General features: G+C 39.4%; 1 non-coding gene across 1 annotated transcript; it reads left to right on the forward strand.

Moving 5' to 3' along the window:
* The first annotated feature begins 35085 nt into the window (after positions 1-35085).
* Positions 35086-35192, forward strand: LOC127117019 (small nucleolar RNA R71). Its single transcript, XR_007801781.1, has one exon. It is a non-coding gene; the product is annotated as a small nucleolar RNA R71 (small nucleolar RNA).
* The last annotated feature ends 108987 nt before the right edge of the window (positions 35193-144179 follow it).

The raw sequence follows: 144179 nt of genomic DNA on the forward strand, positions 1-144179 counted from the left end.
AAGAGATTTGCTATGAAGGTGACATCCATAGAAGAGTCTCAAGACATCTCCAATATGAGAGTTGATGAGCTAATTGGTTCCCTCCAAACATTTGAGATGGGAATGTGTGATGGATCTGAAAAGAAAACCAAAAGCATAGCCTTCATATCAAACACAGAGGAGGAAAATGGTCAGGATGATGATGAAAATCTTGCAAATGATGTAGCACTGTTGGGAAGACAGTTCAACAGATTGTTGAAAAAGATGGATGTAAGATCTAAGGCTAATGTCAAGAACATCTCATCTGACATTAGTAAATCTAACAATGTTGGAAGAAGAACAAGGTCAGATGATAAGCCCAAAGAAGGAAAAGGAGTACAGTGCCATGAATGTGATGGGTATGGGCACAATAGAACTGAATGTGGAACCTACCCCAAGAAACAGAAGATGAGTCTTGCTGTCACTTGGTCTGATGAGAGTGAAACAGAAGAGTCTGCAAATCTCGTGACTGCCTTGATTGGAAGATGGGGCTCTGATGAAGACTCAAGTGATGATGAAGTAACCTTTGAAGAGTTGGCCACTACCTACAGAAAGCTGTGTCACAAAAGTGCTGAGGTGTGTAAACAAGTTGAAAGCCAGAAGAAGGTAATAACTCAACTTGAAATTGAAAAGGTAGAACATTTAGAAACCATCTCCAAATTAAAAACAGAAGCATTGGTTCTGAATGCCAAGCTAGATGAAAGTCAACAAGTTAAAATCCAGAAGAAAGTGATAGTACAGCTAGAGAATGAGAAGGCAGAACATGTGGGAACCATCTCCAAGTTAAAAACTGAAGCTATCTTCTTGAATTCTAAACTAGAAGAGATGACCAAGTATGTAAGAATGTTAAACAATGGATCTGATTCCTTAGACAAGATTCTCCAAACTAGTCAAATAACAAGAGACAAATCTGGCATTGGGTATAATGAATCTAAGCCTGAGTGCAGTTACACTAGTGGCAAACCTAAATCCAAACCTAAGTGCAGTCGTATTAAAAGCAAACATGAGATGTCACAACATCAGAAGGGGAAACACCAAAGATGGAGATGCCATTACTGTGGAAAATTTGGCCACCTGAAGCTCTTCTGCTATAAGTTGTATGGTTATCCTAGCTTTGTTCATCATCAGACTCACTATCAACCAAGACCCAAACATCACAGGCCTGTCAATAAGAAGCAATGGGTTCCTAAGACTAATGTTACAAGTCTAATAGCTCACACTTCCTTCAGAGTTTCAGCCAAAGAATATTGGTATTTTGACAGTGGGTGCTCCAGACACATGACTGGAAACAAAGACCTACTAACTGGCCTTCATCCTCATACCATGAGTTATGTAACCTTTGGTGATGGAGCAAAAGGTGAAATCAAGGGGATTGGTAAGCTTGATTGCCTTGGAATTCCTGACCTTGACAATGCCCTACTTGTTAAGGGCTTGACTGCAAATCTAATAAGCATCAGTCAACTATGTGACCAAGGTCTAAATGTTAACTTCACTAAAACTGAATGTCTGATTACTAACAAAGAAAGTGAAGTGATCATGAAAGGAATCAGGACCAAAGACAACTGTTACATATGGAGTTCTCAAATTGGTTATTCCTCAAAGTGTACCTTAGTCAAAAAAGAATAAGTAAAGGCATGGCATAAATGTTTGAGCCATCTGCATCTTAAAGAGATGATTATATCTGCTAGAAGAACTCCCAAATTGAAGATTGATGAAAGAAAAGTCTATGGGAAATGTCATACAAGGATGTCGCACTAGAAAATCAGACATGACATCACTTCCAAAGGTTTGAAACTCCTTCATATGGATAATATTGGGTTTGGTAGGAGGTTAGATCAGATGGTAGAACATGTTGCTAGTCAAATGCAGTCTGAAGTTGGAAAGAGCTTTGTTGGACTTGAGCTACAAGTCAAGCAGATAGAAGGGTCTATGTGTCTATCTCAAAGCAAATGTGCCAAGAACAATGTTAAGAAGATTGGGATGGAGAGTGAAAGGACACCTGCTCCTACACATTTGAAATATGAAAATGGTGTTTGTGCTATATATCAAGCTGAATATATAGCAACTGGAAGTAGCTGTTCTCAACAGGGTTGGTTGAAACTAATGTTGACTAAATACAATGTCACACACGATGTCATGACATTGTACAATGACAACCTGAATGCTACAACAATGTCCAGAAATCCTAATCAGCACAGCCGGACAAAGCACATTGATTTTTATCATCACTTCATTAGAGAATTTGTGGAAGACAAAATCATAGCACTAAAGCATGAGATGCAATTAGATGAAAAATTTGCAAGGGTTTTGGATGCTAATCAGTTTGAATGTTTAAGATAGAAATTGGGGATTTGTATTCATGAGAAGTTATAGCAATTAAAGTGGAGTGGAAAAGGTAACAAAAATATTGTCTGCCCACTTAAAAGAAAGTGCCATATTTATGATAAATCATTACCTAGTATTGGAACTAGTATCTATGCCATTTCCACACGCTACCTCAACACAACCATTTCCATCTTCATCCAACTTCTCAGACAACCTCTGCTAGGGCAAAAAGATTTTTCTCAAAAGTTCAACAAAATGTCTCAACATCCCTCATCCTGAGGATCAAAACCCACTCACAAAGCAAGGACTCCCTCCATGGAGTTTCTGGACGAAGATATTCTAGAGGTTATTCCCCTCTCTGTTATTCCAGGCAACGTCCCTGGCCCTTCTTCTACGGCTGAAAGTAATCAAGGTAACATTCCTGATAAATCTCCTCAAAAGGATGACATGCACTTCATAGATCGTGCCATTAGGAACTTGGTAACTAGGATTCTAAATGAAGGGCATGTAGTCAAGGGTGTTTCTACCCCTCTATCTAGAAGGGACCCCTCACCTAAGGTGGAACCCCAAACTGAGAAAGATGATGATTCATCCAGATCAGAGAAAGAAGTGGCTGCTGAGGGATTATGCTCTCTAGGTAAAACCTTGCCTAGTAAGAAACTTGTAGATGTTTCTCATGAGACTACTGAGAATGTTATTAATCTGGAGGAAGAGAGTTCAGAAGAAGAAGATGACACATTGGTTCATCATGTAAAACCAAGTGTTGTTAGGAAATTGAAGACCAGAAAAGGGAAGACTGTGGCTGAAATGATGACAGCAAGAAAAGGTAAAAAGGTTGCTGGTGTAGGACCCTCCAAATCATGGAGTAAAGTAGAGGTTATGAAGAGGAAGGTCAGAGAGAGTTCTGACTCTGAAGATGATGTTGAAGACGATGTCCCTGACATCTCTCCTACTAAAAGGCAGATTGTTAAAAAGTCTCCAGCTAAGGTTGCAGCTGTGCACTTAGACAATATCTCTTTCCATCTGGAAGATGGTGCTGCCAAGTGGAAGTTTGTCATTCAAAGGAAGGTTGTTGTTGAAAGAGAGCTAGGAAAGGAGGCTGTAGAAGTGAAGGAAGTGATGGAATTGATCAAGAATGCTGGTCTGGTGAAAACTGTTGTTGCTTTGCCCCAATGTTTTGAAGGGTTAGTGAAAGAGTTTGTTGTGAATATCCCAGAGGATATTTCTGAAAAGAGTAGCAAGGAATTCTGCAAGGTCTTTGTGAGAGGTAGATGTGTAAGGTTCTCCCCAACCATAATCAATAAGTTCCTTGGGAGAGGAACTGAAGGAGGTGTGGAGTTAGAAGCTACAGACAATGAAGTCTGTAGGACTATTCCTGCTGGCCAAGTCAAGGAATAGCCTAGTAAGAAGCATCTATCAACTGGCAAGTTAACTGTTAAGTATGCCATCTTGCACAAGATTGGTTCAGCCAACTGGGTGCCTACTAACCATATCTCAACCATCTATAATGGTCTTGGAAGAATCATCTATGCTATTGGAACCAGGCTAAACTTTGATTTTGGATAGTTTATGTTTGAACAGATTGTTAGACATGCCTCCACTAATGCAGTAAAGCTGCCTATTGCCTTTCCATCTATTATCTGTGGAATTATTTTGAGCTAGCAACCAAGCATTCTCAACACAAGTGATATTCCCAGTAGAAGGAAGCCTCCACTGTCCATTCACTACAAGTTGTTTGAAGGAAGCCATGTCAATGATGTTGTCATGACATCTGCAAGGAAGGAGTCTGCCTCTCAAGGTGGCTTGATTGATCAATTGAAGGAAACTTGTAAGGAGCTGGATACTAGTATTAGGGTTTCCAAGGCAAGAAAAGAGGCTTTAGAGGTTCTTATTAGTAGGTTAGAGAAGGAAGAGATGGATAAGGTTGGTGAAACCAAGGAGTCAGATGCCAATACCTCAAGTGAGAGGTCCAATTCTCAATCTAGTGGCAATTCTGATTCTGAAGGTGAAAACAAGCTACTTCCTCAGATTGAGCTGTGAAGCTCCCCCTGTTATGAAGATTGTGTTTGCGGTGTGCTGTTATGAAGACTGTGTGTTGTTATGAAGATTGGTCCCCTTGTTGGTTTAGCTGTTCTGGATGCTGTTATGGATGTTATGGATGCTGGATTATGTGTTGTTTTTGTTTGTAATTTGTGGCAGTCCTTACTGATGCCTTGATGTAATATTTGGGCTCTTTATGAGTTCCATGGACTTCTAATTATCTCAGCTATTACAGCTGTGTATAATTATGGTTTGTATCTCCTAACATTTATGTTTTAACATTTTATATGTTATAACATCTGTTGTGACATTCTCTGCCAGGCTAATTGACATTTATTTTGTCTAATTGGTCACCTTTGGTCTATTTTGACTAATAAGGGGGAGAAAGTATTTTGTGGAGAGCTGCAGTTAAATACGTGGAGCTGGGTGGAGATGTATGTATATGTTGGTGTAGCTGAACAGATGAACAACTAATGTTGAAGGAGATGTGTTTGATGTAAGACAGAATGTTGTTTTGTTTACAGATGTTGGAGGAGATGTTGATGTGATGCACAGGTGATGTTGAAGAAGATATCAGAGGGTGACTATGATTGTTACAGGTGTTGTTATTACAGATGCTGTTAAAGGAGATGTTTGTGTTGTACAGACTTAGGGGGAGAATAAGTACCCATGTGCATTTGTGTGTTTTACTAGTTGCTATTATAGCTAGTAATTATATTTGTTTGCTTCTGTTGCCGCTTAACCTTCTGTTATGTTGTTTAACTGCTGATGTGTCTTTCTTGTGAACAAAATGGAAAGATATATGTTTTAGCCAAAATTAGACAAAGGGGGAGTATGTTAGTTCTAAGTGTTGGCAGCAATTTTGGTAAAACAAAGAATGTTCACAAGATGTTGCATGTGATGTCTTAACATAAGATATCTTGTACCTGCTGGAGTTTAAAAATATAATTATGCAGAATTGTTTCAGGATGTCATACACGATGTCATGACATCTGATATAATGTACCTGCTGGATATTTAAAATGAAATTATGCAGGATTGTTCCAGGATGTCAGACCTGATGTCATGACATCTATACACAGAACATTTAGGGTGAATGTTATGTGTTATGTGATTGCGCTTTTAATGGCAATCTATGTATGATTGAAGATCTGATTTACAAACGCATTCAATCATTAATTACAACCAGATTTACTTATTTTCCAAAGAGATCTAACCAGCTGTCATGAGAAGATTTAATTGGAAAATAGTTTTAGGGTTTTTGAGATGTCCAAGCCCAGCTGAAAGCTTCTATAAAAAGGACATGGAAAACCTGATTTGATACATAACTAATACAATGCGAAATATTGAGAGAGAATAAGGGTTTGTGTCTTGTGTGGTCGTGTGACTTATAAGCCATTCAATTCATCCATAGATGATTGAATTGGTATGATTTGTGAGTTGTAATTTGTCACTCAAAGCTTTTAAGCATGAGTGTGTGTCTACTTGATTGAAGCTGTTAAGTAAGATCAAGTGTGTGTCTACTTGATTGAAGCTGCTAAGTAAGATCAAGTGTGTGTCTTTGAAGAGTGTCTTCTTTTCATAAGTAATTGTTGTTTAAAACCACTAGTGTGATTGAGGGGGAGTGAGTGGGTTCTCATATCTAAGAGTTCTTAGGTAGAAATCACACAGGTAGAGATTAGGTGAAAAAGAGTGTAACTTGTGAAGTGAATTGAGAGTCTTTGAACTGATTATATTTAGTGGATTTCCTTCCTGGATTGGTAGCCCCTATGCGTAGGTGAGTTGCACCGAACTGGGTTAACAATTGCTTGTGTCTCTTGCATTACTATTCTTTATCTTTATCCTGTTTTGGTTTACTCAGATATTAGTGTCGTGACATTACCTTCGACATCTCATATCTGATACCAGAATTTCACCTGTCGTGGCTATATATAAAATATAGTCTATCGGGTACTTGACTGCAAGTGCACAGTCCAGTCGCTTTAGTTTTAAAAGATATCGATCCCACAGAGACCTATGGTCAAACTAGTGTTACTAACGTCACTATGTTTAGCTAAGGGAATGATTTATAGAAGTTCGGGTGCAGAATATTAAATCTAAGAGAAATTTAGTTTTAAGAAAGAATTGATGAAAGGAATCAGTATGCAACGCATTAATTGTCAGGGATTCGATAAGTCACCGTTGAATAGTTTGAAATGCCAAATATCTCTCAGTAGAAAATATTTATTTAAAAAGCTTTATCTCACACTCTTGTGATTGTTGATTCGGCCTATAGCTTTAAGTCAGAATGTACGCTCTCGCTGTCCCATTTGAAGTTAAAATTATTTTTTGAAAATAAATAAGTTCTAATTGTTTTTAAAGTCATCTCACTGTTTTTAAACTCAATGCCTAATTTTTACTATCCAGCTAGAGCCTCACGCTCTCGCGATTGTTGGTCTCACCTTAGTTAATTTCCCACTCTCGTGGCAAAATCGTATTAAATAGCTTCTCACGCTTTTGTGATAAAGTTAATTAAATTTAAATTTAAAACTTCAGCCTAAAAGATTGTTTGAGAAAAAGAGTTTTCACCGATTATTATTAAATCCCATCTAATTAAATTGCTACATACCGATATCGGTAATTTAGCCGGACATGTTAAATAGAGCAAGCATATAGCATAAACAGATCAACATTGCGGCAAACATAATTATAATAATAACTGGGCATAATAATAATTTAATATAAACCTGGAAATAGAAGTAAAAGAGTATGGCGAATCTTGGAGTACTTGAGTAGTCCTCCACAAGTCGGTAGGATTTTGCTTCTTCAATACAAATTGCTTACAAAATTAAATAAAGTGTATTAGTTCCCCAGTGTAGGAAACCACTACTATGGCTAACTGGAAACGGAAAGGAAAGGAGAAAAGGAAATTCTAATAAAATAATGGTAAAATGAATTAAGGCAATGGAAACAAAGTTGCTGAAAAGAAAATAACTAAAAAGCTAGAATGCTATAAAAAAATCAATTGCAGAGCGTAAGTGTAGATCTCCCAATTTTTCCAACTTTGGTCCTTTATATATTGCCTTGGTAGGTCTTGGCGGTTGAGAAATTTAAGGAAGAATGGTTGAATGAGGAATCCACGGGGGAGTCGTGCTGTTGGAGAGAATTTAGGCACGTTTAGGTGCCTCTGATTGACTGTTTCAAAGCGTAAAATCTGGCCGTGTGACGCTCGTCATGGCCTGTGACGGTCGTCACAGGCTGGGTCATGACGATTGTCATGAAGCTTGTGACGGTCGTCACATCAACAATTTCTGCATTCTGGTTTTCTGCTTTTTCCTATGCTTTCTCATCTGTTTCTTCTTCTTTTTCTTCCTTTTCTACATTTTGCTCATTAATGCTTGGAGATTTAAATACCTGCAAAAACAGCTTGAATACTTGTGGAATAATCGGAATATTGATTAAAGTGGTATGATCTTTGAGTGTAAATCAAGGCAAATATCTGATGTATTTTCGCGTTATCAAACTCACCTAAACTTGAATCTTTGCTTGTCCTAGAGCAAAGACAATTAAAAACAAAGTTAAACGCGAATACATTACTCATTCATACGTGGTTGTCAGTGAAGGAGAATGGCGATCCAAAACGCAGCGGAATTTAAAATTTCTCCTTTAATGATCCTTACGAATGGGCATGATCAGTGTTAAAATTGTTACCTCTTGTGGCGATCACGAACGTTGAATGATGACAATGCCTCTACTCAGTCCATACGAACGGATTCCTTCAATCTCAGTGCTAGCTGCTACGAATGAAGGCTTTGAGTGAGACAGAGAGAGAAACAAAATTGCAAGTGTGACAATGCTTCTACACAAGGGTTCTATTTATAGAACCACTTGCGTGGGCTACAAGCTAAAAAGCCCACTCAAGTGTATATGGCCCATATCATATAATATGCCAAAATCACTTAAGTACGCTACCATATTTCGTATTCTACTTAAGTATGTCGTACCTTACGATGTTCTATAATTCACTTAAGGGCACCGTACATTACAGTATTCCTTAATTACTCTATCTCTCATCAATCCGTCCTTTGTGTGTGACCCTATAGGTTTTCACGACATTGACAATTATATTAAATCATGTATTTAACATAATAAACAGTGAGCGGTATCTAGCAACACATCACTGCTACCCAAGACACGAAAATGTCATGTGATCTGACAAATCCTTCTGTGATAATAATTATGTGTATAATTACCCTTTTGCCCTTATGTCTATATTGAACACAAGGCATAGACCGTGACATCCTTGTCCAGTTCAATATTGGGCCCATAGACATTTATCCTGTTACGCAGGATGGGCAAATTCCATTTAGGTCACTCATGTCCCTTAGCATGCTTCGTGGAGTACCCATCAACTGTCTTTATGGTCATCCAATTACGGACAATGTTTGATCAGCAATAAGGCACTCGACTCTACATCTAGGGTCCATAGTGGTTTCAGGTCGAAGGGTGGTATACACCATTATCACCATGAGAATAACTTATGACACTTTGCATAACATTCTATATAGTATTCTCATAGCGAGTCAATCCAGTATAAATATTACTCTTAATATTCATACCTATGTTTAAGACTTGATAACTCTTTATCCATGATCCATGAGATGTGATCATCAGTCTATAAGCATAATAGTCTTCATGCTTTAATGTTATCCCACTTCACAATAAAGCTTGACTACGGATACTTTAAGAATAGTGTCCTTATGTTTAATGTGATTTCATGATTAAGTCATACTTGATACATTAAACGGACTAGCTATTCTAGGGACTTTATTAAACAAACATAATAAAGAAAAATCCTTTTATTATTAATAAATAATTCGATACAAGTACCAAAAGTATTGGCCTCTAGAACTTACACCAACAGTCAGGTGGATTGTTAAGATGACCGATATTCAAGTAAAACACTAAAGATACAATGACGACACAAGCATTAAGCATTAGCGTAGATCTCTCCTTTGCACAAGCCAGTTCCAATCATGCTATTATAGCTCAACCTAGTGTCTCTGTTCCTATTTCACCCGGTTTCATTCTAGCGCCATCATATTAAGCCCTTTGCCTCCGCACGCACTTAGTGAAGTAGCCGGTTAGTGACTTTGATCCTTTTCTTAGCACGGGGGTCTGGTACACTAGTGCGGTACCCCTTTATATATCCCCTTTTTTAAGGTTGTGGGGGATCGGGCCGTAGTTCACCCTACCGAGTCCAGTACCAGGTACCTCTGGACCAACCAACTGGGGTTTCTATTCCTTCTTTTTGTGTATCTTTGCAACCTTTTGTATGGTTCGTTTATCAATTTCTTGATATCAACAGTATGAAGTAATTTCTTAATTTGTAGGCATCAAACACTTATATTCATCGGCTCTCCACGTGGTTTGCGCTTGAGACGGTGTGTCGCAACGCGAAAAACAACCGGCGGGAAAAGACACAGAGCCGCCACCGTGCGTTATTTATCCCAAAGGAGGGAAAGGAAACGCTCGAAGTAAACCTGGAAAATGGAAAGGAATGGTCTTACGACCAGAGATTGCTAGGTACGGGAGTCGGTTACGCAAGGGGAAGGTATTAGCACCCCTCACGTCCGTCGTACTCGACGGGATCCATGCTAAAAAAGAATAGAATAAGGTTGCTAGTAGACTGCTCAAAAACTGCATACACTGGAATAAAACACAGGATGAAAGAAGACGGAGAAAGCAGACTCGGCAGGATGTCGCATCCTGGGCCTACGTAGTTTGTTAGAAACAAACATCAGAGTCGACGTAGTTCGGGGAAACGGGGAAACATGCTCGCTAGGATATCGCATCCTATGCATACGTATCTTCTTTAACCAGAGAAAGAATCAGAGCACTCGTAGCTCGGCTATCGCACGCCGAAACAAGACACTGACAAGAGACGCTGAGACGTCAACAGAAACACACAACAGGAAATGGAATGCCAATCAATGGACTTACATCCAACTCCTAACAATGAAACGCAAACAGGAAACAGAATGCCAATAAATGGACTTATGTCCGACTCCAAACACGCAAACAAGGAAACAGAATGCCAATAAATGGACTTACATCCAACTCCTAACAAACACACACGAAAAGAAGAAGGGTCTCGATCGCAACGAGGGCGAGAGGAAAGGAAGGTCTCGATCGCAACGAGGGCGAGAGAAAAGAAAGGTCTCGATCGCAACGAGGGAGAGAGAAAAGAATCGCAACGAGGGCGAAAACCAGCAAGGATCAAATGTTAGTTGTCAGTCAAACTCAGCAAGACATCACGTCTCGTGCCTACGTATCTCATCTGAACATGAGAATCAGAGTTGCCGTAGTTCGGCTGTCTGCTTAACCATTTCTGTTTGTTTTGTGTTTTTTAAGTGAACAACGTTACTACGCAATCTACCGGATGCTCGACCTTTGGAGACTTACTCACCTATAGTAGAAGGAGTCAACGTGTCTTTAAGAGAAGATAAAGTTTGTTTGTTTTTTAGGAATGCTCACGCAAGAAAGGAAGTCCTAGACGAAGGAACCGTGCTACCTTAATTGACATGCAGACGAGAGACTATACGAAGTCTAGCAATCCTATGGGGATACAATCACACCAGACAAAAACATATAACATGAAGTAAACACACCAATCAAGGGGGCTCAAACATCCAAGGGTGAGGCTTTAGTCAAGAGGGGTCATATCAACCTCGACAAACAAGCCAAAACTGTAGGGGTGTACTGAAGCTCTTAACCACTAACATTGAAATTTAGGGTGAAGCTGATGAAAGGTGATGAGGATTGGACCTCATTCTCTTAACCCTGGCCTGGGTGAGCTTGAATCAAAGAAAGTGTGGGGATCCAAAATGAGGGACCCTACTCCACTTGACTGACTCTATACAAAGATCTTGGGTTAGGTTCAAGAGCATCAGCATGTAGTGCGAGCATAATGAACGACTCAACGAATAACAGGGGATTGATTGCAAATCCCTTCTATCTGTCAATTACCTCTTCACTTAGGAGGACTTAACAAGTATCCATGCCTCGACAAGGAGGTCTTTAGCATAAAAGTAAACAATCACAATCATTGCCTCTTAAGGAGGACTTCAGCCAAATGCCTGCCAAAAAGGCGACAGGACTTCCAGACTACATGGAGTGAGAGAGTGGTTACCTAAGTGGTAAACCAACCACAAACCAAAGAAAAGATCAAGAAAGAGCTAAAAGCGACTAATGTACCTGTACAAAAGCCAAACAGTCAATATCATATTCAGAAAACCAAACAGACAATCAACAGTGGTGCTTATTCATCATCTACACAAGGCAAGACAAAGGTGCAATTCAAGTGATTCCATCACACTCAATGACCTACAATACCACAAAGGTTAGTGGACAAAGTAATTGGCATCTCAAGTAGTGAGATTACATCAACAATTAGAGCTAGATGCTTGAACCTGAAATACAAAGCTCAAAAGGTGAGTACAAACCACTAGTACCAAGACTAGGGTCAAAGGTAAAGCAAATAGTCAAAACAGAAGTTGACATTCCACATGAAGCACATTTACTCAAATAAGAACATGTCCTAGAGAGGATCAAAGCCAAATCATTAAGGCAAAGCCATCAGTTAATCAAGATAAGGCAAAGGTAAACAATGTGATCACAATTGGACATCAAGAATAGAAAATCCACATTAAAACAGAAATGAATCTAATGATCATGAAAATTTTTATGTGCACTTAACATGTTATGAAAAAGCATCATCCCAAAAATTAAGTCCAGAAGAGCTAATATGACATGTAAATGAAAATGCACAAAAGCAACATCCAATATGTGACACAAATTGTCACACCATATGTCCATGTGTCCAAAACAGTGAGATTAAATGGTAAAAATGCCAAACAAAATCCAAAAGATCATGTTACATGTTATAAATGAGCATGTTAAATTTCAAGGCAATTGGACAAACAATGAGCATTTTACAAAGCAATTAGCACAACATGTCACATTTGCACCATGTTCAATCAAGCAATCTCAATTAAAAATCCAGAAGTGAAAAAATCAGGAAATTAATATCAAAAAATAAAAGACATCACAACAAGAATGTGGAAAAAAGTTTGGACCAAATTGGATTTATTTGCTATTTGTTATGATTTTTGCAAGTTGAAGAACAAAAATGAAATAATGATGGAAAATATGTAGAAAATAAAATGAGAATCGAAAATGGAATTGTGCATCAAGCAAGGATTGAACTCAGGTTTATGAGGTACAAGGCGCTCCAATTGAAAAAAAACAATTGAATCAGAAGAAATGCCAGTGCTGGATTCGAACTGAGGCTCCTAAGGTAAATGCAAGCGCTCAATTAATCAACTGGAAAATCAGAAAACACCTTCGCCAGGATTCGAACTTGCACGCTTAAGGTTCCAAATGTTGCTTGAAAAAATAAATCACAAAATAACCAAGCCAGGAATCGAACAGAGGTTGCTATGGTAACAAGCGCTTCAATAAATAAATTCCAAAACGCCTCAGGATGGATTCGAACACAGGTGATGACGGTTGCAGGCGCCTATTAAACAAAACGCACCATTTTGAAGCTAACCCTAGCGCCATGTTGCAGACGGCGGAGGAAGGCTTTTTCAGCCTTCTTCTCCGGTGAAGCCACAGCGGCGATTGCAAGAAAATTCCCAGAATTTGGCATACGATACATGGATGGAAAGATCTCTTAACGAGGAATGCGAATATCATGTCCAAATCATCTAAAGCTTCGTGAATTTTATGGATCGAACGAAAACATTATGAACATTCAAACTTTAAACCTTCATATCTCACTCAATTTCTAACCAAAATCAATAATATTCATATCAGAATCATCAGTGAGACGAGATCTATCTAATCATGGCAATGAATTGGAGAAACGTGAGATTCGAATTTTCACCAACCTGTTATGCAGTGTGATGAAACAGTGGATTCAAGGCCTCAAATGATCCAGATCTCCTCTATCAACCTTGTGGTGAAGCTTTATGCACGAAATATCAGCTGAAAAGGCTTGGATGTTACTAAATTCCAGAACACCATCTTCATCTTCAAGCTTTGTGTATGCACGTTTCTTGTCCAATTTCTTCAATCCAATGCTTGATTCCTACTAAATGAGGCTCAATGAACACGAATATGCAAGAAAATTGATGTGTTATGTATAGAAATTTGAAGTTTGAATTGAGAGAAAATTTGGAGGGAATCTTGATTTTGAGATCTAGAATGTGTTAAACTCAGCAAAACAGTTAGGATTATCTATTTATATCACATGTTAATTACCATGTTAATCCAAATTAAGCTTGGCTAATGGAAACTTAATGAAATATGAGGTGTATGACCAATTTGGCAAGTGTGTGGTGCATGGAGATTTCACACGTGAGCAGTGCATATGCATGGTTCAAAGTCACTTAAAATCATCCAAAGATCACAATGTCATTGGTATTTTTCATGTATGATCAATAGAATTTGAATTCTCCATTTTCCCTCCAAAATATACATGCATGGACAATTGATCCTGTGAGTTAATTTCATGCAATGCGATGTTTGATTTGGAAAATATTGGTAACAAGAAGCAATTTTCAAAAAGAGTGACTCAATTTGGAGTTTTGGATCAAAAGTTATGGCACTTTGAAGTTCCAAGCATACTTTGCAATCATTGGACCATAACTTCTTAACCATTCATCAGATGATCATGATCTTAGACTTTTTAAAAAGAGGAGAGAAATATCTTCAACTTTAATGTTCATCAAAAATTCATTTGAATCTTCTTTGATGTTGGAAAGTCAAGTTGAATGTGGTCCAAAAACTTGCCATTTTTGGAAACTTGAAATGACAGGTCACTTTCCATTTTTGGAAACTTTTGATTTGACTTCAAAATCTTCAAGATAGATGTTTGACATGATGAATAAGCCTATTTTGGACATGAATGAAGTGTCTCAAACCATTTCTCCACCTCACAACCCTCAGTTGACTGCATAGTTGACTGGTATGGTCCTTAGATGACCTGAAAATGTACTGATGAATTTGGGAACTTTGCCACTTGGTAAAGTTGCTTCAAAATGAACCTTGGCTCATATAAGCTCTCTAGAATAATCATGTGGCCTTCATCTCGAGGAAAAACTTGCTCTTTTGCACAAAGGATCCTCTTGATGCCAATGCTGACTGCCAAGATGCAATGCAATATGGAATGATATATGACCTAAAAAAATGAAATGAATACATGAATGTGGGGTGCAAATTTGAGGTGCTACACGGTGCTGACTGCTAGTATAAACTACTAGGGGTTAATCGAGAATGGAGACTTAGGTGTCGGTATAATGGTTATTCAAACTGATCTCGTAGAAGTGAGGGATCTAGGGTGTCGGGACAGTATCAATCTTGTTAGATCTTTCTCAGTTTTCCTAACAAAACCTCTGCAAGACAACCTACATATTCGTAGGGTATGCATTTAATCTTAAGGATTTTTTTTTCTTATGCCCAAATATGTATAAATGATTAATAAGGACAAACAAAAAAATTTGTATGGGCTGAAAATACTAACAATAGAAACAAGTAGAGGAGTGATAAGGATTTCCTCCCACATTTAATCAATGCATTGTCCTCAATGCGATAGTATACAGAATAAAAAGAAAGAAAGAAATGTCACTACTCGTCGTTACGCTGTTGGCTTCTACGTGCTCTAGCTCTTGCTCTTGCGCGCTCACCTCTTCCTCGCTGGGTAGGATCCAACCCTACATGCCGAGTATACTCCTGGATGGCATCTACGCGATATGTGAGGGCACTCATCTGGTCTGAAAGCTCTGTCATCCCCTGATCATGCCAGTTTGCATAATCGTGCTGATCTCGCTGTATTTGCTGGATCGCTTGCATCATTTCCGCCTGGCACTCTTCCATTCTTTGGTTGTGTCGCAGCATCTCGGCGTAGATGTTTTCCATGGTGGCGGGTCTTCGCTCGCTTCTTCGCTGTCCTCGAGAAGATGTCTCTGCAGCGTACTCCTGAGGTGGTTGAGGCATGCCTCGGTCAAGCTCCTCCTCGACTTCATCTACTCCATTACTAGGATTTCCTTCATTTGCCTCGGTGGCATCCAGATCAAAAATCCAATTCGCCATATCTTTCAAATCTGTGCGGTTCCTGTGTGGCATGATGATGCTTCGAACTACCTTGTTTCTAACAACAGGATAGTACTTCCCGTCGTCTCTTGCTTTGATCAGATGTGAAGCATGGTAATAGTCGATGTCGAGGAATTCGGCTGGCAAAGCTGGCAAGTTGGCGAGCCTATCTCCCAGATTCAAGCCTAGTGCTATGGAGGTGATGATCCCCCCAAAACAAAACGTCTGGCTGCCTCTCATGCACGCAGCCTGGATGTTGGCTAGTAGGAAGGGAGTGACATTGAATGCAATTGGGGTAAACACACAGTGAAGAAGGAAAAGTTCCTTGGAGTTTACCTTATTATTGCTGACTCTTCCAAAAACTGTGTGCCCCAGGACTCCGTGGAAGTATCTAATGGTTGGGTTGTGAATATATGTTGCGTTAAGCGTATCCCAGCTCGTGGCGTTCATGTTGGTGAGGCCATGCCATGCTTGAAATGCTACCTCTGACCATCCGTTAGGGATACAACAGTGAATTCCTTCTCCATGTCGGAAACCAAGCATTCTCGCTATCTGAGTTTGGTTTAGGGAATACTCGGTGCCGAACATTCTAACCATGGCGACTCCGGTGAGAAACTGAGTTGCGCCAAGGGGTGTGATATAGGAGTAGGAGCTCAGAAATTCCAGGGTCAGTGCTTCGTAGGTTGGTTGTGGTGTGGTACACAGTTGCGTCAGGATGGAGTTTGTTAGCATCCACTCCACGCCCTCCAAAATTCCTAGCTCTGTCAGGCATTCAATATCAACATATCTTGTAGCTTGAACTGAGCATTGGTAGAACTTGAGGTAGTTGTCTCTTTGGCGTTCTCCGGCTTCTCCATTTCTGAATACGACGGTTGAGAGGTCGGTAGTAGCTCTTTCTTGACAGGCCATTGATAAGGTTTATGAAACTTTTGGTGTTGGTGGGTGAGATGGAATATTGTGAGTTACACGCTTGAAAAAAGGTAAAGAATTGAATAATGGAGAGAAGAGTGGTATGAGTATGGTGATTGATGAGGAAGAAGAGAGGAAGAGCGCCTGCATTTGTAGGCGAGCTCTCTGGGTTTTGTGACGGTCGTCACAGGGGTGTGACGGTCGTCACGCACAAAGGGTGCGTAAGGGTCGTCTGCAATGGTCAGATGCTCGTAACGGTCATTTGCGTGCCGTGTGACGATCGTGGTAGATCCGTGACGGTCGTCACGTCTGTGAGATGGGCGTCACATTATATGTGACAGTCGTCACACGCTGATTTGCAATTTTTTTAAATTTTTCCAATAAATGTTGCAGTTAATACAGTATAATATGATAACAGAGCAATTGAATTTTTAAAAGCATAAATAAATAAATAAAGAAAGAAACATAAATAAAGAAAGAAAGAAAGAAATATAAATAAATGAATAGCAATGTTATTAAATTAATAGATTAAATGTAATATAATAACGATAAAAGAGTAATAAACAAAAGCAATAAAATAAATGTGCTCCCTCCCCACACAAAACAAAGCAGTGTCCTCATTGCTTAGTGCGAGTAGGAGAAATCAGTGGTCAGTAGTATTAGCCACGGTTTTGTCCCAATGCAGCTACAGCCATGTTCAGGTGATGAAACTGCTCGATGGCTATATCCATCAGGCCTAAGACATCAAAGCGTATGATCTTTATCTCGTCTTTCACGATTGTGATGTCAGCTTGGAAATCATTCAGACGGGTAAGAAGCATGGCAAGATTATCAGCATATGATGGAGGAACCGGTTCATCAATGTTATAGTAGTTGGGAGGTGTTTCAGGGTCAGATTCTTCAACAAGGATAGGGTCATTGATATACTCATATTTAGGCGGTGTCTCAGGAGGTGAAGGTGGATCAATAGGGTGTTCATCTAAGTCATAAATCCAGTTATTGCGGTTGTGAACACTCGTTCTCTCATGGTTAGGCAAGGTAAATAGTCGGACCACTTCATTATTGATTAAATAATCAAAAGTTTCCGGCCCAAGGTTTCCTATGATTCTACAGTTAAAGAAAAATTCGATATCCATGGGTCGGATGTTTCCAAATGGTACATGCTCGTAAATGGGCGTCTAAGTCCGATAGCGTCTGCTATCATTGTTACTAGGCCACCTATTATTATTGGGGTACGATTGTTCTTAGCAAGGTGAGGAAATCTCTCCATCATGAATGTCACGACATTGACATGTCGACCTTGATCCACACATAGCAAGATGAAAAGTTCATCATGAGACACTATGGTGTTGTTCTCTTCCTTACCAACCAGGGTGTGGGCCAGTATTTTATGGAAGTAGAGGATAGCAGGGTTATGGATCATTTGCGAGTGCATCTCATTCGGGTTAGGGTTTGATTCTCCAGTTAAACTACCCCAAAAGTGATCTAGGTCGATGTCATCGATTAGTTCCTCCTGGCGGGTAGTAAAAACGAAAGGGCCACTAGGAAACCCTAGGAGGTCAGCAAGGTCGCGACGGCTATAGGTGAAGTCCATGCTAAACAACCTAAAGGATATCATCCCTTTGTTAAGTCTGTATCCATGCTCGGGGTTGTAAACCAGGGAGCTAAGGAATTCTAAGGTTAGTTCACGGTAAGTGACAAACTGTCTTTTAATAGCTGCATTCTCCCACCCTAGCTGGTTAAACATAAATAGGATGTTATCTCGGATACCTAACTTATCCATGGTAGGTCCATCATAATAAATGGTCAATGCCATATCCTTCCGAGCTAGATAATCATATCGCCTTCTCTGAACTCTGCCTCTGAAAACTGTATCTACTTGTTGCATGATGAAAGTAAGTAACTAACTAGTTAGTAATTTTCCTGTTTATCAGTATCCAATATGTCTAAGTTAGTAACTAGAAGCAACAAGAATGACTGCAAAGAATCAAGAAGAGGGGAGCAAAAAAATAAAGAAGAAAGTCAAAGAAGGAAAATAGTTTGTAACAAAGATAACAAAAAGAGGTGGGTTGTCTCCCACTAAGCACTTTGTTTAATGTCGTAAGTTCGACAGTAGCGTCGCGGTGTACTAGGTTTGGGGTTGAGCGGGCAGCTCTATGAGTCTGAGACTATTCGAATAGTCTCTATTTTCAATATTATGATAATGCTTTAAACGCTGCCCGTTTACTATAAAAGGTTCACTATTCCTACCTTTTATATCTATCGCACCGCTTTTGAGGACTTTGGTGATCTCGAAAGGGCCGGACCACCTAGATTTAAGTTTTCCTGGAAAAAGTTTAAGTCTTGAATTGAATAGTAGCACTATGTCGCCGACATTAAAATCCTTCCTAGAAATGCATTTGTCATGCCATCTTTTGGTTTGCTCTTTGTATATCCTAGCATTCTCATAGGCGTCCAGCCTCAACTCTTCCAATTCGTGAATGTCCAGAATTCATTTCTTGCCTGTGGAAGTATAGTTTATATTTAGGGTCTTAATTGCCCAATATGCCTTATGTTCTAATTCCACAAGGAGATGACATGATTTACCATAGACTAGTTTAAAAGGTGTGGTTCCTATTGGGGTTTTGTAAGCCGTCATATAGGGCCATAGAGTTTCATTTAGTTTAGATGACTAGTCTTTTCTGGATATTCCTACAGTCTTTTCTAGAATTTGTTTGATTTCTCGATTCGAGACTTCGACTTGCCCACTAGTTTGTGGGTGATAAGGTGTTGCTACACGGTGTCAGACTCCATACTTCAGAAGAAGTTTTCCAAAGATATTCTATATGAAGTGGGAGCCACCGTCACTAACTACTAGTTTTGGCACACCGAATCTAGGAAAGATGATGTTCTTGAATAACTTAATCACTACTCGTGTGTTATTTGTCGGAGAAGCTACAGCCTCGATTTATTTTGAAACATAGTCGACCGCAACGAGTATGTACTTATTACCAAAAGAAGCTGGGAATGGTCCCATGAAGTCAATCCCCCATACATCGAAGACTTCTACTTCTTAGATTCCTGTTTGTGGCATTTCATCGCGTCTTGAGATGTTGCCAGTGCGTTGGCACCGGTCGCATTTTATAACCGCGTTATGGACATCTTTCCATAGAGTGGGACAAAAAAAGCCTGATTGCAGGATCTTAGTACAGGTCTTTGAGGTACTTGCATGCCCTCCATAGGGAGCGGAATGGCAGTGAGAAATTATATCATCTATTTCATCCTCAGGAACACATCGACGGAAAATACCGTCGGTACCTCTTTTAAAAAGCAAAGGTTCATCCCAGTAGTATTGTTTTAGGTCATGGAAGAATTTCTTCTTTTGTTGGTAAGATAGGTCCGGTGGAAGCACTCCAACAGCTAGGTAGTTGACAAAATCAGCATACCATGGCAGAGCTGCATTCGCATGTACTTCTTCCATGGATTCTTCTATTTCTATATCGTTTATTGTTAATTCAGACATATCACTTTCCATTTGGGCTATGAGTCATTCGTAAGGGAAATCATCATTAATTGGGATCTGTTCAGGTTTATTCCCTTCGATTCGTGATAAGTGTTTTGCTACTACGTTTTCAGTACCTTTCTTATCTTTTATCTCTAAGTCAAATTCTTGTAAGAGCAAGATCCATCTTAAAAGTCTTGGTTTGACATCCTTCTTACTTAACAGATATCTAATAGTGTTGTGGTCGGTATAGATGATAATTTTCGCCCCTACCAGGTAGGAACGGAACTTGTCCAAAGCGAACACGACAGCTAGAAGTTCTTTTTCAGTGGTGGCGTAGTTCATTTGGGATGGATCTAGTGTTCTACTTGCGTAGTAGATTGCATGAAGCTTCTTATCCTTTCTTTGTCCTAGTACTGCTCCTACTGCGTAATCACTCGCATCACACATGATTTCGAAAGGTAATCTCCAGTCAGGTGGTTGCATTATGAGTGCGGTGATTAAAGATGTTTTCAAATGGTTGAACGCTGTTAAACATTTTTCATCAAATATAAAATCAGCGTCTTTCATTAATAAACCCGTAAGTGGCTTGGTAATTTTCAAGAAATCTTTAATGAAACGTCGGTAGAAACCGGCGTGTCCTAAAAAGCTTCGTATTTCTCGTACGGTTTTAGGAGGTTGAAGGTTCTCTATGATTTCGATCTTAGCTTTGTCTACTTCAATTCCTCTATCAGATACCACGTGACCTAACACGATTCCTTGTTGAACCATGAAATGGCATTTCTCCCAATTTAAAACGAGGTTTACCTTTACACATCTTTCGAGTACCATTTTAAGGTTTGATAGACATCCTTCAAAACTTTGTCCACAAACAGAAAAGTCGTCCATAAAGACTTCCATGATGTCGTCTATAAAATCAGTGAATATTGCCATCATGCATCTTTGAAATGTTGCGGGAGTGTTGCATAATCCAAATGGCATTCGTCGGTAAGCGAATGTACCATAAGGGCATGTGAAGGTAGTCTTTTCTTGGTCGTCAGGATGGATTGGGATTTGAAAGAATCCTGAATAACCGTCTAGATAGCAGAAGTGAGAATGCTTAGCCAATCGTTCAAACATTTGGTCAATGAAGGGTAGAGGGAAATGATCTTTCCGAGTGGCTTTGTTTAGTTTTCTATAGTCGATGCACATTCTACTTCCGCTCACAACTCTTTGTGCTATGCATTCGGCCTTCTCGTTCTTAACAACTGTACCACCCCCTTTTTTGGGTACTACATGAACGGGGCTAACCCATTGACTATCGGAGATCGGGTTTATGATTCCAGCATCTAGTAGCTTCTTTACTTCATCCTTGACTACCGTACTTAGGATTGGGTTGATCCTTCTCTGGTGTTCTCTAGAGGTTTTACAATCTTCCTCCAGCATAATGCGATGCATACAAATAGAAGGACTTATTCCTTTTAGATCGACGATGTTATATCCTAACGCAATTGGATATTTTCTTAGGACATCTAGTAACTTTTCAGTTTCCATTTGTCCCAAGTCAGCGTTGACTATTACTGGTCTTTTCAGTTCAGTGTCTAGGAATTCGTATCTTAGGTTCTTTGGTAGTGCTTTTAATTCCAAGTCAGATTTCTTTAGGATGGCATGTGGTTGGGTGTAAGGGCTAAGCATTCGCTTAGACTTTCATTTTGGTATGGTTCATGCCAATTATCCTCTTCAAAGATTGGAGGGATTTGGATTTTCATTATATCGGAGTATGTGGTTTCTTGCATCTCCATCTCTCTTATGCACTCGTCTATGACATCAAGTAGATAACAGGTGTCGTCTATAGCTGGCGCTTGTAAGAATTGGGTCAAGATGAATTCAACATTTTCCTCTCCAACTTCGAATGTCAGCTTACCTCTTTTTATGTCAGCTTACCTTTTCCTCTCCAACTTCGAATGGCATCTTCTTTGATGTCCATGATTATGAAGTCTGTAGGAATGTAAAATTTTCCTACACGCACGGGGACATTCTCTAGTATACCGACAGGATATTTGATTGAGCGGTCAGCTAATTGAACAGACATCTTGGTTGGTCTTAATTCTCCCATACTAACCTTTTACAGATGGTTAAGGGCATTACACTAATGTTGGCTCCTAGATCATATAGAGCTTTGTCTATGACGAATTTTCCAATGACACAGTGTATGGAAAAACTACCTGGGTCTTTTAGTTTGGGAGGCATGTTATTTTGGATTATTGCGCTACATTCGGCAGTAAGTGTAACTGTTTCGTTATCCTCAATCTTTTTCTTATTTGATAGGATTTCCTTAAGAAATTTAGAATAGGAGGGCATTTGTGTGATGGCTTCTGTAAAGGGTATTGTAATGTTTAGTTGCTTCAGAAGTTCAACAAATTTCCTAAATTGACTCGCAGTTTTAGAACTTGTGAGTGTTTGAGGATATGGATGTTGGTGTAAGCCCTAGAGGCCAATACTTTTGGTACTTGTATCGAATTATTTAAGGCTTTTTCTTTATTATGTTTGATTAATAAAGTCCCTAGAATAACTAGTTCGTTTAATGTATCAAGTATGACTTAATCATGAGATCACATTAGACATAAGGACACTATTCTTAAAGTATCCGTAGTCGAGCTTTATTGTGAAGTGGGATAACATTAAAGCATTAAGACTATTATGTTTGTAGACTGATGATCACATCTCATGGATCATGGATAAAGAGTTATCAAGTCTTAAACATAGGTATGAATATTAAGAGTAATATTTATACCGGATTGACCCGCTATGAGAATACTATATAGAAAGTTATGCAAAGTGTCATAAGTTATTCTCATGGTGATAATGGTGTATACCACTCTTCGACCTGAAACCACTATGGATCCTAGATGTAGAGTCGAGTGCTTTATTGCTGATCCAACGTTGTCCGTAACTGGATAACCATACAGACAGTTGATGGATACTCCACGAAGCATGTTGAGGGACATGAGTGACCTAGATGGAATTTGCCCATCCTGCGTAACAGGATAAATGTCTATGGGCCCAATATTGAACTGGATAAGGATGACACGGTCTATACCTTGTGTTCAATATAGACATAAGGGCAAAGGGGTAATTATACACATAATTATTATCATAGGAGGTTTTGTCAGATCATATGACATTTTCGTGTCTTGGGTAGCAGTGATGTGTTGCTAGATACCGCTCACTACTTATTATGTTAAATGCGTGATTTAATATAATTGCCAACGTCGCGAAAACCTACAGGGTCACACACAAAGGACGGATTGATGAGAGATAGAGTAACTAAGGAACACCATAACGTATGGTTCACTTAAGTGGAATACGAAATATGGTAAGGTACCAAATACTTAAGTGATTTTGGCATATTATAAGATATGGGCCAAAATACACTTAAGTGGGCCTTTTAGCTTGAAGCCCACACATGTGGTTCTATAAATAGAACCCTTGGGTAGAAGCATTGTCACTCAGACTAAAACTCAAGTGAAGACTGGGAATTTCGTTTCCCTCTCTCTCACTCAAAGCCTTCATTCGTACCAACTAGCACTGAGATTGAAGGAACTCGTTCGTGTGAACTGAGTAGAGACGTTGTCATCGTTCAACGTTCGTGATCGCTCCGTGAATTTGTATCCAAAGTTTTTGATCGTTACAAGAGATCTGCACCAAAGGTCTGAATCGCCACAAGAGGTAACGATTCTATCACTGATCATGCCCATTCGTAAGGATCACTAAATGGAGAAATTTTTAAATTTCGCTGCGCCTTAGATGGCAATTCTCCTTCAATGGAATGGGTGGTTTGTAAGGAGGTGGAGGCACATAAGGTTTTTCTTTCTCTTCGGCCTCTCGGGTATTATCTTTTATTTCCTTTGGTTCATTCACCTGCTCAGTTGAGGTTTTGTCTGGTTTTTGGTACATGGAAGGGTTTTGGAGTCTTGGATCCACGGGTCCGTCTATTTATTTTCCACTCCTTAGTATAACGACATTTGCATGTCCTTTTGGATTAGGTTGCGGCTGTCCAGGAAATGTTCCAGCTGGAGCGGCTGTAGATGCTTGATGTTGAGCCACTTGTGAAATTTGTGTTTCGAGCATTTTATTGTGGGTGGCTAAGGCGTCTACTTTGCTCGCTAGTTGTTTGAGTTGCTCGCTAGTATGTATGTTTTGGTTCAAGAAGTCTTTGTTTGTTTAAGCTTGGGTAGCTATGAAGCTTTCCATCATTAATTCGAGATTTGACTTCCTAGGCATGTTAGGAGCATTATTAGCTGGCTTTTGATATCCAGGCGGAACAGCTTGTGCTTGGCCAGGTGCATACAGGGCGTTGTTATTTTTATACAAGAAATTAGGATGGTTTGTCCAACCTGGGTTGTATGTATTCTAATAGGGATTTCCTTGTGCGTAGTTCACTTGATCGGTTGGGGCTCCTGCTAATATTTGACATTCTTGTGCAGTGTGTCCAGGGTTTCCACATAACTCATAGTTTGGAGTTACAGCAGCCACTGTGGTTGCAGGTGGTATGGTCAAGTTGTCTAATTTTTGAACAAGGGCATCTACCTTGGCATGAACATGGTCAAGGCTACTGATTTGGTACATTCCACCCTTTGTTTGGGACTTTTCCATTGGAGTTCTTTCACCTCCCCATTGGTAATGGTTTTTGGCCATGTTTTCAATTGTTGATAGGCTTTGTTGTATGGCTTGTCCATAAGTGCACCGCCCGCGGCAGCGTCTACTGTCAGTCTTGTGTTATACAAAAGTGTAAGAACAAAATTGTTCTACAACAGATTCCTTGATTTTGATGATAACAAAGGATGAAACCAAAAATGGCACCCTAACGAAAAGTTTCTAAGTGTGCAGGGTTCTAAAGAAAGAAGTAATAAATCTGATGATGTCATCAGATGCACAACAAGATCAGATACAAATTCTCTAGTATCAGAAGCATCTGAAGTGGAATCTCGTTCAAGAAAGTCTGACTCTGGACAAAACTGCAAAGTATCAGAAGCATCTGAACATGAAGTAAAGTCTAGAAGCTCTGATTCTGGAGAAACGTTATCAGCGCCATCTGAACTCTCAAGAGATCAACATCAGAAGCAAAATTCCAAGATTCTCCAGAAACACAAATACTCTGATTATGGATTTGCTAATCATGAAGAAGTAACGTTCAAGTCAAGTAAAGATTTTCAAATAGATTTCCTAAACAGAGAAAGAGACGTTAATCTCCACTTCCAAGAGAAAAGATACTACTTGTGGTAAGTAGTCACTTCAAAGATAAAAAGTTAAACTGCAGAAGCTATTTAAGTGATGGAGTAAACTCAGTTTAATATCCACCAGATTCAACCACTACTTCAACTCATATATAAATAGAGCTGCAATCAACATTCAGTGACAAGAAGAAATCAACTAGCCAAAACTATACTGAATTATTTCACGCTCAAGAAAATCATCTTTGCTCTCAAAGAATTTCACTAAGCTTTTGCTTATTAAGTGAAAAATCTGTTCTTAAGTTTGTAATACTTGCTTTCTTAGAAGCACTCCAGATTACATATCTTGTATCTTTTATTTGTTTGATTTCCTCAAGTGACTATGTGTAGTCTGTAGACTTGAGAAGACTAAGAGATTTTCTTCTCTCTTAGGTGTTGTTTGTAATCTTTCAAGATTAGTGGATTAAGTCCTTGTTGAAGGCGAAATCACCTTGGCCGGGTGGACTGGAGTAGCTTTGTGTTATAAGCGAACCAGTATAAAATCATTGTGTGATTTTCTTTTTGGAAAAGCGCTTATTTTTCAAACAATTCAAACCCCCCCCTTTCTTGTTTTTCTCACCTTCAATTGGTATCAGAGCTCCGGCTCTGTTATTGATTTTCAAATCAAACACTTAACCGTGTAGAGAGATCCAGTGCGAGAAAAACAAATGGCTCACTCAAATGAAAGAGATTCTTACAATGCTAAACCTCCTGTTTTTGATGGAGAAAAGTTTGATTACTGGAAGGACAGAATCGAAAGTTTCTTTCTGGGTTATGATGCTGACCTCTGGGACATTGTCACAGATGGATACAAACCTCCAGTCTTAAATGGAGCTGAAGTTCCCAGAAGCAAAATGTCAGAAGATCAGAAACGTGTTTTCAAAAATCACCACAAGGCCAGAACAATACTTCTAAATGCTATATCATACAATGAATATGAAAAGATCACCAACAGAGAGACTGCCAAAGATATACTTGACTCTCTGAAGATGACCCATGAAGGAAATTCCCAAGTCAAGGAGACGAAGGCTCTGGCGCTGATCCAGAAATATGAAGCCTTCAAGATGGAAGATGACGAAGCTATAGAAGCTATGTTTTCCAGATTCCAAACTCTTATTGCAGGTCTTAAAGTGCTAGACAAAGGATACACGACTGCAGATCATGTTAAGAAGATTGTCAGAAGTCTGCCAAAGAAATGGAGACCAATGGTTACTGCTCTGAAGTTATCAAAGGATCTGAACAATATCAGCCTTGAAGAACTTGTTAGTTCTCTCAGAAGCCATGAGATAGAACTAGAGGAGGATGAGCCTCAGAAAAAGAACAAGTCAGTGGCGCTGAAGTCCAGACCTGAAAGACGGAAGTCAGACAGAACCAAAGCCCTTCAAGCAGAAACTGCAGACACTGATGACTCTGAACCTGAAGACTCTGATGATGAAGAAGAACTGTCCCTACTAACCAGAAGAGTTAAGCAACTCTGGAAAAAGAGGAACAACAACAACTTCAGAAGATCAAGACCCAGAGGGGATCGATCAGAGTCAACTTCAAAAGGTAAATCTAACAAAGATATTACCTGTTTTGAATGTAAAGAAACAGGTCATTACAGAAATGAATGCCCCAAGCTGAAGAAAGATAACTCTAAGAGAGAAAGCTTCAAGAAAAATACCTTCAGAACAAAGAAGGGATTAATGGCCACCTAGGACGATAGTGAATCCGAATCATCAGAATCTGACTCTGATGAACAGACCAACGTAGCTCTTATGGCTACCACATCCAGCAGCTCAGATGAAGAATCTGAAGAGGTATTTTCTGAACTTTCTAGATCTGACTTAGAATCATGTTTATCAGAAACTCTTACCTCTCTTCAGAAATTAAAACAAAAAGTTAAAGACATTAAAGGCCTTCTTAAAGCAAAATCTGAAGTATGTAGTAGACTTGAGATAACAATTCTAGCACGAGATGATACTATCAGATCTCTAACAATAGAAAGAGATGGAGCTAAAACAAAAAGCTTAGAATTAGAAGAAACGTTGTCTCAAGCACCACAAACTTCAAATGAAATTATTTATAAATATGAAGAAGCCTTTCAACAATTTCTGAAGAATGGGATAGATAGGAGTATTATGGCATCCATGATTTATGGAGTAAGTCAGAATAATAAAAGGGGAATTGGGTATGATTCTGAGGAAAATAAAACCTCTACCAGTAACCAGCTTAAATCTCCGTTTTCATATCATTACACACACACACAAGAACAAAAATTTAAGAATGCTAGAAGACCCAAAGTTATAAGAAACTCTGGGAAGACTAATCTAAAAGGACCCAAGAGATTCTGGGTACCGAAAGATAAGATTATCTATGTTGCAGATATCCTATGCAGCAAAGTTCAGACACCAGTCATGGTACCTGGACTCTGGATGCTCGCGACATATGACGGGAAGAAAGTCTATGTTCCAAAGCTTGGAACTTAAAGACGCTGGATTTGTAGGCTTCGGAGGAGATCAGAAAGGAAGGATCAGAGGCTCCGGAACTATTGGTAATGGTACTCTTCCCTCTATATCTGGTGTTCTTTATGTAGAAGGATTAATGCATAACTTGTTATCCATAAGTCAATTAAGTGATAACGGTTATGATGTAATCTTTAATCAAAAAACATGTAAAGCCATTAATCAGAACGATGGCTCTGTCCTTTTCACAGGCAAGAGGAAAAACAACATTTATAAAATAAATCTTTCTGATTTAAAAGATCAAAATGTTAAATGTTTAATGTCAGTTCACGAAGAGCAATGGGTATGGCATAGACGCTTAGGCCACATTAGCATGAGAAAACTTTCTCAGCTAACTAAACTTGAGTTAGTCAGAGGCTTACCTAAACTGAAGTTTTCTTCAGATGCTCTGTGTGAAGCTTGTCAGAAAGGAAAGTTTTCAAAAACATCTTTTAAAAAGAAAAATGTTGTTTCTACCTCTAAGCCTCTGGAGCTTCTTCACATTGACTTATTTGGCCCTGTGAAAACAGCATCAGTCAATGGAAAGAAGTATGGACTAGTAATCGTTGATGATTACAGCCGCTGGACATGGGTAAAATTCCTAAAGCACAAGAGTGAGTCTCACTCTGTATTCACCAGTTTCTGTTCTAAAGTGCAAAAAGAATTTGACTCCAAAATTGTTAGAGTCAGAAGTGATCATGGTGGAGAATTTGAAAACAAAGATTTTGAAGAATTATTTGATTCTAATGGAATATCCCATGATTTCTCCTGCCCTAGAACTCCACAACAAAATGGAGTTGTAGAGAGGAAGAATAGGACACTCCAAGAGATGGCCAGAACCATGATCAATGAAACCAATGTAGCAAAGCACTTTTGGGCAGAAGCTGTAAATACAGCGTGTTATATTCAGAATAGAATCTCTATAAGACCTATTCTAGAAAAGACTCCCTATGAACTGTGTAAGGGAAGAAAACCCAACATCTCATATTTTCATCCTTTTGGATGCATTTGCTTTATATTAAATACTAAAGAACATCTGAACAAGTTTGATTCCAAAGCACAGAAAGGTATTATGTTAGGATACTCAGAACGCTCTAAAGGCTACAGAGTATACAACACAGAAACCAAAATTGTGGAGGAATCAATTCATGTTAGATTTGATGATAAGCTTGACCCTGAAAAGTCAAAGCTAGTTGAAAAGTTTGCAGATTTAGAGATCACTCTGGTAGAATCTGAGAAAACTCCAGAAGCAACCGTCACTCCAGACTCTGAAGAAATTAAATCTCCAGAAATTCCAAGGAAAGTTAAAAGTCGTATTAACGTATCTGAAGATTTGATTTTGGGAAACAAAGATGAACCTGTTAGAACCAGATCTACCTTCAGAACTTCTGAAGATATTCCTCTGGGACTATTGTCTCTGATTGAGCCTACGTCCTGTGATGAAGCTCTTCAAGATAACGATTGGGTGGCAGCTATGCAAGAAGAGTTAGATCAATTCTCCAAGAATGATGTCTGGGATCTCGTTCCTAAACCCAGAGGCACTCATGTCATTGGAACCAGATGGGTTTTCAGAAACAAACTGAACGAGAAAGGAGAAGTTGTCAGAAACAAAGCACGACTGGTAGCTCAAGGTTATAGTCAACAAGAAGGTATTGATTATAATGAAACCTTTGCTCCAGTCGCGAGGTTAGAATCTATTCGTCTTCTTGTATCTTTTGCTATTAATCATTCTATCAAATTATACCAAATGGATGTCAAGAGTGCATTTCTTAATGGTTATATTTCAGAAGAAGTGTATGTCAATCAACCTCCAGGCTTTGAAAACTCAAATTTTCCAGAACATGTCTTTAAACTTAAGAAATCCTTATATGGACTTAAACAAGCTCCCAGAGCTTGGTATGAACGCTTAAGCAATTTTCTTCTGGAACAAAATTTTATCAGAGGGAAAGTTGATTCTACACTCTTCTGTAAAAACCTTAATAATGATCTCATGATATGCCAAATTTATGTTGATGATATTATTTTTGGTTCTGCTAATATCTCTGTTTGCCAAGAATTTTCTAAGTTAATGCAGGCAGAATTTGAAATGAGTCTAATGCAAGAACTAAAGTTCTTTCTGGGAATTCAAATCAATCAAACTCCAGAAGTCACGTACATTCATCAAAGCAAGTACATTAAAGATGTTCTGAAGAAGTTTGACATGACTGAATGCAACTCTGCAAAAACTCCTATGCACCCAACTTGCATTCTGGAAAAGGAAGAGGTAAGCAACAAGGTTTGTCAGAAGCTCTATCGAGGTATGATAGGCTCTCTTCTCTATCTGACTGCTACTCGTCCTGATATTCTCTTTAGCGTATGTCTCTGTGCCAGATTCCAATCAGATCCTAGAGAATCTCATTTAACAGCTGTTAAGAGAATTCTTAAGTATCTGAAAGGAACTCCTAACCTGGGCCTGATGTATGAGAAAACATCAGAGTATAGGCTTTCTGGTTATTGTGATGCAGATTATGCAGGAGATAGAATAGAACGAAAAAGCACTTCTGGAAATTGCCAGCTTCTGGGAAACAATCTAATCTCCTGGGCTAGCAAAAGACAGTCAACAATTGCTCTATCAACTGCAGAAGCAGAATATATCTCAGCATCACTGTGCACAACTCAGATGCTCTGGATGAAGCATCAGCTAGAAGATCTTCAGATATTTGAGAGTAACATTCCTATCTTTTGTGATAATACTGCTGCTATTTGTTTAAGTAAGAATCCTATTCTACATTCCAGAGCCAAACACATAGAAATAAAACATCATTTTATCAGAGACTATGTTCAGAAAGGAATAGTAACATTAAAGTTCATTGATACAGAACATCAATGGGCAGATATCTTTACTAAGCCTCTAGCTGAAGATAGATTTCTTTTTATATTAGAAAATCTGAACATTAAAAATTGCCCTGAGTAATTTGGCTCTGAACATGTAAAATGAGACTCTGATAAAAACAAATACACTTCTGCCTCTGACTCTGATACTTCTACAAGTTAAGAAGATATCTGAGTTAGAAATCTTCAGAAACCAATCCTTTGGTATTCCTGAAGATCAGATACATCAACACGTGGAGCATTAAACGTCTAACCCTAGAACTTCTAGACAGCTGTCAATAGAAATCAAAGGTCAGAACGTTTGAAATCTCCTAGAGCAGTGTGCGTACTGTTGGGATTAGACATTCATTTATTAGCTGTAATCATTTTTCCCCCCAAGCGTGCTTTTTGAGTGTTGTGTCTAACGCTGGAATGTGTGTCGTTTTGCATGTGTTTTACTTAAAGTATATAAACACTTTCTCTCACATTTCACACTTATCACTCTCACTCACTCTAAAACCCTAAACCCTCTCTCAAAGCATTCTCTGCAAGTTCTTCAATCTTCATCTTTTTCTTCTTCATGGATGCTCAACAACAAGAAGTTTTTAACTTCTCTCAACAGATGGAATCCAGTTCTAATCCCCAAACCTCAAACACTCAAACTCCTACTGTTACCGGCGTCACCATAACCCCTGTTTATCAAGAACCCCACATTCTTGACCGAGAACGCCACATAAACCTTTCAACTCCCTTTGAAGGTTTGGATGTTTTGTGTGAATCTTTGGTTGATTTTGATAACCTAAAAAGAAATGGCGTTGATCTAACTGGAGAACTACGTCAACAAGGATGGGAAACCTACTTCAACAGGCTTTATGGTCCAATCTACCCTCTTCTGGTCAAGGAGTTCTGGAGACATGCTGATGCAGATGACCAATTCATTGTCTCATTTGTTCTGGGAGTAAAAATCGTTATCACTGAAGCATCAATTGCCTCCTTGCTGAACATGGAGACAACAGGAGGAAAAAGGATTTACAACATTCCTCCTAGGTCAAAACGCATCACTGAAGTTATCAACCCAACAATATTCAAACCAAATGTTGAAGGAAACCCCTCTAAGAACAAAGAGCTACACCAGAACCTCCGAGTGTGGCTAAAAATCATTCTGGGTACTATTCACCATCGCCCAGCCTCCAACTCCTCTGATTACATAAATGCTGATCAGAAATGCATTTTATACTGTATTCAGAAGGGTATCCAGATCAACCTCCCTGTTCTCCTCTTCAGATATCTGAGGGATTCTGTCAAAGAAACCAGAAACAATATGAAGCCAAGGTCTTACATCCCTCTGGGAAGGTTGCTTTCTGATGTCTTCATTGAGCATGGTTTGGTTGACCAACTGGAGAAGGCGAAGCTGATGAATGATCTGGCTATAGAAACTGGGAAGCCTTTAAATGCCAGAAACCTCAAAAGCATGGGAATCATCAAAGAGATTAGAGTCAAGCCCACTCTGGATACATCCTGGGAGTCTCTAAAAGATCAGAGGAAGATGCCTCATGGTCTTGCCAGGTTCTTCAAGAATGAACCCAAGAGTGCCATTGCTATCTACCTTCAGGATCGTCTGGATGAGGGTGTTGATATTTCTGATTTCAGTCTCGACGACTGTCTGGATTCAGTAGAAGATCTAGTCAGATACAAGAGAGGTGTCTCTGAGAAACAGATAGCTGCTGAGGCAAGGAAAGCAAAGAAGGCCAGACTTGAAGGAGCTTCTGGAAGCGGATCTTCAGCTCCTCTGCAAATCTCAACTGGTAAGTCTGTTCCTCCTGTTACTTCTGTACCTATGATGGCTTCTTCTCATCCTCTCACAACACTTCCCCTATATACTACCTCTGAAATCCCACCCTCAATCACCAGAACCTCCCAACCTACACCAGTTCTAAACATAGCTAGAACTTTCATTCCTCCCTCTATACCTGCACAAACTCACCTAAGCACTTCTTCTTCTTCTTCATCCTCTGAACCTGAATCACCTCCTCATGTTTCCCTCTCTTCTGACCCTGATTTTTCTGATCCTGAATCCCCAACCATAGCCACTCTCTATGCCAACAGATTTGCCTCTCAACAACAAACTTTAACACAATCTGAAGTAACCTCACCCCTCCAAACTTCACTTCCTCCACAACAAACAACAACTCTACCCTCTGAAATTCAACCATCTGATCCTTACACCTCTAATATCACCCCACCAATTATTCCCGCTGTACCTGGACCAGACTCTGACCCATTAGACCTAAATCCTCTTTATGCTTCATCCCCCAGTCTTCAACCAGAAGCAGATTCTGAACTTCAACCAGAAGCAGAATCTGAACCTCAAACTCTAAATCTTAGCCCTCCAAACTCTCCACCTCATTCACCTGAACCTGAACCTGAACTTACCATACCTACCCTTGAGGAAGCCATCAGGCAGGTAGCAGAAGCTTCAATCCAGAAGATCAAGTCTCTGGCTAACAACTCTGAAGTCAGTGATGATCCTAAATCTGTTAGGACACACTGGAACAGAGTCATTAGTTGGATGACCTCTGAGTCTTATAGGCTGAAGAGTGTCTCTGAACAAGTCAGAAATGGCTACATCAGAGATGATGAGGAAAGACTCCAGGAGAGATTAGCCAGAGAAGCTGAAGCCAGAAGGCTAGAAGAGGAGAGGTTGGCTAAGGAAGCTGAAGAAGAAGCAAAAAGACTAGAGGAAGAAAGACTGGCAAAAGAAGCAGAAATCCTAAGACAACAAGAAGCTGAAGCTAAGGCTCTGGCAGATGCAGAAGCTCAAGCTGCTGCAGAAGCTGAAGCCCAGCAGGCTCTGACTCAGGGGGAGTCTTCAACTGCTGTTCCCATGATCCTTCAGACTCTGAAGGACCTTAAGGAAGATCAGAACATCCTCCGAGACAGAATGGACAAGCAAGATACGGTCAATGAGAATATCCAGAAGATGCTTGCCATGATCTTGCAGAAATTGCCTCAGAACCCTTAGGCACTTAGGCTTTTATGTTTTGCTTGCCTTCTTGTTTTTGCTTTCTTGTTTTGCTGACTCTGATGTCTGTGTTCTCTTGTTTTTCGTTTCTGCTATATTTTAATACAATGTTTTGTTTTTTTCTCTTCAATTATTTATTTTCTATGTCTTTTTGATTCTGACAAAAAGGGGGAGAAATCATTAAATAGCTCTGATGAAAATTGTCTAAAAACCTTAAGCACTCTGCAACAATTGTAGAAATAGCTCTGATAAAAATAACTCTGGTTAAATAGCTCTAACATTAAAATTAAGAAATTGCAGAAAGTTTTCAGAAATCTCATTACTTGGAAAGCTCTGGTAAGAACTTCTGAACTCCCTAGCACTAACTCAGGGGGAGCTTTTGTCTATCTGATCTTATTTTATTCATGTTTCATCTGCTATTTTAAGTTGTTTTGTCATCATCAAAAAGGGGGAGATTGTAAGAACAAAATTGTTCTACAACAGATTCCTTGATTTTGATGATAACAAAGGATGAAACCAAAAATGGCACCCTAACGAAAAGTTTCTAAGTGTGCAGGGTTCTAAAGAAAGAAGTAATAAATCTGATGATGTCATCAGATGCACAACAAGATCAGATACAAATTCTCTAGTATCAGAAGCATCTGAAGTGGAATCTCGTTCAAGAAAGTCTGACTCTGGACAAAACTGCAAAGTATCAGAAGCATCTGAACATGAAGTAAAGTCTAGAAGCTCTGATTCTGGAGAAACGTTATCAGCGCCATCTGAACTCTCAAGAGATCAACATCAGAAGCAAAATTCCAAGATTCTCCAGAAACACAAATACTCTGATTATGGATTTGCTAATCATGAAGAAGTAACGTTCAAGTCAAGTAAAGATTTTCAAATAGATTTCCTAAACAGAGAAAGAGACGTTAATCTCCACTTCCAAGAGAAAAGATACTACTTGTGGTAAGTAGTCACTTCAAAGATAAAAAGTTAAACTGCAGAAGCTATTTAAGTGATGGAGTAAACTCAGTTTAATATCCACCAGATTCAACCACTACTTCAACTCATATATAAATAGAGCTGCAATCAACATTCAGTGACAAGAAGAAATCAACTAGCCAAAACTATACTGAATTATTTCACGCTCAAGAAAATCATCTTTGCTCTCAAAGAATTTCACTAAGCTTTTGCTTATTAAGTGAAAAATCTGTTCTTAAGTTTGTAATACTTGCTTTCTTAGAAGCACTCTAGATTACATATCTTGTATCTTTTATTTGTTTGATTTCCTCAAGTGACTCTGTGTAGTCTGTAGACTTGAGAAGACTAAGAGATTTTCTTCTCTCTTAGGTGTTGTTTGTAATCTTTCAAGATTAGTGGATTAAGTCCTTGTTGAAGGCGAAATCACCTTGGCCGGGTGGACTGGAGTAGCTTTGTGTTATAAGCGAACTAGTATAAAATCATTGTGTGATTTTCTTTTTGGAAAAGCGCTTATTTTTCAAACAATTCAAACCCCCCCCCCCTTTCTTGTTTTTCTCACCTTCAAAAAGCCCATTGTAAAATGTGTGAATGATAACCCAGTCTTCGAGGCCGTGATGTGGACGTATCCTCATCATGTCCTTGTATCTCTCCCATGCTTCGTAGAGAGATTCTACATCTTTTTGTCAAAATCCGTTGATTTGAGCTTTCAGCATAGCAGTTTTGCTCGGCGGAAAATATCGGGATAAGAAAACATTCTTCAGTTCTTCCCATGTTGTAACTGAGTTGGAGGGCAAGGATTGCAACCAAGCCCAAGCTTTCTCTCTTAGTGAGAAAGGAAAAAGGTGCAGTCTTTTCGCATCTTGAGATACACAATTCGCCTTTACATTATCTGCGTACTGCACAAACTTGGTCAGGTGTTCATTAGGGTCATCCGTAGGATTTCCAGCAAATTGATGTTGTTGGACGGCTGATAATAGTGAGGGTTTCAGCTCGAAATCGTTTTGATTGATAGCGGGGGCAGCAATGCTGTTATGAGGTTCTTGTTGGGACGGGGTAGCGTAGAATTTAAGAGGACGATTTTGTGGTCCTTCTTCAGCCATGGTTGGTTTTTCTTTCGGTTTAGTAGGAGAGAAGATATCGGGAATATCATACTTTTGTTGACATTCGTGTATTCGACGTCTTACGTATAAGAAACGCTCTAATTTTGGGATTGGTGGTGCTAAGTTATCGCCTTGTGAGCGATTACTTGGCATACAATCGGGGAAATAAGGGAAAGAAGATTAGTTTTTATTTTTACCTTAGTCTATACCTTGCAACGAAAGAATCGCACTATTCGACTAAAACAGGTCCCCGGCAACGACGCCAAAAACTTGATGCTTATCGTGGCTATATATAAAATATAGTTTATCGAGTACTTGACTGCAAGTGCACAGTCCAATCGCTTTAGTTTTAAAAGATATCGATCCCACAGGGACCTATGGTCAAACTAGTGTTATTAACATCACTATGTTTAGCTAAGGGAATGATTTATAGAAGTTCGGGTGCAGAATATTAAATCTAAGAGAAATTTAGTTTTAAGAAAGAATTGATGAAAGGAATCAGTATGCAACACATTAATTTTTCAGGGATTCGATATGTCACGAGTGAATAGTTTAAATGCCAAATATCTCTCAGTAAAAAATATTTATTTAAAAAGCTTTATCTCACACTCTCGTGAATGTTGATTCAGCCTATAGCTTTAAGTCAGAATGTACGCTCTCGCTGTCCCATTTGAAGTTAAAATTACTTTTTGAAAATAAATAAGTTTTAATTGTTTTTAAAGTGCTCTCGCTGTTTTTAAACTCAATGCCTAATTTTTACTATCCATCTCGAGCCTCACGCTCTCGCGATTGTTGGTTCTCACCTTAGTTAATTTCCCACTCTCGTGGCAAAATCGTATTAAGTAGCTTCTCACGCTTTTGTGATAAAGTTAATTAAATTTTAATTAAAAACTTCAGCATAAAAGATTGTTTGAGAAAAAGAGTTTTCACCGATTATTATTAAATCCCATCTAATTAAATTGCTACATACCGATATCAGTAATTTAGCCGGACATGTTAAATAGAGTAAACACAGAGCATAAACAGATCAACATTGCGGCAAACATAATTATAATAATAACTGGGTAATAATAATAATAATTTAATAAAAACCTGGCAATTGAAGTAACAGAGTATGACGAACCTTGGAGTACTTGAGCAGTCCTCCACAAGTCGGTAGGATTTTGCTTCTTCAATACAAATTGCTTACAAAATTAAATAAAGTGTAGTAGTTCCCATTGTAGGAAATCACTACTATGGCTAATTGGAAACGGAAAGGAAAGGAGAAAAGGAAATTATAAAAAAAGAATGGTAAAATGAATTAAGGCAACGGAAACAAAGTTGCTGAAAAGAAAATAACAAAAAAGCTAGAATGCTGTAAAAAAATCAATTGCAGAGCGTACCTGTAGATCTCCCAATTTTTCCAACTTTGGTCCTTTATATATTGCCTTGGTATGTCTTGGCGGTTGAGAAACTTAAGGAAGACTGATTGAATGAGGAATCCACGGGGGAGTCATGTTGTTGGAGAGAATTTAGGCACGTTTGGGTGCCTCTGATTGACTGTTTCAAAGCGTAAAATCTGGCCGTGTGACGCTCGTCGTGGGCCTGTGACGGTCGTCACAGGCTGGGTCGTGACGGTCGTCATGAAGCTTGTGAAAGTCGTCACATCAACAATTTATGCATTCTGGTTTTCTGCTTTTCCTGTGCTTTCTCATCTATTTCTTCTTCTTTTTCTTCCTTTTCTACATTTTGCTCATTAATGCTTAGAGATTTAAATACCTGAAAAAACAACTCGAATACTTGCGGAATAATCGGAATATTGATTAAAGTGGTATGATCTTTGAGTGTAAGTCAAGGCAAATATCTGATGTATTTTCGCGTTATCAGAAGCAACCTCAACCTATGATCAAATTAAATCAAGGTAAGTTCTTTCATTCATGATTTTATGCATATATGAGACTATGTGAGTATCCTCAATCATTCATCCATCAAGATTTGAAGTTTGGCTTTGAGAAGTTGACCAGTCAAGTCATCTGACTAAACTGAGGATCACTGAGACACAACTTTTGATGTGTTTGATAAATGAAGATGACCCCAAGAGAAAACATGTTCTTAAGAACCATATGAACATCTTTCATGTTCATCAAATATCTACTTGAAACTTGGAAGGTCATCATTAATTTCAAAACATTATAGGTCATTTTGACTAAAACCCTAATTTTGAGGTGAGACAAATTACATTGGAAAGCTTAAGATGTATGCTTCAAATGTTAGTTTGGACAAAATTTCATAATCCTAAAATAAACACATGTGATAATACAAAACATTATAGGTCAATTTGGACCAAAACCATTGAATTTGAAAAATGTCCAACTTCAAGTGCCCATAACTTTCTCATTAAAAGTCCAAATGATGCAAACTTTAAGTCTAAATTGATCAACTTGAAAAGATCTAGAACGTTTATGTTGTAGTTTTTTCCATTTGAAGCTTTAATAATTAAAACATAAGGGCTTGAAGTTGATCACTTTTGGTAAAAAAATTCAAAGGAAACCTAGACATGTTTTGTACCGCAAACTTCAAAGTCAGTTTTCATAAATCTCCAAACTCCAAATGGATTTTTTCCCAACATAGCTTTTGTTCCTTATGTCAAGAGCTTTCCAACTATTACTCACATGACCATGTTTGGATTTTCCATGTGGGACTTTCGAAGGGCTTAATGTTTATGATCAATTATCCAATTCACTTTATAACTTGATGTGCAAGCAAATACCAGGCCTTGTGCACGTCCAATTCACTCCAAAATGATCTCAGCATTAAATTTCGTCCAATTTTGGGCCTCACATGCGCCTGTACAGGCCCATGCATGGAGGATCCAAAATTCATGCACACGAGCATTACACCTCCTTGCAACAAGCTCAGCTATAAATACATGTGCTTGCTCATTCAAAATTCGAACCTCAAGGTGATCTGAAACTCTGCTGAATTGGAATCCCAACCTCACTCAAAGGAATTTCAGTTTTTATTTCTCAATTTCAAGCTTGAATTTTAACATCCTTAGTTGATTTTCAAGTCTTAATTCCTTAGCCTTGCATCATCATCACATCTCCAGATCAAATTGGGATCAAAAGCTTGAAGAGATCGTGTTGTTCAAAGCTGCATTTCAGAGGTATATCACTCAACTGTTTTGATCTAGATCTTGCTATACAATGTGAATTGCTTGAGTTTAAACTGTTTTCTAAAGTCCTCGAGCAAGAGGCAGGCCAGTGGTGGTCTTAATTTCATGAATTATGCCATTTCAGTTTGTACGCCTTGATTTTCAAGCTCAAATTTATCATTAAATAGAATCTTTGAGGAAGATCCAAGGTTACAGGGGTGATGTACATCACCCCAGCTTCATTTTGATACCTGGCTTGTTTATTTTGGTTAAGTTTCAAATACCTGCGCGTGGTGGCCGGAAACTGTTAGTTGGCCGGAGAAGATGGTGGTTTCCACCACCATCCCCACGTGGATGCTTCATGTCCCTCAGATCTGGCTCAAATGTTATAATCGTGGCCATTGATTGATTTGACTTATTTTAATTCATCATGTTGCACGCTTGACCAAGGACCATGGTGTATCCGCGCCTCTGAGCCTTTGGATATGGGCCACGTCATTTAATGAACTCATCCAAGCGCCCTGGTTTTTTGATATTTTCTTATTTCAGTTTTAATTTCTTTTATTTCCTTTTATTTTCAAAAATTCATAACTATTTTATTTGAAGTCACAAAAATATGAGAGCAATGGCAAAAAAAATCTTGAAAAATCTAGTTTCACATTTTGACTTTTAATTATTTTTGTGACTTCATTTAATATTTTTTGTGAATTATTTGGTTTTTAGTAGTTTTTAATTCATTTTAAATACTTTTTGATATCTGAAAAAGCCAAAAATATTTTCTTAACACACATGGATCATGATAAGTCAATGAAAAATAGTCTCATCAATTTCTTAATTGATTTGAGATTTATTTGAGATTTTAATTCATTTGTGTTATTTTTCATTGTTTTTAATTGATTTAAAATAGTTTCTGATTTCAAAAATTATTGGAAAATTTTGTCAAACCTTGTTTGACCATGTTAAACCTATGAGAATTTAATTGGACTTGTTTAAGTTGATTTGAATTGAATTTGAGGTTTGACCATATTTTGTCCATTTTAATTTTGCATTTATTTTAATTCCAAAAATACCAACAATAAAAAAATATGTTTGACTTGTTGACCTCTAATCTTGATTTCTCTTCTGTTTAACATTGGTTGATGATGATTTGATTCACTTTTGACCAATTGCATTTGACTTTTGAGTTCTCCTTTTATTCATTTCATCTTCATCTCACTTCTTTTTATTTTGGCCAATGAGTTAATGTCTTATGGTTGGTCTTGACATATGAGAGGTTTAACCTTCTTTGATTTAAATCAAACTCAACTTGATCCATGATCAAGTGAGTTGCTTTGTGTCCAAGATAGGTTACTTCTTGGTCAAGCAAAAAAACCTAAAGTCCATACAAGGCCTTTCTTCTTTTCTTTTGGCATGGAAAGTTGTAGGAGCTTGGCTTACTAGTCATGATCTCTAACTTGTGTTTATTCTCCTGTAGTTTTATTGACCGGCCTCAGATAGGTGTGACTACTACATTAGTCCACTTACGATTGCTTAACATAGCGTTAAATTGTCTTATGACACACTAACATAACCACTAACTACTAACTTTAATTGAGCATTTAATTTCTTGCAGTTTACTTTAATGCAATTTACTTTATTGCTCATTTATTCATATTGCTTTTTCCTTTGCTCACTTGAGCACATACTTTATGTGTATGCCATTTTCCTTTTGCTCATTTGAGCATATTATTGTGTATAAATATATTGTTGTCTTGTGTTGGTTTTGTCTTTGTTTGTGTGAAACCAATGGAAAAAGGAGAAAGGACTTAGAATTAGGACCTCACCTATGCTTAAAGGAGTTCAAGAGCAACTAGGCCTCATGCCTTTAGAATGCTAAACTTGTTGAAGAGCAACTAGGCATCATGCCTTTAGAATGCTAAATCTTAAAGTTGACTTCAAAGGACCTCCTAATTTAAACTCATTCTTTGTCCATTCCTCTTATTGTGTTGTGAACTTTTTGATGTTTGTTCTTGTGTGATAGGGATTCAATCTTGAGATAGTAAGAAAGACCATTGTCGTGAGTAGCCAAGTTAAGAGAGACACGCCAAATGGAGATCCTAGGAGCTTGAATCTAAAATTGTGTGATTGCTTGTTGTTTGCTAAGTCCAAAGGAAAGGAGCATCTTGAATCATCTCTATGATTTCAAGAAAAGGAACTCCAAGGGTTTTATCTCTTCTCTTATCTTTGCATGTTTAGGACTAGCCCTTCTCTTCTTCTCTCCACTCTAACCCAAGCCAAACTCATTTATGTGCAAACTTTGACTTTGTTTCAAACTAGAAACATAGGCCTTATGCCTTTGACTTTTCAAAATCTTTTCATTAATACTCATTGTGAATAAACATTAATTCAACTTCGACCTCATTTTGTAAATACACTTAACTTGTAAATACAACTCACTTCAAGTGATTTTTGTGGTTCCAATGGCCACCTTTGTCAAAACCTTTTTTCATAAACATTAGCCATAGGTTTGAGTTGTCATAGTGGTTGATGTAAACCTCACCTTATCCTTAGTGATTGGACTATAAGTCTTCCATACTTATTATAGGGTTAACCCATCACTAGTATGTTGAAGCTCTCCTCACATGGTGGATTGTTGGTCTAGGTTGAGTTTTTTCCCTTTGATAACAAAAGATCTTAAGGCTTTTGATCAAATCAATTCACCAATCTTTGAGATTTTTACCCCGAACTACGAGGTTTTGATCCTACCTTTGTTATGGTACGTAGGCAATGGGTTCATCCATTCAAACAAAATTGTAAATATAATATTCTCTTCTCATCCCCCCAGTCTTTTGCACATATTTTCACAAATACCAACCTACAATATACATTTGCAAAAAGAGGTTCCCTTAGAGTACTAAGGATGTTTTGGGTGCTTAAAACCTTCCCATCTCATAATCAACCCCCTTACCTAGATCTCTGACATTTTTATTAGTTTTTTATTTGATAAAACTTCTTACTTGGCTTTTGTTCGCTTTTTAGCCTTTCCTTTGGACAAATAAAAGTGCGGTGGTGACTCGAATTGTATGTTTACTTTTGGTTTAGTCAATAAACCATAAGGTAACGAATACCCCGCTACACATATCATATGGTTGGAAACGCACGCTCCACATGTTTTCAAGTTAATGTGTGTACACACATGGTAATCAGAAGCAAAACATGAGATTAAAATAATTCAAATAGATAAGATGGCCTAGATTGATCCAACGCACCATCGGAGCCCTAACTCCTGTCATCTTCTCCGGCGAGGACCACCGGACTGGTCCAACTCAAACCTCATGAAAAATGAAAAGTGAGTACACTAATTTGAAGGAAAAATGCTCAGGAGCACGAATCTGGCCTCAACTTTGTCCAATTCCAAGTATATAAAAAGATACAAGGATTTGAATTTTGAGGATCATGAACTGAGTTTCTTCAATTTGACCTCAAAGCAACTCAATCTTCTTGCCTACATTGATAGGACTTCAGACAACCAAAAATCAACAAAGAATAGTAAATAATTGAGGGAGAATCGTAGAGATGAAAATTCTGAAAAATCACCTTCAATGGAGCTTCAGATTGGCACGATCTTGCTTTCAATTATGCTTGGCCTTGCTTCAGATGCTTGATGGAAGTGAAATGGATCAAAGAAAGGGATGGACTCTTGGAGTTTCAATCTCAAAATAGATGGAGAAGTGAAACTCGATTTTCAAAGAAAATCCTCAAGTTTATCCTTCAATGGTGAGGGTTTATGGTTACAGGTTCAAAGCTTGGGCATGAGGTCCTTAATTCTGAGCAATGAGAGTTTTATTTATAGTCCATGATATTGATTTTTGCACACTTCCAATTTTGGAAAAATTTGAAATTCTCCTTTGTATGGTTGCATGGGCATGCACTAGGCCCATGAGATGATGTATTCTGATCCATAATTGAATGTACACCATGTTGAAATCATGTTAGAAGTCCATGCAAATGTGTATGAAAAATGGAAGTTGAAATTATCCAAATGGTCCTTTAACTTACACCCATGCTCAAGTCCCTCATACTTTGTCCAAATGAGATGATTTTGGACTTTTTAGAAATGTGAGATCAAGGGGAACAAATTTCATTTTGAACAGTTTTTCATTTGAGTCTTGGATCATGATGAATTTTAAGTTTGAAGTTTGGGAAATCAAACATATTTGAAAATTTTCTAAGTCCCAAGTCAAATGTTCATTTCTTCCACCTTGAATAACTTTTTCTATGGACTTCAAATGAGAAACGTTTCTTCATCAAAGTTGTAGCACTTTCAAAGCTAGTCAATTTTGTCACAAATTTGACCTCATTTGGATTTGGCATGAAGGAGTTATGCATTTTAGAAGTTAAAGAAAATCACCTGTTCAATGGTATTGGCGCAAAATGACCTATAATGTTTCCTCTTGGCATATGCATTTGCAAGTTGAATTTGAACTTACTACAAACATCAAAGTTAAAGTAGACATCTTGAATTTGATCATTTAATTTGAATGACCTTCATATCATGAAAATTGAGCAAGTTATGGTCTTGGAAAGTTGACCTCCAAACTAGGGTTCAGACAAAATGACCTATAATCTTTCACCATAAAATGGCCTTCAATTGTTGAATAAACTTGTTGAAGAAGTCACACAAGATACCTAGATGAATTAATGTTTCCAAGACAAACAAACTCCAAACTCTTGATGATTTCTTAATCCAAATAACATGTGAAGATCATGGGGATCCATATAAGATGCTAAGAGCCAACGTAAACTAATTCATGATTGTGCTCCTTGAATTAAGGGTGTCAAACCCTAGATATGAGCTTGATAGAGCATAGGTGAGCATACACACTACCTACAAAAGCAACAAACTATACATTTGTAAGACCCCAATTTTGACCCTAAGATCCATCATGCTATTCTCATCATATGCATTAGCATTGGGATCACAACTTGTCATCCTCCTTACCCTTCATTCATTGGGTTTGCATTGAGAGAGATCACTAAGCATATTTGATTATATCATACTTTGTTTTTATTTATTTACTAACCAAAATACCAAAAATATGTCATTGTATGGTGTAACTCTTTTGTAGGTAGTGCACATGCTCACCTTTGATCTATCAAGCTCATATCTAGGGTTTAAGACCCTCATTGCAAGGAGATCAATCAAGAATTAGTTTATTATGGCTATAAGTATCATATATGTATCCCCATGATCTTCACATGTTATTTTGATCAAGAAATCCTCAAGAGTTTGGAGTTGGTTTGCCTTGGAAACCCTAATTCATCTAGGTATCTTATGTAACTTCTTCAACAAGTTTCTTCACCAATTGATCAAATATTTCAAAGGATACTTCACATTTAATCATATTATGCATATATAATCCTTCTTGAGTCCCAAAAGTTAATATAATAGCATGTTAGCAAGTTGGTTCATGGTGGTTGACCACAGGAAGTCAACTGATCAAAACTGGGGTTCTCTAGACCCCATCTCCTTCAATTTTTGTCATATGAAAATGATTCCAAGAGCAACGTTACTCTAAATGACATTCCAAACAACTTCCATGTTAAAGTCTAGATCTAGTTTTACTTGGAAAGTCGTTTTCTATGGTGAAAGATTATAAGTCATTTTGTCTAAACCCTAATTTGGAGGTCAACTTCCCAAGACCATAACTTGCTCAATTATTATGAGATGAACATTCCTATGTTAAAGGACTTGGCCAATGCCAACTTTTGTGAAACCAAGTGATTGCAATTCGAAACTTCATTTGATACATCTTTGAAGATCCCTTTGAGTTCATCTGCAACATGATCATTGTGAAGCTGTTATTTTGAACATGTGACTTGTGGAATTCATTTGTTACATGGGCTATCTTGAGGAAGATAATGGAATGACTAAGCTTGGATGTGGTTGTCTTTATTAGATGCCTTTCTCTTCAAAGATAATATAATTATGCATTTGTGTGTTGCTTGATTCTAAATGTCCAAGGGAATTTGGGTTTCTATTGACATTCTTGTCTATTGGATTGCTACCCATTGGTCAGATCTTTTCAACCCTTAACTTTTAATTTTGTGCATAGGATTAGTCTCTTCATCTTATCCCCATTTCTTAAATTTCAAAATCTCTCCCTCCCTTTAAAATCTTCTTTGATTGAACTTGTTTTGTTTTAAACTTTGACCACTTTGCAAAAAGATAGAAACTTTGGCCTTATGCCATTGCATTTTCAAACTTCTTTTCTCAATCAAATTTGTAAATAAACTTAACTATACTTGACTTAAACTTTCAAAAGCCAAAAAGAACTAACTCATCTAAACCATTTTAGGCCTTTGTGCCTTTCAAACATAAATTTTGTTTAAAGCAATGCATCCACTGTGAAATTTGTATCGCGAACTACGAGGTTTTGATCCCTCATTTTTATGTTGGTACGTAGGCACAAGTCCGAAGGTCTTGTCAAACACAAAAATATAATTAATGAATTATTTTCTCATCCCCCCATTTTATTTGTTTATAAACATCCATTTGTACAAAAATATATATATGCACACAAAAAAGGGCTCCCTAGGAGTACCTAGGACACTTTGGGTGCTAACACCTTCCCTCTATGTAACCAACCCCCTTACTTGTAATCTCTGACATTTTATTAATTTTGATTTGAAAACTTCTTACTTTCGGGTTTTTTTCGTACTTTTCCCTTTTCCCTTGGAAATAATAAAAGCGTGGCGGCGACTCTGGTTTTATTGATGTCTATCTTGTCCATAGCTTATTGATCATGAATTTACCGCTACACATGCAAATCATATCAATTCCCTACATGGAGAAGGGCCATGGAGAGGAAATGACATTTAAAAGTGTAGGAGAAACATGAATCTTATATGCATATATTTGACACTTGTGACATTTCTTCACAAACTTGCAACAATCAGATTCCATTATCAGCCAATAGTAACCTGCTCTCAACATCTTCTTCGCCATAGCATGTCCATTGGAGTGAGTACCAAAGGAACCGTCATGGACTTCAGTCATCAACAAGTCTGCTTCATGTCTATCCATGCATCTGAGCAAAACCATATCGAAATTTCTCTTATAAAACACATCACCACTTAGGTAGAAGTTACCATCTAATCTTGTCAAAGTCTTCTTATCTTTAAAATATGCCCCTGACGGGTAAATATGACTTTGGAGGGAACATTTGATGTCATAATACCATGGCTTTTCATCTTTGACTTCTTCAACAGCAAACACATGAGTTGGCCTATCAAGACACATCACGGTCAAATTAGGAACTTCATTCCAAATTTTCACGACAATCATTGAAGCTAATGTTCCAAGAGGATTGCCATCCAATTTTTATCTCGAGGGATATGATGAAACTCAACCTTTGTAAATAAAGTTGATATATTCCTTGCATAATCTCTATACGGTATCAAACCGGGTTGATTCGTCTCCCATTCACTTTGATATGATTCACAACCAAAGTTGAATCTCCATAGATGTCAAGATATTTGATTTTGAGATCAATGGCTTCTTCAAGTCCCATAATGCAAGCTTCATACTCAACCACATTGTTAGTACATTTGAAGGTCAATCTAGTTGTAAACGGAAAATGAGTGCCTTGAGGAGTAATAATAACTTCCCCAATGCCATTACCATACGAATTAACAACTTCAACAAATACCATGCCCCAAAGGGGACCAGGTTCTATCCCTTCTTCAAGAAATGGTTCATCACAATCTTTCATCTTTAAGTACAAAATATCTTCGTCAGGAAAATCATATTGCACTGACTAATAATGTTTAATGGGTTGGTGAGCTAAATGGTCAGCCATGACACTACCTTTAAATTCTTTTTGAGATCGGTATTCAATATCATACTCAGATAATAACATCTTCCAACGGGAAATCCTCCCAGTTAAAGCAGGCTTCTCAAAAATGTACTTGATTGGATCCATTTTAGATATCAACCAAGTAGTATGATTCAACATATATTGGCGCAGACGCTTAGCAGCCCAAGCGAATATGCAACATGTCTTCTCAACCACAGAATACTGAGTCTCACAATCGGTGAACTTCTTAATAAGGTAGTAAATTGCATATTCTTTCTTCCCGGATTCATCTTGCTGACCAAGAACATAGCTCATGCTTTCTTCGAGCACACTCACATACATGATCAAAGGCCTTCTTTCAGAAGGCGGAGACAAAATCAGAGGCTCAAGCAGATACTCTTTGATATTGTCAAAAACTTTCTGGCAATCTTCAATCCAATCACAATACTGATCTTTCCGAAGAAGCTTGAATATAGACACATATGTGGCAGTCATATGCGATATAAATCTTGAGATATAATTCAAGCGGTCGAGAAAACCTATGACTTGTTTCTCAGTTTTGCGCGCAGACATCTCTTGTATTGCTTTAACCTTGGCAGGATCAACCTTAATACCCTTCTCACTGATAATAAAGCCCATCAACTTACCAGAGCAAACACCAAAAGTACACTTATTGGGATTCAAGCAGAGTTTATACTTCCCCAAATGTTGCAATAACTTCAACAAATGCTTAACATGTTCTTCTTTATCACTTGATTTGGCAATCATATCATCAACATAAACTTTGATCTCCTTATGCATCATATCATGGAAAAGAGTGGTCATAGCTGTTTGGTACGTTGCACCAGAATTCTGTAAATCGAATGGCATCACTCTGTAGCCGAATGTTCCCCAAGGCATAATGAATATGCTCTTCTCCATATCTTCAGGTGCCATCTTGATTTGATTATACCCAGATAATTCATCCATAAACGAAAACACTTTGAATTTAGTTGTATTATCTACCAACATATCAATGTGTGGTAGAGGAAAATCATCTTTCAGACTAGCTTTATTTAAATCTCTATAATCAACACACATGTGGACTTTTCCATCCTTCTTAAGAACAGGCACAATATTGGCCACCCACGGAGGTAATAAGAAAACCAACATCAATCATCTTTTGCACTTCCTCTTTAATTTTTACTTCCATATCAGGATGAGTTCTTTTTCAACTTCTGCTTAACCGGCGAGCATTCTGGCTTCAAAGGAAATCTATGCTCCACAATCTTAGAATCTAAACCAAGCGTGTCTTGATAGGGCCAGGCAAACACATTAGAATACTCACGAAGAAGATCAATCAACCCCTTCTTAACCCCTGGACATGATTGAGACCCAATCTTGACTGCCTTCACATCATCATCAGAACCCAAGTTGACTAATTCGATTTGTTCTTCAAACGACTGAATGGCTTTTTCCTTGTGCTCAAGAAAACGGGATAATTCATCAGATACTTCTTCATCATAATTCTCTTCCCCGTCTTCAAACACAGGGAAATCAAAGTTTGGAGAGGGAGTAAGATCATTACATTCAATGGATTTGAGAACCAACATGCATAATAGTTTGATATTTTGATTTTAGAGAAGTGGAGTGCAAACCAATATTATACAGATGGAAAGATTATTATTTATTTATGTTTTTTGTGATTACCATTTTTAGAAAAGCAAAAAGTAAATATAAACATCATAGATGTGGATGATTAAAATTGTATTTTATTAATGATAATAAGAAAATGCCGAATAATGCTACACTTCTCCCTAAGGCATAGGAGAAGGATTTTTTATTAAAATAATAAAAACAAATTACTTATAACGGTGCATAACAATAATGTAGCAGTAAATTCATGACCATCAAGCTATGGATAAAATTGATGTCAATAAAACTAGAGTCGCCACTGCGCTTTTATTGTTTCCAAAGGAAAAGGGCAAAAGTACGAACAAACCTCAAAGATAAGAAGTTTTCAAATCAAAACTAATAAAATGTCAGAGATTACAGGTAAGGGGGTTAGTTACACAGAGGGAAGATGTTAGCACACAAAGTGTCATAGGTACTCCTAGAGAGCCCTTTTTTGTGTGCAAGCGATTTGGTATAAATGATGTTTGATAAAACATAGAGTGAGGGGATGAGGAAAGAATTCATTGATTATATTTTTTTTGTTTGACAAGACCTTCGGTCTTATGCTTACGTACCAACATAAAACTGAGGGATCAAAACATTGTAGTTCGTGGTAAAAATTTCAAAGAAGTTGGTGGATTCATTTTAACAAAAGTTTAACAAAAAGGCACAAAAGGACAAAGTTTTGAATGAGGTTGATAGTTCTTTTTGTCTTTTTGAAATTAAAGTCAATATGGTTAAATTCATTTACAAATTTGTTTAAGAAAATAATTTAAAATTCATTGGCATGGGGCAAAAGTTTCTAATCATTAAAACATGTCTAAGTTGAAATTACAAGCAAAAACTGTTTTTAAAAAGAGGGAGAGATTTGGAAACTTAAGAAGTGGGAGGAGATGAAGGGACTATCCTAGACAAAAATTAAAAGTTGAGAGTCGAAAAGATCTGACCAATGGGATGCAATCCAACAGACAAGAATGTCAAATAGAAACCCATTTTCCTTTGGACTTTAACAGGTAACAAGCATAAGAAATATCCAAGAAATTATATGAATGCCATGGCATCAAATAAAGATAGCCAAAATATCCAAGCAAGCATTCCAATAGCTAGAAATCTTCAATGTCTTCCAATGCATCAGATGAAATATTCTTTGATCAACTAAGAACAAACATCAGACATCAACAATAATAACAATATAACAAGTTAGCACAAATTCAAAGTGACAGATGACTCAAAGTCCATTAGGGCTCTGCATCAGATGAAGGCATAATCAAGGATAGCTCAGTCTCAAATAGTGGCATTGGCCAAGTCCTTTAGCATAGGGAAAGTTGCCTAATTCTAAGTCAAAAAGTTCAGATCAAGTCCAATAGTGCACGAGCATATTTTTTAGGGTTTTTATTGTTATTAGGTGTTTTAAGGTCCTAAGACCACAAGCAAAAACAAAAAAAGAAAACAATATATACAACCATAAGATATGGATCAAGTGAGCAAAGTGAAAAGAACTGAAACATAAACAAGTTACATGAAATGTAAATGACAGATGAATAATAAATGAACTAAAATTTAAATTGCATTTAGTAAATGACTTGAAAGTAAAGCAATGTTAATTAAGAAGTTAGTCAATGATTAGTCAAATGTTAATGATGAGTTTTAATTGTTAAGTCATTCTTTGGAGAACACTCAACCATTCATTCACAAGTATGAATCCTTGAACCAAGATATCATTCATGAGAAGGGCTCCAACTTGGGTTGTTCAACAAGTATGTCACTAACTCTCATGAAAGGAAAAATGGTTAAGTCTTCACACAATGCCATGTAGAATGGAAGACTTACAATCTCACTTACTAGAGTGTCATGCCTTCTTGATCAAATTTAGCTCTATATTAAGCAATCGTAATCGGACTTATGTAGAAGTCAGAACTATCTAAGGAATGGCAATAAGAATATAGGTGTTAATGCATGTTAGAGATTTGGTACAAAGAATCAAACTTCTAAAACATACCACACACTAAAAGAAATGGGGGAATGACCTATATCAATCTGGCTCGTGTTTATTCATCTGACACAAGGTCATTGATGAATCAACCAGTATTAGACATGAAGAGATTCCATTGGTCAAAGATGGATTAGGGAAGAATAAGGATGAAGATGAAGAGGGGAGGGGAAATAGAAACCCAAATTGATCACAGGAGGAATTTCATCGGATCAATACCGTCCATTCATTTTGGGAGATGAAATGTACATTTCATCAATCCCCTAAATCCAATAGTATTGGTAAAACAAAAGTCAAATCAAACACGATCAAAGCCAAACATAACAAGACCATAAAAATGGATCAACTTAATTTCAAGCATTTATTCATCTAAAAATCAATTTAAAAATGAATTAAAATGCATTTTAATTTGAGCAAAACCATAAATCCCTTCAAAACACAAAATAAATGCCCTAGGGATTTATCTTAGGTCAAACAAGGTCAAAGGACCTTAGACAAAAAGTTTCATGAATTTTGAAAAGTCAGAAGTATTTTTAAATAATTAAAAATAAGTCCAAAAACATTTAATTCATGAAAAATATCAAAATTAATCCAAAAAATAATTTTAATTCAAAATATGGAAGAATAAAGTATTTAAAGATTTTTGGTGAAATTCCCATATTTTTTGAATTAAAAATAAAATTTCTTTGAATTAAACATAATAAAGGGATTAAATAGAAAATCAGAAATAAAATAGAAATTCAAAAAAATGAGGGCTATCAGATCTCCCTCATTAATTGGGGTGGCAAATCTGATGGCCAAGCACGCACGTTCCATGGTGAATTGCAGTCAATGCATGGCACAAGTGGTAATCAGAAAGGAAGGTTGAGACTAAAACGTGGACATGAGATCAAAGGATTAGAACCTTGCAAACACATCACTGTAGCCCTAGCTCCAGTTGTCTTCTCTGGTGGACCTCACCGGACTGGTCCATCATCAACCACCACTAAAATAAAAAGTGACTACACTACTTTAAAGAAAAAATAGTCAACAACTCGAATTTGGCCTCAATTTCTTCCAATTCCAAGTATATTGAAAGATACGTGGATTTGAAATTTGAGGAGCACGATCTGAGTTGCTTTGATTTGGCCTTAAAGCAACTCAATCTTATTGCCTACATTTGTAGGTCTTCAGACAACCAACAATCAATCAAAATAGTTGTGAAATGAGGGAGAATCGAAGAAGAGAAGTTTGAGAAAATTCACCTTCGGGTAGCTTCAATTGAGCTTGATCTTTATTTGAATCCACTTGGTTCTTCCTCCTCTTGCTTGTAGTGACCAATTGAGATGAAAAAGCAATGAATCCTTGGAGTTTGAATCTTAAAACCGAAGGTGAAGTTCAAACTCGATTTCAAAGAAACCTTCAAGGAATTCTATGAAGTAAGGTTTAGAAATGATTTGACAAGGCATGGGCAATTTGAGTGTGAAGTTCTGAAGAAATTCACTTCTATTTATAAGCTCATGAATTGATTTCCACACCTTTCCAAAAATTTGTCAAAAATAGAAACCTTGGTGTCATGGTTGTAAGGGCGTGTACAAGGCCCATTGAATGATGCCAAAAGGTCTAACATTGTGTGTAAATCAACCTAAAATGATATCATGTGATCATGCATTATGGAAATGGAAATTGAACATTGATCTTACCAAATGAAGCCTTATAAAGAACCCATGTCCAAGTCCTTCAATTCTTGCCAAAATGAAGTGATCTAGGATGTTTTGGAAAGGTAACACCAACGGGAAAACCTTTGATGTTGAACAATTTTCCATTTGAATCTTGGATCATGATGAATTTTGAGGTGGAATTTTAGAAATCAAACATAATTGAAAATTTTCAAAGTCCCAAGTCAAATGACCACTTCTTCCACCTTGAATGACTTTTGCTATGAGCTTCAAATGGAAATGGTTTCTTCACCAAAGTTGTATCTCTTTCAATACATTTCAATTTTTCACAAATTTGACCTCATTTGGATTTGGATTGAGGGAGTTATGCATTTTAGAAGTTGAGGAAAAATGCTTGTTCAATGGTAATGGCCCAAAATGACCTATAATGTTTCCTCTTGGCACATGCCTTTGCAAGTTGAATTTGACATTACTCAAAGAAGAAAAGTTAGATAGGACATCTTTATATTGATCATGAACCTTAGATGGCCTTCATTTAATAAACATTGAGCAAGTTATGGTCCTTGGAAGTTGACCTCCTAACTAGGGCACAGACAAAATGACTGATAATCATTCACCATAAAAAATGACTTTCCAAGAATAACTAGATCTTGATGACAACATGAAAGTTATTTAGAATGGCATAAGGAGTAACGTTTCTCTTGTAATCATTTTTCATATGACAAAAATTGTAGGAGATATGGTCTAGGGAACCCTAGTTTTGATCAGTTGACTTTCCCTGATCAACTTCTTTGAACAACTTGAAAACTTAAAGTTACTTTGATCTTTGGGGCTCATGGAGGATCATATGTGCATAATATGATGTATAATGAATTATACCTTGATATCTTTGATCAATTGATGAAGAAACTTGCTGAGGAAGTCACACAAGATACCTAGATAAATTAGGGCTTCCAAGGAAAACAAGTTCCAAATTCTTGATGAATTTTTGATCAAATTGGAAAATTAAGAACATGGGGAACCATATATGATACTATAAAAAATGTGAATAATTTCCTTGATTGATATCTTTCATTGAGGGTCTCAAACCCTAGATATGAGCTTCGTGGGGGCACAGATGGACACACACACATCTACAAAAGAAATAAAGACATACATAGACGTATGATTGGTATTTTGGTTAGTGAGCAAATGAAAGCAAAGTATGATACATTCTGTAGCGGGGTATTCGTTACCATTAGAGATATTGACTAAATCCAAGGTAAATCATACAAGTCGAGTCGCCACCGCACTTCTATTTATCCAAAGGAATGGTTAGAAAGCGAACAAAAACCTAAAAGTTTTATCAAAAACTAGTAAAAGAGAGTCAGAGATCTGGGTAAGGGGGTTGGTTATGCAATGGGAAGGTGTTAGGCACCCAAAACATCCTAAGTACTCCTAGGGAGCCCTTTTCACATTTTGTTTTAAGGTTGTTGTTTTTGTGAAAAAATTTGTTTGTGCAAACATGATTGAAGAGATGAGGAGAGAATATACAAGTTTATTTACATTTGTGTTTGAATGGATAAACCCATTGCATACGTACCATCCTAAAAAGGTAGGATCAAAACCTCGTAGTTCGGGGTAAAAATCTCAAAATGAATTGGTGAATTGATTGATCCAAAAGCCTTAAGGTCTTTTGTTATCCAAGGGAGAAAACTCAACCTAAAACCACAAATCCACCATGTGAGGATAGCTTCAACATGCTAGTGAGGGGTTAACCCTATAATAAGCATGGAAGACTCATTGTCCATCACTAAGGATATAGGTGAGTATTACATCTACCACAAGGATAACTCAAACCTAATAGCTAAAGGTTATGAAAAAGTTTTGATTAAGAGAGTGGCCATTGAAACCACAAAAGACATTTGAATGGGTTATATTTACCAATGAAGAGTATGTACAAAATATGGTCAAAGTTGACTTAGAGATTCAATTCAAAATGAGTATTAAGAAAAGAGAGTTTGAAAATCAAAAGCATAAGGCTTAGGTTTCTAATGTTGAAAACAAGTATTAAATGTTTGCACAAAAGCTTTGGCTTGGGTTAGAGTGGAGAGAAGAAGAAGAAAGACTAAAGTCCTAATCAATGCAAAAGGTGAGGGATAAGAAACAAAACCACAAAAATGAGTTCCTCTCTTGAGATCATATGGATGATCCAAGTAGCTCCCATCCTTTGGAATAAGCAATCACATAAGCATAAACTCAGGCAATCAACAATCAAATGAACTCTTGGAAGGTTCCTCAATGTCTTGAATCTCTCTCTCTTAGGAGCTCATGGTAATGGTTCCTCAATTTGGCTCAAGTGGAAATCCCTAGCACAAAGAAACACACACATCAAAAGGTTCTATTAACAATCAAAGAATGGACAAGAGGAGGTTTAGAATAGGGTCATTTCAATGTTCATCTTCAAGCTTTAAGCATTCTAAAGGCATGAGGCCTAGTTGCTCTTTGACATTTTAAGCACTCTAAAGGCATGAGGCCTAGTTGTTCTTCAAACTCCATTAGCTTGGGTAAAGTCCTAAGATCTAAGTCCATTTTGTCCAATTCTTTGCATTTGGTTCACAACAAACAAACAAACACAAGCACCAAAAGATATATTCACAATTATGTGCTCAAGTGAGCAAAAGGCAAATAGCATTAACATAAACATGTGCTCAAGTGAGCAAAAGAAAAAGCAAATGGATAATATGTACAAAAATAATAAATTGCATAAAAGTAAAGTGCAAAAAGTAAATGTTAATGGTTAATGATTAATGTTAGTAGTTAGTGTGCCATAAGGCAAATTTAGCGCTATGTTAAGCAATCGTAATTGGACTTATGTAGAAGTCAAAACTATCTGAGGACGGTCAACAATAATGTAGGCAACAACACAAGTTAGAAGTCTTGATTAGTGAACCAAGTTCCAACAACTTGCCATGCCAAAAAGAAGAATAGAATTGATCTTGTATTGGTTTAAGTCTTTTGCATGATTTAGGAAACAACATATCCTTAATGCAAAGCCATTCACTTGATCAATTGATCAAGATGAATTAGATTTGAATCAAGGAAGATTAAATCTCCATAATCAATGCTAACTTATCAACCTTTAACTCATTGATCAAAAAGAAAGAAGAAGAAGAAGGAGATGAATAATGGATAATGGAAAAGGAAAGAATAAAGTGCATAAGGTGAAATAAAATGTACCAATCCATGTGTATTGACCAAATGACATTGAGAGTCAAAGTCAAACAATGAGAAATCAGAAATAAGATGAAGATTGGAGGTCAAATAATAATCAAAATATTTTTGGCATTTTTAATATTAAAATAAACTTGAATTAAAATAATAAAGGAAGGCCAAACTTCAAAATCACTTCAAATCAACCTTGAAAGGTCCAAGTGATTTATCCCAAGTTCAACAAGGTCAAACAAAGTTTGACAAAAAATTTCAGCATTTTTAAAAGTCAAAAACTATTTTTAATCAATTAAAAATGAATAAAAATAACCTAATTAAACTAAAATCTCAAATAAATCTCAAATCAATTAAAAAATTGATGAGAATATTTTTCATAGATCCATCATCATTCAAATAGATTAGGAAAATATTTTTGTATTTTTTGAATAACAAAAACTATTTAAAATGAATTAAAAATAACCAGAAAAGAGAAAATTCACAAAAAATATCAAATGACAAAATAAAAAAAAATCAAAATCAAAATTAGAAACTAGAAATTATTTGGAGAAGAATGCAATTGGTGCCATATTTTTTGGATAAAAAATGAAGAAGATATGAATTTTTGAAAATAATGGAAATAAAAGAAATTAAATCAGAAAATAGAAAAATCAAAAAAACAAGGAGCGTCTGATCAAGCCTCATTAATTGACGTGGCTGATCAAACGCTCCAGAAGCGCGCGCTCATGGTAGGCTAAAGTCAGCAGCGAAACACATGGCATTATTAAAAGTCATAAGATCCAAAGGCTGAGATACAAACTGCAGATGCCATCACACGGTCCACAATCCATCTGGTAAAGGGACGGTGGCCAGAGCCACCGTCTTCTCCGGTGAGCATGGTGTTCATACTGAACTTCATGGATTTCAACAATTGAGCACTCAAAACAATTGCCTCTATGAAGAGGACTTCAGCCAACACAATATCCAAGCAAATAGGTCAAGAAATAGTGACTTTCGAAGAAAAAACTAGTTGGAGAGAACCTTTGAATTGTGGTGATTTAAGCTTGCTTCCTTGCTTCCTTTGGCCAAACAGAAGTACAATGGACTATAGGATGAAGGTCTAGGAACTTTAGATCTAGAAATTCAACCAGATTTAGTTGAATTTCAGATCTGAAAAATTTGAATGAAAAATAAAATAGTTCCTTTGGTGAGAGGTTCGGTTTTCAGTTCAGCAGCATTTCAGGCTGATTCATGGATGAAAATTGAATGGAATGATGCCTCTATTTATAGCCAAGCATGGTGCAAGCAATGAGAAAACCGTGTGTGCATGGCAGGTGGATACTCTTTGCATGGGCTTGCATGGTCACTCAAAAGGCCCAAATTCAATGCCAAATGCAATCTGCAGTATAATTGAGCTGAAATGGACGTGTAATTGGCAATGCATAGGCTTGTGTAATGAGTTTCAACATGTTATGCACAATTATGCCTAAAACTTCTCCTCTTCGAAAATGCCATTTGCCAAATCCAAACATGAGCATGTGAGTAATGGTTGGAAAGGTCTTGATGTAAGGAACAAATGTTATGTTGGGAAAAAATCCATTTGAAGTGTGGAAATTAGTGAATTTTGAGTTTAAAGTGCAAGGTGCAAAACATGCAAAGGTGAGGTTTCCAAATTTGGCCAATGTTCAAGCCCCTCTGATTTGATGATGCAAGCCTCAAATGAAAAAACCTCCAACCTCAAAGTTGTATATCTTTTCAAGACAATCCAAATGGACTTAAATTTTGCATCATTTGGATTTTTGATGAAAGAGTTATGGGCACTTAAAGTTGGACTTTTTTGCCTTTCAATGGATTTGGTCCAAAGTGACCTATAATGTTTTGCATTATCACATGTATTTCCTTTGAGATTTTGAAATTTTGTTCAACATAAAATTTGAAGTAGACATCTTAAGATTTCCAATTCATTTGATCCCACCTCAAAATCATAAAAAATGAATGAGTTATGTTCTTGGGAAGTTAACCCAAAATTAGGGTTTCAATCAAAATGACCTATAATGTATTGGAATGGGAGATGACCTTCCAAGCTTCAAATAAATTTTTGATGAACATGAACGTTGTTCATATTGTCCTTAAGAACATTTTTTCTTTTGGGATCATCTCCATTTGACCAACACATAAAACGTTAGGTCTCAGTACATTTCAAAATAGTCAGATGAATTGACTGATCAACTTCTCAAGTCCATGACTCATATATTGATGAATTGATGATTTAGGAAACTCAAATAAGTTCAAATACGCATGAAATGATGAGTTAAAGAACTTACCTTGATTGTATTTGATCATGGATGATCTGATGAACTAGGGTTTCCTTGGGGAACAAACCCCAAACTCTTTGACTTGCTTTGATCAAAATGATGAATTGAGATGCTAGGGAGGCATATCTGATGGATGAGAGCTTTGGGAACCATTTCCATGTTTGCTATCATCTTCACTTGGCCATATTTCTGCACAAAGGATCTCCTTGAAGCTCTTCACTTTGTGATTGCTCAAGCTACAAACAAGAAATGTTAGTGACATATTTTTGTGCTTTTGGTTAGTAAACAAAATAAGAAAAGCAATAATATACAATTCAAGCATGCTTGGTGATCTCAAACCACTCACAAGAAGTCCCACCCAAAGGTAAAGGGAGCCAAGATGCTCATGATCCTTGAGGCAATGCAAATGCAATGTTATGATGCCATGAGGGATCTTAGGGACAAAATTGGGGTCTTACACAACCAAATGTGCTTGGTGATCTCTCCTAACACAAGCCCAATGAATGAAGGGTGAGGAGGATGCCAAGGTGTGATCCCAAAGCCAATGCAAATGATGAGATAGCATGAGGGATCTTAGGGTCAAAATTGGGGTATTACAGCTGCCCCTATTTAAGTACATTCTAGTTGAGGATGTGAAGGTTAAAATCTTCGTATCAACTCAGCATAACGGACTTAAATAACAACATCTAAAAACAAATTTTCATCCCTAAGAGACCTCATGATGCATATGACATGAATACAAAAATAATCTTTATGGGGAATATGTTGCCACAAAGGAAAAGAATCCAGAGAGACCAAAAGGAAAACTCACTGGGGAGACAGAGACTCTAGGGATAAAATTTATCCGTAGGTCAGGTTACGACTTGAAAACTACTAGAGACACGAGGGGTTTTCCATGAAAATAAATCAATAGGAAATACTCGGTTAAGGAGAAAGGAAAGCCGTATGTATTGGGATAACACAAATACAACAAGAAGCACCTGTTAGGGAAATGCGTAAAACAACGCAAAGTTGAAATACTCGAACGCAAAAGGGGACTAGCGACTTCACTGGGGAAATACACACTCAAACTCAATTGGGGAAGAAAAACTTCAACACGGGAGTAAAAGAGATGTATTATCTACTGTCGGTTACTGGGTAAGAAGATTAATACACTCAGACAGAGGGACATCCGTTACCGGTTAGGGTAAACATATCAAGGATGACTCACTGAGGAAAATGAGGCATATTCATTATAAGTTACTGGGTAAGAATGACCTACTGGGGGAAAAGATATCAAGTAGGATTTACAAATGCCTGGTACTGGCCAGAAGACCGAATAGAGAGTATCTGTCACTGGTCAAAGTGAACATATCAAGGATAAACTCAAAGGAAGAATATACGTCACTAGTTAAAGTGAACATATCAAGGATAAACAGACGGGAAAATAGGGTTTACAACTATCTGTGGGGATAGAAATTCAAACAAAGAGAAAATCCGTCACTGGTTAAAGTGAACATATCGAGGATAAACTCAGAGGGGAGAATGAGATTTATACCTACCATTTACTGGGCAGAATACTGCAAATAGGAATTACAACTACTGGTTACTAGGTAGAACACTAAAGAAAGTGACAATCCATCGCCGGTTAAAGTGAACATATCTAGGATGAACTCTTCTGGGGAAAATAAGAATTACAACTATCTTTTTACTGGGTAGAATACCAAACAGGAAGAATATCCGTCACCGGTCAAGATGAACATATCAAGGATAGACTTGCTGGAGAAACGAAAATGAATTCGCGGGAGAAAATCAAAGAAGTAAATTACCTTTTACCGGGTACCGGGTAAATTAACATAGGTAAAGTACTAAACATCAAGAATAATGTTACTAGTTACTAGGTAATAAATTCTTGGGGACCAAAAGATCTATCTAGGTAAGAACTAAAAAGAAATGGTCAAACAAGACTCAACCCAATGAGGATATAACTCAAGGGGAGTGGCTCCATCCAGATAATGAACTGGGGAGGAAACTGAAATAATAACCATCCACGAGGAAATAACTTAATGGGAAAGGAGAAAAGATAAACTTTTTCTGCTTAAGTGGTTGACACTCTATAATTAAAGGAGGACAGACACATCAAATTTGCATGGGGAGATAACGTTACCAAGGTAGGGGATCAAAATAAAAATCAAATATGATAAAATGTACCATGAGATATCGGATGATGTGTTTTATGCATGCATATACATGAGTATGTGTATGATCATGCTGACAAACGAGCATAAATAATACAAATAAAAAGCTCTGGTTCATCATATCTAGACGTTCGGCTAATCTCAACAAGGTGGAGCACCAACTGGAGAACCTGCTACGAATGAAAATAAATCACTGAGGATATAAATCCTCATTGCAAGATGAATCCAACTTTGGTTAGGGAAGGACATGGAGAATCATGCACCCAAACCAAAATTATGTGGGTAAAGAAGGACCTGTTGAGGATCCTAACAAGCTAATGTTGCAGGGAGTTTTAAGTCACCACCATATCAAATGGGGGGACAGCCTTGCAGGGAAGGCCACCAATACTGCTCAGATCCAAGCACTGATGGGGAAAGAGCTCTTATCAAAAGATGGAAGTTCAATGAGGTCTCAAGTCACAACCAAGAGATAAAACTCTGAGTGAGGAGATCTAGATGCTCTATTGGGGATTCCATCAATAAACACCTCTGTGGAGCTTTGTTGGGAATACAATTATCTTCCTGGGCAAATCAAAAATCACAAAAACATTTTCAATAATCATCAGATTCTTCTTGGAGATTGAGAAATAAACCAATTCCAAGGTACCACAATATCTACCAGATCTGCAGACTCACGCAGGGGAGAAATTGTCACGGCTATGCAATACAAATAAATGTTTCCAAATAAACCAGGGTTCATTCATCAAGTCACAAATTCGGAAATGTAGGGAGAAGAACATCTTAGTTGGGGAAAGATGAATCGTAAAGGGAATAAATCATCAGCTCAGTTGGGGAAGAAGCATTGCCCATGAATGCTACTAGGGATGATAAATTACTCAGGGAGAAACTTATCAACGATGTTGGGAATGAATGATGAACTGTTGGGAAGGATAAAGTCACCAAATTCTCGGGGAATACCAACAAATGCTTCACACATCAAGACTTACCGTCCTTGAAATTGTTGTTGACATTCCTTTTTGAAATTGATTGCTTTTAAAATAAATGCTTTATTATTTTAAGAAAAATGATTATTCATTTATTTATTTATTTCAAAACTATCATCATAAAAATTCAACTTTAAAACATAAACAAATAAGAATAAAAATAATTGGATAAAAGCTCAACTTTATTTAATTGAATGGTAGTCCGCAAAGGCGGGACTCCATGGTTATTTACAAAGTTTGAAAATGGTAATTTACATGGAAAATGGCTACATTGATTACAATTATCACTACTCTCCCTACCAACTTCGATATTGTAAGACCCCAATTTTGACCCTAAGATCCCCCATGCTATCTCATCATTTGCATTGGCTTTGGAATCACACCTTGGCATCCTCCTTACCACTCATTCATTGGGTTTACATTAGGAGAGATCACCAAGCACATTTGATTGTATCATACTTCATTTTCCTTTGTTTACTAACCAAAATACCAAAAATATGTCTAGGTAGAGCTTTATTTCTTTTGTAGGTAGTATGTGAATCCACCAATGCCTCGTCAAGCTCACAATTAGGATTTGAGACCCTCAGTGCAAGGAGATCAATCAAGCTATGGTTCAGAATGGTTATAGACATCAAATATCATTCCCCATGTTCTTCATTTATCATTTGGATCAAGAAATCATCAAGAGTTTGAAGCTTGTTTTCCTTGGAAACCCTAATTCATCTGGGTATCTTGTGTGACTTCCTCAGCAAGTTTCTTCAACAATTGGTCCAATATAAAAACGGTATGCTTCATCATACATCATACTATGCATTATGATCCTCCATGAGTCCCAAATATCAAAATAACTTCAAGTTCGCAAGTTGGTTCAAAGAGGTTGACCAGAGAAAGTCAACTGGTAAAAACTGGGGTTCCCTAGACCATATCTCCTACAATGTTTGTCATATGAAAATTATTCCAAGATAAAAATTACTCCTTATGATATCCCAAACAACTTTAATGTTGACATCAAGATCTATTTTTTCTTTGAAAGTCATTTTTTATGGTGAAAGATTATAGGTCATTTTGTATGTGCCCTAGTTAGGAGATCAACTTCCAAGGACCATAAGTTGCTCAATTTTTATGCGATGAAGGCCGTCCAAGGTTCATGATCAATTTAAGGATGTACTGTACAACTTTGATTCTTTGACTAATGTCAAATTCAACTTGAAAGGGAATTTTCCAAGAGGAAACATTATAGGTCATTTTGGGCCATTACCATTGAACAAGCAATTTTCATCAACTTCTAAAATGCATAACTCCTTCAAGCCAAATACAAATGAGGTCTTATTTATGACAAAATTAAAGAGAGTTTAAATATATACAACTTTTGTGAAGAAACCATTTCCATTTGGAGCTCATAGAAAAAGTTATTCAAGGTGGAAGAAGTGGTCATTTGACTTGGGACTTAGAAAATTTTCAATTATGTTTGATTTCTCAAACTTACACCTTAAAATTCATCATGATCCAAGCTTCAAATGGAAAAGTGTTCAACATAAAAGTTGTTCCCCTTGATGTCACCTTCCAAAAAGTCCAATATCACTTCATTTGGACAATATTTGAGGGACTTGGGCATGGTTCCTTTCAAAGGTTTGTTTTGGAAATTTTTGAATTCAAGTGATCATTTCTCTTTGCATGCTTCCATGTGATGACCTCAGTATTCATTGTGCACGAATTGAAATTGGATTTCATTGTTGATTAGGCCTAATTCATTTCCCATGCATCCATGCACCATAGTTTCTAATTTTGGCAAAATTTCAAAGGGTGCAAAATTGAATCCCATTGCCTATATAAACAAGTGCATTGCCTCAAGATCAACACAGACACATTGCCCAAGCCTTCCCAAGAGATCCCATAACCCTACACCATAAAATACCTTGAGGATTTCTTTGAAATCGAGTTTGAATTTCACCTTATGTTTTGAGATTCAAACTCCAAGGATTCATTTCCTTTTTCATCCTAATTGGTCACTGCAAGCAAGAGGAGGAAGAACCAAGTGAATTCATATCAAGATCAAGCCAATTTGAAGCTACCCGAAGGTAATTTTTCTCAAACTTCCCTTCTTCGATTCTCCCTCATTTCTCAACTATTTTGCTTGATTATTGTTTGTCTTAAGTCCTACCAATGTAGGTAACAAGATTAAGTTGCTTTGAGGTTAAATCGAAGCAACTCAGTTCATGATCCTCAAAATTAAAATCCATGTATCTTTCAATATAGTTGGAATTGTAAGAAATTGAGGCCAGATTCGAGCTCCTGAGCATTTTTCCTTTAAAATGATGTCCTTATTTTTATTTGGTGATGGTTTATGATTGACCAGTCTGGTGAGATCCACCAGAGAAGATGATCGAAGCTAGGGCTTCGGTGGTGTGCTGGCATTTCCCAGTTCCATCTGATCATGTACCCATGTTCTAATCCTGACCCTCGCTTTTGAATACCATGTGTGTACACACGTTGACTGAGGTGTTTGATGGAAGCGCATGATTGGCCATCAGATCTGCCACTTCAATTAATGAGGGAGATCTGATGGCCCTTGTTTTTTTGTATTTTTAGATTTTCCATTTAATTGCCTTATTTTATTTTATTCATAGAAATTTTATTTTTAATCCAAAAAATATGGACTTTCACCAAAAATATTTAAATATTTTCCTCTTCCATATTATGAATTAAAATTATTTTTTGGATTAATTTTGGTATTTTTCATAAATTAAATGTTTTTGTGCATATTTTTAATTGTTTAAAAATACTTCATTTTAAATGTTTTTGTGCATGTTTTTGTCCAAATTAAAATGCATTTTAATTCATTTTTAAATTGATTTTTAATTGATTAAATGTTTGAAAATTATGTTGAGCCATTTTTATGGTCTTATGATGTTTTGACTTTCTATTTGGGTCTTGGTCATGGTTGATTTGACTTTTGTTTGATTAAAACCATTGGATTTAGGGGATTGATGAAATGTTCATTTCATCTCCTAAATGAATGGATGGTATTGATCAGATGAAATTTCTCTCATGATCAATTTGTGTTGCTATTTCCCCATCCCTCTTCATCTTCATCCCTATTCTTCCCCATTCCCTCATTTGACCAATGAAACCCTTATTGTCTAAATTCTAATTGATTCATCAATGACCTTGTGTCAGATGAATTAATATGAGTCTGACTGAGATAGGTCCCTACCGTTTTCTTTTAGTGTGTGGTGTGTTTTAGGAGTTTGGTTATTTGTACCAAATCTCTAACATGAATTAACACCTATATTTTATTTGCCCGACCTCAGATAGTTGTGACTTCTACATAAGTCCAATTACGATTGCTTAACATAGAGCTAAATTTGACCCTCAAGGCATAGCATTCTAGTAAGTGAGATTATAAGTCTCCCATTCTTTATGGCATTGTATGGAGACTTGACATTTTTTCCTTTCATGAGAGCTAGTGGCATACTTGTTGAATCATCCAAGTTGAAGCCCTTCTGATGGAAGATGTCTTGGTTCAAGGATCCATACTTGTGAATGAATGGTTGAGTGTTCTCCAAAGAATGAATTAATCAATTAAAACTCAACACTAACATTTGACTAACCATTGGCTAACTCTTATTCATTATGCTTTTACTTTCAAGTCATTTACTTTATGCAATTTAAATTTCATTCATTGCCATTTGCATTTCATATAGCTTGTTTATGTTTAAATCCTTTTTCACTTTGCTCACTTAGCCATATCTTGTGATTATATATATTGTTTTGTGTGTTTTGATTTTGTTTGTGGTCTTAGGACCTGAAAACACCTAATAATAACAAAAACCCTAAAAAACATTTGGTGGACTGTTGGGACTTGATTTGAGCTTTGGACTTAGAATTATGCATCATTCCCTATGCAAAAGGACTTGGTCTTTGCCAACATATGAGACTGAGCTATCTTTGATAGAGGCCTTCATCTGATACAAAACCTTGGATGCCTTGGATTCATCTGCTACTTTTTCTTTGTGATTAATTGTTATTTTGGTATGGTCTATGTCTGATGTTTTATTCTGAGTTAATCAAGGAATATTTCATCTACTACATTGGAAGACACTAAAGGCTCCTAGCTATTGGAATGCTTGCTTTGATTTGGCTATCTTTATTTGATGCCTTGATCTTTATGATGTTTGGATATTTCTCATTGCTTATTGCTTATTGCTTGATCAAAGTCCAAAGGAAAATGGGTTTGTGTATGACATTCTTGTCTGTTGGATTGCATCCCATTTGTCAAATCTTTTCAACTCTTAACTTTTGAATTTTTGCTTAGGGTAGTCTCTTCATATCCTCCCACTTATTTAATTTCAAAATCTCTCCCTCTTTTAAAAAACCTTCTTTCTTTGTGTTTTTCAACTTAGATATGTTTTAATGATTAGAAACTTTGGCCTTATGCCAATGAATTTTAAAATCTTTTCTTAATCAAATTTGTAAATAAACTTAACCATATTGACTTAAATTTCAAAAGACAAAAAGAACTAACAACCCCATTCAAAACTTTGGCCTTTTGTGCCCTCTTCTTAAATTTTTGTTAAAATCAATTCACCAACTTTCTTTGAAATTTTTACCACGAACTACGAGGTTTTTATCCCTCATTTTATGTTGGTATGTAGGCACAAGACCGAAGGTCTTGTCAAACACAAAAATATAATCAATGAATTCTTTTCTCATCCCCTCACTCTATATTTTATCAAACATCATTTATACCCAATAACATATGCACACAAAAAAAGGCCCCCTAGGAGTATCTAGGATACTTTGGGTGCTAACACCTTCCCTTTGTGTAACCAACCCCCTTACCTGTAATCTCTGTCATTTTATTAGTTTTTATTTGAAAACTTCTTATCCTTGGGTTTTGTTTGTACTTTTCCCCTTTCCTTTGGAAACAATAAAAGCACGATGGAGACTCTGGTTTTATTGACATCAAGTTTATGCATAGCTTGATTGTCACGAATTTACCGCTACAGAGATCCACTGTGATTGTCTTTGGTTGAGAATGATGAATTAGAACCAAATGACTGCTCAAAACTGCTTCAATGATCAGGACCGGCCAAATGTAGTTACTTTCCATAATCCCTAATTTTTGCCTAGATTGCCCCAAGGTGGGAAATCAATCTACCGGGATAAATTTATATTTTTATGTCTCTAACTTTTACCTTGACCTCCCTTTCGGGTTTTCAATCCATTGAGATCCTCATTTTTACCTAAGCCTCCCTTTCGGGTTTTCAACTTAGCGAGATGTTCTTTTCTTTTCTATGTGAAGTATTTCTTGACTACATCGGCATTCAAGGGACATGCATAGTCTTCACCATCCATAATTATAAGAATCATAGCACCACCTGAAAAGGCTCTCCTAACAACATATGGGCCTTCATAATTAGGAGTCCATTTACCCCTAGCATCAAGTTTGAAAGATAATATCTTCTTGAGCATGAGGTCACCTTCTCTGAACACACGAGGCTTGATCTTCTTATCAAAAGCTTTCTTCATTCTCTGCTGATATAACTGACCATGACACATGGCAGTCAATCTTTTCTCTTCAATCAAATTCAATAAGTCATATCTGGTCTGACACCATTTAGCTTCTGCCAAGTTGGCTTCCATCAATACACGTAATGATGGGATCTCAACCCCCACGGGGAGCACAACTTCCATGTCATAAACAAGAGAGAAAGGGGTTGCCCCTATTGAAGTGAGGATGGATGTACGGTACCCATGCCAAGAAAATGGGAGCATCTCATGCCAATCTTTGAATGTTCCAACAATCTTCTGACTGATCCTCTTAATGTTCTTGTTCGTAGCTTCAACAACCCTATTCATCTTGGGTCTGTAGGGAGAAGAATTATGATGTACAATCTTGAAGTATTTGAAAAGAGCTTCCACCATATTATTATTCAAGTTTGATCTATTATCAGTAATGATCTTGCTTGGAATAGCATAATGATATATAATCTGATTCTTGATAAACCAGACAACAACTTGCTTGGTCACATTCGCATGCGATGCCGCTTCAACCCAATTTGTGAAGTAATCAATAGCCACCAGAATGAAATGATGTTCGTTTGATTCTTTGAGCTCAATCATATCAATTCCCCACATGGATAAAGGCCATGGAGAGGAAATGACATTCAACAGTGTCAGTGGAATATGAATCTTATATGCATAAATTTGACACTTATGGCATTTCATCACAAACTTGCAACAGTCAGATTCCATTGTCATCCAATAGTAACCTGCTCTCAACATCTTCTTTGCCATAACATATCCATTGGAGTGAGTACCAAAGGACCCTTCATGGACTTCAGTCATCAATAGGTATGCTTCGTGTTTATCCACGCATCTGAGCAAAACCATATTGAAATTTCTCTTATAAAGCACATCACCATTCAGGTAGAAGTTACCAGTCAATCTTCTCAAAGTCTTCTTATCTTTTAAAGATGCCCCAGACGGGTAAATATGACTTTGGAGGAAACATTTGATATCATAATACCATGCTTTTTCATCTTTGACTTCTTCAACGACAAATACATGAGATGGCCTATTAAGGCGCATCACCGTCAAATTAGGAACTTCATTCCAAAATTTTACCACAATCATGGAAGCCAATGTTGCAAGAGAATTTGCCATCCGGTTTTCATCTCGAGGGATATGATGAAACTCAACCGTTGTAAAGAAAGTTGAAATCCTCCTCACATAATCTTTAAATGGTATCAAACTGGGTTGATTCATCTCTCATTCACCATTGATTTGATTCACAACCAAAGTTGAATCTCAATATACGTCAAGATATTTAATTCTAAGATCAATGGCTTATTCAAGCCCCATAATTCAAGCTTCATACTCAGCCATATTGTCTGTACATATGAAGGTCAACCTAGCTGTAAACGGAAAATGCGTTCCTTGAGGAGTAATAATCACTTCCATAATACCATTACCATACAAATTAACAGCTCCATCAAATAAAGCCCAACAACTTACCATAACGAACACCAAAAGTACATTTATTGGGATTCAAGAGGAGTTTATACTTCCTCAAACGCTAGAATAACTTTAACAAATGCTTAACATGCTCTTCTTCATCACTTGATTTAGCAATCATATCATCAACATAGACTTCAATCTCTTTATGCATCATATCATTAAAAAGAGTGGTCATAGCTCTCTAGTGCGTTGCACCACCATTCTTTAAACCGAAGGGAACCACTCGATAATAGAATGTTCCCCAAGGTGTAATGAATGTGGTCTTTTCCTTTACATTCTTTAACAAGTTATTTAAGTATGAACCTTGTCGAAGTGTTTATCACTTATCAGCTTTTGCCCTGTTATTAAGTGGTCGAGATCAACCCTATGGAATGCCAACTTTGATGATGGAAAACTTGCAAAGCGCCCCTCCAGTATTTTCAGAACATGTGATGACTTCGCCGTTACAGGAAGCAGATTCTAGGGTGAACATGGGTCGAAATATCCAGTCTTTTGAAATGGGATATTCTTCCTGTATGCCAAATTTGACGAATCATTCTGCTGCAGTCATTAGACAGTAAATGGATGAAAGTAACCATGACATGGTCCAGATGTTGGCCCAAACTATGGGGACAATCCTTAACCCTTTGATCTAGGATACTACCCAGTCTAACCGACAAATGGTAGCACAGATGACGCGCCTGAAGAATTTCTTTGGTGTGCCTCAGCCTCCCCGTTGTCCACAGAGAGAGTATATGGTAGAAAGCCAGGGGGTAGCCTTCGAGGAGGATGCTACCATTAACCAAGTTCAACAGAACCAAAGAGACACACTCGGGGAGAACGTGGCAAACATGGGAGGAACGATCGAACAAAATAGGGTTGAACTCCCTATAAACCAACCATGAGGCCGTGTGGAGGAAGAACCAAGGATAAGATTGGTAAATAGGAATCAGAATGTTGATAACCTCATACAACAAATGCGACACGATGATATGGAAGCTAATAATAGTCTGGCGACCATGATTGAAAGAATCATGGCTCGAAACGGAGTAAACTTTGGCCTTCGAATGAAAAACCATACGTTACCAGTCTCAGAATATATCCTCCAGTCAGATTACCTCCTAGATGGAAGGTCCCTAAATTCACTAAGTTTTCTAGGGATACTATTGAATCAACTATCGAACATGTGGCTAGGTATTTAATAGAGGCATGAGAAATTTCTAACAACGAGAACCTTAGGATAAAGTAATTTCTAAGTTCTCTCACAAATAATTCCTTCACGTGGCTTACGACCTTGCCATAAATTTCGATTCACACTTGGACTCAGTTGGAAAGAATGTTCCATGAGCAGTTTTACATGGGACTGTAGCGGTAAATTCATGACCATCAAGCTATGGATAAGCTAGACGTCAATAAAACCAGAGTCGCCACCAGGCTTTTATTGTTTCCAAGGGAAAAGGGAAAAAAACGAACAAAACCCAGAAATAAGAAGTTTTCAAATCAAAACTAATAAAATGCCAAAGATTACAGGTAATGGGTTGGTTACACAGAGGGAAGGTGTTAGCACTCAAAGTGTCCTAGGTACTCCTAGGGAGCCCTTTTTTGTGTGCATATGTATTTTGTACAAAATGATGTTTACAAACAAATAGAATGGGGGATGAGAAAAGAATTCATTCATTATATTTTTGTGTTTGACAAGACCTTCGGACTTGTTCCTATGTACCAACATAAAATGAGGGATCAAAACCTCGTAGTTCATGGTATAAATTTCAAAGTGGATGCATTACTTTTAACAAAATTAAGTTTGAAAGGCACAAAGGCCTAAAAATGTTTTGAATGGGTTAGTTCTTTTTGGCTTTTGAAAATTTTAAGTCAAGTATAATTAAGTTTATTTACAAGTTTGATTCATAAAAGAAGTTTGAAAATGCAATGGCATAAGGCCAAAGTTTCTAGTTTGCAAGGTGGTCAAAGTTTAGAAAAAACTAGTACAAGCAAAGAAGATTTTTTAAAAGGAGGGAGAGATTTTGAAATTAAATAAATGGGGAGAAGATGAAGAGACTAATCCTAAGCACAAAATTAAAAGTTAAGAGTTGAAAAGATCTGACAAATGGGCTGCAATCCAATAGACAAGAATGTCATACAAAAACCCAAATTCCCTTGGACATTAGAATCAAGCAACAAGCAATGCACAATATATCAATCTTGAAGAGCAAGGAATCAAATAAAGATAGTCACATCCAAGCTTAGCCACTCCATGATCTTTTTCAAATTTGCCCATGTAGCAGATGAATTCCACAAGTCATAGGTTCAAAGTAACAGCTTCATAATGATAATGTTGCAGATGAACTCAAAGGGATCTTCAATGATGTATCAGATAAAGTTTCAAATTGCAAGCACTTGGTTTCATGAAAGTTGGCATTGGCCAAGTCCTTTGCAAAGGGATGTTGCCTAGATTCTAAGTCCAATTGTCCAAGATCAAACCAACAGTCCACACAATAGTTTTTTAGGGTTTTTTGTTCTTATTATGTACGTTAATGGTCAAAGACCACATAAGCAAACAAAGTATACACAAACAAGATATATCACACAATACGGTCCAAGTGGACAAAGTGAAAATGGCATTAACATAAACAATTAGAATGGTATGAAGAATGACAAATGAATAAAGACTTGAAATTAAATTGCATTAAGGTAAATGACTTGAAATTAAATGTTAATTGTTAATGAGTTAGAAGTTAGTATAGCTTTTGCTTAATTTTTTTTTAAGTCATTCTTTGGAGAACACTCAACCCACTTATCACAAGCATGGATCCTTGAACCAAGACATCTTCCAAAGGAAGGAAAAAAGGCCAAGTTTCCATACAATACCATGAAATAAGGGAGACTTACAATCTCACTAACTAGAATGCTATGCCTTTTGTGTCAAAAATTTAGCGCTATGTTAAGCAATCGTAATTGCACTTATGTAGAAGTCACAACTATTTGAGATCGGGTAAAAGAATTTTGGTGTTAATGCATGTTAGAGACATAGTATAATGGACTATGCTCATGAAACATACCACACACAAAAAGAATATGCAAAAGTGGTGGCCTAATCTTATCCATACTTATGTTGATTTTGCAATCAACTAGCCTTAGGATATAGAGATATCATCTGTCAAATGAAATAGATGCATAAAGAAGGGGAATTAGATGAAGAGGGAGGGGAATGGATCAAAACTCAAATTGGTCAAATGAGGACTTTTACAAAATTAAGATCATTCATTTATTTTGGAAGATGGAATGTACATTCCATCAATCCCCTAAATCCAATGATTTTAACCTAACAAAGTCAAATCAACCTTGACCAAAGCCCAACAACACAAGTCAAACTTATAAAAACAATCAAAATGGCTCAACACAATTATTTGGCATTTATTCAATTTAAAAATACTAAAAATAATACATTAAATTAAATATGGTTTGTCAAATTCCTAAAATATCATCAAAACACCAGTGAAATGGCCATGAGATTTATCATAGGTCAAGCCAGGTCAAAGGACTTGGAGAAAAAAATTTAGAATTTTTGGAAACTTAAAATTATTTTTAAACAATTAAAAATATTCACAAAATCAATTAAATCATGAAAAATATTAATACTGATCCAAAAAATAATTTTAATTCAAAATAAGAAAAAGGATTTTATTTAAATTTTTTTGGTGAAACTCTCATATTTTTTGGATCAATATTAAAATTTATATGAATTAATCAAAATTAAAGAAATTAAATGAAATTCAAATAATCAGAAAAAACATGGACCACTTGATCTGCCTCATTAATTGAGGTGGCAGATCAAGTGGCTGAGTGTCGCATCCGCGAAAAACAACCGGCGGGAAAAAAAAACAAAACAGAGTCGCCACCTTGCGTTATTTATCCCAAAAGAGGGAAAGGAAACACTCGAAGTAAACCTGGAAAAGACATGGTCTCGCGACCAAAGAGAGATGGGATCGGGAGTCGGTTATTCGAAGGGAAGGTATTAGCACCCCTACGCATCCGTCGTACTCGACGGGATCCACGCTCAAAAGAATAGAAGAAAGGTTGCTAAACACTGCTCAAAAGAATGCATGCACACTAGAATAAAACACAGATGGGAGAAAAGGGGGAAACGGGCTCGCTAGGATATCGCATCATATGCCTACGTATCTCATCTGGAATGAGAATCAGAGCTACCGTAGTTCGGCTCACGCACGCCGAAACAAAACACAACCAGGAAACCGACTGCCAATCGCTGGACTTACGTCAGACTCCACACAAACAGGCAAACATGGAAACCGAACGTCAATCGCTGGACTTACATCAAACTCCGAACCAACCAACACACTCAAGAAACCAACTGCCAATCGCTGGACTTATGTCGGACTCCAAACACACACAAAAAGGGTTAACCGGACGCTGAGTCGTCAAGAAGCAACAAAAAGGTTGAACAAACAAGCTAACAAGGAGTATGGTACTCGAGCCTGCTAGCTATCAAGCAAACACACACCAAAAAAAAGGAAAAGGGTTCCCGGAGAGACCTCGTACGATCTCCTGCCTACATACCTCATCTGGTATGAGGATCAGGGCGACGTAGTTCCCCTTAACAGGGAAAGAACTTCTAACCTAACCAGAGACTGGGAAATGACAAACTAGAAGGGAGCCTAACTCGAGCCTAATAGTTATCATGCAATCCACAATGGTCCTAGGTTGAGGTTTCTATCTAACTTGCACAGGGAGCAAGCTATCCTAAACAACACAGTCAAACAAACACAAGCACAATAAACAATCACACACACTATATGCAATCAATTGGGCTCATACAAGGTTAGGTTGTGAAACACAAGCCAACTGGAATCGGGTGTAGTTAGCTCTTAACCCTAACATTGAGAGTTAAGGTGAAGCAGATGAAATGGGAAGTGAGGATAAGACCTCATAGCTCTTATCCCTGGCCTGGGAGAGCTTCAGACAAATGAAAGTGTGGGAGTTCAGAAAGTTGGAACTCTTCTCCACATATGACTGACACAACAAAGATCTTGGGTTATTATCCACAATGCATCAACATAAAGTGTGTGAGCAAAGTGAATGACACACTGAGTAGCAGGAGATGGATTACACATCTCTTCTATCTGCCAATTGCCTCATAAGAGGACTTTTCCTGCTTGGCACAAAGATAAACATTCACAAGCATTGCCTCTTAAGGAGGGCTTCAGACAGGTGCCTGCCCATATAACAGGACAGGTCTTCCAGACTACATGAAGTCAAGACTCATACCTCAGTGGTTAAGCAACCAAGAAAAGGCAAGCTCAAAGTGAACTTAAGCAACTTATGTACCTGAAAACAATCTAAACAAATTAGTTCAACTGTACAGACAAACAGACAACAACTAATATCAAACAGTCAAACCCAATGAGCAAAGGCATAAGCCACAAGTCAAACTCAAATGAGTTAACAACCCTACAAAACACACAAGGTTAGTAGTCAAAAGTAAACATCAAATGCTCAAGTGATAGAGCATCATCAAATATGGAACTTGAATGCTCAACCTGAAATCAAAGCTCAAACATAAGCAACTAACCACTAGGTCAAAGCCTAGGGTCAAAGGTGGAGCAAAAATTTAAAACAGAAGCTGAAAATTAACATGAATCAACTTCAAACAATCAAGAACACACTCCAAAAGGTCCCATATCAATATCATTCACCAAATTCATTTCATGAACCAAACATGGCAAGGCATGCAAATTGTGACCACCTTGTGACATCAGAAGCAATAAATGCACATTAAATCAAAAATGATTCAAATGATCTTGGAAAAACTCATGAGTAAACAAGACATACAACATGATCATCACACAAAAAATTAGAGGCATTGGACATTAATAGGCATGGCAATCACATTGCATAAGTCAAGACAAGCACAACAAGCACATGTGTGACACAAATTGTCACACCAAGTTAGCATAGGCATAAAACAGATATGGATCATGGTAAAAACCTCAAACCAAAGCCAAAACACCATTCAACATGTCTAGAAATAGTGTGCAAAATTTCACATTCATTGAATAAGAATCAAGCATTTCATGAATGAATGAAGTTCAGGGCCATTTAAAAGCTCAAATATGATCATCCAGAATGAAAAATCTCAATTAAATCAGAAATGATCCCAAAAATTCCAACAAAAATCATGAGCAGTCACAACATCCATGATGTGCATCATACAAAAAATCAAGGCAATTGGATTTCATTTGGCATGGCAAACTCATCAATCAAGTTGAACATCACAAGGTGTGACACAAATTGTCACACCAACTTAGAAATATCATAAAACAGTCATGGTAATTGATAAAAATCCCAAATTAACACCAAAATGTCAAGCAAAAAGTCTAGTTATAGCATGCAAAATTTCATGAGCATTGGATAAGAATCAAGCATTTCACAAATGATATGGCAAGGCAAGGTCAAATGCATACACATGTTCAAACTTTCTAGCACCAAAAAATATTCAGCCATGCACAATTTATGGAAAAATGATGATAAAAAACTATAGGAATCAAGGATCATAAGGCAAAAAATCTCATAATTTTTGGATCATTATTCAATTAGTTATGAATTTTGGAAGATTGGTGAACAAATGAAATCAAATGAAACAAATTAAATGGATTAATTGGAATTTATTTTATTTAATTTGAAAATAGGCGCGCTGAGGACATGAAACTCTGCGTTTCATTAAACGCCAGCCTCAGTCAATGCATGGTCAACACGGGCAAGCCAATAGCAACGCTGCATGGAAATGGAATCCACCAATCAGGTTCGAACCCTAGCAAACCTCTAAGGCAACGGATTAGCATGGCCAAAACGGATTAAAAGCGTTCTCTATTCCCTGAACTTCATCTTCCTCGCGCGCCAGCACATGAACAGTGAGAATCATCATCACTCAAGAACAAATTTCCCAGTTTTCAAAATTGGACATAGAAACATGTAAATCCTTCATCATACGACAATAATCCACAACTAATTCATCAAGAATCATCAAGACATGCATGAATCGAATCAATCAAGTTTCATCATAAAAACTTCAAATGCATGGATCTAACTCAATTTTGCATGGATTTCAATGATTCAAAGCTCAGCATCATCAGTATCCTTAGATATACAAGTATAGCATAAGCAGTTTAAGAATTAGAGAGATCGAAATTGTGACCTCTTGATGAGCAGCTTTGGAATTCAATGGATTCAAGCCTTGCAATGCTCCAACGCTTCTCTATGATGCTTGTACAGTTGATTGGAAGAGAAATTGAGGATTAATTGTGCACGATTTCAACAAATTTTGGATTCACCATTAATGCTTCATGCTTTGAATGTGCTTCAATTCAGCTCTGCTTCAACCAGTTCCACGTGCAAATCTCCTTGATAATGCTCCAGGATGATGAATCAAGCAAGAGAAATGCAAGTTGTTTGAAGAATTTCAAAGAAAATTTGAGAGAAAAAGTTTGATGAATTTTCTAGATCTGAAAATTGTGATGGTTGTTAGTGAAAAACAGTTATGGTTATGCTTATATATGCTCCACTAATCATGTTTAATTAAGCCTTAAACCAAATGCTAATGAAATGGATGAGTTAGGGAGTGTTTTGGCAAATTGAGTTTTTCACCCTTATGCATGAAAATGCATGGTGAACAGTACGAATTTTGATCCAATTTCACTCAAAATGCTGTTTTGAAATCATTTGTAATGGCCAAAAGTTCAAATAATTCACTAATTTTAAATATTGAAATTTCCCTCCAAAAATCCAAAAATTTGCAAATGAACATATGATGATAATTGGCGTAATGCAATGTATGTTTTGGAAACTAGAGGTTAAAAGGAGAAGAATGCAAAAAGAACCACTTGAATTGGAGTTTTGGTTGAGAAGTTATGCGCATTTGAAGTTCAATGCATCCTTTGTCAAGTTTTGATCATATCTCCTTAACCATACATGAGAAATTGATGATCTTGGACTTTTTGGAAATGGGAGAGAAATATCTACAACTTTCATGTTCAACAAAATTTTATTTGAAGCTTTCTTGATGATGTAATCTTGAGTTGAAAACCTTTCCATTTTTGGCAAATTCAAATTATAGGTCACTTTCTATTTTTGGAAAGTTTTGTCCTGACTTTAAATTCTTCAATGTTGATGTTTGAAATGTCAAATGAGACTTGTTTGAACATGAATGAAGTATTTCTAACCACTTCCCACCTCCAAGTCCAACAGTTGACTTTGCAGTTGACTTTTTATGGTTGATAGATGACTTGGTCATGCACAGATGATTTTGAGCCCCAACCACTTGATGAAATGGCTCCACCATGAAACCCTAGCTTATACAAGCTCCATAAAATCATATGATGATCTCCATCTCCATAAAGACCTCATCTCCTTGAAAAACCCTGATTGGTATAATGCAACTGATTAGGGTTGACCAAAGGTCAAAACCCTAATCCCAAGGCACATGATCAGGAATAATGAACCATGATGATGATGGTGTACCATTTCAACCAAGATAATACCCAACCTCCTTGAGGAACCAAAAACCCTCATTGAAGCACAAACCTCAGATGATCAGTGATCAATTTATGAGACCCTCAGGCTTGAATCTTTTAACCTCTCTATCTTCTGAGAAAGACCTAGGAGGATGACTTGCTTATTTCACATGATATGCAAAAATGCAATGCCTAATGTCCTACCAAATGAAATGCAATATGCTAAGCTAGTCCCAAGAGAGGAGGACAAATTTTGATGTGTTACAGCTGCCCCTATTCAATCCACTATGAACCTGTCGATATGAATAGCCTTGGCTTTCAGATGATCAAGGTGAATAGTGATTGAATACCAAGAACAGACGAACAATTTGCACTCTGATGGGAAGTAATTAACAGTGCATGTCAGAATCGGCAAAGAAGTGATCTCAAAAGAAGAAAAATTCGTCTGGTACGGCGACAGTCGGCCTGAACACCGAAACAGAATGTTGACCTGGATACCAAAATAAATGGTAACACAGGAATAACCATGGCCTGAACGCCGCTTGTCAGTCTGAATACTGAGCATCGGAATATGAGAGTATTAATGCCGGTATGAACACCGCGAGATTGGCCTAAATGCCCCTTCGGTCTGAATACCACTTCGGTCTGAATACCGGGAGATTGGCCTGAATGCCATAAGTACTTCAACCTGATCGCCGGAAACTTCTTCGATCTGAAAATCAGAAACTGGTCTGAATACCCACCTCGGCCTGAACACCGGAAACCTGGCCTGAATGCCGCAAGCTGCATCGATCTAAACTTCGGAAGCTTCTTCGATCTGAACATCGGAAAATCTGGTCTGAATACCCACCTCGGCCTGACCACCGGAAACCTGGCCTGAATGCCGCAAGCTGCATCGATCTGAACTTCGGAAGCTTCTTCGATCTGAACATCGGAAAATCTGGTCTGAATACCCACCTCGGCCTGACCACCGGAAACCTGGCCTGAATGCCGCAAGCTGCATCTATCTGAACTTCGGAAGCTTCTTCGATCTGAACATCGGAAAATCTGGTCTGAATACCCACCTCGGTCTGACCACCGGAAACCTGGCCTGAATGCCGCAAGCTGCATCGATCTGAACTTCGGAAGCTTCTTCGATCTGAACATCGGAAAATCTGGTCCGAATACCCACCTCGGCCTGACCACCAGAAACCTGGCCTGAATGCCGCAAGTGCTTCGACCTGAACGTCGGAAACTTCTTCGATCTGAAAATCGGAAACTGGCCTGAGTGCCACATCGGTCTGAATACCCGAAAACTAGTCATGCCGGTCAGCATCGGCAGAAATGAAGAACAATGATAAATGAGGCGGCCCATGTGCCAATGACCCAAGCTGGGGATAACAAGCCACGAACCGGCTATTCTCTATTCAACCCTAGCCAACGAACACGTTGTGCTTAGCTGGGGATTATTATCTTTATTTTTCTTTTTCTTGGACCCCGGAACTTTCTTGATGTGTATTTCCATCTCTGTCCGACAGAAACTCTTCCTCCAATATCGCACTACTGGGGAGTACCATTAACTCAGAATCACGATGTCGAACTCCTCAGAGTAACATCTTCATCATCCGGCGAAACCGACCTCTCAAACGGTAACCACGACTTGGGTAGCATCTTCACCAACTAGAGAAACCAAATCTCAAATGGTAACCACGGCTTGAGACTAGCTTATGCTTGCAATGCTGATGCATGATAATTTTTAGCGTAATGCTCCATAATCATGGAAATGCTACGCAGTTTAGCTATGCAACATGCTATGCTTATCTAAATGATGAATGCATAAAAAGTATCCCCCTCAAGGGACTCTTCCGGGGAACTCGAGACACTCTGCTGAGGAACTCGACAACACTCCAATCTTCACCCTGCTGGGGAATAGCACTGCTGCTGGGGAAGGACCCGATCCACTTGGGGACTTCGCTGGGGAAGAAACCGCCAACGCATTCTGTGGGGAAAACAACAATCTTTGACATGCTGGGGAAAAGCCAGCAACGGACACCTCCGCTAGGGAAACAGCAACCTTCAGGCCTGGCTGCTGAGGAAACACCGATCTCAAACATGCTGGGGAGAAGCCAGCAACGGACACCTCCGCTAGGGAAACAGTAACCTTCAGGCCTGGCTGCTGAGGAAACACCGATCTCAAACATGCTGGGGAGAAGCCAGCAACGGACACCTCCGCTAGGGAAACAGCAACCTTCAGGCCTGGCTGCTGAGGAAACACCGATCTCAAACATGCTGGGGAGATAACCATCCCGACCCTGCTAGGGAAGACTCAGACCTTGAATCTGCTGGGGGGATAACAATCCCGCCTCTGCTCGGGGAAACAAGGAAAGTCTGCCACAGAACACCCGTCGACTCGTCGAACTCTGGTATTCAACATCTAACCCCAGTATCAACTTTTCACTTTTGAGAGCTCCCAGACTCGTCTGGACTTTTCTGATTCATCACCCTGTATTCCCGACTTCCCCGTACTCCACGGAGATCGAACTCCTTGGATTTATACAAACTTTCCAGTCCTCAGACTTTGAAGAGTCTTCTTGATTAATATTCCAGGATCGTCGTACGTCTTTCGCCGTCTTTTCACCATTCTTCGATTCATCGTCTCTGACTGGACTCCGCGGGGATCTTTTGTCAAAATCTTCACATCACAACCTGCAAGTGAGTGAAAACATCTAACAGCACCTGCAAAAGAGATCGTTAGATAAAAACGTGCCCCAGGCGTGCCAAATTTCAACACCTAGGTCACTCAATCTTCCGAATAAGATTTCAGGTTTTCAATCTTATGAACATGCATTGGAAGGGATCTCTATGTCTCAAAATGCAAATATTCTTTATCAAAATAAACGGATGTTTTTGCAATCAAAGCGGTAATGAAAAACAAAAACAAAATTATTTGACTGAATATGCATTTTATTGATTGAAAAATTTGGCTCATAACTGAGCAGCACAGGAAGCAATTCCTGAAAAGAGGTAATTGCGCATAAAAGGAAAATCTATCCTAATGGCAATGTGAAACCGCGATCTCATCAAGTTCCAACTCGGTTACACCCCATATGTCCTCAAGACTCTCCGTGTTTTCTACCTTCTGAACAAGACGATTTCGACTGATCCCTGCCGGATATTATCCACTTGTCGTATCCAAAGCACAAACGATCATGCTGGACGCAGTTGTTCGTTTCAATCCCTCTTTTGCCTAGACCGCCCTTTCAGGTTTTCGGTCCACCGGGATACCCTTTTTTGCCCAAGCCGCCTTTTCAGGTTTTCGACTTGCCGGGTGTACAGTTTTTCTTTTTATCCCTAATTTTTGCCCGAACCTTTTCATCATTTTTTCTTGGTTCGCCGGGATGCCCATTTTTGCCTGGACTAATTTATTCTTTTCGTCCAGCGAGTCTCTTTTTACGAAGTATTTTTTAACTGCGTCTGCATTCACAGGGGATGGAAAGTCCTCGCCATCCATGGTCGTTAACAACAAGGCTCCGCCAGAGAAAACCTTCTTGACCACGAATGGACCTTCGTAATTGGGTGTCCACTTGCCCTTACAATCGTTCTGAGGAGGAAGGATCCTTTTCAGCACCATATCACCTACGTGATACACACGAGGTCGCACCTTTCGGTCAAAAGCACGCTTCATCCGTTGCTGGTATAACTGCCCATGACAGATGGCCGCCAGCCTCTTTTCCTCAATCAGGCTCAACTCTTCATACCGAGTCCTTACCCACTCAGCCTCTTGCAACTTCACGTCCATCAGGACTCTCAAAGAGGGAATTTGAACCTCAACCGGTAACACCGCTTCCATCCCATATACCAACGAGAAAGGCGTTGCCCCAGTAGATGTGCACACCGAAGTTCGGTACCCATGCAATGCAAATGGCAACATCTCATGCCAATCCTTATAGGTCACGACCATCTTCTGCACAATCTTCTTTATATTCTTATTGGCTGCATCAACCGCCCCATTCATCTTCGGACGATAAGGAGAAGAATTGTGATGCTCAATCTTGAATTCCCGACACAGTTCTGCCATCATCTTATTGTTCAAATTAGAACCATTATCAGTAATGATTCTCTCGGGAACCCCATATCTGCAAATGATGTCTCTCTTCAGGAATCTGGCGACAACCTGCTTCGTCAAATTTGCATAAGAGGCTGCTTCCATCCACTTGGTGAAGTAATCAATACCCACTAATATGAACCGGTGCCCATTCGAAGCCGTAGGCTCAATCTTCCCGATCATATCAATGCCCCACATAGAAAACGGCCACGGAGATGACATCAAGCTCAACGGATTTGGAGGCACGTGCACCTTGTCAGCATAAATCTGGCATTTATGACACTTCCGGACAAAGTTGAAACATTGGGCCTCCATTGTCATCCAATAATAACCTGCCCTCAGCAGCTTCTTCACCATTGCATTCCCACTGGCATGGGTACCGAACGACCCCTCGTGAACCTCTTTCATCAACTGGCTTGCTTCTTTATCATCAACACATCTGAGCAAAACCCAATCAAAATTCCGCTTGTACAAGACCCCATCCTTATTCAAGTAGAACACCATGGCCAACCTCCGCAGAGTCTTTGGGTCCTTCTTGGATGCTCCCTCAGGATACTCTTGGGTTTCCAAATAGCGCTTGATATCGTAATACCACGGCTTCTCATCGTCAGGCGCTGTGTCAACAGCAAACACATAAGTCGGTCTATCCAGACGTCCCACCTCAACACTTGGGAACTGATTCCACCACTACACCTTAATCAAGGCAGCCAGAGTAGCCAAAGCATCTGCTAAAGGGTTCTCTTCTCTCGGCACATGATGCAATTTCACCTTGGTGAAAAACGTCAACAATCTCCTCGTATAATCCCGGTATGGAATTAAATGAGATTGATGCGTATACCATTTTCCGTTAACCTGATTTACAACTAAAGATGAATCTCCATATATAACAAGGTTCTTGATCCTCAAATCAATCGCCTCTTCAATCCCCAGGATACAAGCTTCGTATTCAGCCACGTTGTTGGTGCACTCAAATGTTAGCCGGGCAGCAAAAGGAATGTGGGATCTTTTCGGCGTAACCAAAGCAGCACTAACTCATCCACATTAACCTTCCCCCATCAGACATCAGAATCCGTTCGGATTCAGGGTCAGGCCCCTCCTTCGGGATCGGTTCCTCAGGATCTTTCAATTTGAGCACCTCGAGATGTCCTCATCAGGGAACTCAAACTTCCTTGGTTGATAATTCTCAATGGGTTGCTGGGCGAGGTAATCAGACAATACACTCCCCTTGATTGCTTTCTGAGAGGTATATTGTATATCGTATTCAATCAAAATCATTTGCCCTCTCGCAACCCGTCCGGTCAATGCTGGCTTCTCAAGCACGTACTTGATCGGATCCATCTTGGAAATCCACAAAGTGGTATGAACCAGCATATACTGTCTCAGTCGGCGAGCAGCCTATGCCAAAGTACAACAAGTTTTCTCGAGCAGTGAATGTATTGTTTCACAGTCAATAAACTTTTTGCGAAGGTAAATTGCATGCTCTTTTCGACCAGACTAGTCATGCTGACACAATACGCACCTCATAGACCCCTCGAGGGCCGTCAAGTACCAGATTAACAGTTGTTCCTTCCACGGGAGGCATCAGAATCAGAGGCTCCTGCAACTTATTCTTTTTCAATGCCCCTTGGCAACCATTATCCACCTGACCGTTTGATCTTTCTTGTTTTCGGTTCAGGCATTTCTTGTATAGCTTTTTCTTCTTTTTTCCTTTTTTTTTTTTTTTTTTTTAGCAAGATCAACCTCGATTCCTCTTATCCATTCACAATAAGCCTCGGCAACTTACCGGACAGCACTTCACAAGTGCACTGATTCGGACTCAACCTAGTCAAACAACTTGCCCCGGTCTACCGGATGCCCTTCTCCTGTTTGGGACTTTGCTATCATGTCATCAACATAGCATTTGATTCCATGATGAATCATATCATGAAACAAAGTCACTCTGATACGTGGCACTGGCGTTCTGCTTCACTAGAGGACAGTCTTCTCTAAATGGTAGCTTGTGCATAACGACATCAGTATCCGACCCTGGCATATCCTGATACGACCGGGCGAAGGTATCCACCTGCTCTTTTAACAGTACTACCATTTTGCTCTTTATATTAGCCCCTGAAGCGGTCCAACTTTTACTTCCTCTCTGACCTCCGCGGTGCTTGGCATAACAATCTTGAATCGCTCCTCGTGCGGTTGAATCACCCTCTCCTCTTGTCTTAACAACCTGGCTAATTCCAGCAGATCACAATCTTCTTCGCCTTATTCTTCGGCATGATAGATCGGATTGTCGAAGTCATACAAAGGTGTAACCGAATTGTTATCAATGAGATCAGAAGGATAGTCACTTTGGAGGTCGGAACAAGACTAATCAAAAGGAAAGAAAAATGAAAATAAACATTGCCATTTTTATTTTTAACTGCAAAAATAAATGAAAAACAGGGAACACCGCTTTTAATCACAAAACATCCATTTATTACTGATGCAAAATGTTGCACAATGAAATACATGAGATGGCCCTTACAATGGACCATTACGTTTCGGGCAAAACGTATGGCTTTCATGCAAACAGAATTGAAACACAGAAATACTACTCTTCAGGACGAGTGACAGTGGCAATCTTTAAGGCCTTCCAGTTCTGGACTTCCATCCCTGGTACGCACGGTTTTATCTACGAGTCAAGTTCACAGTCAGTGTCATTCTCTTCTCCCCCCGCACAGACGCGATCTGAATCTTTAGCGATTACACCCACCATCACCTGACCATGCGCCGGCATGGGATTAGCATCAACATTCAGTGACAGTGTAAAATTGAGGGCCTTGGAATCCACCAGGTCTTGGACGACATGCTTAAAAGCTCTGCAACCCTCAATGGTATGCCCGGATGCACCAGAATAGAATTCACACTTGTCGTTCTCATCAAAGTTAGGAGGCTTCTGATCTGGTCTCAACGGAGCTAACGTCCTCAACTGTACCATCCCGAGATCCTTCAACCTCTTAAACAGAAGAGCATACGTCATAGGTGGCCTATCAAATTGACGATCAATCCCCTTTCCTCTCACTTGGCATCCAGCTCTCTGTGCTCTCTGTTGAGGTGGCCGCCGCTGCTGTTGTACCGATTGATTACCAATAGGAATCATTACCGCAGCAGTATGCTGGTAGTAATGACCCCTACCATGTCCCCTTTGGGCATACACAGCACTTGTGTCACCCTCGTTCTGGCGCTGACCATTTCCAAAGGGCTTCTTTACTCCAGATGACGGAGTATTTCCTTGTACTTTCTCCTTTATCATCCAGTTTTCAATTCTCTCCAACCTCTCAGCAACTGCTTTCTGCCCCAAGGCGAACCCTTGCATAACATTGATCAGCTCTCCCATCTTCTCTTTCAGCTCGAGAATGTCTGTGTTGGGTGGATTCATCATTCCTGTGTCAATCAAACATGTTAGAAACTGACACCTGCAAAATAGAAGACAATTATTATGACTCACACATGAATGCAATGTCTATCCGTATGAGGAACACTCTGTCTTTCGATCCTGGTTTCACCGAGACAGATAATAATTCAGCAGCAACATTCTGACATCAATCGTCTGGTTTTGCCATACAGAGCAGGAAGTTATGATTTAGCAAAAATATCACCCAACCATGTGTGTGTTGTGAGTGTGCACAGATAAGCAAATAAAGCTTGAAGATCAATCACTGAATGGTAATAACCATTGTATACCAAAAGTGCACTACAAGTGCAAAAGTCGTACATCAGGCTGATACAAGTCAAGTTACAATTCTCCAGAATCAAAAAGAAAATACAAACAAGTGAATTCCGTCAACAGGCCTGACGGTAATCCAACACAAATAAGAAAGGTCTAGTCTGATGAAGGTCCCACAGAAGGCCCTACATCATCAACCATCCTGGTAAACTTCGCGGCAAACCAAAGCTCAGTGTTCTCATGCTGCAATCTCCCTATCTCCTTCTGATGAATCTTCATTTGTCTGAAGTAATGATCCCTCTCAGCAAGATAGTGATCTCTCTCAGCAATAATCTTTGCTTTCTCCGCTTCCCATTCTGTAGTAAGGACTTGGTGATGTCATGCTCCTTCGCAGATGACTCCAAAGCTTGGTTGATCTTGCAATAATAGGCGGTGTCTATCTCAAAGTGCTTCACCTCCATAGCATGTCTCTTATCCTGGTCTTCTATTTTCCCTTTGATTTCCTGATTAGCCATCTGAATTCTAGCAACACTCATCTCCAACTCAACCTTCTCTGCTCACAACTGATCTCTCTCCTTCTTCATCTCAAGGAACTCCTCCATGCTGACAGAAGAACGTGGCCCCTCAATCAAAGGACACCAAGGATCACCCCCAGGAAATGGTAGATGCGTGAGCTCAATCCTCTTCCTAAGCTGTAGCACCTCAAATTTGCACCTATCATTATACATACATTGTCATTATTAGGTCATAACATAACATGGTCCACTGCATAACATTGCATTGTTCCCTTTGCCTCAAGTGCAAGCCAGTCAGAAGAATTAGGTCAAACTGGTCAGGAGATCAGTCAGTCAAGCAAGCAAGTGCAATTTTCATTGAAACAAGGCCCTAGGGTTGGTCCAACATGTTCACATGACTTGGGGATCCATTTGAAGTGTTTTGGTCAAGGATTGGATGTTCAGAAGTCATCAGTCAATGCACAGTGTGCCAGAAACCCTAAAAAGTCAAACTTGGTCAACTGTGTCTGATTTTATGGTTTTGATGGTTGGATTTGGTTTGAGAGAGCTCATTCATGTCCAAATAGGCCTCATGTATCATGTCAAAGACCATTATTGAAGAATTGGAAGCCAGATCAGAAATTTCCAAAAATAGAAACTGGACCTGTAATTGAAACCTGCCAAAAATGGAAACTTCTTGATCCCAAACTTACATCATGATACAAGCTTCAAATGAATTTTTGCCCAACACGAAAGTTGAAGATCTTGTTCTCCCATTTCCAAAAAGTCCAAGAACTCTCAATTCCCATGTATGGTTGGCAAGTTATGATCAATTCATTTTCAAAAATTCTTGAACTTCAAAAGGCCATATCTCTCAAACCATTTGGCCAATATGGGTGGGGTTTTTTCTTACAAGTCACATTTGATCCCCTCTTTCCAAAAATGTCATCATCATGCACCAAAACATCACCATTCAAAATGGCCTTTTTGGACTTGCTTGAATTAATTTCAAGTGAGGTTGAAATTTGACTTTTCCAAATAATCATTTTTAATCATTTTGGCCAATTGAGAATGACTAGAAATCATATTTTGGACATGTTCAAGGCCCATTTTCGTGCAGTACATACACCCATTACCAACTTGAGTGAAATTAGCAAAAAGGACACTTTTTACCAACTCCAATTCCACTTTTTTATTAACCTTGATTAGTACCATTAAACAGAGTATATATACATCATTTTCTCTCTGAAAGAAACCCTAGCAGCCACCAGTATCATACAAAAAACTCACTTTCTCTCATTTCACCATTTGATTCATTTTGCATTTTTTTACCAAAAACTCAAAGGAGCAAGGTTCTTGGTCATTTGCCTCATCACTCATCACCATTTTGAGCACATTGCAAGCTTTATTCCATAGCTGTAACAGCATTTTCGAGTTCTGTTTCACCAAGCACACTCCCATGGCAGATTTGGTTTGAGGTCGTTTCAAGGGTTGCTGAGCCAAAACTCTTCATCCATTCACCTCCTGGACACTTCTTGCACATCTGTTTCGAGCATCCAAGAGCAAAAAACACCTGAATCAACACTGCCTTGCAAATTTGGTTAGTTTTCGAATCTCTTATTTCACTAAACCATGCTATGCCTTATGTAGAGTTTACCTTGCTGGTCATTATGAGCTTTGAGTTGATGAAAATGGTCAAGTATTTAGCAAGTTATGTTGTTTTAAAGTTTCACATGTGAATGATGTTTTGCTTAGTTCTTCCATTGCTAGCACGATTTCATGATTTTTGATGTTAGGATGTTGATAAGGTTTGTTTAATGTTTCGTTTGCCATGCTTGATTCCAATTTCTGGGCATTTTGAATTTCACGATTGAATGGAGAAGATGAAGATACAGTAAGCAAACCCTAGGTCATTTTTCCAGAATGTTTGGCTGTTGTCGTTTTTGCTTGCATGAGAATTCTACTGTGCTATTGCCATGCCGAATCCCCTGCTGCCACGCATCAAAACGCAACGCCGCGTTTCATTAACTTGGCCATGTTATTACAAAATTGCCATCGTGACCAAATTAACTACTAACTCATATTTAAATCATTTTTTGTTATTTTATTTCACTTTGATTCACCATTTTGTAAAATTCATAACATCATCATTTTAAATCCAAAATTCATGGGAATTTTTGCATTGTGTTCATCTGGATCTCTACTTTTTTATCATGATTTTTGTTGATTTTTTGGATGAGTGAATTTTAAATGGTACTAGGGTTTTGTTCATGTGCTCATATTTTGTACATTTTGCCAAATCATTTGTGAAATAGTGATGCATTATCCAATGGCCCTGAAATTTTTTGTGCTTAAACTAGACTCATCCATGGTGATTTTGGTGTAGAATTCATGAATTTATCTTATCTGGATTGTGAGTTATGAATTTTTGAAGTAGGGTGTGACAATTTGTGTCACACCATTGATGTGCAACTTGTTGATTTTCATAACCATGCTTCTTGACCTCAAAATGGATTGCATTTTTGCATGATTGAGCTCTTGTATGTCTAGTTCACATGGAATTTTTCTTGGAATTATTTGTGGCATTTCCTAATTGTTTGAGATTTTTGTCCCCTGTTTGGTCTTATGTTGACTTTTTGTGACACATGTGCCCATTTGTTTTGTGAAATGCTCATACTTTATTAGATGGACATGAAATTTTACATGTGATTACTAGACATCCTAAGCTTTGCCATGGTTTTAGTCCCATTCATTTATCATATGCCATCACTGATTTATGATTTTCTTAAGTTGATGCATGTTTGGTTGACTTCTTTGAGCATGTTCAAAATTGCCTTGCCTTTCTGATTTTCATTGACTGCCTTCTACTTGTCCAAATGAGATGAAATTTGACATGCTTACCATGCTGCGGGTTGTGATTGATCATGATTTATTTGATGATTTTTGGAAATGTTTAAGATTGCTTTTGATCCAAGTCTTGCTGTTGACTTCTATGAGCTTCTAAATGCCATGCTTTGACCTAACTTGTTCATGAAATGATGATGATGATTGATATGAATGTGAACCCAATTGGTATTGTTTCTTAATTGTTTGAACATGATTTTGGATACTTGCCCTTTGCTGTTTTAACTTTTTCATTCTCTTTTGACCCTAGGCTTGCCCTAGTGGTCCTGTTACTCACCTTTGAGCTCATGTTTTCAGGTTGACCAACAAATGACCAATGAGACCAATTCTTTTTGATTGAGCTTGCTTGAAAATCATTGATTAACTTGTTTGTTTTGTAGGTGGCTTGGCTCACATGCCTTGAGCCTTGTGCCTTGCACATTCACTTGCTTATGATTAACTGTTGATGTCTGTTTCCTTTTGCTTTGTTTTGAAGTTACATACTAATGTCTGCTTGACTATTTCAGGTGCTTTTAGTTGCTCAGTTCCTTGTGAACTTTTTGCTTTTCTTTGCTTGTATAAGCAATTTGCATTGAGGTATATTTCTAATCTTCATGTAGTCTGGAAGACCTGGCCTGTTACTTGGCCAGGCAACTGTCTGAAGTCCTCCTTAAGAGGCAATGTTTGTGACTGTTTACATTTGTCCTTGTATAGAGTCAAAGACCTCCTAAGTGAAGAGGCAATTGGCAGAACCCAAGGGATAAGTAACCTATCCCCTGCTATTCTGTGTGTCATCTGCTTTGCTCACACCAGTGTGTTGATGCATTGCAGATACAAACCCAAGATCTTGTACAATTGTACAGTTGAGTCAGTTTCAAATGTGTAGAGGGGTTCCCACTTTTTGAACCCACACATTCTTGTCTTAAGCTCTCCCAGGCCAGGGATAAGAGCTGTGAAGTCTCATCTTCACTCACCTTTCATCTGCTTCACCTTAGCCCCTCAATGGCAAGGTTAAGAGCTAACACTACCCAGTTCCAGTGGTTTGTTTGTTGAGGTTGATATGACCCCTCGACTAAAACCTGACCTTGTTTGAGCCCATTGCTTGCATATAGTGTGTGCTACTTGTGCTTGTGTGTTTGCTTGACTTGCTTCCTGTGCAAGTTAGGTGTGGCTTGCTTCCTGTGCAAGTCATGATTAGGATAGGCTTGCTTCCTGTGCAAGTTAGCTAGAAACCTTAACTTAGGGATGATTTTGCATGATAACATCTAGGCTCGAGCCGTAGTCTCCCTAGTTGTGTCTCCCTCTGTTATCTGGTTAGGCTAGTCCTTTATCCCTCCGTAGGGGAACTACGTCGCCCTGATCCTCATACCAGATGAGGTACGTAGGCAGGAGATGAGCAGATCTCTCCGGGCGCCTGTGTCTTTGTTTTGTCTTGTTGTGTGCTTGGAAGCTAATGTAAGTCCATCGAGTGGCATTTGGGTTCCAGTGTGGGTTTGTTGGTTCGGATGCTGATGTAAGTTCAGTGATTGGCATTCAGGCTCCACGTTTGCCTCTTTGTGTGTGTTTTGGTTCGGATGCTGATGTAAGTCCAGTGATTGGCATTCAGGCTCCACGTTTGCCTTTGCCTGTGTTTGTTTGTGTGCGTGTCAGCCGAGCTACGAATGCTCTGATTCTCCTTCGTCCAAGGAGATACGTATGCATAGGATGCGATATCCTAGCGAGCATGTGCCGTTTCCCCAGTCCGAACTACTTTGACTCTGATGTCTATGCCTGATAGACTAAGTAGGCCCAGGATGCGATATTCTGCCGAGTCAGTCTTGTCTGTTTTCTTGTGTCTCTTTCAGCCAGTGTGTGTGTGTTTGAGCAGCGTTTTAGCAACCATTTTTCCTTTTCATTGTGCGTGGATCCCGTCGAGTACGACGGATGCGTAGGGGTGCTAATACCTTCCCTTCGCATAACCGACTCCCGAACCCATTCTCTTTGGTCGCGAGACCATGTTCTTTTCCAGGTTTACTCTGAGCGTTTCCTTTCCCTCTTTTGGGATAAATAACGCACGGTGGCGGCTCTGTTGTTCTTGTTTTCCCGCCGGTTTTTCGCGTGATGCGACAGTTGGCGACTCTGCTGGGGACATAGAAGAGAAGTTGACCTCTTGCTGGTCCATCTTCCCTAAGCGAGTCTCTCCTAGCGCTCTCTAGGATAGGGTTTGGTTGCTTTTGCTGTTATTTATTGCATTCATTTATTTATTGTTTGCATTCATGTTTGCACTTATGTTTGCATTCATTCACATTCATTATTCATCTGGCTGGTTGTCTGTTTCTCTCTGTTGGGGTGGGAGTTACATGAGGTAAAATGCCCAATACCCAGGCCATGAGTGAAATCTAGGATACTTAGGAATAGAGTGATTCATGGGAAGCGGGTGGTATTGCGCCACTTAGCGGAACATTGATATCACGAGCAGTTCAGACCCTGGTGGGATATTATCGTTACATACTTCGGGTGTGTATATGATGATATTCTGCGAAAGGTTATTTATGCTGCGTTTCTCTCGACCTTACCCTGGCCTAGATGACACCCGTGAGTGGGGAGGGAATGATCATTATTACAGGTACAGTTGGTGACTTGTTGGTGACTTGTGATCCTGTTGGTGACTATTGGTTCAGAAGTTTGGGGTCTCAGATGACTTTGGGTTTCAGATGAATTTGTGGTTCCGAGTTCAAGCCGAAGCTTTGATCCTGTGTTCCGAGAGACACAGCCAACCAGTCTTGTCTGCATCATTTGCATCATAACATGTTTATTTTCAAAAAAAATACGCAATAAAAAAAAAAAAAAAAAAAAAAAGAAAAGGAAAGAAAAAAAAACTAATCCCTGCATGCATATCATTTCTCAGGTACATTCCAGAGCTTGTTCACTGATAGAGATGGCAACAATCCCAGAGTTGAAGCGGAAGACTTGTTCCTACAGCTTTCACCGTGAACCTTTGACGTCTCTGATTGAGTTGAGCAACCTTATGACCAGTGGTAACCAGAAGGGGTTTGTTGACCAGTATGGAGATATTCTGACACTGTTGAAGATGGTAGTCGATCCGGTGCCGTTGCAGACTCTTCTACAGTTCTACGACCCAGAGCTTCATTGTTTCACCTTTCAAGATTATCAGTTGGCGCCTACTCTTGAGGAGTACTCCATTCTGCTGAGTGTCCCGGTCCGGTATCAGGTTCCTTTCTTGGATGTGCCCAAGGAGGTTGATTTCGGAGTTGTTTCCAGAGCTCTCCATTTGGGTATCAAGGAAGTCAGTGATAGTTGGAAGTCCAGTGGGGATGTTGTAGGATTGCCTTTGAAGTTTCTGTTGAGGGTAGCTAGAGAAGAAGCAGAGAAGGGAAGTTGGGAAGCCTTTCATGCTCAGTTGGCCGTCATGATCTATGGGATCGTCCTGTTTCCGAGTACGCCCAATTTTGTTGACTATGCTGCAGTCAGTATTTTCATTGGAGGAAATCCAGTTCCTACTCTGTTAGCTGACACTTACTATGCTGTTCACAGTAGGTATGGTAAGGGTGGGGCTATCAGGTTGTCTCCCGCTTTTGCTCAGATGGTTCTTGTCTCTCCTGCCAGTCAGTGGACCTTTTGTGGATGCTCAGAGCACGCATAAGTGGACTCAGAGGGTTATGTCTCTTACCTCCTATGATATCAGGTGGCAATCTTACCGGATGGATGTGCGTAACGTCATTATGAGCTGTGGAGGATTCCGTAATGTGCCACTCGTAGGGACTAGGGGTTGCATCAATTACAACCCGGTTCTTTCTCTTCGCCAGTTGGGGTTTGTGATGAAGGGAAGACCACTTGAGGCCGAGGTAGCTGAAAGTGTGTATTTTAAGAAGCAGAGTGACCCGGCCAGATTGGAGCAGATAGGGAGAGCTTGGAAGTCTATTGGTGTGAAGGATGGATCTGTCTTAGGGAAGAAGTTTGCCGTTGCTATGCCCGATTACACTGATTGGGTCAAGGAGAGAGTAGAAACTTTGTTGTTACCCTACGATAGGATGGAGCCGTTGCAGGAGCAACCACCTTTGATCCTTGCTGAGAGTGTGCCTGCGGAGCACTACAAGCAAGCCCTGATGGAGAATCGCCGTTTGAGAGAGAAGGAGCAAGATACCCAAATGGAGCTGTACAAAGCCAAAGCTGATAGGTTGAACTTGGCTCATCAACTCAGAGGAGTGCGAGAAGAAGATGCTAGCAGACTGAGAAGCAAGAAGAGATCCTACGAGAAGGTGGAGAGCATGTTAGATGCAGAACACCGGGAGTGCTTGAGGCTGCAGAGAGTTGAGGCCAGCTATCAGAAGAAGATCAGAGACTTGGAGAAGCAACTCAGAGATAAAGACATCCAGTTGAAGAAGGAAGTAGACTTGAGACAGGCATCAGAGAACCACCTTGGAGGAGAAGTGGTAGAGCTTAGATGACAACTGAAGGAGAAGATCACTCTTTTGCCAGAATGTTCAGAATGTGACCTGTTGATAGACCAGTGTCAGTACTTGAAGACTCTCATTCCGGGAGGCCGTTTGTCTTAGCTTGTATCTTTGATATGTATGTTGAGAATCACCTCCAGGCTTGTTGGATGGGATTCATTGTTGTACTCCGATTGTTTGGACTTTCTTTGTCGACTTTGTTGTATGATCCTGTTACTCATATAGATGAGGTTGTTGGTTTCACCTTGTACTCATCACTCTTGTGTATGTTGTTTCTGTGCTTCTATGTTGTTCTTGTTGCAGGTTGCCATCTTTTGAGGATGACTCAGGCTCTTTGAATGCCTGAGGAATGAACATATCATGTGCATCATATGCGTCATTAGCACCATACTCATATCATTTTGCATAACAGGGGTTCTTGGTCGTGACTTCTCACTCTTGGTTCCTGTTCAGGCAGAATAGCTGATCAACGTCCGCACCGCTACTCAACAAGACTGAATCAACAGAGAGGTATGGATTAAGTTCAAGCTGAGTTGGCTGAGATGAAGGCTAACATGGCCCAGTTTATGAATATGATGCAAGGGGTTGCACAAGGTCAAGAAGAACTTCGAGCCCTGGTTCAGAGACAAGAGGCTGCAATTCCACCGGTCAACCATACGCCGCCAGAGGGAGGCCCGGTCAATGATAATAATGTTGCTGCTGCTGTACCCATCAACAACTATGCTGTAGGTGATGAGTTGGGGGGTATTCGAATCAACGGTCAACCTATTGCTCCAGATGCCGCTAATGCCAGAGCAGTCCGTGCCCCGGCCCGTAATCCTGCTCCGATTGTTGACAGACAAGAGGATATGTTCACTCTGCTCAATGAAGACGAAGACGTTCTGGGAAGGGTTGATGAGAGGGATCGTAAAGTTGATGCCCTTGTTGAGAAGATCCGGGCTATGGAATGTCAAAATTCTCTCGGTTTTGATGTTACCAATATGGGGTTGGTGGAAGGTTTGAGAATCCCTTACAAGTTCAAAGCACCGTCCTTCGATAAATACAACGGTACTTCTTGCCCTCGCACCCATGTGCAGGCGTATTATCGAAAAATCTCTGCGTATACCGATGATGAAAAGATGTGGATGTATTTTTTCCAAGATAGTCTATCTGGGGCTTCTTTAGACTGGTACATGGAATTAAAGAGAGATTCGATCCGATGCTGGAGGGATCTGGGTGAGGCTTTCTTGAGGCAATATAAACATAACATGGACATGGCGCCTAGCCGGACTCAGCTGCAGAGTCTATGTCAGAAATTCGGAGAGAGCTTCAAGGAGTACGCCCAGAGGTGGCGTGAACTGGCTGCTAGAGTTCAACCCCCTATGCTGGAGAGGGAGTTGACAGATATGTTTATCGGCACTCTTCAGGGTGTGTTATGGACCGGATGGGGAGCTGCCCATTCGGTAGTTTTTCTGATGTTGTCATTTGTGGAGAGAGGACTGAGAGCTTGATTAAAACTGGGAAGATCCAAGATGCTGGTTCCTCTTCTTCTAAGAAGCCGTTTGCTGGGGCACCTCGTCGAAGAGAGGGTGAAACTAATGCTGTTCAATACCGCAGAGATCAGAACAGAAGTCAACACTGTCAGGTTGCTGCAGTGACAATTCCGGCACCTCAACCTCGTCAACAACAACAACAAAGAGTTCAACAACCGCAACAACAACAGCAACGTCCGTATCAGCCCAGACAAAGGATGCCTGATCGACGTTTTGATTCGCTACCCATGTCGTACGCCGAACTGCTGCCCGAACTACTCAGGTTGGGGTTGGTTAAGTTGCGTACAATGGCTCCGCCTACAGTATTGCCTCCTGGGTACGACGCCAACGTCCGTTGTGACTTTCACTCTGGGGCACCAGGGCATCATACTGAGAAGTGTCGGGCTTTCCAGCACAAGGTCCAAGATTTGATCGATGCCAAGGCGATCAACTTCGCTCCAGTGCCTAACGTCGTAAACAACCCTATGCCTCAGCATGGTGGGCATAGAGTGAACAATATTGAGGGGAAAGAAGCTGAAGATCTGGTTGTTAATGTTGATGATGTTCAGACTTCTCTGCTAGTTGTGAAGGGCCGTCTGCTGAATGGGGGTATCTACTCGGGCTGTGATGAGGATTGTTTGGGCTGTGCAGAATCTGAGAATGGTTGCGACCAGTTAAGGGCCGGTATCCAGGGTATGATGAACGAGGGTTGTTTGCAATTCAGTAGGGCTGTAAAAGATCGTGGGACAGTGTCAACTATCACCATTTACTTTAAACCGTCTGAAGGACGTGGACAAAGGGTCGTTAGTGCACCTGCAACAAATGGTACCCCAGTTACCATTTCCGTGCCTGTAACCATCAGTGCTCCAACTACTATCGTTGCGTCTGGAAGAAGGGCTGTTGAGAATAGTAGAGTCGTGCCGTGGAAGTATGATAATGCTTACCGCAGTAACAGAAGGGTTGAAAGTCAGACGAGACCAGTGAATCAAGCTCCAGTGACAATTGGTTTACCGAATAGAGTTCCTGCAACTGTTGGTCCGGCTGTGGATAATGTAGGGGGTCCAGGAGGTTTTACCAGAAGCGGTCGTCTGTTCGCACCGCAGCTGTTGAGGGACAATAATGCTGAGGCTCTCGCCAAAGCAAAGGGTAAGCAAGCTGTGGTTGAGGAAGAACCTGTCCAGAAGGAAGCGCCCGAGGGCTCATTTGAGAAAGACGTGGAGGAGTTTATGAAGATAATCAAGAAGAGTGACTACAAGATTGTAGATCAGTTGAATCAAACTCCGTCCAAGATTTCTATACTTTCACTGTTGTTGTGCTCTGAGGCACACCGTAATGCCTTGCTGAAGATGTTGAATCTGGCTTACGTGCCTCAGGAGATTTCTGTCAATCAACTGGAGGGTGTGATGGCCAATGTGAGCACCAGGCATGGTGTAGGATTCACCAACCTGGACTTATCGCCTGAAGGGCGGAACCATAACAAAGCCTTGCACATCACCATGGAGTGCAAGAGGGCAGTGTTGTCTCACGTATTGGTAGACACCGGGTCGTCGCTGAATGTGCTGCCTAAGCAGATTCTGAAGAAGATTGATGTGGAAGGGTTTGTGCTTACTCCCAGTGACCTGATCGTTCGTGCTTTCGACGGATCCAAACGTTCTGTGTGTGGGGAAGTTACCTTGCCTGTGAAGATAGGTCCTGAGGTATTCGATATCATCTTCTATGTTATGGACATCCAGCCCGCCTATAGTTGTTTATTGGGGCGTCCATGGATTCATGCAGCAGGGGCAGTCTCGTCGACTCTCCATCAAAAGCTCAAGTATGTCTGGAACGGTCAGATTGTGACCGTGTGCGGTGAAGAAGAGATTCTGGTGAGTCATCTATCCTCGTTCAAATATGTTGAGGTGGATGGCGAGATCCACGAAACCTTATGCCAGGCATTTGAGACTGTGGCTCTTGAGAAAATGGCGTACGCTGATCAGAGGAAGTCGGGTGCTTCGATTGCTTCGTACAAGCAGGCTAAGGAGTTGTTGATTCTGGCAAAGCTGAAGGCTAGGGCAAGATGGTGGATTTGCCTGTCAAAGAAGACAAATTTGGCGTTGGTTACGAGCCTCTCCAAGCAGAGCAGAATGGTCAAGCGGGTCCGAGTACCTTTACCAGCGCTGGGCTGATGAATCATGGCGACGTCTCTGCAACCGGTAGTGAAGACTGTGACAGTGATTGTGATTTGGACAACTGGGTTCGCTCGTGTGCACCAGGGGAGTCTGTCAACAACTGGACGACTGAAGAAGTGGTTCAAGTTACTCTTCTGACAGAGTAATTTTCTGTTGTTTTTTCATTTTGCATGCAAATCCTACGATCTGCCCAAGGCGTAGTGATTCATTGTAGGGCCTCATCATGTTTTAATGATTATCATTAATGAAGGACATTTTTTGCAATCAAACTTTGTGATCCCTGTCTTTCTATTTTTTGTTTTCATCTTTTTTCAAAAAAACAATAAAAATGGCAATGTTTTTGTTTTTTGTGACTTTATTGAACTCTTTTTCTAAAACAAAGCATTAAACATGCAAAAGCGATCTTATGGCATTCACTATGAACAGTTCTGTTATGGCTCAGTATGATTTCGACAATCCCATCTACCAAGCTGAAGAGGAGAGTGAGGAAGACTGTGAACTTCCTGCAGAATTGGTCAGATTGCTGAAGCAGGAGGAAAGGGTCATCCAACCTCATCAGGAGGAGTTGGAGGTTGTTAATTTGGGTACTGAGGACGCCAAAAGAGAAATCAAGATTGGGGCTGCTTTAGAGGACTCTGTCAAGAGGAGGCTGATTGAGATGCTGAGAGAATATGTGGAGATATTCGCCTAGTCATATCAAGATATGCCTGGGTTGGATACAGACATTGTGGTGCATCGGTTACCTCTTAGAGAAGGATGTCCTTCGGTCAAGCAGAAGCTTCGTAGAACGAGTCCTGATATGGCAACTAAGATCAAGGAAGAGGTTCAGAAGCAGTGGGATGCGGGTTTTTTGGCTGTTACAAGTTATCCCCCATGGGTGGCCAACATCGTTCCTGTGTCGAAGAAGGATGGCAAAGTCAGAATGTGTGTCGATTACCGGGATCTGAATAGAGCGAGTCCGAAAGATGATTTCCCATTACCTCACATTGATGTATTGGTTGATAATACGGCTCAATCCTCGGTATTCTCTTTCATGGATGGTTTCTCTGGATATAATCAGATCAAGATGGCGCCAGAGGACATGGAAAAGACGACATTCATTACACCTTGGGGCACGTTCTGCTATAAGGTGATGCCATTTGGGCTAAAGAATGCTGGTGCTACCTATCAGAGGGCAATGACGACTCTCTTTCATGACATGATGCACAAAGAAATTGAAGTGTACGTAGATGATATGATTGCGAAGTCGCAGACAGAAGAGGAGCACTTGGTTAATTTGCAGAAGCTGTTTGATCGGTTGAGAAAGTTCAAGCTGAGGTTGAATCCGAACAAGTGTACGTTTGGGGTGAGATCAGGGAAGCTGTTAGGCTTCATTGTCAGTGAAAAAGGGATTGAGGTTGATCCAGCGAAAGTCAAAGCTATTCAAGAGATGCCTGAACCGAAAACGGAGAAGCAAGTCCGTGGGTTTTTAGGGAGATTGAACTACATTGCAAGGTTCATATCTCACCTAACTGCCACGTGTGAACCAATTTTCAAATTGCTAAGAAAGAATCAAGCAATCAGGTGGAATGATGACTGTCAGAAAGCTTTTGACAAGATAAGGGAGTATTTACAGAAACCTCCAATCCTTATACCTCCAGTTCCAGGGAGACCTCTGATAATGTACCTGTCAGTGACTGAGAACTCGATGGGGTGTGTATTGGGATAGCATGACGAGTCTGGTCGAAAAGAGCATGCCATATACTACCTTAGCAAAAAGTTTACCGACTGTGAAACAAGATATTCACTGCTCGAGAAAACTTGCTGTGCTTTGGCCTGGGCTGCTCGCCGACTGAGGCAGTATATGTTGAACCATACTACCTTATTGATTTCTAAGATGGATCCAGTGAAGTACATCTTTGAGAAACCGGCTCTCACCGGACGCGTTGCTCGTTGGCAGATGATTCTAACAGAATATGATATTCAGTACACGTCACAAAAGGCCATCAAAGGTAGTATTCTGTCAGACTACCTCGCCGAGCAACCGATTGAAGATTATCAGCCTATGATGTTTGAATTCCCTGATGAAGACATCATGTATCTTAAGATGAAAGATTGCGAAGAGCCTCTTGTCGAGGAGGGACCGGATCCGGATGACAAATGGACACTGATGTTTGATGGGGCTGTGAATATGAATGGTAACGGTGTTGGGGCAGTATTGATCAATCCCAAAGGTGCTCATATACCCTTTTCTGCCAGATTGACTTTTGACGTCACCAACAACGAAGCTGAGTATGAGGCTTGTATCATGGGGATAGAAGAAGCCATTGATCTGAGGATCAAAACTCTTGATATATTTGGAGATTCCGCTCTAGTGGTCAATCAAGTCAATGGAGATTGGAATACGAATCAGCCGCATTTGATTCCGTATAGAGATTACACCAGAAGAATACTGACGTTCTTCAAGAAGGTGAAGTTGTATCATGTCCCCGGGATGAGAATCAGATGGCTGATGCTTTGGCAACTTTGTCTTCTATGATCAAAGTTCATTGGTGGAATCATGTGCCACATGTTGCGGTGAATCGACTCGAGAGGCCTGCGTATGTGTTTGCAGCCGAGTCTGTTGTGGGTGATGAGAAGCCGTGGTATTATGACATCAAGAACTTCCTCAAGACTCAGGAGTATCCTGAAGGTGCGTCGAAGAATGACAAGAAAACCCTGAGAAGGCTAGCTGGAAGCTTCTATTTGAATCAGGATGATGTGCTGTATAAGAGAAACTTTGACATGGTCTTGCTCAGATGCGTGGACAGACCCGAGGCGGACATGTTAATGCAGGAAGTTCATGAAGGTTCCTTCGGTACTCATGCCGGCGGACATGCAATGGCTAAGAAATTGTTGAGAGCGGGTTATTACTGGATGACTATGGAATCCGATTGTTTCAAGTATGCTCGGAAGTGCCATAAGTGTCAAATTTATGCTGATAAGGTGCATGTACCACCAAGCCCTCTGAATGTCATGAATTCGCCTTGGCCGTTTGCCATGTGGGGCATTGATATGATTGGGAAGATTGAGCCTACTGCTTCGAATGGACATCGCTTCATTTTGGTAGCGATTGACTATTTCACCAAATGGGTGGAAGCAGCTTCCTATGCTAACGTTACCAAACAAGTGGTTACCCGGTTCATCAAGAAAGAAATCATCTGTCGTTATGGAGTTCCGGAGAGAATCATCACTGACAATGGTTCGAATCTCAATAACAAGATGATGAAAGAGCTTTGTAAAGATTTCAAGATTGAACATCACAATTCTTCTCCTTACAGACCGAAGATGAATGGTGCTGTAGAAGCGGCGAACAAGAATATCAAGAAGATTGTGCAGAAGATGGTCGTTACGTACAAGGATTGGCATGAGATGCTGCCTTTCGCTTTGCATGGGTACCGTACCTCAGTACGTACGTCGACCGGGGCAACCCCTTACTCCCTTGTGTATGGTATGGAAGCTGTCCTACCTGTTGAAGTGGAGATTCCTTCTCTGAGAGTTTTATTGGATGTCAAGCTGGACGAGCCGAGTGGATTCGAACAAGGTTTAACGAGTTGAGCCTTATCGAAGAGAGACGGCTAGCAGCTGTATGTCATGGACAGTTGTATCAGCGAAGGATGAAGCGAGCCTTTGATCAGAAAGTGCGTCCTCGAAGCTATCAGATCGGTGATCTAGTTTTGAAGAGGATCCTCCCTCCGGTGCAGATAACAGGGGCAAGTGGACTCCTAATTATGAAGGTCCATATGTTGTGAAAAAGGTATTCTCCGGTGGAGCCTTGATGCTTACAACTATGGATGGTGAAGATTTTCCGTCTCCTGTTAACTCAGATGTAGTCAAAAAATACTTCGCATAAATTGACCCGCTGGACAAAAAGAAAAAGAGTCCAGGCAAAAAAAATGGGCATCCCGGCGAACCAAAAACAGAAAGAAAAGGTTCGGGCAAAAATTAGGGATAAAATGAAAAGAATTTGTACACCCGGTAAGTCGAAAACCCGCAAGGGCGGCTTAGGCAAAAATGGGTATCCCGGTGGATTGAAAACCCGAAAGGGCGATCCAGCCAAAAGAGGGATTAAAGCGAAGACTACAGTCTGAGTTGTCTGTACTTCATCGAGCTTTGTCGTCTGCCATCTCGAAGGATGTGATCCGTCCAATCATTCTTCTCTGAAAGCAAGGAGTTGGGAGGAAAACTGATGATCTGTGAGTTATAACAGAATTGGGAAATAGTGGATGTCGTGTTCACATTGCCATTAGGATAGATTTTCCCTTTTGTGCGCAATTACCTCTTTCTAGGAATTGCTTCCCGATGTATTTGCCTCTTCAGGCACATTTTCAATCAATAAAAGTCGTTATTCAGATAAATGGCTCTTTTGTTTTTATTTTTACTGTTTTGTTTGCAAAACTGTCCGAATTTTTGATAAGCATTGCATATAAGAACATGAAGGCTACACAATAACGTGCAAAAAGATGAAACATTTGAAAATCATTTTGAATGTCGAGGACACTTGAGCGTATCTTGTCCATGTATCCCCTGGGGGCATTTTGTTGCGCCGTTTTTCAGGTTGGCATCTGTGAGGACGTTTCCTCAGCAGATATTCTCCCCAAGCAAGTATGGAAGCTATCAGAGCTATGTTCCCCTGCGGAGACGTCTGTGGATAGTGCCTTCTATTCCCCAACAGATCTAAGGATTGCCTATCCCCAGCAGGCCTGTATTTGCCGATTTCCTCCCCGAGTGAGGCAGGTTCATTGAAATTTATCTCCAGCATTTATCCTATCTGTGGACTGAAGGATATCCCCAGCGGAGTTTACCTTTCCCCAGCAGCAGTGCTATTCTCCAACATGAGTGAGAAGTCGTTGCTCTCCCTGCAGAGTCTCCCCGCAGAGTTGGAGTACCCAATCAGTTTTGGCTCCCCAGCCGGAGTTTTTCATCATTTTTGCATTTTTGCATTTTTAGTGATCATTGCATCCTCAAACTGCGTAGCATTCCCATTCAATATGGAACATTACGCCATAGAAAAATTCAAACATATGCATTCATGTGTTAACCTCACCAGACCGTATCCCCGACAGAGGCGGATCATTTCATTCAACATCAGCACAGCAAGTCTGCTACAGTTGCTCTTGACAGCATTCAGGATTGATATCCCCACAAAGGTTTATTACCTCACCCGTTGGTGACAGAAAGTTTGTTTCTCCCCAGTGAGACCCCCAGCAAGTGGTCAACCTTGCCTTGACATATCTAAAAAGTTGTTCTTGTGATACCGGTAAGTGTCACACTAGCACCCGCGTGTGTTTCTTTGTTTGGTGTCGGTAAACACCATTGTTTCGGTGTCTGTAAACATCGGTTATTCTCCCCAGTCATCAGTAAATGTCTGGTCATCATTTTTGGTGTCGGTAAACACCATTGTTTCGGTGTCTGTAAACATCGGGTTTTCTCCCCAGTCATCGGTAAATGTCTGGTCATTTTTTGATGTCGGTAAACATCATCTTTCGATGTTGGTAAACATCGAGTCTTTTCTGCAGTCATCGGTAAATGTCTGATAATCCCCAGCTAGAGATCCCCAGTAGAGTCATCGGTAAATGTCCTATCTGGTTTCCAGTTGCAAATATTTGTTTTTTCCCTTAGTGAAGTGTTCCCCGGTCATCGGTAAATGTCTGGTCGTTTGTTTTGATGTCGGTAAACATCATCTTTCGATGTCGGTAAACATCGAGTCTCATCCCAGTCATCAGTAAATGTCTGGTCATGCTTTGTGGCCTTGTTAATAAAATCAAGATCCCCAGAAGTCGTCGGTAAACGTCTTGTCTGATTACACCACAAAGATTTTGTTCCTCCCCAAGTGGAGACGCCATCGGTAAATGGCCCTGTATGCTTCGATATCAGTAAATATTGAATGCCCAGTTTTATCCGCCATCGATAAATGGCCCCGTTTTCTTCGATATCGATAAATATCGGATTCCCAGTTGCAGTAGCCATCGGTAAATGGTCTTGCTGAAGTTGATATCGGTAAATATCAAGTTACCAGCTTCTAACCATCGGTAAATGGTTTCGCCTTTCTGAAGTTGTCAATTGCAGGCGTCATCGGTAAATGACGTGGTTCTCCTTGTATCATATCCGGCAGAGTGCAAATTTCTACGGTTCTTGGTATTCAATCCCTGTTTACCCTGAAAGTCTGACAGCCGTCGCTATCATCCGTTCGGGTTCCCAGCTGATTGAATAGGGGCAGCTGTAGCACCTCAAATTTGCACCTATCATTATACATACATTGTCATTATTAGGTCATAACATAACATGGTCCACTGCATAACATTGCATTGTTCCCTTTGCCTCAAGTGCAAGCCAGTCAGAAGAATTAGGTCAAACTGGTCAGGAGATCAGTCAGTCAAGCAAGCAAGTGCAATTTTCATTGAAACAAGGCCCTAGGGTTGGTCCAACATGTTCACATGACTTGGGGATCCATTTGAAGTGTTTTGGTCAAGGATTGGATGTTCAGAAGTCATCAGTCAATGCACAGTGTGCCAGAAACCCTAAAAAGTCAAACTTGGTCAACTGTGTCTGATTTTATGGTTTTGATGGTTGGATTTGGTTTGAGAGAGCTCATTCATGTCCAAATAGGCCTCATGTATCATGTCAAAGACCATTATTGAAGAATTGGAAGCCAGATCAGAAATTTCAAAAAATAGAAACTGGACCTGTAATTGAAACCTGCCAAAAATGGAAACTTCTTGATCCCAAACTTACATCATGATACAAGCTTCAAATGAATTTTTGTCCAACATGAAAGTTGAATATCTTGTTCTCCCATTTCCAAAAAGTCCAAGAACTCTCAATTCCCATGTATGGTTGGCAAGTTATGATCAATTCATTTTCAAAAATTCTTGAACTTCAAAAGGCCATATCTCTCAAACCATTTGGCCAATTTGGGTGGGGTTTTTTCCTACAAGTCACATTTGATCCCCTCTTTCCAAAAATGTCATCATAATGCACCAAAACATCACCATTCAAAATGGCCTTTTTGGACTTGCTTGAATTAATTTCAAGTGAGGTTGAAATTTGACTTTTCCAAATAATCATTTTTAATCATTTTGGCCAATTGAGAATGACTAGAAATCATATTTTGGACATGTTCAAGGCCCATTTTCGTGCAGTACATACACCCATTACCAACTTGAGTGAAATTAGCAAAAAGGACACTTTTTACCAACTTCAATTCCACTTTTTTATTAACCTTGATTAGTACCATTAAACAGAGTATATATACATCATTTTCTCTCTGAAAGAAACCCTAGCAGCCACCAGTATCATACAAAAAACTCACTTTCTCTCATTTCACCATTTGATTCATTTTGCATTTTTTTACCAAAAACTCAAAGGAGCAAGGTTCTTGGTCATTTGCCTCATCACTCATCACCATTTTGAGCACATTGCAAGCTTTATTCCATAGCTGTAACAGCATTTTCGAGTTCTGTTTCACCAAGCACACTCCCATGGCAGATTTGGTTTGAGGTCGTTTCAAGGGTTGCTGAGCCAAAACTCTTCATCCATTCACCTCCTGGACACTTCTTGCACATCTGTTTCGAGCATCCAAGAGCAAAAAACACCTGAATCAACACTGCCTTGCAAATTTGGTTAGTTTTCGAATCTCTTATTTCACTAAACCATGCTATGCCTTATGTAGAGTTTACCTTGCTGGTCATTATGAGCTTTGAGTTGATGAAAATGGTCAAGTATTTAGCAAGTTATGTGTTTTTAAAGTTTCACATGTGAATGATGTTTTGCTTAGTTCTTCCATTGCTAGCACGATTTCATGATTTTTGATGTTAGGATGTTGATAAGGTTGTTTAATGTTTCGTTTGCCATGCTTGATTCAATTTCTGGGCATTTTGAATTTCACGATTGAATGGAGAAGATGAAGATACAGTAAGCAAACCCTAGGTCATTTTTCCAGAATGTTTGGCTGTTGTCGTTTTTGCTTGCATGAGAATTCTACTGTGCTATTGCCATGCCGAATCACCTGCTGCCACGCATCAAAACGCAACGCCGCGTTTCATTAACTTGGCCATGTTATTACAAAATTGCCATCGTGACCAAATTAACTACTAACTCATATTTAAATCATTTTTTGTTATTTTATTTCACTTTGATTCACCATTTTGTAAAATTCATAACATCATCATTTTAAATCCAAAATTCATGGGAATTTTTGCATTGTGTTCATCTGGATCTCTACTTTTTTATCATGATTTTTGTTGATTTTTTGGATGAGTGAATTTTAAATGGTACTAGGGTTTTGTTCATGTGCTCATATTTTGTACATTTTGCCAAATCATTTGTGAAATAGTGATGCATTATCCAATGGCCCTGAAATTTTTTGTGCTTAAACTAGACTCATCCATGGTGATTTTGGTGTAGAATTCATGAATTTATCTTATCTGGATTGTGAGTTATGAATTTTTGAAGTAGGGTGTGACAATTTGTGTCACACCATTGATGTGCAACTTGTTGATTTTCATAACCATGCTTCTTGACCTCAAAATGGATTGAATTTTTGCATGATTGAGCTCTTGTATGTCTAGTTCACATGGAAGTTTTCTTGGAATTATTTGTGGCATTTCCTAATTGTTTGAGATTTTTGTCCCCTGTTTGGTCTTATGTTGACTTTTTGTGACACATGTGCCCATTTGTTTTGTGAAATGCTCATACTTTATTAGATGGACATGAAATTTTACATGTGATTACTAGACATCCTAAGCTTTGCCATGGTTTTAGTCCCATTCATTTATCATATGCCATCACTGATTTATGATTTTCTTAAGTTGATGCATGTTTGGTTGACTTCTTTGAGCATGTTCAAAATTGCCTTGCCTTTCTGATTTTCATTGACTGCCTTCTACTTGTCCAAATGAGATGAAATTTGACATGCTTACCATGCTGTGGGTTGTGATTGATCATGATTTATTTGATGATTTTTGGAAATGTTTAAGATTGCTTTTGATCCAAGTCTTGCTGTTGACTTCTATGAGCTTCTAAATGCCATGCTTTGACCTAACTTGTTCATGAAATGATGATGATGATTGATATGAATGTGAACCCAATTGGTATTGTTTCTTAATTGTTTGAACATGATTTTGGATACTTGCCCTTTGCTGTTTTAACTTTTTCATTCTCTTTTGACCCTAGGCTTGCCCTAGTGGTCCTGTTACTCACCTTTGAGCTCATGTTTTCAGGTTGACCAACAAATGACCAATGAGACCAATTCTTTTTGATTGAGCTTGCTTGAAAATCATTGATTAACTTGTTTGTTTTGTAGGTGGCTTGGCTCACATGCCTTGAGCCTTGTGCCTTGCACATTCACTTGCTTATGATTAACTGTTGATGTCTGTTTCCTTTTGCTTTGTTTTGAAGTTACATACTAATGTCTGCTTGACTATTTCAGGTGCTTTTAGTTGCTCAGTTCCTTGTGAACTTTTTGCTTTTCTTTGCTTGTATAAGCAATTTGCATTGAGGTATATTTCTAATCTTCATGTAGTCTGGAAGACCTGGCCTGTTACTTGGCCAGGCAACTGTCTGAAGTCCTCCTTAAGAGGCAATGTTTGTGACTGTTTACATTTGTCCTTGTATAGAGTCAAAGACCTCCTAAGTGAAGAGGCAATTGGCAGAACCCAAGGGATAAGCAACCTATCCCCTGCTATTCTGTGTGTCATCTGCTTTGCTCACACCAGTGTGTTGATGCATTGCAGATACAAACCCAAGATCTTGTACAATTGTACAGTTGAGTCAGTTTCAAATGTGTAGAGGGGTTCCCACTTTCTGAACCCACACATTCTTGTCTTAAGCTCTCCCAGGCCAGGGATAAGAGCTGTGAAGTCTCATCTTCACTCACCTTTCATCTGCTTCACCTTAGCCCCTCAATGGCAAGGTTAAGAGCTAACACTACCCAGTTCCAGTGGTTTGTTTGTTGAGGTTGATATGACCCCTCGACTAAAACCTGACCTTGTTTGAGCCCATTGCTTGCATATAGTGTGTGCTACTTGTGCTTGTGTGTTTGCTTGACTTGCTTCCTGTGCAAGTTAGGTGTGGCTTGCTTCCTGTGCAAGTCATGATTAGGATAGGCTTGCTTCCTGTGCAAGTTAGCTAGAAACCTTAACTTAGGGATGATTTTGCATGATAACATCTAGGCTCGAGCCGTAGTCTCCCTAGTTGTGTCTCCCTCTGTTATCTGGTTAGGCTAGTCCTTTATCCCTCCGTAGGGGAACTACGTCGCCCTGATCCTCATACCAGATGAGGTACGTAGGCAGGAGATGAGCAGATCTCTCCGGGCGCCTGTGTCTTTGTTTTGTCTTGTTGTGTGCTTGGAAGCTGATGTAAGTCCATCGAGTGGCATTTGGGTTCCAGTGTCGGTTTGTTGGTTCGGATGCTGATGTAAGTCCAGTGATTGGCATTCAGGCTCCACATTTGCCTCTTTGTGTGTGTTTTGGTTCGGATGCTGATGTAAGTCCAGTGATTGGCATTCAGGCTCCACGTTTGCCTTTGCCTGTGTTTGTTTGTGTGCGTGTCAGCCGAGCTACGAATGCTCTGATTCTCCTTCGTCCAAGGAGATACGTATGCATAGGATGCGATATCCTAGCGAGCATGTGCCGTTTCCCCAGTCCGAACTACTTTGACTCTGATGTCTATGCCTGATAGACTAAGTAGGCCCAGGATGCGATATTCTGCCGAGTCAGTCTTGTCTGTTTTCTTGTGTCTCTTTCAGCCAGTGTGTGTGTGTTTGAGCAGCGTTTTAGCAACCATTTTTCCTTTCCATTGTGTGTGGATCCCGTCGAGTACGACGGATGCGTAGGGGTGCTAATACCTTCCCTTCGCATAACCGACTCCCGAACCCATTCTCTTTGGTCGCGAGACCATGTTCTTTTCCAGGTTTACTCTGAGCGTTTCCTTTCCCTCTTTTGGGATAAATAATGCACGGTGGCGTCTCTGTTGTTCTTGTTTTCCCGCCGGTTTTTCGCGTGATGCGACATAAGCCAATCATCAAACGGAGGAAAAGACCTACTATTAACCTTGCCAAAAGGAACCTTGCCCTTTCTCTGAATGTTACGCCATGCCCCAGACACTTGCCTCAACCGTGTCAGATTACCCTCAGCCGAGAAATAGAAAGACTCCTGAATCTCGCGCTCGAGAGGAGGAACCTCCATAGCAAACCCCATCTGTCTCCTAAGAAGCGTCGGGTTGTGATTAATGCAACCCTGAACTCCTATGAGAGGCACATTGGGAAAAATCCCACAACTGTAGATGAAATCTTGTCCGGCCACACCATTGTGAGTCCAAGCTATGTCCTTGGCTCGCAAACCCATCAGTTTGGTCGCCCACTTAACCGTATGGTCATGAAGAACAAAAGCAAAGGCACCTCTGGAAGGCAAATACCCCATAAACCATTTGTGCAACAGTTGAGCACAACATCTAATCAACCCCCCACGCCGCTTCTCGTTCCGATTATGGACCGAGTAATAGACATCCCTAACCAGAGTAGGAATAGGATTCCTCTGCATAAACAACCTGATAGCATTAATGTCCACAAAGTTCTTCTGATTAGGAAACAGGATGATTCCATAGATGCTCACAGCAATCAAAGCACAGACGGTCCTCCAACTACCCAAAGCAGCATGCTCCTTGGCTTTAACCTCCAAGAAACTCAGATGAAAACCGTGTAATTTTCCCTTCTCCTTCAAACCCCCCTTGGTCACCTCTGGGCTCAAATAAAGAGCACGAGAGATCTCAGCAACATCAGGCTCCCCCTTAGTGGCATAGAACGGAATCTGGTCTCTGATCTCAATACCCAGGATGTTGGCATAGTCCTCCATCAAAGGCCCCAATAAGTAATCTGGGAACACGAAGCATCTCAAGCCCGGGTCATAGAACTGGAGAAAAGTATGGATGGCACTCCTGTCATTGTCTGTGAGCCTGAAAACTAACTTCAGAATACCACCGTAAGCCTCACGGAACATCCCCACATGGTCAGGTGTAATCAATGTTATCATATCTCTCAGCACACCAATCTCTGGGTCGAAGAAACTGTAGACGACGTCACCTTTCAAGCCGGTCCTCATGTCTGGATCAAAGAAGTCTCTCAACCAGGATCTCAATCAAGAATGTCCCCTGCATATGGATAAACATGTGTTAGATGCAGATAAATGCAAAATGTGAATGATGTTGATGTATGAATGCAATGCACTGTGCCATCCTCCAAGTCATCTGAACATCCACTGCACTGAGTTACGGCCTCTGAACTGATCACAACCATCTGAGGTACTGAGCAACCATAAATCCAACGCAGGGTTCCGAAATAAACGGAACTAAAGGATATATCACCATCATCACCAGAGATCCTCTGAACAGATAACCACAAGACCCTCTGAACCAGCCCAGGGAATCCTGAAATAAACGGATCCCCACTGATAAATACCACGGACAGAACTCCGGCGTCTCAGAAATAAATCCATAAATCCGACTTATAAATAGGACTCTGATCAATGGCTGAACCATTAGTCACCATCAGAACATGCATCTGTAAGAATCAACCCTTCCCTCATAGGTGAATTCTAATCAAGTCATCCTAAGGCGGATAATGGTCTCGACAATCGGGCAAAGATACTCAACGGGTTTGCCCTTTCGGGTGTGCCGTTGCAGCTCTCTTAAGATTGTCTAAACCAAAGATCCGGGAAAGATCGGTCACCGAAGTCAATAGCTCAAAAGAGGTAACTAGACTGTAGCGGTGTATTCGTCGCTATCTGATTTATTGATTAAATCAAAAGCAAACCATACAAAGAATCGAGTCGCCACCGCACTTTTATTTATCCAAAGGACTGGCTAAAAAGCGAACACAAGCCTAAGAAGTTTTACACATAGAAAACTAATGAAAAGATCAGAGAGTCTGGGTAAGGGGTAAATTACACAATGGGAAGGTGTTAGGCACCCAAAACGTCCTAGGTACTCCTAGGGAGCCCTTTTCACACTTGTTGTACTAAATTGTTATTTGTTATGAAATATTTATTGTGCAATCATGATTGGGATGATGAGAAAAGAATATACAATTTTTTTTGTTTTTGTGTTTGAACGGATGAAGCCGTTGCCTACGTACCTTCCATGAAAGGTAAGGATCAAAACGCCGTAGTTCGGCTAAAAGATTTCCAAAAAGTTAGTGGATTCAATTTTAAACACAAGCCTTAAGGTCTTACGTTATCCACGGGAGAAAACTCAACCTTATACAAAACAACAAGTCCACCATGTGAGAAAGCTTCAACTTGCTAGTGAGGGGTTAACCCTATAATAAGCAAGGAAGACTTACAATTCAATCAACTAAGGACAAATAGGTGAGATTAATATCAACCAACTAGGATAAATCAAACCTATGGCTAAGGTATGAAAACTTAACAAGAATGGACAAAGCCACAAAACAATTGAATGGGTGAAGTTAATTGATTATGATTATTCACAAAAGGAGAGTCAAAGTATGATTAAGATTGATTCAAAAGAAGTATTATGAAATAGAGTTTGAAAAGTCAAGGACTTAGGGTCCAGGTTTCTAATTTGAAAGCATGGAAATGTTTGCACAATATTTATCTCAAGTTTTGAAAGCAATGTGTGAAAAGGTTTAGGACAAAATGGATGAATGGATGAAGATGGAGTGTAAAACTTCCTAGAAGGTTCACCTCTTGAAATCATATAGAATATGACTCAAGTGTGTCCTTTGGAATAAGCAATGAGCAATAACAAACAAGCAAAGCAAAGGAAGAAAGTCGACAAAAGCGGATACCGGATGCCAATCACTGGACTTATACCCATCTCCTAAAATAAAACTGGATATAAGAGACCACTCTATGGACTTATACCAATCTCCTCAACAAAGAAATAAAAAGTGGATACCGGATGCCAATCTATCTGGACTTATACCAATCTCCAACAACAAAGCAAACACTTGGATGTCAGATGCCAATCTATCTGGGCTTACTCTAACCTCCAACATATGATCATGGGAAAACAAATGCCAAATTACATGGACTTACAATTGCATCCTCACATACAACAAACAAATGCATCAAGCAAAGAAAAGATGAGTGGCCAATGAAATGGTCTTATACTCACTTCCATATCATAGGAACAATGGCCAATGAATGGTCTTACAATTGTCCTCAATGGGCAAACAACAAAGATATGTTACAAAGACAAATGAAATGATCATGCACTAATGAGCAATAAATGATGATAAATGCACAAAGCATGCAAGCAGACATGTACAAATGAACTAAGTAATCAATCAACCAAAGTCATTCAGCACACTCTATAACCAAACAATTAGGCTCATACAAAGGGTGGGCATTGAAGCCAACTGGAATAGGGTTACTGGTGCTCTTAACCTTGACATTGAGAGCCAAGGTGAAGCGGATGAAAGGATATGAGGGGTGTGCCTCATGCTCTTATCCCTGGTCAGGGAGAGCTTCAAATGATAGAAGGTGTGGGAGTTCAGAAAGTAGGAACTCTCTCCACAGATTATTGACTCGATTGATCTTGGGCTTTTACTCACTATGCATCAACCCATGTGGTGTGAGCAAGGTGAGTGACACACAGAATAGTAGGAGATAGGCTACATATCTCTTTTGTCTACCAATTGCCTAATTCAAAGGACTTTTCCTGCTTGGGACAAAAGTAAACAAGCACAAACATCGCCTCTTGAGGAGGACTTCAAACAGTTGCCTGGCCAAGTAACAGGCCAGGTCTTCCAGACTACATGAAGAAGAAGGTGTTATACCTCAATGCAAATGCTATCAAGCAAAGCAGTGCAAGTTCTCAAAGAACTATTAGCAACTAAAGGTACCTGAAAGCAATCAAATAAAATCAGTATACAACTCAAATTCAAAACCAATATAAGATAAGGATCAACAGTCAACACAATCAATCCCATGTGCAAAGCACAAAGCTTAAAGCATATGAGCTAAGCATCCTAAAAAACAAACAAGTTAGCTCATGACAATCAATCAAACTCAATCAACTTTGATTAATCTCCTTAAAGCATTTGCTTCTTAACCTGAAAAACCAAACTCAAACATGAGCAACAAGACCACTAGGACAAGCCTAGGGTCAAAAGGAGATAAAAAATCCAAAACAGCAAGTGAAAGATATCCAAAATCAAGTTCAAACAATTAAGAAACAAACCCAAGTGGTTTCACATTCATATCATTCATCATTATCATTTCACAAACAAATTAGGTCAAAGCATGTCAAATAGAACCTCAAAGAAGTCAACAGAAAGACTTCACTCAAATCCAGTCACAAACATTTCAATAAATCCTCAAATAATTCATGATCAAACATCATCCACAACATGATAAGAATACCAAATTTCAGCTCATTTGGATCAAGGGAAGTTGGTCAATGAAAATCAGAAAGTCAAGGCAAGTTCAAACAAACTCATACAAAGCATCAAAACATGCACCAACTTCAATTAATCATAAAACAGAAACAACACATGATAAATGATAGGGACCAAAACCATGATAAACTTCAAGATGTCTACATTACTCATGCCAAACTTCACACCCATCCAATTAATAACCAGAATTTCACAAATCAAATACAAACATGTATCACAAAAGATCAACAAATGACCAAACAGGGGAAAACATTCCAATCAAATAGGAAATGCCATTAATAATTCCATAAAAAATCACATGTATTCTCAACATTCACAAGTATCTTCATGCAAAAATCCAACCATTTTGAGTTCAATAAGCATGGTAATTAAAATCATGAAGTTGGACATGAATGGTGTGACACAAATTGTCACACCTCTATTCAAAAATTCATATCTCATAAACCAGCAATGATAAAATCACAAACTCTACACCAAAATGACCATGAACATGTCTAGTTTAAGCACAAAAAATTTGAGAGGCATTGGATTAAGTATCATCATTTCATAAGCAAAATGGCAAGGCATACACAAAATAGACACACATGAACAAACCCTAGCACATTTAAAAATCTACAAGTGCAAAAAATCTGGAAAAATCACCATAATAAACTAGAGATCATGAGGAGAATTTCACAAAAAATCCCATCAAATTTGGACAAATATTGAGTGACTTATGAATTTTCTAAAATCAACATGCCAAATGAAATAAAAATTGAAATAAGAAAATGATTTAAAAAAGAATTAAAACACGGCAATGGCAATTTTGTAATTACACGGCCACTTAAGTGAAACGCCGCGTTTCACTTAAGGGCGTGTCAGCCAACGATTGGCTTCATGGTCTGGAAACAGAAAATTCATGCAAGGCGCGGGTTTGGAAGATCTAGCACGATTCTGGCACGAAAATATTAGGGTTTTGACCGTGTTCTTCAATATTTTTTTTCAGATTTTCCAGCAAGAACAAATTGTAACCAAAATCAACAATCGATATACCATTGTGTTCATCTCATCATGTACATCATCAAAACAACAATCATTTAACCTAATTCAAACTATCATGGAAGAAATAAACAACACAACATTTGATGACCAAACTTTAAAACAGCGTATCTCTCTTAATACTCAACCATATTCCACGATTCAAAGCTCATTACAACCAGCATGGAGAGATCTTTAATAAGCATATCATGATTTCACTATTGGCAAGGTTCGAAAATTTACCTGATTTGAAGAACAGTGTTGATTCGTGATTCTTTGGCCGTGTATTGTTGAAACAGTAGCTCAATGGTACTCCAGGAGGTGAATGGAAGGATGGTTCTAGCTCACTCTTACTCAATCGTGCTCCAAAGTTCAACTGCCATGGATGAGGTTCAATGGAACAGTGTTGGAAAACGGTTCAACAGCTGCGAAATGATGCTTGCAGAAGCTTCAAAAATGTTGGTAGATGATGAATCAATGAACCAAGGCACGAGTTCTTTGGCAATTTTCCAGAAAAATTCCAAGTGAAGAATGAGAGTTTTTGAGAGAAAAATTTGTTCATATTTGATTTCAGAATGTGGCTAGGGTTTTCAGTCTGAAATGTGCAATATATACTCTTGATTAACAATGCCTAAGCTTGGTTAGTGGAATGGTAAATGAGATTAGCTTAAATGAAGGTGTTTTGGTCAATTGGTACAAACACTCAAGTTGCATGTGCATGGCATGCTACAGTGCGAAAATGGGCCTAAACACATCCCCAAATGTGGTTTTTGAACATTTGTAATTGGTAGAATGTGTAGGCAAGGCTTAATTTGAAACTCAATTTTTCACCTCTCCCTTTTTTAATTCAATGCACTTGAAAAAGGCCATTTTGATTGGATGATTTTTGGTGAAATGTGATGAAGTATTTGGATAGAGCATATCAAATGTGACTTGTAGCAAAAAACCTCACTCAATTTGGCCAAATGGTTTGGAAGTTATCTCACTTTGAAGTTCAAAAATGTTTGAGAATGATTTGATCATAACTTGCCAACCACACATGAGAAATGAGTGTTCTTGGACTTTTTGGAAATGGGAGAACAAGATCTTCAACTTTCATGTTGGACAAAAATTCATTTGAAGCTTGTATTATGAAGTAATTTTGGGGAGAAGAACTTTCCATTTTTGGCAAATTCCAATTACAGGTCAACTTACTATTTTTGGAAACTTTTTGTCTGACCTCAAATCCTTCACTGTGGATGTTTGACATGTTATATGAGGCTTATATGGACATGAGTGAGACCTCTCAAACCAATTCCCACCATCAAATCACTGATTAAATGCACAGTTGACCATAGTTGACTTTGCTAGGGTTTTGGTTGACTGAACCATGTTCTGATGAATTCCAAGCCCCTACCACTTGAGATCTTGATTCAAAATGATGTCACAACTCATATGAACTCTTGATGAATGATTATGGTGCCCAAATTCTTCAAGAATGGCCACCATGACTGCTCAATGAATAATTTGACTGATTTGACCTAGCTTGCTTCATCTGCAAGTAACATGGTTAGATGACAATATTTTTGTACTTTTGGTTAGTAAACAAATGAAAAGCAATGATATACCAATGCAATACATGCTTGGTGATCAAGAACCACACTCACAAGATAACCCACCCACTAGGAGGGAAGCAAAGGTGCACAAAGATCCTTGAGGCAATGATATGGTATGATATGATGCCATGAGGGATCTTAGGGACAAAATTGGGGTCTTACAGATGCCCCTATTTAAGGTCATTCTAGCCGGAGAAGTGAAGTTTAGAAATCTTCATCTCGACGCGGTAGAATGGGCTTAAATAACAATAATGAGACGAATTTTGGTCCCTAAGAGACCTCATGATGCAAATGTATGTATGCAAAAGACACAAACTCTGTGGGGAATATGATTCACACAGAAGAAAAGACGATCCATCGGAGTAATACACTCACCAGGAACAGAGACTCTAACAAGACTCTTATTGGGGATAGTAAAAGAAAAAGAATGCGTGAGCAAGGCACGACTTCAAGTTGGGGAAAAACAACACTGACACAGCGTGAACAAGACACGACTCTGATTAGGGGAATAACAGAAATCAAACTGGAGACCTCCCTGGGGAGTGAAGGACTCACACTGGGGAAAAGGAAATTCCACAGGAAAAACATCCATTGGAGAGACACAAGCTGACTCTTGGGGAGAAGTAACAGGGAACTCCACTGGGGAAGCACCAAGCAATGAGGTGTTACCGGTATAAGGGTAACAAACTCAGGAAGAATGAATATCTAAGACCGATATAAGGGTGAGAGATATCAATCAACCACACATCTGAGAAAGACCTGGAAAAGGTACATAAACTCAGGAAAATCTGACTCCACAAGGGACCAAAGTCATAATAGGGAGCAGAAAGGAAGGAACACCAGGGATACCGAGGCATATAATAGGTGACCGACCAAAGCGTGAATTGGTATATATGCCAACACACTCATCATCCGAAAGGAGGGCTTGAAGAAACAAATCGACTTACAGGATGGACATTCGAATCCACAACGGGAAAACGAACCTTACTCAACTGGGGACACAAACCCAAAGAGTGCATGAGATATAATATCCATTACCGGCAGACCGTGGATAAGAAAACTCGCATGAGATATATTATCTATTATCGTCAGAACGTAGATAATAAACTCGCATGGTAAGAAACACCAGAGATACCAAGGTATATAATAGGTGATCTACCGAACACGTGAATTGGTATATATGCCAAAACACTCATCATCCGGAACACAAACTGGTTAAGGGATGGATATTCGATTCCACAAAGAATACGAGTCTTGCTCAGCTGGGGAAAATCAACAAAGGACTCCAACTAAAGAGCGCTCGAGACATATTATTCATTACCGGCAGACCGTGAATAATATACTCGAAAGGAAAAGACACCAGAGATACCGAAGTATATAATAGGTGACTAACCAAGAAGAGAGACAATCGATACCAAGCATCCGAGTAAACGAAAGACAACTCAAAGGGATAAATTACAAGCATCCGGCAATTATCCAACAATAAAAATTCGATTCCGCAAAGGGAAATAACGAAACTTACTCGACCAGGGAAACACAAAAGGCTTCGACTGAAGAGTGCATGAGATATATTATTCATTACCGGCAGACCGTGAATAACATACTCGCATGGAAGATTATCCACAACCGGTTACTGGGTTAATAAAGGATAAATCAACCGAAAAGGAAGGCACCGGGATACCAAACTAGGTATATAATGATGACCAATCAAAGGGAACAACAACATTACCAACACAAGGGTAAATGAAAGGAGACCCGCTGGGGATAAATTGCAAGCATCCGGCAATTATCCAACTGTACCACAAGGCACAAACTCCGCTGGGGAGAAAGAATCAACACCTGGGATTTACAAATACCGAATACGGGGTAGAAGACCACAGACTCAACTGGGGATAGAAATCACCACAGGGAGACACCAACTCTGTTAGGGATAAAACCATAACAACAGGAATCCACTTATAATCAGGACGAACCACAAAGGTTATCTTTATTAGGGGAAAAGAGATAGGACTTACAACTACCGAATACGGGGTAATAGCCATACTCTGGTGGGGATAACCATGAATTAGGGTTTACATCTACCGAATAAGGGGTAGAAAACCAAAAATCTTGCCGAGGAATAAAAGGTATATAACCACCAATTCCGCTGAAAGGGCAAAGAAAATAGGACTTACAACTACCGGTATAAGGGTAGAGGCCCGAAAAAACTCCGTTGGGGAACAACCCACTGGGAAGCACAAGACAATTGACAAATAGCCAATCCGGGAATAACCCGAAAAGACAGACTGAATCAAGACACGTCCTAATGAGGATGTAACTCGAATAGGAAAATCCATCCCAATATATATGTTGGGAGGAAACGGAAGAAACCGTCATCCACGAGGATATATCTCAGTGGGGAACTGCAGAAGGAAAGACAACAGACACTTTCTGCTTATGGGGCTGACTCTATATGGAGAGATTTAACACCCGACATCTGCTAGGGGAGATCTATTGGGGATCTACACCACCATAGCAAGGAACAATCAACAAGAGATATATGGCGAGAAATGCAACATGAATATCTGAATGTTTATGAATATGCATGAATATGCGTGATCTATGTTTGATGAATGCTGACAAAACAGACATATCTAACACAAACAGGTCTAGGAATCAAACGTCCGGTACTATACTTTCAGGGGAAAAACCAACTGGAAAGTCAATCTGTGGAGATCTATATGCCATAAAGCATAGATTTGTGGGTACTGCTGGGGAAGCAGAGGCTTAGAGACATCAGGAAACACCAAATCTCCGAGTGATGGATCAGCAAACAGCCCAACCAAGGTACAAAAAGTCCCGACGGGAAAAACAACCACCAAGACGAATCTGTCGGGGAACAAGAGAAAATCTCGAAGATCCGCAGGGGATCTCAGCATCAACTAGGAAAAAAGAGCTTTGTAACTCCAAACAACTCCGGGGAACAACCCCCTGGGAGAACAACATCATCTAAGTAGAATCCAACTGCATAAGCAACTCTACTGGGGAAAACTGCTGCTGGAGAAAACTGAGTCTTCAACAACACTCTGCTTGCAACTATGCTGGGGAATAACCCCATCACAAGATCTGGAGAAAGAAGATACAACCAAACCAGGAATATGAACCAATGTCTTACCTGTTGGAGATCATGCCACCCTTGGGAGAGCACTGAGATATTCTTGAGTATCCTTTCAACATTGTGAATATTCACTTTGTTTAAAACAACAAATTTTGAAAAATTTGATTTGTTTAAAAAACAATGATATTTTATCAATTAAAACATGCAAAACATTTGTTGAATTGAAACAAATAAGAGTGCAAATAATTGGATAAAAGCTCAAATTCATTTGATGGAATGGTAGCCTGCAAATGGCAAGACTCCATAGATCTGTACAAATTTGAAATCAGTGATATATATTGGAAGAGGGTTACATTGAACATAATGATCCTTTCTCTACCAATTTGAATCTCGATGTATTCGAAGCTTCAGTTTGACGACGAATCGAGAATCCTCTAACGAAATGACAGCTGTGGAACAGAAAGTCTTGTCAGGATGCAGTTACTTGCCAAATCCCTAATTTTTGCCTAGATTGCCCCAGAGTGAGGTACTCAATCTAGCGGGATGCAAATATTCTATTTTTTCAAGTCTCTAATTTTTGCCTGGATTACCCTTGCGGGTTCCCCACCGAGACGCTCATTTTTGCCTAAGCCGCCCTTTCGGGTTTTCAACTTAGCGAGCCATTCTGTTTTTCATTTGCATATACTTTTTTCTAGGCAAAGTATTTCTTGACTGCATCTGAATTCACAGGACGAGTGAAATCCTCCCCATCTATTGTTGTAAGCATCAAAGCACCGCCTGAAAAGGCTCTCTTAACAACATATGGACCCTCGTAGTTTGGAGTCCACTTGCCCCTAGAATCGGGCGCGAAAGACAAGACTTTCTTGAGCACAAGGTCACCTTCTCGGAACACACGCGGCTTGACCTTCTTATCGAATGCTTTCTTCATTCTCTGCTGATATAACTGACCATGACACATGGCAGTTAACCGCTTCTCTTCAATCAAATTCAATTGGTCATAACGACTCTGAATCCATTCAGCATCAGTCAACTTGGCTTCCATCAAGACTCTCATTGATGGGATCTCCACCTCTACTGGGAGAACAACTTCCATGCCGTAAACAAGAGAGAAAGGGGTTGCCCCTGTTGAAGTGCGTACATACGTACGATATCCATGCAAAGCAAATGGCAGCATCTCATGCCAATCTTTGTACGTGACAGTCATCTTCTGGATAATCTTCTTGATATTCTTATTAGCAGCTTCAACAACCCCATTCATCTTAGGTCTGTAGGGAGAGGAATTATGGTGTGCAATCTTGAATTCAGCGCACAACTCATCCATCATCTTATTATTCAGATTAGATCCATTATTAGTAATGATCCTCTCTGGCACACCATAACGGCAAATCAGCTGGTTTTTGATAAACTTCACAACCACCTGCCTGGTTACATTCGCGTACGAAGCGGCTTCAACCCATTTGGTGAAGTAATCAATTGCTACGAGAATAAACCTGTGTCCGTTGGACGCCTTCGGCTCAATCATGCCGATCATGTCGATTCCCCACATAGAGAAAGGCCATGGTGATGAAATCACATTCAGAAGTGTCGGAGGAATATGAATCTTATCCGCATAAATTTGACACTTGTGACATTTCTTCACATACTTGCAACAGTCAGACTCCATTGTCAGCCAATAGTAGCCTGCTCTCAACATCTTCTTAGCCATGGCATGTCCATTGGAATGAGTACCAAATGAACCCTCATGGACCTCAGTCATCAACAGGTTTGCTTCGTGTCTATCCACGCATCTGAGCAAAACCATGTCGAAATTTCTCTTATACAACACTTCACCACTGAGGTAGAAACTGCCTGACAACCTTCTCAAAGTTTTCCTATCTTTCACAGATGCCCCAGGCGGGTAGACCTGGTTCTGGAGGAAATTCTTGATATCAAAATACCAAGGCTTGTCATCTTTCACTTCTTCGATTGCAAATATGTGAGCTGGTCTGTCCAAGCGCATCACAGTAATATTGGGGACATCATTCCACCGTCTGACCACAATCATGGAAGCAAGCGTAGCAAGAGCATCTGCCATCCGATTATCCTCTCGAGGAATGTGATAAAATTCAACTTCTGTGAAGAATGTTGAAATCCTTCTTGCATAATCTCTATACGGAATGAGACCAGGTTGGTTCGTCTCCCATTCTCCCTTGATCTGATTAACAACCAGGGCCGAATCGTCATACACATCAAGATGCTTGATTCTCAAGTCAATACATTCTTCAAGTCCCATAATACAGGCTTCATACTCCGCCATATTATTCGTGCATTTGAAAGTTAGCCTTGCTGTAAACGGAATGTGTGAACCTTGAGGAGTAATGATCACTGCCCCAATTCCATTTCCATATTGATTAACAGCGCCATCAAACACCATCGTCCATCTGGAACCAGGTTCCGGACCTTCATCAAGTGTAGGTTCATCGCAATCTTTCATCTTCAAATACAGAATTTCCTCATCAGGGAAGTCATACTGAACAGACTGATGATCTTCGATCGGCTGGTGCGCTAAATGATCAACCAAGATACTACCTTTGATAGCTTTTTGAGCTCGATACTCAATATCATACTCAGACAACAACATCTGCCAACGGGCAATCCTCCCAGTTAAAGCAGGCTTCTCGAAGATATACTTAATTGGATCCATTCTGGATATCAACCAAGTTGTATGATTTATCATGTACTGGCGCAAACGCTTAGCAGCCCAAGCCAAAGCACAACACGTCTTCTCAAGCATAGAGTACCGAGACTCACAATCAGTAAACTTCTTACTGAGGTAGTATATAGCAAATTCCTTCTTCCCCGATTCATCTTGTTGACCGAGTACACAACCCATCGAGTCTTCAAGAACTGTCAAATACATGATCAGAGGTCTTCCTTCCACAGGCGGAGACAAGATCGGAGGTTCAGACAGATATTCTTTAATACTGTCGAAAGCTTTCTGGCAATCCTCGGTCCAATCATGAGACTGATCTTTCCGGAGGAGCTTGAATATCGGCGCACATGTGGCAGTCATGTGGGATATAAACCTGGAAATGTAATTCAAGCGGCCAAGAAAACCTCAGACTTGCTTCTCAGTTTTGGGTGCGGGCATCTCTTGTATTGCTTTGACCTTTGCAGGATCAACCTCAATACCTCTTTCACTTACCATAAAACCCAACAATTTGCCAGAACAGACTCCAAATGTACACTTGTTCGGATTCAAGCGAAGTTTAAACTTCCTCAAACGCTGAAAAAGCTTCAACAAATGCTCAACATGTTCAACTTCCGTTCGGGACTTAGCAATCATATCATCAACATAGACCTCTATCTCCTTGTGCATCATATCATGAAACAAGGTAGTCATAGCTCGTTGATACGTGGCTCCGGCGTTCTTCAAACCGAAGGGCATCACTCGATAACAGAATGTTCCCCAAGGTGTGATGAATGTTGTCTTCTCCATATCCTCGGGTGCCATCTTGATTTGATTATATCCGGAAAATCCGTCCATAAAGGAAAAGACTTTGAATTTAGTTATATTGTCTACCAACATGTCAATGTGTGGTAGAGGAAAATCATCTTTCGGGCTAGCTTTGTTCAAATCTCTATAATCAACGCACATACGGACTTTTCCGTCCTTCTTAGGAACAGGCACAATATTGGCCACCCATTGAGGATATGTAGAAGTCACCAGAAACCCCGCATCAATTTTCTTCTGAACTTCCTCTTTGATCTTTACTGCCATATCTGGATGAGTTCTTCTGAGCTTCTGCTTCACAGGCACGCACTCAGGCTTCAAAGGCAGGAAATGTTGCACAATATCTGTATCTAAACCCGGCATGTCTTCATAGAAGCAAAGATATCTGAATATTCTCGTAGCAAACTGATCAAATCTTCCTTAACAGACCCTTCAAGAAGTGCCCCAATCTTCACCAGACGAACACAATCCTCAGACCCCAAGTTGACTGTTTCCAAGTCTTCGAGATGCGGCTGAATGATCTCCTCTTCGTGCTCAAGGAGACGGGTAATCTCATCAGGAATCCCCTCAACGTCATCTTCCTCTGCCTCAAATACAGGGAATTCAAAATTGGGAGATGGCGTTGGATCATTATGTTCAATGGGTTTTAGGATCAACCTGCATAATGATTTTGGTTAATGAAAAACTTTAGCATTTAAACAAGCAAACCATTATGCAGATGAAAAAGATTGTTTTTATTCTTGTTTTTTATGGGTTTTTTGTGATCACTGATTTCATGCAAAAGCAAAAAGTGAAAACAAAGGAAAAACAAATGTTTAACAATGCATTAATTGAATGAAAGCATCATTGTATTTATGCTTTGCCAACAATGTCATCACTTCTCCTTTTGGCATGGGAGAAGGGTTTTAAACAAAGTGAACAATTACTCTGATCTATGGATGACTGTAGGAACATCTACAGCGACCCAATTGTGGCAGACACCACCAGGAATAACGAAGTTGTTCACGTCCTCTGCATCCTCTTCCAAGATAGCAGCAGCTTCCTCCTCAGGTTGATCATCATGAATGAATCCTCCACTCGTGAACAAACCTTGCTCATTATATGCCCCAGAACAGTAGCCAATGCCAGCCCGGGATCTATTATCTTCAAGTTCAATCACCTTCCCTAATCCAGCAACTGCACCACACTCAATGGCCAGTTTCGCATCTTTGTAGGAAGAAAATGAAGGAGACTTCTTCTCGATTGGTTCATCAATAGATAAAGCTTGGAATGGCGTTCCAACTTCATCTTCAGCGTCAATGTACGAGAAAGAAGACAGATGGCTAACCAGGAGAGCCTTTTCTCCCCCTACTACAACCAATTTCTTGTTTTTGACAAATTTCAGCTTCTGGTGTAGGGTGGATGTCACGGCGCCAGCCTCGTGAATCCATGGTCTGCCTAAGAGACAGCTATAAGATGGGTGGATATCCATTACCTGGAAGGTAACTTGGAAATCACTTGGTCCAATTTTGATTGGGAGATCAACTTCCCCAACCACGGTCTTACGCGACCCATCAAATGCCTTCACAACAACCCCACTCTGCCTCATAGGAGGACCTTGATATGACAATCTGGAGAGTGTGGTTTTTGGCAATACATTTAAAGAAGATCCAGTGTCCACCAGCACATTGGACATGGCATCAGATTTGCAATTCATGGAGATATGTAAAGCCATGTTTGAAGGTGAGAAAAACAAGAAAGGGGGGGTTTGAATTGTTTGAAAAATAAGCGCTTTTGCAAAATGAAATCACACAATGATTTTATACTGGTTCGCTTATAACACAAAGCTACTCCAGTCCACCCGGCCAAGGTGATTTCGCCTTCAACAAGGACTTAATCCACTAATCTTGAAAGATTACAAACAACCCCTAAGAGAGAAGAAAATCTCTTAGTCCTCTCAAGTCTACAGACTACAAAGAGTCACTTGAGGAAATCAAATAAGAATTAGATACAAGATGTGTAATCTAGAGTGCTTCTAAGAAAGCAAATATTACAAACTTAAGAACAAATTTTTCACTTGATAAGCAAAAGCTTAGTGAAATTCTTTGAAGAACAAAGATGTTTTTCTTGAGCGTGATATAATTTCAGTATAGTTTTGGCTAGTGATTTCTTGCATACTGAATGTTGATTTCTTCTCTATTTATAGGAGTTGAAGTAGAGTTGAAGTAGCGTTGAATCTGTTGGATATTGAGATGTAATTACGCGATTCCATTAATAGCTTCTGCAGTAGACTTTTTCTTTTAGAAGTGACTACTTACCACAATTGGTATCTTCTCTCTTGGAAGTGGAGATTAACGTCTCTTTCTAATTGAGGAAATCCATTTGCAGAACTTTAACTTGGCTTAAACGTTACTTCATCATGATTAACAATTCTGATTAGAGTCTTTGTGTATCTGGAGAAACTGGCTTCTGATGTTATCTCTTGAAAGTTCAGATGGTGCTGATAACTTCAGAATTTACAGAAGACATTTGTTCAGAGTCAGAGCTTCTAGACTTTACTTCATGTTCAGATGCTTCTGATACTTTGTAGTTTTGTCCAGAGTCAGAGCTTCTTGAAACGAGATTTCACTTTAGATGCTTCTGATACTTGAGATTTTGCATCTGATCTTGTTGTGCATCTGATGACATCATCAGATTTATTTCTTCTTTCTTTAGAACCCTGCACACTTAGAAACTTTTCGTTAGGGTGCCATTTTTGGTTTCATCCTTTGTTATCATCAAAATCATGGAGTCTATTGTAGAACACTTTTTGTTCTTACAATCTCCCCCTTTTTGATGATGACAAAACAAATAAAATTATCAGATGAAACATGAAAAATATTAGATCAGATAAACAAAAGCTCCCCCAGAGTTAGTACTAGGGAGTTCAGAAGTTCTTACCAGAGCTTTCCAAGTAATTAGGTTTCTGAAAACTTTCTGCAAGTGCTTAACTTTAAAGTTAGAGTTATTTAATCAGAGCTATTATTTAATCAGAGCTATTTATATCAGAACTATTTCTATAATTGTTGCAGAATGCTTAAGGTTTTAGACATAATTTTCATCAGAGCTATTTAATAATTTCTCCCCCTTTTTGGCATAATCAAAAAGGCATAAAAAATGAAAAGAATAATAAAGAGAAAAACACTTCATTGAAAAGCACAAAGGCAAACAGCAGTCAAAACATTAGATTCAACAGAATATCAGAGCTAAAAAGAAGGACAGAAGCAAAAAACACTTAGGCAAACAAACAAAAAATAAATCCTAAGTGCCTAAGGGTTTGGAGGTTGAGGAAGTCTCTGAAGCAACATGGCAAACATGTTTTGGATGTTTTCGTTCAGAGCATCTTGCTTGTCCATCCTGGCACGAAGCTCATTCTGATCTTTCTTGATCTCTTGCTGATCTTGCTTGATCTCCTTCAGAGTGTTAAGAATCAGAGGGATCGCAGAGGAAGACTCCCCCTGAATCAGAGCCTGCTGAGCTTCAACTTCAGCAGCAGCTTGGGCTTCTGCATCTGCCTTAGCCTTGGCTTCAGCTTCCTGAATCCTTAGAAGTTCTGCTTCCTTTGCCAGGCGTTCTTCTTCCAACCTCTTTGCTTCTTCTTCAGCTTCCCTAGCCAATCTTTCTTCCTCTAACCTTCTGGCCTCAGCTTCTCTAGCCAGTCTCTCTTGGAGTCTTTCCTCAGAGTCTCTGATGTAGTCATTTCTGACTTGTTCAGAGATACTCTTCAGCCTATAAGACTCAGAGGTCATCCAACTAATGACTCTGTTCCAGTGTGTCCTAACAGATTTAGGATCATCACTAACTTCAGAGTTTTTAGCCAGAGACTTGATCTTCTGGACTGAAGCTTCTGCAACCTGTATAATGGCCTCCTCAAGGGTAGGTATGGTAAGTTCAGGTTCAGGTTCAGGTGAATGAGGTGGAGAGTTTTGAGGGCTGAGATTTAGAGGTTGAGGTTCAGTTTGTTGAGGTTCAGATTGTTGAGGTTCAGATTGTTGAGGTTCAGTTTGTTGAGGTTCAGATTGTTGAGGTTGATTTTGTTGAGGTTCAGATTCTGCTTGAAGTTCAGAATCTGCGTCTGGTTGAAGACTAGGGGATGAAGCATATAGTGGATTTAGGTCTAAAGGGTCAGAGTCTGGGCCAGGTACAGCGGGAATGAATGGTGGAGTGATATTAGAGGTGAAAGGATCAGATGTTTGAGTTTCAGAGGGTAAGGTTGTTGTTTGTTGTGGAATAGAAGTTTGGAGGGTTGAGGTTACTTCAGTTGGTGTTTGAGTTTGTGGGGCGAAATTTTTAGCATAGATTTCAGCTATTGTTGGGGAGTTTGGGTCAGAATGTTCTTGGTCAGAGGACTCATGATCAGATAACTCTTGGTCAGAAGAAGGGGAAAGGTAAGGGGGTGATTCATATTCAGAGGATGAGGAAGAGCTGTGGTGATATAGTTGATTAGGGTCAGAGGTTGTTGTGAAATTACGAGCAATTTTTAGAACAGGTGGAGGTTGAGAGGTTCTGGTGATTGAGGGTGGTATTTCAGAGGTGGTATATATTGGTTGAGAGGAGAGAGGGTTAGAGGAAGCCATTACAGATTCAGAAGAGACAGGAGGAATGGACTTACCAGAAGAGACATTCAGAGGTGCTGAAGCTGTGGTGCCAGAGGTTTCTCCAAGTCTGGCTTTCTTTGCCTTCCTTGCTTCCTCAGCTATCTTCTTCTCAGAAAGACCTCTTTTGTATCTGACCAAATCTTCTACAGAGTCCAGACAGTCTTCAAGGCGGAAATCAGAAATATCAATGCCTTCATCCAGACGATCCTGAAGGTAGATAGCAATGGCATCTCTGGGTTCGTTCTTGAAGAACCTTTCAAGGCCATGAGGCATCTTCCTCTGATCCTTCAGAGCTTCCCAGGTCACATTCATAGTGGGCTTGACTCTGATATCTTTGATGATTCCCATACTCCTCAGATTTTTGGCATTCAGAGGCTTTCCAACGTCAATTGCCAGATCATCCATACATCTGGTCTTCTCCAGAGCATCTACCAGCCCATGCTCAATGAAGATGTCAGAGAGCAATCTTCCCAGAGGAATGTAGGATCTGGGCTTCATGTTATTCCTCGTTTCTCTGACTGAATCCCTCAGATATCTGAAGAGGAGAACAGGGAGGTTGATCGGGATACCCTTCTGAATACAGTAGAGGATGCATTTCTGATCAGCATTTATGTAATCTGAAGAGTTGGAGGCTGGACGATGATGGATTGTTCCCAGAATAATCTTCAGCCAAACTCGGAGGTTCTGATGAAGCTCCTTGTTCTTAGATGGGTTTCCTTCAACATTTGCTTTGAAGATTGTAGGGTTAATGACTTCTGTGATGCGCTTGGACCTTGGAGGAATGTTGTAAATCCTCTTACCTCCAGCTTTCTCCATATTCAGCAAAGAAGCAATAGACGCTTCTGTGATAATGATCTTCACTCCCAGAACAAAAGAAACGATGAACTCGTCATCAGCATCTGCACATCTCCAGAATTCCTTCACCAGAAGAGGATAGATTGGACCATAAAGCCTGTTGAAGTAGGTTTCCCAACCTTGCTTGCGAAGATCTTCAGTTAAATCAACGCCATTTCTTCTCAAATTCTCAAAATCCACCAGTGATTCACACAGAACATCCAAACCTTCAAAGGGAGTTGAAAGGTTTATGTGTTGTTCACGTTCAAGAATGTGAGGTTCTTTGTAGACTGGGGTTGTGGTAACGTCTACAACCATGGGTGTTTGAGTGTTTGAGGTTTGGGGGTTAGAAGCGGCTTCCATTTGTTGGGAGAAGTTAAAAACTGCTTGCTCTTGAGGATTCATGACGAAGATTGATGAAGAAGATGAAGAACTGAGAAGGTTGCAGAGAAAACTTCGAGAGAGGGTTTAGGGTTTAAGAGTGAGTGAGAGTGATAAGTGTGTGAAATGTGAGAAAAGTGTTTATATACCTAAGGGTAAAAACACATGCAAAACGACACATTTAATTGCGTTGGAACAGAACACAAGATTTGCACGCTAGGGGGGAAAAATGATTATAGCTAATAATGAATGTCTAATCCCAACAGTAAGCACACTGCTCGAGGAGATTTCAAGCGTTCTGACCTTTGATTTCTTTTGACAGCTGTCTAGAAGTTCTAGGGTTAGACGCATGTTCCCCACGTGTTGATGTATCTGATCTTCAGGAATACCAAAGGATTTCTGAAGATTTCTAACTCAGATATCTTCTTAACTTGGTAGAAGTATCAGAGTCAGAGGCAGAAGTGTATTTGTTTTTATCAGATTCTCATTTTACATGTTCAGAGCCAAATTTTACTCAGGGCAATTTTTAATGTTCAGATTTTCTAATATAAAACGAAATCTATCTTCAGCTAGAGGCTTAGTAAAATATCTGCCCATTGATGTTCTGTATCAATGAACTTCAGCGTTACTATTCCTTTCTGAACATAGTCTCTAATAAAATGATGTTTAATTTCTATGTGTTTGGCTCTGGAATGTAGAATAGGATTCTTACTCAAACAAATAGCAGCAGTATTATCACAAAGGATAGGAATGTTACTCTCAAATATCTGAAGATCTTCTAGCTGATGCTTCATCCAGAGCATCTGAGTTGTGCACAGTGATGCTGAGATGTATTCTGCTTCTGCAGTTGATAGAGCAATTGTTGACTGTCTTTTGCTAGCCCAGGAGATTAAGTTGTTTCCCAGAAGCTGGCAATTTCCAGAAGTACTTTTTCGTTCTATTCTATCTCCTGCATAATCTGCATCACAATAACCAGAAAGCCTATACTCTGATGTTTTCTCATACATCAGGCCCAGGTTAGGAGTTCCTTTCAGATACTTAAGAATTCTTTTAACAGCTGTTAAATGAGATTCTCTAGGATCTGATTGGAATCTGGCACAAAGACAGACGCTAAAGAGAATATCAGGACGAGTAGCAGTCAGATAGAGAAGAGAGCCTATCATACCTCGATAGAGCTTCTGACAAACCTTGTTGCTTACCTCTTCCTTCTCCAGAATGCAAGTTGGGTGCATAGGAGTCTTTGCAGAGTTGCATTCAGACATATCAAACTTCTTCAGAACATCTTTAATGTACTTGCTTTGATGAATGTACGTGACTTCTGGAGTTTGATTGATTTGAATTCCCAGAAAGAACTTTAGTTCTTGCATTAGACTCATTTCAAATTCTGCCTGCATTAACTTAGAAAATTCTTGGCAAACAGAGATATTAGCAGAACCAAAAATAATGTCATCAACATAAATTTGGCATATCATGAGATCATTTTCATGATTTTTACAGAAGAGTGTAGAATCAACTTTCCCTCTGATAAAATTTTGTTCCAGAAGAAAATTGCTCAGACGTTCATACCAAGCTCTGGGAGCTTGTTTAAGTCCATATAAGGATTTCTTAAGTTTGAAAACATGTTCTGGAAAGTTTGAGTTTTCAAAGCCTGGAGGTTGATTAACATACACTTCTTCTGAAATATAACCATTAAGAAATGCACTCTTGACATCCATTTGGTATAATTTGATAGAATGATTAATAGCAAAAGATACAAGAAGACGAATAGATTCTAACCTTGCGACTGGAGCAAAAGTTTCATTATAATCAATACCTTCTTGTTGACTATAACCTTGAGCTACCAGTCGTGCTTTGTTTCTGACAACTTCTCCTTTCTCGTTCAGTTTGTTTCTGAAAACCCATCTGGTTCCAATGACATGAGTGCCTCTGGGTTTAGGAACGAGATCCCAGACATCATTCTTGGAGAATTGATCTAACTCTTCTTGCATAGCTGCCACCCAATCGTTATCTTGAAGAGCTTCATCACAGGACGTAGGCTCAATCAGAGACACTAGTCCCAGAGGAATATCTTCAGAAGTTCTGAAGGTAGATCTGGTTCTAACAGGTTCATCTTTGTTTCCCAAAATCAAATCTTCAGATACGTTGCTACGACTCTTGACTTTCCTTGGAATTTCTGGAGATTTAATTTCTTCAGAGTCTGGAGTGACAGTTGCTTCTGGAGTTTTCTCAGATTCTACCAGAGTGATCTCTAAATCTGCAAACTTTTCAACTAGCTTTGACTTTTCAGGGTCAAGCTTATCATCAAATCTAACATGAATTGATTCCTCCACAATTTTGGTTTCTGTGTTGTATACTCTATAGCCTTTAGAGCGTTCTGAGTATCCTAACATAATACCTTTCTGTGCTTTGGAATCAAACTTGTTCAGATGTTCTTTAGTATTTAATATAAAGCAAATGCATCCAAAAGGATGAAAATATGAAATGTTGGGTTTTCTTCCCTTACACAGTTCATAGGGAGTCTTATCCAGAATAGGTCTAATAGAGATTCTATTCTGAATGTAACACGCTGTATTTACAGCTTCTGCCCAAAAGTGCTTTGCTACATTTGTTTCATTGATCATGGTTCTGGCCATTTCTTGGAGTGTCCTATTCTTCCTCTCTACAACTCCATTTTGTTGTGGAGTTCTAGGGCAGGAGAAATCATGGGATATTCCATTAGAATCAAATAGTTCTTCAAAATCTTTATTTTCAAATTCTCCACCATGATCACTTCTGACTCTAACAATTTTAGAGTCAAATTCTTTTTGCACTTTAGAACAGAAACTGGTGAATACAGAGTGAGACTCACTCTTGTGCCTTAGGAATTTTACCCATGTCCAGCGGCTGTAATCATCAACGATTACAAGTCCATACTTCTTTCCATTGACTGATGCTGTTTTCACAGGACCAAATAAGTCAATGTGAAGAAGCTCCAGAGGCTTGGAGGTAGAAACAACATTTTTCTTTTTAAAAGATGTTTTTGAAAACTTTCCTTTCTGACAAGCTTCACACAGAGCATCTGAAGAAAACTTCAGTTTAGGTAAGCCTCTGACTAACTCAAGTTTAGTTAGCTGAGAAAGTTTCCTCATGCTAATGTGGCCTAAGCGTCTATGCCATACCCATTGCTCTTCGTGAACTGACATTAAACATTTAACATTTTGATCTTTTAAATCAGAAAGATTTATTTTATAAATGTTGTTTTTCCTCTTGCCTGTGAAAAGAACAGAGCCATCGTTCTGACTAATGGCTTTACACGTTTTTTGATTAAAGATTACATCATAACCGTTATCACTTAATTGACTTATGGATAACAAGTTATGCATTAATCCTTCTACATAAAGAACATCAGATATAGAGGGAAGAGTACCATTACCAATAGTTCCGGAGCCTCTGATCCTTCCTTTCTGATCTCCTCCGAAGCCTACAAAGCCAGCGTCTTTAAGTTCCAGGCTTTGGAACATAGACTTTCTTCCCGTCATATGTCGCGAGCATCCAGAGTCCAGGTACCATGACTGGTGTCTGAACTTTGCTGCATAGGATATCTGCAACATAGATAATCTTATCTTTCGGTACCCAGAATCTCTTGGGTCCTTTCAGATTAGTTTTCCCAGAGTTTCTTACAACTTTGGGTCTTCTAGCATTTTTAAATTTGTGTTCTTGTGTGTGTGTGTAGTGGTATGAAAAAGGCGATTTAATTTGGTTACTGGTAGAAGTTTTATCAGAATCAGAATCATACCCAATTCCCCTTTTATTATTCTGACCTACTCCATAAATCATGGATGCCATAATACTCCTATTTATCCCATTCTTCAGAAATTGTTGAAAGGCTTCTTCATACTTATAAATAATTTCATTTGAAGTTTGTGGTGCTTGAGACAACACTTCTTCTAATTCTAAGCTTTTTGTTTTAGCTCCATCTCTTTCTAACGTTAAAGATTTGATTGTATCTTCATGTGCTAGAATTGTTGTCTCAAGTTCACTACATTCTTCAGATTTTGCTTTAAGAAGACCTTTAATGCTTTTAACTTTTTGTTTTAATTTCTGAAGAGAGGTAAGAGTTTCTGATAAACATGATTCTAAGTCAGATCTAGAAAGTTCAGAAAATACCTCTTCAGATTCTTCATCTGAGCTGCTGGATGTGGTAGCCATAAATGCTACGTTGGCTTGTTCATCAGAGTCAGATTCTGATGATCCTGATTCACTATCGTCCCAGGTGGCCATTAATCCTTTCTTTGTTCTGAAGGCATTTTTCTTGAAGCTTTCTTTCTTAGAGTTATCTTTCTTCAGCTTGGGGCATTCATTTCTATAATGACCTGTTTCTTTACATTCAAAACAGGTAATATCTTTATTAGGTTTACCTTTTGAAGTTGACTCTGATCTATCCCCTCTGGGTCTTGATCTTCTGAAGTTGTTGTTGTTCCTTCTTTTCCAGAGTTGCTTAACTCTTCTGGTTAGTAAGGACAGTTCTTCTTCATCATCAGAGTCTTCAGGTTCAGAGTCGTCAGTATCTGCAGTTTCTGCCTGGAGAGCTTTGGTTCTGTCTGACTTCCGTCTTTCAGGTCTGGACTTCAGCGCCACTGACTTGTTCCTTTTCTGAGGCTCATCCTCCTCTAGTTCTATCTCATGGCTTCTGAGAGAACTAACAAGTTCTTCAAGGCTGATATTGTTCAGATCCTTTGATAACTTCAGAGCAGTAACCATTGGTCTCCATTTCTTTGGCAGACTTCTGACTATCTTCTTAACATGATCTGCAGTCGTGTATCCTTTGTCTAGCACTTTAAGACCTGCAATAAGAGTTTGGAATCTGGAAAACATAGCTTCTATAGCTTCGTCATCTTCCATCTTGAAGGCTTCATATTTCTGGATCAACGCCAGAGCCTTCGTCTCCTTGACTTGGGAGTTTCCTTCATGGGTCATCTTCAGAGAGTCAAGTATATCTTTAGCCGTCTCTCTGTTGGTGATCTTTTCGTATTCGTTGTATGATATAGCATTTAGAAGTATTGTTCTGGCCTTGTGATGATTTTTGAACTCACGTTTCTGATCTTCTGACATTTTGCTTCTGGGAACTTCAGCTCCATTTAAGGTTGGAGGTTTGTATCCATCTGTGACAATGTCCCAGAGGTCAGCATCATAACCCAGAAAGAAACTTTCGATTCTATCTTTCCAGTAATCAAACTTTTCTCCATCAAAAACAGGAGGCTTGGCATTGTAAGAATCTTTCTCATTTGAGTGGGCCATTTGTTTTTCTCGCACTGGATCTCTCTACACGGTTAAGTGTTTGATTTGAAAATCAATAACAGAGCCGGAGCTCTGATACCAATTGAAGGTGAGAAAAACAAGAAAGGGGGGGTTTGAATTGTTTGAAAAATAAGCGCTTTTGCAAAATGAAATCACACAATGATTTTATACTGGTTCGCTTATAACACAAAGCTACTCCAGTCCACCCGGCCAAGGTGATTTCGCCTTCAACAAGGACTTAATCCACTAATCTTGAAAGATTACAAACAACCCCTAAGAGAGAAGAAAATCTCTTAGTCCTCTCAAGTCTACAGACTACAAAGAGTCACTTGAGGAAATCAAATAAAATTAGATACAAGATGTGTAATCTAGAGTGCTTCTAAGAAAGCAAATATTACAAACTTAAGAACAAATTTTTCACTTGATAAGCAAAAGCTTAGTGAAATTCTTTGAAGAACAAAGATGTTTTTCTTGAGCGTGATATAATTTCAGTATAGTTTTGGCTAGTGATTTCTTGCATACTGAATGTTGATTTCTTCTCTATTTATAGGAGTTGAAGTAAAGTTGAAGTAGCGTTGAATCTGTTGGATATTGAGATGTAATTACGCCATTCCATTAATAGCTTCTGCAGTAGACTTTTTCTTTTAGAAGTGACTACTTACCACAATTGGTATCTTCTCTCTTGGAAGTGGAGATTAACGTCTCTTTCTAATTGAGGAAATCCATTTGCAGAACTTTAACTTGGCTTAAACGTTACTTCATCATGATTAACAATTCTGATTAGAGTCTTTGTGTATCTGGAGAAACTGGCTTCTGATGTTATCTCTTGAAAGTTCAGATGGTGCTGATAACTTCAGAATTTACAGAAGACATTTGTTCAGAGTCAGAGCTTCTAGACTTTACTTCATGTTCAGATGCTTCTGATACTTTGTAGTTTTGTCCAGAGTCAGAGCTTCTTGAAACGAGATTTCACTTTAGATGCTTCTGATACTTGAGATTTTGCATCTGATCTTGTTGTGCATCTGATGACATCGTCAGATTTATTTCTTCTTTCTTTAGAACCTTGCACACTTAGAAACTTTTCGTTAGGGTGCCATTTTTGGTTTCATCCTTTGTTATCATCAAAATCATGGAGTCTATTGTAGAACACTTTTTGTTCTTACAATGTTGTGGTCTCTTCCCTCCTCAGGGAGATCAGCGTCACAAAAGCTCAAAGTGTTGCAAGCGGTAATGTTTGCAACAATACTATCAAATTGCTCAATGGTGACGTTGTGATCAACATACGCCAGATCCAAGACTTTCTGCAGAGCCTCCCTATGGGGTTCTGAATTCAGCAGCAGAGAAAGAATGGAAATCTTGGATGGCGTTTGTAGAAGCTGGTCTACAACGTTGTACTCACTCTTTCTGATGAGCCTCAGCATCTCATCAGATTCTTCATCTACAATGCCACTCGGGCCAACTGAAGAAACGGGAGTTTTTTGTACAGAGGAGGATGGTTTGGCAACATCACGTGCCTGATTCTGAATATTCACAGCTGTCCCTACAGGACGCTCAACAGTATCAGAAGCAACAGCCTTAGGAGGCGCAGAAAACACACGACCACTTCGGGTCAACCCACTTACATCAGCGACGTTGGTCACAGAAGTTGAAGGTAAAGGCACTTCTACCCCATCTTGCACAGCAACAGGGTTGTATCTGAACGGTACGGCTTTATCAGAGGAATAGGGCACAGGGTCTGCAGGTTTAATGACCAAAGAAGGGGAAGCCTTCGGCTTGCTGCTATCGTAACGGATAACAACAGGCTCAGGTAATTTGAACACTGGAGATATAACATTAACCTCCGGTTCGTCCTCGTCGACATTGTGATTCTGCAAAATCTCGATGGTTCCTTCGTCTAATAGCTCTTGCAACTCTCGGCGGACCTGGTTACAACCCAGGCGATTCACAGAACAGATGCGGCACTTGTCGTGGTTATGCTCTAAGTAGCTGTACTGACACAGCAAACGATGTAATTCAACCAACGACTGCCTAATGTGGCTTACATATCTGACTTTGTACTTCCCAAGGCATTCCTGAACCATATTAACTGATTTCCCATGCGCCGGCAATGGGTTCTTGGTGACATTCGGGCCTGAATCTTCAAAACTCAAGATTCCACATCTCATAAGGTCTTGAACCTTAGTCTTGAGTGGGTAGCAATTCTCAATGTTATGGCCTGGAGCACCGGAATGGTAAACACAATGCTGATCTGGTTTATACCACCATTGTGGATTTGCAGGAATGGCAGGAGGATCCCTGGGAGAAACCAATTTCCTTTCCAACAAGGAAGGATAAAGCTCTGCATATGTCATAGGAATTGGATCGAAGCTGATCTTCTTCCTATCATAACTCAAGTTAGCTTGATTGGTTGTACTGCCACGAGGCTGGTAAGCCTGTTGCTGTGGACGATGTTGTTGCTGATACTGAGGTTGTTGATATTGTTGCTGATGCTGATATTGCTGATGTTGCTGAGCATTGTCTTTAAAGACAGGTGCTATATGAGCCACCTGGTACTGATGACCGGCACGACGTGCAGGCTTCCTCTGAGCAGAGGGTCTTCTGTGCTTGGGATGGGATTGCACAGCATGCGCTTCCCCGTCCTTCCTCTTAAACGCCCCATATCGTTTAAAAGAAGAGCTCTCATCTTTCGCCAATCGTCCTTCACGGACACCTTCCTCAAGACGCATCCCCATGTTCACCATCTCGGTGAAATCAGAGGGAGCACTTGCTACCATCCGCTCATAATAGAATGAGCCAAGAGTCTTCAAAAAGATCTTGGTCATTTCTTTCTCCTCCAGCGGTGGAGTAATCTGAGCTGCCAGCTCTCGCCACCTCTGGGCGTACTCCTTGAAAGTTTCCTTGTCCTTCTGCGACATGGACCTGAGTTGATCTCGGTCAGGCGCCATATCGACGTTATACTTATACTGCTTGACGAAGGCTTCGCCAAGGTCGTTGAAGGATCTGATATTGGCACTGTCTAAGCTCATGTACCATCTGAGCGCAGCGCCGGACAGACTGTCTTGGAAATAATGAATCAGAAGCTGATCATTATCAGTCTGGGTAGACATTTTCCTGGCGTACATGACCAGGTGAGCGAGTGGACAGGTGTTCCCTTTATACTTTTCAAAGTCAGGTACTTTGAATTTAATCGGTATCTTCACACCGGGAACAAGGCACAACTCGGCAGCAGACTTGCCGAATAAATCTTTACCTCGAAGAGTCCTCAATTCCTTTCTCAGCTCAAGGAATTGGTCGTTCATGGCATCCATCTTTTCATGAACGTCTGAGCCCTCAGATGGCTCGGAGTGATAGATGGTGTCGTCTACCCTTGGCATGGTATGCACGACAGGAGGAGCGGCAACAGGGACCGGGCTAGATGCCGGCATATGAGCAAAAGTTGGCGTAGGCAGATCAGGCATAAAACCTGGAGGCATTCCCCAAGGGAGCCCGGGTGGCATAGCATTGGGCACCTGATGAGCACTGACTGGCACAGTCGAAGTGACGACCTCTGAGATGACCGTCCTCTGGGCAGGAGTTGCAGGCGATTGAGCAGGTTGATTTTGAGCAGCAAGGAGTTGCTCCATCAAAGCGCCAAGTCTGGCGACCTCTTCTTTCAGTTCTCTGTTCTCTTGTTCTAGCTGCTCCATGACTCTTGCAGAATTGACTCGAGTATAATACCGGTGAGTCAGCTTGTCTTCAAAATAAATGAAGAACACAGAGTTAGGACAAGAAGACCAGAAACAAAGGGTACCTGCTTATGCAAAAATGATGCATGAAATGCTTGTGCAGATGCTTTGTTTATTTTTAAGGAACCCTTAGGGTATTATTTGCAATATTTTGAATAGTTGAAGCATTTTAATTTCCCACGGAAAATATTTCATTCAATATATCGAGACAAAGAAGTACAGCATTTTTTTGATTATTACAAAGAGAAAAGGGAAATAAACATCCTATGGATCCCTAAAAGCTCGGGATGCTGGAAGACGAGAAGTACACAGCTTCTTGATCTCTCTTTCATAGGTCGCTTCCATGTCTGCTTTCTCCTTTGCAAGTCGATCATACTTCCTCTTCCAGAATATGGAAGACTGAGGAAGCAGAGAGGTCCAAGTGTCGTTCGGATCGTCGATCACTCGGTGCTCGAGGAACTCAATCATAGCGTCCTTCTCCTTAAGCTGCTGAAGCAATTCTTCTCTTTCACGGATCCAAGCACGTGAAAGGTCTTCTTCTCTCAACTCCTCTACACGTTGGGTAGGAAGGGTTGAAGGCCCAGCCACATCCAACGGTGTAGGTCTCGGATGATCATATGGCATCAAGTATACGACAGCTCTCTGTCTGACCCAAGAGGTGTATGGCTCCAAAGCAATGCAGTTCTTTGGACCCAACTCGTTCCTACTCTTCTTGTGAATACTGCGCCAAGCACGGACAAATCTGGCTTTCAGGCCTTGGGGATCTTTACCCTCCTGGAAGAACACACCTTCTAACAGAATGTTATGAGGTTTATCCTTTAGGGGGAACCCAAGCTGACGTCGTGCGAGAATGGGATTGTAGCTGATCCCACCACATGTGCCAAGAAGAGGCACATTAGGGAATTCACCACAATAGTCAATGATCTGGACGGTATCATACACACGATCATACCAAGTGATATCATCATTAGTGAGAGACATAAGTCTCTAAGACCACCGTAGACATCCCTTGTTCTCCTTGAAAGCAACTGTCTGCGGCAAGTGCGAAATAAACCACTTGTATAGCAAAGGTAGACAGCAGACAATAACTCCTCCACCCTTTGTGTTCCTCAGATGCAAAGAGACATAGGTATCGCCCAACAAAGTCGGAACGGGATTAAGAACAGAGAAGATCCTAATGGCGTTCATGTCCACGAACTTGTTGAAGTTGGGAAACAACACCAATCCATAGATGAGCAGCACAAACAAAGCCTCAAAGGCATCCTCACTCATGGCCTTCCCATAAAAGGTAGCTTGAGCAATGAGGATCTCGGAAGGAAAACCCTGAATTCCGCCTTTGGTAGTCAGATTAGCCCTAATTAAATCTTCATCTATGTGCAACAAATTGGCAATCTCTCGAGCAGTCGGAATACTCTCTAGGCCACTGAACGGCACTTGATCCAGAATCGGGATCCCAATAAGGTGAGAATACTCCTCCAAAGTTGGCAACAACTGGAAGTCCGGAAATGAGAAGCAATGATACAGAGGATCATAAAACTGGGCTAGAGTACTCATCAACCCTTCATCGACCTGAGTAGTCAGCAGAGGCAGAAGCTTCCCATAGCGAGCTTTGAAACCCAAGGGATCTAATACATAAGATGTCAGATTCCTTAACTCTTTTACATCGGGCTGTCTAAAGTTGTACTTCTTTGTATGCCTTTTTGGTCTTTCCATGTCTGAAAATTTTGCAAATAAACCCTTTTAAGTTCCTTGAAATTTTTTTTTTTTTTCTGATGACATGAAATGCAGATGAATGCATGAATGCAACAATCACACTAAAGGATCAAACAAGGCACACCAAACAAAGGTCATGGGAAAGCTCATTGTATCCCTAATATCAATCATCCATTTTGGTGGATTTAGGTTTTCACCTTATCGACACCCAAGTTCCATTGATATTAACGGTACATGAACCGGCTCAAACATCCTTAATATCAACCATCCGTTTTGGGGGATTTAGGTTTTATACCTGATCAACACCCAGGTTCCATTGATATTAAGGTTGTCTGAACGACTCAACCACGAATCACGGGTTTGCTGAGAGTCACGAGCATGGAGTCTCGGTTAAGAACCACCCAAAGGGAGTGTACTAGGGTTTAAACCTGCCAGACATGTTCTACCAGAGGTTCCCATAATCATCATTCCATCTTTCGAATATTATCGGAGGAACGAATACTCGTATTCCAAAAATATTCTCAAGAGAAACTCTTATGAGTGTAGTATCGCGTAACAATCGCATCAGAACTAACATCTGAACGACCTCCGCACTACGTCCTAAAAAATAGGCCAAGATGGGTTTGGTAAACTACGGTCCTTGGCTTCTGCGGCACATGATTGAAAGAATAATGCCTAACCACAAATGACTTGTGTGACATTATTAATCCAACATGACCTCCACCAAGTGAATGGACTCGCAAGTCAACTGGCTAAGGAATACTCCACACCAGTCAACAAGACTATGCCATTCTCCTATCCTAGAGTGCACTCGAGTTCGGGTATAGAACTCATCTCACAGATCACCAAAGCAAACAGCAATTGTATATCAAGCAATTCAAACATTACAATCAATACAGTTATCCCAAATGGTACAAAAATATGTCATATAACAAATAACAATATAGCACACAACAAGGGTGAAAAGTACGCAATACTACCAAGGATTTTTCCCCAGTGGAGTCGCCACTTTTCTGTAGCGGTGTATTCGTCGCTATCTGATTTATTGATTAAATCAAAAGCAAAGCATACAAAGAATCGAGTCGCCACCGCACTTTTATTTATCCAAAGGACTGGCTAAAAAGCGAACAAAAGCCTAAGAAGTTTTACACATAGAAAACTAATGAAAAGATCAGAGAGTCTGGGTAAGGGGTAAATTACGCAATGGGAAGGTGTTAGGCACCCAAAACGTCCTAGGTACTCCTAGGGAGCCCTTTTCACACTTGTTGTATAAAATTTTTATTTGTTATGAGATATTTATTGTGCAATCATGATTGGGATGATGAGAAAAGAATATACAATTTTTATTGTTTTTGTGTTTGAACGGATGAAGTCGTTGCCTACGTACCTTCCATGAAAGGTAAGGATCAAAACGCCGTAGTTCGGCTAAAAGATTTCCAAAAAGTTAGTGGATTCAATTTTAAACACAAGCCTTAAGGTCTTACGTTATCCACGGGAGAAAACTCAACCTTATACAAAACAACAAGTCCACCATGTGAGAAAAGCTTCAACTTGCTAGTGAGGGGTTAACCCTATAATAAGCAAGGAAGACTTACAATTCAATCAACTAAGGACAAATAGGTGAGATTAATATCAACCAACTAGGATAAATCAAACCTATGGCTAAGGTATGAAAACTTAACAAGAATGGACAAAGCCACAAAACAATTGAATGGGTGAAGTTAATTGATTATGATTATTCACAAAAGGAGAGTCAAAGTATGATTAAGATTGATTCAAAAGAAGTATTATGAAATGGAGTTTGAAAAGTCAAGGACTTAGGGTCCAGGTTTCTAATTTGAAAGCATGGAAATGTTTGCACAATATTTATCTCAAGTTTTGAAAGCAATGTGTGAAAAGGTTTAGGACAAAATGGATGAATGGATGAAGATGGAGTGTAAAACTTCCTAGAAGGTTCACCTCTTGAAATCATATAGAAGATGACTCAAGTGTGTCCTTTGGAATAAGCAATGAGCAATAACAAACAAGCAAAGCAAAGGAAGAAAGTCGACAAAAGCGGATACCGGATGCCAATCACTGGACTTATACCAATCTCCTAAAACAAAACTAGATATCAGAGGCCACTCTATGGACTTATACCAATCTCCTCAACAAAGAAATAAAAAGTGGATACCGGATGCCAATCTATCTGGACTTATACCAATCTCCAACAACAAAGCAAACACTTGGATGTCAGATGCCAATCTATCTGGGCTTACTCTAACCTCCAACATATGATCATGGGAAAACAAATGCCAAATTACATGGACTTACAATTGCATCCTCACATACAACAAACAAATGCATCAAGCAAAGAGAAGATGAGTGGCCAATGAAATGGTCTTATACTCACTTTCATATCATAGGAACAATGGACAATGAATGGTCTTACAATTGTCCTCAATGGGCAAACAACAAAGATATGTTACAAAGACAAATGAAATGATCATGCACTAATGAGCAATAAATGATGATAAATGCACAAAGCATGCAAGAAGACATGTACAAATGAACTAAGTAATCAATCAACCAAAGTCATTCAGCACACTCTATAACCAAACAATTAGGCTCATACAAAGGGTGGGCATTGAAGCCAACTGGAATAGGGTTACTGGTGCTCTTAACCTTGACATTGAGAGCCAAGGTGAAGCGGATGAAAGGATATGAGGGGTGTGCCTCATGCTCTTATCCCTGGTCAGGGAGAGCTTCAAATGATAGAAGGTGTGGGAGTTCAGAAAGTAGGAACTCTCTCCACAGATTATTGACTCGATTGATCTTGGGCTTTTACTCACTATGCATCAACCCATGTGGTGTGAGCAAGGTGAGTGACACACAGAATAGTAGGAGATAGGCTACATATCTCTTTTGTCTACCAATTGCCTTATTCAAAGGACTTTTCCTGCTTGGGACAAAAGTAAACAAGCACAAACATCGCCTCTTGAGGAGGACTTCAGACAGTTGCCTGGCCAAGTAACAGGCCAGGTCTTCCAGACTACATGAAGAAGAAGGTGCTATACCTCAATGCAAATGCTATCAAGCAAAGCAGTGCAAGTTCTCAAAGAACTATTAGCAACTAAAGGTACCTGAAAGCAATCAAATAAAATCAGTATACAACTCAAATTCAAAACCAATATAAGATAAGGATCAACAGTCAACACAATCAATCCCATGTGCAAAGCACAAAGCTCAAAGCATATGAGCTAAGCATCCTACAAAACAAACAAGTTAGCTCATGACAATCAATCAAACTCAATCAACTTTGATTAATCTCCTTAAAGCATTTGCTTCTTAACCTGAAAAACCAAACTCAAACATGAGCAACAAGACCACTAGGACAAGCCTAGGGTCAAAAGGAGATAAAAAATCCAAAACAGCAAGTGAAAGATATCCAAAATCAATTTCAAACAATTAAGAAACAAACCCAAGTGGTTTCACATTCATATCATTCATCATTATCATTTCACAAACAAATTAGGTCAAAGCATGTCAAATAGAACCTCAAAGAAGTCAACAGAAAGACTTCACTCAAATCCAGTCACAAACATTTCAAAAAATCCTCAAATAATTCATGATCAAACATCATCCACAACATGATAAGCATACCAAATTTCAGCTCATTTGGATTAAGGGAAGTAGGTCAATGAAAATCAGAAAGTCAAGGCAAGTTCAAACAAACTCATACAAAGCATCAAAACATGCACCAACTTCAATTAATCATAAAACAGAAACAACACATGCTATATGAATGGGACCAAAGCCATGATAAGCTTCAAGATGTCTACATTACTCATGCCAAACTTCACACCCATCCAATTAATAACCAGAATTTCACAAATCAAATACAAACATGTATCACAAAAAATCAACAAATGACCAAATAGGGGAAAAAATTCCAATCAAATAGGAAATGCCATCAATAATTCCAGAAAAAATCACATGTATTCTAAACATTCACAAGTATCTTCATGCAAAAATCCAACCATTTTGAGTTCAATAAGCATGGTAATTAAAATCATGAAGTTGGACATGAATGGTGTGACACAAATTGTCACACCTCTATTCAAAAAATCATATCTCATCAACCAGCAATGATAAAATCACAAACTCTACACTAAAATGACCATGAACATGTCTAGTTTAAGCACAAAATATTTGAGAGGCATTGGATTAAGGATCATCATTTCATAAGCAAAATGGCAAGGCATACACAAAATAGACACACATGAACAAACCCTAGCACATTTAAAAATCTACACGTGCGAAAAATCTGGAAAAACCACCATAATAAACTAGAGATCATGAGGAGAATTTCACAAAACATCCCATCAAATTTGGACAAATATTGAGTGACTTATGAATTTTCTAAAATCAACATGCCAAATGAAATAAAAATTGAAATAAGAAAATGATTTAAAAAAGAATTAAAACACGGCAATGGCAATTTTGTAATTACACGGCCACTTAAGTGAAACGCCGCGTTTCACTTAAGGGCGTGTCAGCCAACGATTGGCTTCATGGTCTGGAGACAGAAAATTCATGCAAGGCGCGGGTTTGGAAGATCTAGCACGATTCTGGCACGAAAATATTAGGGTTTTGACCGTGTTCTTCAATATTTTTTTTCAGATTTTCCAGCAAGAACAAATTGTAACCAAAATCAACAATCGATATACCATTGTGTTCATCTCATCATGTACATCATCAAAACAACAATCATTTAACCTAATTCAAACTATCATGGAAGAAATAAACAACACAACATTTGATGACCAAACTTTAAAACAGCGTATCTCTCTTAATACTCAACCATATTCCACGATTCAAAGCTCATTACAACCAGCATGGAGAGATCTTTAATAAGCATATCATGATTTCACTATTGGCAAGGTTCGAAAATTTACCTGATTTGAAGAACAGTGTTGATTCGTGATTCTTTGGCCGTGTATTGTTGAAACAGTAGCTCAATGGTACTCCAGGAGGTGAATGGAAGGATGGTTCTAGCTCACTCTTACTCAATCGTGCTCCAAAGTTCAACTGCCATGGATGAGGTTCAATGGAACAGTGTTGGAAAACGGTTCAACAGCTGCGAAATGATGCTTGCAGAAGCTTCAAAAATGTTGGTAGATGATGAATCAATGAACCAAGGCACGAGTTCTTTGGCAATTTTCCAGAAAAATTCCAAGTGAAGAATGAGAGTTTTTGAGAGAAAAATTTGTTCAGATTTGATTTCAGAATGTGGCTAGGGTTTTCAGTCTGAAATGTGCAATATATACTCTTGATTAACAATGCCTAAGCTTGGTTAGTGGAATGGTAAATGAGATTAGCTTAAATGAAGGTGTTTTGGTCAATTGGTACAAACACTCAAGTTGCATGTGCATGGCATGCTACAGTGCGAAAATGGGCCTAAACACATCCCCAAATGTGGTTTTTGAACATTTGTAATTGGTAGAATGTGTAGGCAAGGCTTAATTTGAAACTCAATTTTTCACCTCTCCCTTTTTTAATTCAATGCACTTGAAAAAGGCCATTATGATTGGATGATTTTTGGTGAAATGTGATGAAGGATTTGGATAGAGCATATCAAATGTGACTTGTAGCAAAAAACCTCACTCAATTTGGCCAAATGGTTTGGAAGTTATCTCACTTTGAAGTTCAAAACTTTTTGAGAATGATTTGATCATAACTTACCAACCACACATGAGAAATGAGTGTTCTTGGACTTTTTGGAAATGGGAGAACAAGATCTTCAACTTTCATGTTGGACAAAAATTCATTTGAAGCTTTTATGATGAAGTAATTTTGGGGAGAAGAACTTTCCATTTTTGGCAAATTCCAATTACAGGTCAACTTACTATTTTTGGAAACTTTTTGTCTAACCTCAAATCCTTCACTGTGGATGTTTGACATGTTATATGAGGCTTATATGGACATGAATGAGACCTCTCAAACCAATTCCCACCATCAAATCACTTATTAAATGCACAGTTGACCACAGTTGACTTTGCTAGGGTTTTGGTTGACTGAACCATGTTCTGATGAATTCCAAGCCCCTACCACTTGAGATCTTGATTCAAAATGATGTCACAACTCATATGAACTCTTGATGAATGATTATGGTGCCCAAATTCTTCAAGAATGGCCACCATGACTGCTCAATGAATAATTTGACTGATTTGACCTAGCTTGCTTCATCTGCAAGTAACATGGTTAGATGACAATATTTTTTGTACTTTTGGTTAGTAAACAAATGAAAAGCAATGATATACCAATGCAATACATGCTTGGTGATCAAGAACCACACTCACAAGATAACCCACCCACTAGGAGGGAAGCAAAGGTGCACAAAGATCCTTGAGGCAATGATATGGTATGATATGATGCCATGAGGGATCTTAGGGACAAAATTGGGGTCTTACAGGTAACTAGACCAAAATGGAATACTCCACAATGGAAGAGATCTCTCAGATGAACCTCGTCCGGCTTGTGGTATGTCACGTCGCAACAACATGCCCAACCAACATGTGAGGAACGTGAGACCACACTAGTCCTAGGTGTATACTCGGGCCTGGGTTTTAGCCCCACTCAGAACACCCACCCCAAATCAGAGGAACCACCTGTACAGAAGATATCACAATGATAGTATGATGCATGCAAACATTTATGCAAATATATACACAACATAATAATCATAAATGCAATAAATAGAACAACACAAGCAACCTAAACTATCCTAGAGAGCGCTAGGAGAGACTCGCTTAGGGAAGATGGACCAGCAAGAGGTCAACTTCTCTTAGTCCCCAGCAGAGTCGCCAGTTGTCGCATCCGCGAAAAACAACCGGCGGGAAAAAAAAAACAAAACAGAGTCGCCACCGTGCGTTATTTATCCCAAAAGAGGGAAAGGAAACGCTCGAAGTAAACCTGGAAAAGACATGGTCTCGCGACCAAAGAGAGATGGGATCGGGAGTCGGTTATGCGAAGGGAAGGTATTAGCACCCCTACGCATCCGTCGTACTCGACGGGATCCACGCTCAAAAGAATAGAAGAAAGGTTGCTAAACACTGCTCAAAAGAATGCACGCACACTAGAATAAAACACAGATGGGAGAAAAGGGGGAAACGGGCTCGCTAGGGTATCGCATCCTATGCCTACGTATCTCATCTGGAATGAGAATCAGAGCTACCGTAGTTCGGCTCACGCATGCCGAAACAAAACACAACCAGGAAACCGACTGCCAATCGCTGGACTTACGTCATACTCCACACAAACAGGCAAACATGGAAACCGAACGCCAATCGCTGGACTTACATCAGACTCCGAACCAACCAACACACTCAGGAAACCAACTGCTAATCGCTGGACTTATGTCGGACTCCAAACATACACAAAAGGGGTTAACCGGACGCTGAGTCGTCAAGAAGCAACAAAAAGGTTGAACAAACAAGCTAACAGGGAGTCTGGTACTCGAGCCTGCTAGCTATCAAGCAAACACACACCAAAAAAAGGAAAAGGGTGCCCGGAGAGACCTCGTACGATCTCCTGCCTACGTACTTCATCTGGTATGAGGATCAGGGCGACGTAGTTCCCCTTAACAGGGAAAGAACTTCTAACCTAACCAGAGACTGGGAAATG

The sequence above is a fragment of the Lathyrus oleraceus genome, chromosome 1 (genome assembly GCF_024323335.1).
Source record: "Lathyrus oleraceus cultivar Zhongwan6 chromosome 1, CAAS_Psat_ZW6_1.0, whole genome shotgun sequence".
Classification (NCBI taxonomy): Eukaryota; Viridiplantae; Streptophyta; class Magnoliopsida; order Fabales; family Fabaceae; genus Lathyrus; species Lathyrus oleraceus.